The 142090-nt window shown below is 39.0% G+C and overlaps 1 protein-coding gene across 6 annotated transcripts; it reads right to left on the bottom strand.

Moving 5' to 3' along the window:
* Positions 1-355: 355 nt before the first annotated feature.
* On the bottom strand, positions 356-84922 carry ATF7IP (activating transcription factor 7 interacting protein). 6 transcript variants are annotated; one of them, XM_030960725.1, is made up of 16 exons: positions 84785-84922; positions 83153-83257; positions 47135-48192; positions 42738-42824; positions 40558-40703; positions 39266-39403; positions 38097-38162; positions 37495-37568; positions 36901-36989; positions 34963-35601; positions 33395-33462; positions 16378-16456; positions 10652-10828; positions 9595-9780; positions 7291-7403; positions 356-5885 (listed from the first exon to the last, which is right to left on the bottom strand). In XM_030960725.1, the coding sequence occupies exons 3-16, from the start codon at positions 48183-48185 to the stop codon at positions 5469-5471; spliced, it is 3330 nt and encodes a 1109-aa protein (XP_030816585.1). In that variant the 5' UTR covers positions 48186-48192; positions 83153-83257; positions 84785-84922; the 3' UTR covers positions 356-5468. The 6 variants fall into 6 exon arrangements, with proteins under 6 accessions (XP_030816585.1, XP_030816580.1, XP_030816582.1 ...); XM_030960720.1 differs by having other exon boundaries at positions 10652-10831; XM_030960722.1 differs by lacking the exon at positions 84785-84922 and adding an exon at positions 84515-84533 and having other exon boundaries at positions 10652-10831.
* Positions 84923-142090: the final 57168 nt, after the last annotated feature.

Consider the following 142090-nt stretch of genomic DNA (forward strand, 5'->3'; position numbering starts at 1 on the left):
TGGTGCTGCTCCTGGCTTCTACCCTTGAAGCAGCTGGGTGGAGGGGCAGAGCCCTTCATGATGGCTGCACTGAGACATGTTTTTATTAATTATTTATTTATAATTTATTAATCCTGATTTCATTACCCTGAGTGATGCACTTTGTGCTGTGCACAGCAGCTGCTTCCTGGCCAGGTGAGTGGGCCTTCATGCTTGAAGGGTGCTCTGAAAAACTCCAGTACTTTGTCCAAAGCCTCTTGCTGAAAGAATGACCATTGCTTTAGTAGTCAAACCTGGCATCTTGGAGGGTAAGGAGAGCAGCACCAGCAAGATTTCCATTCCTGAATTCATCTGGGGCAACTCTGGGGTGCAGGTCACTTTATTTATTTGCAGAAGTGCACGAAAGGCAAATTTCCAGAAGTTACAGCATTGCTTTGGTATTTTGCTTCTGTGAGGGCAGCACCATGCAGTGACTTCCTGGGAATGACCACAAGCCAAAGCCTTGCTGCTCAGTGTTGGTTGAGCAAAGTGGCAACACCTCTGGAGAGGAGGAGCAGGGTTTGAGCTTTTTTTTGAGAGTTGCTTCCTGCAGCGTCAGGAACTAAGCACAGATGACTCAAAATGTTAAAAACCCAGTAGTTTTATTTCAAAGTATAAATTCCAGGCTTGTCAGACAAAACCCCACTAACAGTTAACACAGACACACACTAATCTACAGTACATACAAAAATGGGGAAAGCTGGCAACTGCCCAGTTTAAAGTGGACATTAAATCAGTCCTACATTTTTTCTTTTGTATTTACAAGTCCAGCTGCAAAACAAAACAAGAAATCAGATTTGGAATTTTCCAACAAAGGATTTTGCACATTTGACTTCTGATAACCAATAAATTACTAAAGCTGAACAGGAATCCCTAAACAACTACTACTCAGCTATCTTATTTACAGCTACACCTTATTAGTTTAAGACAGCAGTACAAATATATATATATGTGTGTGTGTATATTTATATACACACATCTGTACATATATATAGGCATATGTATATAAAAGAAGAAAAGAATGCTCAGCCTGCATAATGATGATGAGAAAGAAAGATGCCTTTTTAACTTAAAAGGAATGGAAAGGAAAATTCATTGATTTGTTTTCTCCTAGCTAACCTTATTTTTTTCCTTCTCCTCTCAGAAGGTGTTTGGAAGGGAATAGAGTTGCATGGCAGGGCTGGCTTAGTGTCATTTAATCTCTTCTCCCTCCAGTGTTTTCATACAATGCCCACCCCTACCCAAAGCAATGAATTAAAAAAATATATATATAATATATCAAGCTTCTATTTAAAATATCTGCATAGATATTTTTGACAAAAGGAGAATACGCAAAGGGTGTATAAGAAGGCAGAATCACAGCTCAATTTTGTACAGTGTATGCAATACTCATTCTGGGGAATGGCTGTCCTGGGAGCAGGAACAGACGTGACCCATCCCTTTATAAAATATTGGTTTTATTTACTGTACATTTAAGACTAACAGCATCAAGGAAGAGCTGAAGTGGTTGTTTCTGTTACAGTATAAAATGATGTTCAGATCCTACTACTGAGCTGAGTCGTGGTCCCAGTGAAGACTGAGGGGTTTTGCCTTTGTTTTCAAAGGAAGCAGGGTAAGACCCCTTAATTTTACAGAGAGAACACCATGAGTGTTTCCAGCCTTGTGCTAAAAACCTTGGGAATGGATGTCACAGTGCTTGTGCTCAGTGATCTAACATGGCCAAGGGCAGCACAAACAATTCCGAGGAGCAACGTCAGACCAACGCATAGGGAAGCTGCTCAGAGCATGGAAATAATTACAGGCTGAGAGATCTGCATCCTTGTGTTTTCTGAAGCTGTCACTGGAGACAGTACTGATGCCTGTAGTCTGCAGTCTGTTCCCTCCTAGCATTTATGTTTTTGTATCCAATAGTTTTTTAGCCATACTGCAATAAAACAGGCCAGTGAAGCTGTAACTAGGAGAAATGCAGAATGCCATTTTGCCATCAGCACTCCACAGCAGAGCTCCTCTCCAAGCAGATGAACTAACTCAAATTACTTTCAACCTGGACATCCAGATGCCCTTGTATCACACACAGAGAAAACAATTCAAACCTAAAACACACCGGAAAGTAAATGAGGATGGAAAACACAGCTGTACTCAGTGCTACAGTGTTTGCTAAAACATGGGCAACTCAGTCCACGGCAGTACTGCTGAAATGTCACGTGCCCAGAGGCAGCAGCAAAACACAGAATCACAGAATTCAGACACAGAGTCAGGAATAACTTTATACCAAGCTATTGAAAGATGGAAAAATTTGCATTAAGTGCAGAGAAGAAACCAAACTCAACAATTTCACTTAAAAACCATATAGAAATTTTTAGCATATTTAAAAGTGGATTATTGGAAGGCTTCAGTGATTGATACCTTTCATTAAAGAAGAGACCAGTCTAGAAGCACAGTATTAACAGACCTGTACTGAATGTTGCCAAATATTTTGGTAATACTTTCAAATAAAGTCTACAAAAGAAACAAACTGCTTCTGGTTGATTGTTGCTAGCAGAAAGCTTCTCAATAGTTTTAATCATTCTGGGAGGTAAAGGATAATAAAACTATCACCTATTCGACCACATGGGGAAAACTGCCATGAGGTAAGGAATTAAGCACTAATTAAGCACTAATCAGTGATTTCAGGAGCTCCTTTGGAGGTCTCCACACCAAACCAGGCATTTCAAAGTCAAGCCATGCTTTATCACACACTTCTCCACCAGTACTTGCTCAAGATTACTGAAATCCAACCTTTAACAGCCCTGCTGGGATGAAACAACAGGGAAGTGATCGTTCACCCCAGAGCTGCAATGTCTTTGGTCAACAAAGGTGTCTCACAAAATCCTGCCAAAAACCCAGAACTGCTGCCATACAGGCCAGAAGCCAGAAGCCAGTTTTTACAGTCAGTTCAGTAAAGAACTAAATCTTTAGTAATTAAGTATGAGTCTTCTTTCTCTAATGATGCAGCCCACCAAACCTCCAAATGGAATGACACACCATCCCTATTAATACCTCCACTGGAGGAAAGAAAATACTCTAATGCAGGACTTGCACCCCCTGCCTATCCCAAAGAAGACAAACCTAGCAAGGAATATCTAAATGGAAGCTCAAACTATAACAAAACTCACTTATCGTTTGGGCTGGAATCACAACTAAATAAGTTCTAGGTTGTATCCTCATGTTTATTTCAACTTTCAAACTGTAAAACTTCATACTACTGATACAGCCAAAGGCTCTTTGGTACCACCTAAAAGACACATTAACAAAAAATTGGCCAAGGACTTGACATCCATCAACTGGAAATAACTGTTCTAATCTCTATTACAAAACTGTCTTTATAAGGACTATAATTTAGTCTATTTCCACAATCTAAATGCATTAAGTAATTATTCCTTAAAATAAGCAAACAGAACATTTACTTAAACACAGAAAAATTCAAGGAGTTTTTGATAATAGCACCAGAAATACAGGGAAAATTGCAGATCAAAGAAAAGGTTACACATTGTTCATACACACTGTGAACCTTCTCTGAGGATACTTGGATTTAGCCAGAATTTTTGCTTCCCGAAATCAACTTTTAAATGCAAGTTTTCATACAGAGAATATCCATAACACCTGAGAGAAGTGACACTCCCAGTTTCATGAAGAAGTGCAGTAAATCAGACAGAGGTCTACAGTGCCATTTCTTTCATTGTAAAGGTTCTAAACAAAGGAACCACAGCTACAAAACCCATAATCTCTTAGAATATTTCAGCCCTGTTTGGAGATTTAACTTCTCTGATACTTTTTAAATCTTGCTTCACACTTCAGCATGCTGGTTTTGAGAAAGAGAGCACTGAAATGAAAAAATGTCATAGTCTGCAGCTTTGCTATATGGTGAAGTGGATTAAAAAATCTTTCCCCTCTAAACCCTTTGTTTGGTTCTACTGGGTAGGAATGCAACTGAAAATTGCCAAATTCAATCCTCACATCTACTTTCTTGTCTAGGTGCATTACAATTTTGTTCTGCAAAAAGCAAGTTTAACAAGTCAATGACAGCAAGGGAGATGCACCAGTTTCTTTTCTCAGCTCAGAAACATCATGAAAGCATCTATTAACATTTGCAATTGCTCACAAGGTTCAGGCCAATGTCTTTAACAGTTTCTGAATCCCCCTTGGCTGTCTCCTTTCTGCAGAAGCAGGCAGGTGATGGGAGAGAGAAGCACACTGGGAAGCAGCTCCTCCTTTTGTACTCACTGAGCATCCAAACAAGTGCAAACAGGCAGAAGCTTTCATGGCACCGCACCACGGGGGTTTCTTCTTTGGCTGAATTGCAGCTTTCCCAAAAGAAGCAGGAAAGGCTCTGGTGGAAAATAATGTCTGTATACTCAATATTCTTGACAAGACAAAAACAACTACTCAGTAAGGAAAGGGTTGAGTGATACTGCAGATAAGAACAAATTCACAATCGGCAGATGTTACACTTTCTTGTCTTTACGTAAATAGCAATTACTGCAGGCCTGGAAAATGAGAAGCACTGATAAAAGACAAATAGAAGGGTAAAAGGAAAAATAACTCCAAGCAAATAAAAGAACAACACAAGGTATCTGGCTACATTTTATTTCTGAAATTATTCTTTAAGGCACAAAATAAATCTAAAAAATAGGGCTGTATGTATGAGGGGAGGGACAGAGAAATTGCCGGAACTACCAAGGTGTGAATGGAGACTTTACAATCCAGTTTCAGATCCGGGAATGCTCCCAAGGTGAGTAGGGGAGGATAGTGAAAATAGAGATGGATTCTTACTTAGAAGAGGTAGGAGGTTGTGGGGTGATTATTTTTTTTTCTCCACCACCTCCAAATTTACACAGGTTCCTGGCCAGACTCAAGTTCCCTTCCCTCCCCTCAGAGAGCTTATTACAGTTTGTAAGGTAAGACCAGACCACTCAAGCCTCCAGTACAAAAAGTAAGACCTTGAATCATCCTTCATGTCACATCTGCTCACAGAATGCTGGGGGGGGGCAAGAGGCAGATCATTTTTGCCCTTGTGTTGGTGTCTCAATAGACAATACAGATGTGTATGTTTTACTTCAGGAAAACTGCAATTTACTATTTTGTTTCCATTCTGAAGCAGAACCCCAGGCATTCAGGATGCTCTTGGATAAAGGTTAGTAGGTATCTAGGTGGAACACCTGTCATGGAAGGAAAAAATAAATTTTCAAATGGCCAATGGCATGAACTATTTAGAAAAAACAGACTCTCTTGCTGCAGGTCAGACTTTATTTTTCTTTTGGTTCTGAGTGCATGTAGTGTATCACACAGCTGTCTAAAATAATCCTGCAGAGTGGATTTAAAGGTGAATTACATGCATGGGATCAACTCCTCCCAAAACTGGGGTAATTCTTGATAGCAGGACAGGTTTAAAGAGTCCAAAGATCTCTAGTTTAACTGCTCTGGGAAGAGATCACATCTGTGGACTGGGGGTCACAGAAGGGTCCAAAGCGTCCATAGACATCCTTAGCCCGGACTGCAAAGTAGTATTTGCTGCCAGACACGAACTGTGTCAGGGTGCATGCCATGGGCAGCGGCAGCGCCTTCACCTCCCCGATCTTCTTCCACTGCGAGGCCATAGTGGCACTGGGGTCCTCGTGGTAGGCATACAGGTGGTAACTGTCCACGGTGGCACAGCTCCGGTCCACCTCCATCACGCTCCACGACAGCACAATCCCATTCTGGCTCTGTACCCGGGCCAGCTTCAGCTGTGGCTTTTGAGGTGGAGAAGTGTTGGCAGCTTCAGGGGGCAGACGTGGTGGCTGTGGTGCCTCTGGAAGTGGAGCGGGATGTATGGGGCGTGGTGGCTCCTAAGCAACACAAGAGCAATAAGGGAAAGGTCAGAATCTACAGCAATGGAAGGAGCCTTTAATTCATCATTCCCCAGGTAACTGGAAGCAGATGAGCCTGCAATCACCCAGCCATCACAACTCCCAGTCCTGTGTGCACAGGCAAGGCAGCAGCTGCAAATGATGAGAAGGGGTGGGACCAAGGATGCCATAAATTCTTACATTATTCTTATATAAATCCCTAGTTGTGCGAATGACATTGCCACATTAATTTCCCTGTATCTTCTTTGCTTCCCAGCCAGGGGGGATGAACGCAACATTGTGCCCTTTACCAGAACTGGGCAAGCAGGTTCACCATGACTTTGAACCAATCTATGTTTGAGCTGCTGTTCCCACGTTACCCGACACCCCAGACAGGGCATTAAGCTGACAACTCATCCTCTCTTCTACAGACAGGTATTCAGTCACAAAAGGAAGACGTAATGGGGTAATGATGCCACATAGATTCTATCACTTTAAATTGGTCATAAAAGCTCAGCCTCACTTTCCAAAAATTTTTGAAATGAGGGCACAAATGTGTCTTCCCAGTGATATTTCTTTTTTTATACTGCAAAAACAGTCCTAGGTCTCTCATCTGTATTAGTTAAGATGAATTTAGGACTGTGGCTAAAGTGCTTCAAGCCTGAGATCTTTCAGATTGGAATCTGGGGTAGTTTTTTGCATCTTAAGTGTTCTGTGTGATATTTGCTTCATTTATTCTCATTATTTATCACAGAAGAGTGCATTGAGTTGATTATGTCTACATTGAAAGGATGGTAAGCCACCTTCCTGACAATATATTTACCATTTCACAACACTGTAAGTAATGTGACTGCCCAACATTGAGTGTACAGGCACCGTAGTTGAAATGAAATTAAATGTGTCAGAGAAAATCCTCAAATTCTAACCAAAAAGGGTTTTAGGTGATGCAGAAGTGATCACTCTCAACACTGACTAAAAACCTCTGGAGTTTGGGAGTTGGCAACCTTGGAGATTTGGTCTGCACCTTGTTCTCCTACCTCAGTTTTGCAAAGAGCTGTACTAAAAAGTGGCCACCCAATTCATAGCCAAACCATGACAAAACATTTTACTGGCAGTTCTTCTGTACGCTTGACTCCATGAGTCACCTGCAGACAACTCATGCACTAATTTTCAGTGTGTTCTCCTGGTATTTGGAGAAGGCCAGGGTGAGCTAACAGATTGCATAGCTTTTACCATTCTGGGCAGGAGTTGCTGTAGGTGACTGGGTGGTGCCATGCACAGAACTGGCTGTGGAGTGTCAACAAGGCATTTGAGTGCTCTGCAGCTCACACGAAGAGCAGCCTGAGAGTGCCAGTGCAGAGACAAGGCTGTACATTGCACGAGGTGCCTGGAGAGCCCCACTCACAGTATGCGCTTGCGGCGGCGGTCGGTGGTGCACCGTGAGCTGAGGCGCTCCCGAGCCCAGAGCCAGCCCGTTGTTCACCACGTAGGTTGTCTGAGGCATCCGCACGGTCACACCTGCAAGGAGCACAACGAACACTCTGAGTATTCAACACTTACAGGCAGCTAAACAGAACATTGGAAGACCAACTCCTTGGTTCAGCTGCACGAAGCCAAATTTCAGACAGACTCCTCCAGGTGCCAGCAGACTGATGAAGCACTGTGTAACAACAAAATCACCTCCCATACCCTGAAGCTGTAAAAGTGAGAGAGAGCGAGCGCTTGTGTTTGCAGAGGGACAGAATGTTGTTTTAGCACTTTGTAGCATGAAAGAAATGGGTGAGGAGGGAGAAGCGTGGGAGATACAGGGAGCTTAAGTATGAAAAGAACAATTACATCATTTTGGGATTCAGACAGGAAAAGAGAAATGCTGCTGCAGCACAACGTTGTTCACTCAGAAGGTTGTGCTGTGCATGACACTGAAAACAAAAAAGCTAAGTCACTGTCCAAGAAGCTTGTCCTTCCCCTCCCAGAAAAGACTCCATGATGGACACTACTCACAGGTATCACCATTTCAGTCATTCCCACAGCAAACTAACCTGTCTGGCAGGAATAAACTAGACAATTTTACAGCCTTGTAAATAATAGCCAAAACTCTTGCAAGCTACCAAGTTTTCATTAATTTTATACTACATCTAATTATTTTAAATAACACTTTTATCTATTCACTGTTGGAACATTTATGTTCTGTGAACTCAAAGCCTTTGCTCATTGTTATGGATTGCCTGGGTTATCCCTCCATTTCTGTCTAGAAACACAAGATTTGAGGCAATCTCTACGATACCCTAGTTCTACACTTGTGTAAGACTGAAGCATTCTAATACTCCAGAAGACAAGCTCACACGGCAACATATTATCAGGAAACCACAGTTATTGTATGGCAATTTCTTCTCTTGATAAACACACATCAAGCTACAATCCATAGGGAATGAGGGTCAGAAGTCCATGTAACCTGTGAGTGCAAGGCAGGGAACTCAGGAGAGCTAAATCTTAATGCTTTAATTATAAAGTACTAAACACTGGGCAGGTGCTTCATATCTTTTTCTTACTGGAGTCTCTCTAAGAAGCTGATGAAACTGTGTTTAAACTCTTGTGGTTTAAACTGTCACCTGAGCTGGCTATTTCTCCTCTAAGAGAACCTGGTAAGATACACTGGTTTAGTATGACTGTAGTTCTGTCTCAGGAAACTACAATCATCTGAAGATGGTCAGAAATGCCTTAATAAGATATAAGGTACAAACATAGCATCACTTCTAGGTAGGGATACTACTCATTTGAGGCAGAAGTACAAAACTGCAATTTGCAAAACACTTTGAATGGGTTCTCACAATCAGTTTTTCAAAGACAAAGTGCAGCAGCGCTCTTACTCAAGAAGCATCTGCTACTGGCACTAAAGGCTGTTGCAATGATAACATAAATCAATATACATCAGTAGCAGCATTACTACCAGGACATCACAAAGGTAGGCACATACTCATAAAACAGGGAAATTTATGTTAAACATAAAGGTGTTAAAACAACCATAGTGTAGAAATTGTGGAGAGCAAAAAAAAAAAAAACCCAGTTAAAATCCACCACTTTGTAACAAAGTATCATTTAAATTCTTTATTTTTGACATCTATTACTCATTTCAGAAAAGGAGTTTATTGCTAGGAGAAGGTATCACTTATGCATTTGCAAAGTCAAAGGGAACTTGCCAACATCTCAAGGAAACTCAAGCATATATCAATTTCTGATACATCTGGTGAGAAATTTCATCTCTTGAGGCCTTGAGAAAGGAAAGAAATTTGCTGAGCACAGGACATCAGAGATTGCTAAGGAATTACACTAGGATGCCTGATAGAAATATAACTTTTAGACAGGAAATCAAACATAATTTTCTACGGTGATGGTTGTCGTATTACCTTCCACTGCCTTGTGAAGTATGGGGTGTGTCAACCACAGATGCTTAATTGGCAGAGCTAGTGCCTGGGATGACTTCACTCCAATTTCTCCTCATTCACATAGCTAGAAATAGAATTTCTTAGTAGTGTGAGAATTTTCTAAATTCTATAAACTGGGAAAAAATCCCTAAACTCTCTAACTAATACCAGTATTGCAAAAAGACCAAACAACACACCCAAATCAAAAACCTAAATGCCACATCCATGAGGTAGAATGTACCAAGCTGTGTCATGGTAAGAAGCACATGGAAGGAATCGTCCCTTACCTCCAGTCTGTGGGGTGACTGGCCTTAAGCCTGGGCTGGTCATGACAGCTCCTCTTACAGGATTCTGAGCTGGTGGTGCAGGAATAGTGGTATAGACCACCTGATGGTTAGCAGGGGTTCTTGGGATAGGAAGCTTGGGATTAGCTGGAGCCACAGGCCGATGAGTTACATTCACCGCTGTCGAAGCTGAAAAAAAGACAGAGCGCACCCTAAATCTGAATTCCATGAGTCAAAGCCATATGCCTATTCCAGAGTACACATCTCCTTTGGAAAACTGACTCATCTGAGCCATGTAAAATAAAAACTGTCTCTGTCTGCTTTGGGTACTGCAAGAGAAGTGAAAACAGCCTAAACGGTATTTTACTGAAATATTAAAGTCAATATATATACAGCTTCCTAACAGAAAAGATAAATATAATATCTCCCCCGCTCCCTGCAAAGGTCTTGCATGTAAGGACAGTGGAAGAATATAAAATCCACCAAGGAGTCTGCAGAACACAGTAATTATAAGGGAATTCCAATGCCAACTAATCTTCAGCAATCACATACAGAAAAAGAATAAAAGAAAGACAAAAAGAGGATTTACGTTTCTTTAGAAAGGGGAAAACAATCACACTGCAAAGTAATATTTAACTAGGGCTAGAACTTCAATGTCAGCCTTGCCATTCCCTCTGCCAAAGGAATTAACTGCCAAGGGACAGACATAGGAGTGATTCTGATGTTTTTCCCCCCATTACTTAAGGTACAGGTTTCTTCTCCTTCACTTTTACCAGCAATAGTATATTTAATAACTTCCATGACTACCCTTAGCAGGATTTCTTCCTCTCCATAAATAAAATTGATCCTGAATTCTTTTCAAATCAATAGTACTATCCTTCCCGTTTATCAGTTTAAAAGAAAAAATATTATGGGAAACTGACTAGAATGAAAGATTATGAAGTGATTCAAACATTCTACATATTCACTTTAAAAGATTAGCAAAATGTAGAGCACACAGCAGTCTAATTCAAGAAAAAAGCAGCCACTGCACTCACACAGTGATGTCAAATGAAGTTACCTGTTGGTAATACATGGATGGTGGTCTGGGAAGGGCCACTTGTTGGCACACCTGGCTGCTGCACAGGGCTTGGCTGCAAAGGTGGCAAAGGCTGCAGGGGTCGAGTCAAGGGCTGAGTGGGTATGCTCAGTCCTGGCACAGGTGCCTGGTTCTGGTTCTGCTTCTGCTTCTTGCCATCTGCTTTAAAATAAACAAAAGATATAGGCAATAGCAAACAAATTTTTATTTCTGAATCACACTTCCAAGCACCACAAAGTTTTACAATCCTTTCCTCCCTCTCCCATTCACAGACTGGCGAGGATATTCGAAGAATGACATTTCTCTGACCTTTTTTGCTTACGCAAATAAATCTGCAGAAAACTCATTTAATTCTCCTCACTTTCATCCCTGCAATTTCCCCTGCCCAGACACTCTCCACAATGTTTTATTCTATTATCATGAAGTCTGCATATATCAGAGCAATTTGGAAACCTGAATTCAAGAGAACACTGTGCCAAAGTCTTTAAAAGTTGTTATTAAAAAAAAATCCTAAAACCTTTAAAGGCCTCAACACTGCAGTACTCAAATTTTGTTCCCTAAATAAGTCTTGTCTACCTTTGATGTTTGCATCTTTTTATTTGCTGACTCTTTCCTTTGTTCAATCTGTTAGTCCTCTTGCTGCTATTCTGAATTTTCACAGTATTTACTTAAAAAGGGGGGAATTGCTTTATTATTTATAGAAAATTATAAAAAGAAAATACGTTTTATCACATTGACACCCTCCTCAACATGACTTACTGACTTGTGATACTGACAAATATTGCCTGTATCTGTAGCTTACTATTGCAATACTTTTTCCTGCTTTAGCTTATTTGTGACTACATAAAATATTAATTAGAGTGCAAGTCTGTATGTAATCAAGACTTTGCACAAGTTGAATACAGAAAAACTGAGAAGCTTTCATCTGGACATTAAAGCAGTAATGGGCAGAGGAGGCACCCACCCCTGAAAAACTAAACACCACAAGATAAAAGAGTAGATTTTAAGGACTGACACTCAGAAGGATTCTTCCCTAATAAAACTGTACATACATCAGCCACTAACTTAGTAAAAGAGCAGAGAATATAAAGATGACAATATGTAAATACTCACTTTACTCTTGAGAAAATAGAACAATATAGTGAGGACCACATTTAAAGTACTCAATTAAGTATACCAACTAGATTTCAAAGCATTAAGAACAGGGTTAATGCCAGCATAGCTCAGAGTGTTGGGGTTTCTGGCAGTTTGAGACTATTTTGATGGTCTCACTGAGCTGTATTTAACACCAGCTGCTAACAGCTTGAAGTAGCAGTACCCTTCACAAACTGCATGATTCTATGAGACATAATTACAGAAGCACAGAATCATCAAGGTTGGAAGAGGCCTTAAAGATCATCTAGTCCAACCATCAACCTAGCACCAGCATAATCATCCCCAGATCATATCTCCAAATTCAAGACCTCAAGAATAAAACACAGTATGACTTGCAGCCCATACTGTCTTTCTGTAGACTCAACAGCCAAACTTCTTCACTGAAGCCACTGGATGAAAATATACTGTGGTTTTTTTTGCCCCAAAGTCTATCAAAGGAGCAGTGAAGGGATGCTTATTTTGAAAACAAAAGGTGAGATCCTTCCTGCTCTTTGATCAATTAATGGGCCTTGTGATTGGTTCAAGCTTCTTTTATTGTCATAAATTATGAGAGATTTCCCAGTGTTCAATAAACTACTTGACTCCAAGGAGATTCCCACAAAGATGTATACACATCTGTTTACTTCAAATATTTAGAAACTGATGCACATCTCAACTACCACTGAATAATTTCAGTGATGTGAGAGCCTCCTTAGTCATGACTTACAAGATGCACTAACAGTGCAACAAGCAAAAACCTTTACAGCCTCCTGCTGTAAATGTGGTTCAAGGAAAGATGACAGTCTGAACAAACAAGAGGGCTTTTCCAAATTTGCTTTTGGTTTTGGATTTCACACAGAGCAAGTTCATTCACCCTTGACAAATCAAGAAGAGCCCTGCTGACATTCCAGTGACTGGAAACTAGGTCAGCATTGCACCACCCACAGGAAATGATGACAGATAACTAACTACACTTCATTAAATAAATGGAAATAAGAGGCAAAGGCTATTTAAGCAAAAAAACAACGAGGAAGACTGGGTCCATAGTAAGCCCAGGAATAAGGTTAGAAGTCATTAAGGAACAGTTTCCAATACTGAATGACAACAGCATCATATATTCACAACAAATGTGGACCTAAAGGAAACAGAAAAGTATGTTTTATGGAAATAAGCATAAAATGGAAATTGTTACTACTGGAGGTGTAAGCAAAACTCCTACTCTAATACACAAAACAGAAGAGGGACTAATTTCCATGCCAGAAACAGTCTACAACACTGCAGTTATAGCACAGAGGAGTTTTGAACAGTGTTCTGGTTTATAACTGGTATAGGTGGATTACAGAACACCAAGCATGCCACAGGCATGTTCAAGAATAAGAAAAAAAATTATCCAGAGAACTACAGATTGTTAAGCAGATAAAACACCTTATAAAATAAAAAAGCTGATTATGTATATAATAATTTTTCTTCCAAAATAATAAAAAAGCAGAACATAGCTGTTTTAATTTAAGAGTACATTTACATACCTTTATTACACTACTTTAGTCTAAATCTATTAACCTACTTTAGACTAAATCTATTAACTGGTTCAATATTAGTACAAAATAATTTGATGATCCTTTTCTAAAAGGGCCAGCAAGGTCCAAAGCGCAAGTAATGCAAGACACTTGCAGACTGGAAAGTATCTAGATTAGTCTTAACATGGTTTCTCAAAAATTACACCCCCTCTTCATTCATAATTTTTGCACAAATCAGAAGATGTTATTAGATATTAGCAGATATTAAGATCTATTAACATATCTTTTACAAGTAGCAGAATTAGGCTTACTTTTTATGTGGGTGACAATGCTGTAAAAAACATAATCAGGAACTGAGTGTTCCCAAGAACACTACGTAAGTGTTGATCTTCCATTTGAATTAGTATTGAGCTAATATTCCTGCAGGAAATACCATAATGCTGAAAGTATTTTCTATCCTGAGGTTGTGTAAATCTGGGAGAAAATAAAACCTGCTCCATATTTGCTGTAAACAAACTTCACTGGAAAAAATACTTGGCCAACGGTACACAGATGCTTATGATCATGCAAAAGCTGTTACAAGCGTACTCTTCCTCTGTTTAACCTTTAAGTTTTTATCGTCAGAACACATTCCTGAGAATCTTGCTCCAAATCCTAGTGGTGTGTTCTCACTGCAGGGTGAAACTCAAGCTTTTATTAGGGTTCCCTATGTTTCTACAGCACATATTAAAAAACACTGATTTCTCACACAAATTCTAAACATGAACTAATCTGCATTGGCTTCAGACTATCAGGTTCTGCTTTGCAGAGAAGAGACACACGGGAGCTAACCCAGCACAAAAGTACTCCACTAACCTTCCTCCTAATGGAAGGACAGTATTCTAAGACCTGACAACTAAGGGGAAATAATCTCAGAATATCCCACTGCATACATTTTTAAGATACTGGCTCAAGCCCCAACAAAGAAACTGAGGAAGAATTAAGCTGCAATGGAGCTACGACTCTGTAGCACTCCTACCTACAGAAGCAGTCTTAAAATTGTATGTGCAACTGTGGTATTGATCTTTCATGGCAATTGTGAGGTGAGCACCTACTTAACGCAATTAGGAAGAAGAAAGTTTTCTGGAAAATGTAATTTTCAGAAACTTTTAAGATAGAAAAATATTAGCTGAAATATATTACAATACTGTGACATGCTACTTTAAAATATACCCCAAATCAATTTTAATCCATATGCTGGGCGTCTCTTACAAAATATTAAATAGGACTGGGGAGGTTAACCTTGTCTGACAGGCTTGCACAGTCCCAAGGCAACCACCTTTTTATCTTTTTGAGAACAAACCCTCAGAAGAGATGACAGTGATAAAAATTTGATTGTCTCAGCTATTCTGCCACTCCGCTTGTCAAGTCAAAATCCTGGCTGAAAAGGACCTCTGGTGGCTGTGTAGTCCAATCTCTTGTTGAAGCTGGACTGTCAATAGCAACTTATTCAAATGATCTGTGGTTTTGCCCTGCTAAATCTCAAGAACATTCAAGAGGACAGTTTCTACCATCCCTCTGTGTAGCACTACGCTGACTTCTTTCCTCCTCATTCCTGAACTTGTAGTTCATGGTCACAGCCCCTTGATGTATCACTTGGCACTGCTGAAGAGAGTTGTGCTCTGTCATTTTTGTAACTATCCTCCAAGGAGCTGTAGGCTGCCCTGACACTGCCTTGCTTAGCTCTCAGGTCATACCATCAGTGGGGGTCTCTCCAGTGCTACCACAACTCTTCTGAGCTTGATGAAAAGGGAGCCAGAACTGGACACCCTATTTCAGCTGTGGTTCCACCAGTGTCAGTTTGGGGGAATACTTAAATTGAAATGAGAACAAACTGTTGGCTCATACTCAATTCACTGTGCACCACATATCCCCTACTGATAAGAAAAGCAGACAGCTATCTGAATTGCATCATGCTTCCCTAATACTTGTGTACCTCACACACTCCCTTTTTAGTGATAACATCACATGGAACTGTTCAAGGCCAGGCTGGATGGGGCTTTGAGCAACATGGTCTAGTGGGAAGTGTCCCTGCCCATGGCAGGGGGGGGTTGGAATGAGATCACCTTAAAGATCCTTTCCAACCCAAACCTATAACTCTACGATTTCTTTCTCACTGAAGAAATGCTACCACATGGCAAAATTATTTTCTGCATTTGTGTAATACAAATTAGAGAAATACAAGCTAGAGAAATAACTATCGAGGTTGTCCAGACAAATCAAACTTCTTTGTGGCTGGACTCCAGAATGTAGCACAGGGACATGCATTTGGAGGCCAAACAGAATGAAAATTTTACCTCCAGTAGTAGAAATATGATTTTTTCCCAATGGAAATGACAGTACAATACATGGCCTTAAGCAGAGACTCATTACTTCTGTGAAGTACTACCATTCTTCACTAATCCAATGCTAACTATAATTAGACTGGCCTACATTTACACAAGAATTATATAAAAAGAAATGTGTTCTTTTAAATGATGAAGTGCATCCAAACTGCCAAAGTACACAAGAGCACAACTATATTTACTCTGCTCTTGGCATACAGTCCTAAAGCAAACAACAATTTGCATTTGGTCTTTAAACTCTTGCACATGAAGTGTTAGGTTAACAAAAGATTAGAGGCTGTAATACTCTAATGCCTAAATATCAACTGTAGAATTAAAAGGCCTTTAATTATAATCAGTAAACAGAAAAAATAAATACATCCAGAAGAGCTTTTGAAAAGATCATCAAGAACTCAAACATCTCAAATTACTCCCCAAGCCTGAGGTATTTATGCACAGATAGCCCTAATGCTTAAAGTAAAGGAAAAGTCTTTAAGACTGTAAGCAAAATTCCTTTTCTTTAATACCACATATAATAACATATTTTTTTTTAACAAGAGTCCTATCTAACTGAAACACCAAAGACAAAATACACTAAGCAGAAACAGAAGTTGATTCCTTTCTGCCATTCACAGGATGAAACAACAATTGTAGCTCAACTATCCCTGCAGCTAGGAAAGTATTTGTCACCTACCTTGAGAGCAGCTGTCATCCTCTTCATCCAGTGTAAGATCAATGACACCTCCTGATTCACTTCCTGTGAACTTCCCGCTCTGAAAGACAAAACTCCTTTGTTTTGCAAAAGCAGATCCAGGGAATAGAGGTGGAAAAGAGACACATTGAACATTCAGAGAGGTCTCAGAATTGATACTTATTAGAAAGGAACTGATGAAATGATCAAGAGAAGGTAATTTCAGATTTATATCCCAGGACTTGAACAATGGGCCATAACCAAATGACTGTATTGCAGAAACAAGTATTAAAGTATTTTCAGCTTTGTAAGGAGTAAAAACCCATGATGAATAGTAGCATGTTGCTGTTTTACAGGTAAATGCATAACAATTTGCTGTTATAAAGTATATTTCAACTATAACTCCTAACATTTTGATCTGGTTGTAATCTGCCCTTTCCTCTGCAGTGGCATAACTTTCTGACAGAGCATCAGGACAATGTATTCCTTATTTTGAGACAGCTTTGCCTCTGTACTTATGAAGACACTGACTTCATATTAAGAAAAAGGGAAAGCTACACTGGAACTTGTATGCTTACAAAACACATCAAAAGCCATCAGAAAACTCCAACTGTATTCAGTAATTTCATTACTGTATTCTCATCCATAATGACAAATTTTAGCATTTATTATTCTACATACAAAGCTATTTTTAACCTTCCCTGTGGAGAGCAGATAGGGATCTTTTAAGCTATTGCCCAGGTTATATGTTTTTAACAAAAAACCCTAGAAGACCACCAAACAAGATTTATCTTCTAGATCAACTGCTGTCCCATGGCTGGTCAGACTGCAGAGATCACTAACGTTTTCCCTTAGGTGATGAGAAAAATGTGGGGGAGGTCTTATCTATTTCTGTGATTTTAAAGACACTTTCTAGAAAACAATCATGATTGTATGAGTTTCTACTTCCTTAACTTGCCACAAAAACTAGTTCTTTTTGTTGTTGTTTTGTGGAGAAATTATCACTTATTCTTGAACTGAACTGCTACAGATTTATGGATTAGAGTAAACAAGTTTCCTTAGGACAGACAAAGAGTAACAAAAGTGCCATAATTATAAAATATTTCTGAGCAATTAACATTGGAAAAAGTATAAGTTATCAGACCCACATGGTCCGTACTAATGTTGACATGATACACCCTAGGAATATTAGAGATTCTTCTGTGCAGTCAGATGGTGACAGATGCACAAAGCATAAGCGTTGAGATTATCTGTTCTATGAGCTTTCATTTGGGAAAAACTAGGCATTTAAGGAAGTCCTAAAGGCAATCCTCACACAGGCAAGGCTCTGAGGAGAGGCAAAAAGAGGCCTCTTATGATTACTAAATGCAAGTAGCAGCTGCTTGAATTATCAGTCACTGAATTTGGAGTGCCTGACATGACAGTTCTCTTTATTATCCATTATTACAATCTGATTTGTTTTTGCCTTTGCCTTACTGATGCTGCCACTGATGAAATTCTGCTAATAAAATACAATACCAAATTTAAGTACAAAATATCTAACTACTTATATCTAACTACTCACTACAGGTGATAGAAGAGATCTCTATAGGGATTCATCTTTCCAATACATAGAGAAACATATTTCAGAATTATTAACCACAGAACTCTTCTGTTGAGGGGTTGCTATTTAAAATACTTTCTCTAGCTTCAGGTTTCTTAGTGTGATGAACTGATTTAACTTGAAGCTTAAGAAAAAGGCACATTAAAATAATCAATGATAAATTGATTAGCATAAAGTCAGGAGGAATTTCATTCCAACTGGATGATCTTCCCAGCCAACAATGTGTATTTTGAACCATGGCTCTCTCTGCCAGGAGAAAGCAGATTGATAAATGGAGAGGGAGATTTAAAAGGAACTACAGAAAGAAGAAAACTGAATATCAAGCTATTAATTTCTTCCCACTAAAAAATACATTAGTCTGAAGTAATTTCAATTTTTCCTCTGCAAGGAAATCAAAATCCTTAGAAAAATACTCTGTATGACAGCTAACTGTTTTGAAGCCCTACTTGACTGTGCCAGTTGAGAAAGTTCTTTGAATTTCCAAGTCAGCAAGTGTCACAGCATGTATTTCTTTATTTTGATATGTCTGGAAGGCCAAAATCCTGAATAAGCCTTACTTAAACAGGCTCATTAAATCAACTCAGTCAACAAGGTCTCATACATGCAATTCTCAGAAGAAAGACCCTCTCTTGCCCAGGCCCCACTATTCAAAGTTTTTTATTAAATGACTCTGGACAGCAGTCTCCTCAACAGGAGCTATCCAGAAGCAGTCAGGCTCTTTCTGCAGCCCACCCCAGAAGCTGCAGATCTGCAGGGCAGCCTTTGAGCAGAGCTCTGTGGAACAGCCCCACTCTTGGTTCTGAGACACACATTCCAGCTAACCCCAGCAGATGCTGTACTCAATACACAGCACACCATGAAGTCCCCAGCCAGATTCCCCTACTTCACCAACCATGCATTTTCCTCAAATGAATATTAGGGAAAATCTTAAGGAAACTTGAAAAACCAAAAAGGCTGAACACTGTGTTTCCTACCTAGAGGAGCAGGGTGTAGGCAGGGTATCCCTAAACAAACCAGACTGCTCATTATGCCTGTCATAAAGGTCAGCATTTTGACTATTTGCAGCATCCACCTACACTCATAAGGAAGAGGAGGAATATCCATTTCTATATCCTTGTGCTGGCACACACAGTTTTCAGATACTTGTAGATATCTCAAATTCAAGATTTCACTTGAGAATGAAAAGGAAATCCAGGAAGAACTGGCAATCTGGTGTTAGAGGACTGGTCCACACTACTTCCCCATTGTAAAATCAAGCATCTCCATGATCTCAGAGAGCAACTTTATCACCTTAACCAGATGTTTCTGGAGTACTGACTCCATCAGAATGGTTAAGACCTACAAATTTAACCACAGGGCATCATCTCTGTGAAATGCAAGTAATAAAGAGTTTTCAGAAAACCCTGTGCCCACCCAAAAAAGAAAATAAACCCACCTTTTTTTAGTATCATGACTATCTCACCCAGAAATTCTCTCAGGGAAATTTTTTGTAGTACAAGGACTTGTGAAAACTCCAGTTTACAACAGAACTATGTCTGAGGAAAAACTACAGAGAAACAACTGCTCTTTTCTTCCATAAAAAGGAGGGAATGAGATTCTTAGGACAAGACTGCCATGTTACACATAAGAAATGGAGATTCAGACGTGCTGCTCTGAGCAAAATTAGAAGACAACTTCAGAATGCTTGCAGCCCTGAAGTCAAGAGGAAGCCTGGCACTGGACTTTCAGTCATATAGGAACAACACTTCATTTGTGTAAAAAGCTGAAACAAGAGAACAAGTCTTTCAGCTCCTAATATTAGATTTCAGCAAGCATTTGGGTAGAAGCTGGTAAAGCAGAAGTGTCTAGTCAAAGCATTGTGATCTGCTATCACTTTTTAGCTATCTCCAAACACAGGAAGCCAACAACATGAAACTGCTTCAGCTGATCTCTGCAGAAGAACAGATGATGCTATCTTAACACCTTTCTGTCAGTGCAGTCATATCAGTGAAATAATGAAAACCATTAAGGAGAACCTCAAGCATTTGCCTGATGGTTTGGTTTACATACTGCCTAGCAAGTCTTAGTAACAAAGGATTCACACACCTTAGAATACAAATAAGCTGAAACAGAAACAAAACAACCACAGCATCATAAAGTGATCTGTATATATTTAAAATGTCACAGTTACAAACAACAAACAAAACCAAACAAACCAAACCAAAGTGAACAAAATCACAATCCCACAAGCCAACCTGTCATCCTTTGTCAGAACCAGTGCATCCATCTCCAGACCAAAGAGAAGCTGCACTTAGAACTGATTGTTTAACACAGCATCTGGGCAATTTCTAGTAATCTAGCAAAAAAGTTTACATTGAGATTTAAAAGAAATGTAAACTACCAAAACCCATACTTTTACAGCTCATGTATCTTAATGTATGTGTCTTTAAATTCCAAGTAAGTAGAAATCCTCCAAAATACTGCCATTTACATTGCCACATTGGACCTGCGCTATCTCAGCAGGTGAGAAAAGCTTCTATAGCCTGGAAGTAGCAACATCATGGACTGAGCCATCCAGTTAATCACAACTGTATCTGAGCTGCCTTAGTTTAAGTATCTCTCCTTTCATATGGCTGCCAGCAGTGTAACAGTCTTAACGCACAACAGCGGAATGAGAAAAGCAAATAAAAAATGGAATTAAAAATTCAACCTAACAAATCCCACTCTGAAATGCCAGAGTTTTAAATACATATGTAACAAAAAATTAGGAAGAAAGTAAGAAAAATACAAGACTTCATCTTCTCCTGACTTCCCAGTTTTAATATGGTCCCATGTTTAGTCTTCAGCTGGTAGGTGTACTTTAAATTGCAATTAAAATGTTTTGCATAAGAGCAATGTGTCCTGTAAGTGAACATTTCACACTGAAACCTCATGCAGCTCCAGCCCAAGACAACACACATAATAACTTTGAGATAACAGGCAAAACACAAGGTGAAGTGGGGGGGGAGAGAGGACTGCAAGGTACAACTAAGAGCAGAAACAAAGGTGAAAAAAGGAAGCAGGAAGAAGAAGAAAGGTAATAGGGGAAAAGAAAATTAAAATAAAGTTGCCATGCAGCAACTGAGCCTGCACCACCACAAACATAGAAGGATGGGGCAAGTGTACTGCGAAGTTACTTCACTATTCCCAGCGTTGTGTATTTCCCTGAAACAGCCTACTGAGAAGTCCCTTTGCATTTACAGTCTTGATCTGTTTGGAAAAATGTTCTTTAAAGAAAACCTTGTCAAATTGCAGGCCCTCTGCCCCAGCTGCTTTAGTCTGCAAAGTCATGTCCACACCTATTGCAATTACCAACATGAAATGATCTGTTTGTGTGTCAGATGCCCCAGGCAAGCATCAACTTGGCAGTGTGAAGGAAAAGTATTTTAATGGCAAGCAGAGAACTTGTGAAAGCAGTAACTGAAAGACCTTAGAAGAAAGGGCAAAACTGAAAGTGTAAACACTCTTCTAAGGATCTGAGTGAAACCTGTGAAGTCCTGAAATAGACATCATAACCTCTTCTAAATTTCTCTTTATCAGTTATATGGAAACTGCTTTACAGTGCATATGGAAGTAAAAAGAATGAAAAGTATGCATAAAATGAATGCAACTACTCAAATTTGTGCATTTTTTCCCGCTTTATATTAGAAATTGGTACTTCTAAGTGTTCTACTAATTGCAAAACCTTTTGCTTAAAACTAACATTTTCAGATTTTTTTGACCATGAAAACTACTAGAAACAAAACTTTAATTTATTTGATTTCACAAAATCTCTATTCATATTTTAGTAAGTACACTTCAATTCAGGTTTTCTAAAAAGAATCTGTAAAAATTACCTATGCTCACAATTTCATGCATTGTCTACTGTGTATGCATAGACAACATAATTGCTTTCTTCCAATCCCAGCCACTAAAGTATTTTTAAGAATGGAAGAAAGTACTGAGAAATAGATGGACTGACAAATAAGATATACTTGTGGGGATAATTGCCAGGAAAAAGCAGCAATGATACACCTTCCTTGAAAAAGAAAATAATTATACATTGACTTTCTAAAACCAGTGGATATCATATGGATATTAAAGAAATTTAAACAGTAAGTATAACACAAAAGGGGGTCTTAAAGGTAATAAAAATCATGGAACTCATCAAAAATGGATAAATACAGGGTCACCTGAACTTGATGCTACAATTAAGATTTGCAATAAAACCAATGCAAATGTTTTATAATTAGGAACTTTTTCCTGCTATTGGAAGACTGTCATAATATCCCATACATCATCAACTGCAATATCAAATAATTAATCCACACACTAGAAAACAATATATTAATAAAGGGAAATCAGAAGGGCATCAGCCTTGCAATAAATGAAGGGCTGTCTCTGGCATTCAAGTGATTCTGAGGCAGTTTCCTCATCTGCCTCAAGAAAAGCAGGGACATTCAGACAGGCTAGTACCATTATAAGCGTTTTTCTACTTACAGAGAGCATTTTACAGTGTTGTAGAATACAATGGACTGGCAGAAAGAATACTACCTTAGCTTTGCTATCCAGCAACTTTTTCAGATCATTACTGCTGCAAATTAGATTGATTTATTTGCAATTTTGAAAAGAAAGAGAAAGCTTTTTTACAGACACCAATCCCCACGATTTTTTTCTATTCTGATACCACAAGGAAAACACAGGTAAGGAAGGAGACAATTCAAGGACAAAAGCACATATTGGTAGACATGATTTTGAGAAAAGAAGTTATCTCCCACCATAACTGCAATTGTGAAATTTACCACAGAAAAAGTTACAACACCACAGCACATACAGGCCAATGGCAAACTACTATAGAAAACTGGGAAAGAAACCTCTAAAGCTCAAATGGAACAGCTCAACAACATGCACACGTATTGTACCAAATGAAAAATCAAAAGCTACAACTTGGTATTTTGAAGAAAGTTCTGAATATGCACTTCTCTATTCACATATGATATACATGTTTTTAAAAGTTTTGGTATTATATAACGCCACAGTTCAGTTCATCACAAAGAGATAACAAGGTTATTGATTGTAATGCCACCTGCTTTTCATAAGGGAACATTTCAGTATGTAAGAGTGAAAAGGGGAAAAAATGCAACAACAAAAAACCACATTGCAAAGTAAAAAAATAGTTTCAGGGTAGTAAAGATCGAAATTCTGAAGATTATGTGTAGCACACTGACACAGTGCAGACAATTTCATTAATAGTTTCTACTATAACAAACGAGAAAAAAATCTGGAGGTTGTAAACCAGACAATTAATGAAGCATCACACCATCACCATAATACATGACGCACCAAGGCGTTATATAATAGCAAAATCAATCTTAAATTATGGGGAGTGATGTTAAAATATGTCTTGGGAATGAAATGCATGTAGAGAGGGGGGCAATACCGTGTTTCTATGCAAAATTATAAGGTCAATATTTCATTTTGAGTCATCTGTATACAAAATTACAGACTTCAAGCACAGTTTAAGCAGTTGCGAAAATTACTTTTTTTATACGCTTAGAAGCATATTTCAGCCACAGACTGTTTCAGTGTCAAATTTATCACTCCTCAACTGTTATTTTTTCCAATGCAGTAACTCCCACAAAATTTAAGTAATTATTCCAGCCTTCCAAAGATGTCGTGATAATCTACTCAACTAGGTACCAAACATATTTGTCATCTCTTACCGAGATAAAAGGAAAATGATAATGTAATAAAGGAAGCAGTTTACCAAGATCAAAGTTCACACTGTTCACACAGTGTTTGATGCTGGCACAATGCCAGTGGCCCATGAAAATACACCTTCCCTGGTGTCTACTGTGAAATGTGACCTGGAAATAAGCAAAGCGGGCTTCTAGCTTAGGAATAGAGGGGAAAAAAGTTTATTAACTAGACTACAAAAGAAAAGGACACACACACACACACACATGGAAAATGAAAACTTCACAAAAGCATTTCCTCCTCTCCCCACATTTCCAATACATCTATCTCTCAAATTTCAACTCTCAGTCCATCATCACTCTGTAAATACTCAATTCTCAGTCCGTCAAGAGGAGGAATCCTTCTTGGGCCATGGTGACCTCTTCCTTTTCATGTCCAGTGCTCTCACCACTGACCGCAGACCAGGGCTGTTTCTAGGGTCGTCCTTATTAAGGGTGCTTTGCCTCCTTCCAAAAAGGGCACAGTCTCACTTTTGGGACATCCTGTCCCCCCCATATTTCTCTACCCCCTGGGGTCAGGGGATCTTGAACACTGAACCCTCTTGGTTCCGAGGCATCGTCTCCCCCCTGGATGCAGCCTCTGTGTCACAAGGAAGCATGGTTCTGTCCATGGCTATACAAGAAAAAGTCCAGCCAAAGGCCACTCCATCATCTCCTGCCATCTTGGGTTCTCTCACAACCCTGCATCCCATCACACATGCCCATTTATTGCTCCAGAAAAGGTTAATGCTCTGCGAGATTTTCATGGTCCAAACAGGGGTTAAAGAGCTCTTACAAGCGGCCAGACTTCTCCTCCGTGCTTCCCCCACCCTTCCCACCCCCCCATTCTCCACAAGCCGGGCATGCCGTCAACATGACAAAAACTTCAAGGCCTTCAAGGCCACAGCCCCATGCATCGAGCGCTGGCTTCTCTCTCATCTCCCGTGGTGGGGGCTGCCCAATGCTTCCTGGTGCCCCCCCTTCCATCTTGAGGGCCCAGCCTACCCTATCCCGAGCCACATGGCTTTTTCACCTCCCCCGCCCAGCTCAAAGCCGCGCAGGGGAGGTCTTGACTCTTCCCTGACGAGAACTCAAAGAGGAAGCTCCCAAGGTACAGCTCTGCTTTTAACCCCTGTGTTCTCAGAGGCGTATCCAATGCCTCAGCGGCCAAAACAGGTGCCAATTTCAGAATCTGAACACCTACTGGCCTCTGGCCTGACCACAGCATATCCCAGAAATCCTACTTCCAGTCAAAACCATGTCACACACAAACAAAATTTCACAGCGCTGCAATATGTTTTGATAGTGTGTGGTTGCATATTTGTGTAATACTCAAAAATACTTTTAACAGCCACTTTATGTGTTGCATTCACACGATTACTCCATTCCCCTTACCCTTAACTGGTACTGTGCTAACTTCCTACCAAACAAGAACAATGCAAGCATGGAAAAAATGAATAACCAGTTACAGTAACCCCTGTGTATTATATAACCTCTCATTTCTTTGGTGCAAAGAGCAGATAATGGCCATCTTATTGAACAGTAAATATATTTATAATACTTTTCAGATTAGTTTTCTGCAGCTTTTAAAAGCTATTATCCATGCCTGCAGTAATGGCATAATCAGTGAGATTGTTTTAATATCTCTCCCAATTTTTTCGGCCTCAAATGACAAATCTGACCCTACAATATACAAGAATATTTACTTATTAAAAACTGCTCTCAGTACTTGGGGGTAGTTTAAGTAACACAGATACAGTTGCAGGGAAAGACAATAACTTTGAAAGTCAGGTGAGAATGGATTCACTTTAACTGTGTTCCTTAAAACAGCCATCCAATTCAGCTACATGATGTCCTCCTAACAACTTTGTAATTTAGTTTTTTAATTAGTCTCAGGCAAAGGTTCCACCTCACAGATAAGAGCTAGTGGCATTTTAAACAGCCCAAACATAACCCCATGGTCAGAGACAAAAGTCAAGCAGCCCATTTGACATATATAACTGTATATGTTTATTTTGAGTGATAAAACCATGAAATGCAAGGAAACATATTCATCAATAACGCTTCAACAACACAGAATTAATAGCTGCTTATAAATTGTACGCTGACATATCCACTTTGCTCACATTATTTCCTAAGAGACATAAAGTTGGTTACACATTGCAGAGTAATGTGATAGGAGTTATACTTTATTAATGTTTTACGAGATGGATTTCCAATAGTCAGCAAAATAGCTTAAATTAAACTGTAGTTCAACCAAAGAAATTAAGGTGTGCCAGAAACAATGGGAAATGGATAGGACACTGGTGGACTTTTATTTAATGAACTAATAGTAGCTGTAAAGTGAAATGCACAGGTGAAATTTAGACTAAAAACCAGATTTACTCCTTAAGAAGATAAATTGCACATGAAGTAGGTTAAGAAGATAAACTGCACATGAAGTAGGAACAGGATAAAAAAGACTATTCACCTGACCAGGTGTTTTAATAACTATAATGCAAACAATTCTTGAAGATTGACTTATGCCAGACATTTTCAACACATCAAACCCTGTTTAGATTTGTTCACTGTTACTTTATGTTACAGTGTAAGAAAACTGCTTTCATAGATTCTCTCAGTATACCAGAGCTATATTTATATATTATATATAATATATATCTAAATCCTGTATCTATAACCGGGATTTGTACTAAAATACTTTTAAACCATTCTAAAGATCTGCTATATAATTAAAAATGCCTCTGCCTCTGTAACAATAACATTTGCCCCAATGCAGTGAAAGTGCTCGTCATGTCTTCAGAAATGCAACTCAAGGACCTGAGGCACTGGAATGGCCATGGATAAAATGACTGGGACCAAATAACAACTCTTAAATTTCTGTGTACACAGGAAAAAGCTGAAGATGAAAGACTAATACAAGTAGTAAGGTGTCCCCTTCCACATCCCTGCAGCCACTCCTTTTGGAGCAAGAAGCAGAGAGAAAAGCTGAAAAGAAGAAAACAGTCACACAGCAAAATCATACATCCAAGCTGCATATGGAAAACTTTAGCAACTACTGAGAAGCAGCTCAGTTCAGGATAACCAGAGGTACTAGACTAAAACCACAACAAACCCAAGAACAAATTCCATTTCAAAGCATCCTTCCAATGCCTTCAGGTATTCAACACTGCACAGTGGAGCACTTCACATGGTACAGAAAAGGTGCACATAAACAAAGAAAATTTAACATACTTTAAAAGATACCACGCCAACTTCATATAAACAAGAAATAATTTGAGTACCCCTTAAAGTAACAGCTGAGATTTCCAAACTTAACAGGAAAGCACAGGGAAAACAATTCCTGTATTCACAACACTAGTACCAAAGCTGAATTATGACAGTGAGATGCAAAACTAAATTTATGGAAGCATTATATAAGGAACCAGTTATTCTTCACTGTTTTCAGGATCATCTCCATCAAAGAAAATGGAATTTAATCAATAACATAGCAGTCACTATTAATTTAGTTGACTTAGACTAAGCGCTTGGGGTTTTTTGTTGTTGTTTGGGTTTTTGGTGTTTTTTCTATTTGCTTGTTGGGATTTTTTTGGTTGGGGGTTTTTGGTTGGTTTTGCTTTTTAGGGATTTTTTTGCAACTGAAATGAAACTATCTTATTTTAGGAGAAGATCTAATTAGAAAACTCAAGAAACATAGAAGATAAACTTCTTTCAAAGAATATTTCTTATATTTGGATTTTTAAAATTAATTTTAAATGATGATTGGCAATTTTGCATTAAATTTGCAGCCAAAGTATAAATCTAAATTTAGACAACAAATTATATTTAACCTGTTGGTTCACCAAACAGGTTCACTTATAGCAGAAAAATAATGGAAAAAGACCCAAAACCTGTTACCCTGCTATTCTGAGGTTCTCTGCTGATACTGCAACTGAGGAGTACAATAATGTCCATTTTGACATAATTTATTATGTTCACACAGCATGACCTGTACTGCCATGAACAGCACTGACTTGAAACTTGACTCCCTGCTCCCTGTATCACTGTACTCACAGCCAAAACTGACTTTACAGAAGCTGCAAAATATGCATTTGGCTCATTTTTTCTAGTAATAAAATACATGTAGGAAAGATTTATTTAACACTTTAGGTGGGAGGGGAAAGATTTTTTCAGTTTTGGAAAGTCAGAAAGACGTTCTACTAATTAGAAATCAAAGTTTACCAGAAAGTTTAGTAAATAATGACGCCAGGTCTTGTGAAGCAATAATACTTCCAGCCCAAATGAGGAATACTTTCTAATTAAAAAACAAACAAACAAAAAATCCTCCCATACAAAAACCCAGAAGGTAGTAATATTGCAGTCAGTAGCCTTGAAGAGTCAGGTTCAAACTGAAGGTAGTAAGAGGACACTGTATAATTGGTGCCAACAGAATAAGAATTTAACAAATGAGAATCCAAAAATACCCAATTATAAGCCAACAGAACAGAAGTCAAGTTAGAAGCCAAATGATAATCAAAAAGAATGAGAGACATGCCAAGACTGGCCTAGAGAGTCTCTTTTTCTATTTTAGTCACCAACTAGATTTGTGTTGGAGAATGAAGCAATTTGCTGTTGCACTAAGTCATCCAGATGCAGTAAGAACCAGAGCAGGGTATGTGGTCAGTATGACCAGAGTATGCAGCAAGAGGGAACACAGAATCATCTGGCAACACGCTTGTCTTGTTCCTGGAAGATAAATGTTCAGTGCCAGTATACTGGAAGAAGCAACTACCTGAGACAAAGGTGGTAACTTTTTTCTGGGAGAGGACAGTAATACATACCCATCCGAGTGGAAGTTTAGAGTCAATTTAGAGATTAATTTTGCCAGTTTTGCTGAGTTATTAATTCCACGAATCCCTAAATTTCGAAATCTGTGTTACCCTAAAATATCCTACAAGTTACTGCACAGTTCTCCTATATTTTGAGAACTGTTCGCCCTTTGTTTTTCACTTTTTCTTCTTGCCAGTAGAAAGGATCACTTTCTCGACCATCTCTAATTGATTTACTTTAGGCTTGACAAAATGACTCATGCTTGCTTTCCTCTAGTCATTTATGTAATGAATTAACACTCCTACTAAGGAAGCAGGACTGTGTAGAAGTAATTTCTATATTAACAATTACATCTGTTCAACTATCTCAATCATATCTGAGTTTAAGATCACTAAAGAACTTTTAAAACCTTTTAACCGTTATCACGATCCGTTAGAAAATGGAGCACTGTGTTGGTCTTACACTTTGGAAAATTGATGCAGTAAGTATGAATAATTGACACAAGGTCACAAAAGTAAATATTATCAGCCAAGATAAAAACTCCAACATTCAGGCATCAAGTCCTCTGTACAGACTATAGCAGTGTCTATATTGACTATACACTATAACAGAGTGATAAATCTCATTCAAAATTTGAAAGCCTATCCCAACAAGGAAGTTTTCCACAGAATTAAGAGTTTATCATGGTCAATTTGTCATTTCAGCTGCGACTTTTCCCTATTTTGTCCATTGTTGAGCAACATCAACACTTCAAGTGAAGTCCTTAGTATGATAAACCATGTGAAGTGCATCTGTGTACACGCATTTGAAACGGACAAAACAATTTTTATTTCATCGTTAATATATGGAAAACAGTTTTAAATGCTACACTGTTTCTTCTTCCAAAGTGGACCAACCATAACCTGTAATTCTATAACCAGTTTTCTATTTTTATTTACCAGAAGATCTCTTGTCAGGATCTATGATGAAAATTATTCACATCCACTATGCTGAGAATTTCTAACCTGTGAAAATCTACAGAAAAGATAATGACAGGACCAGTTTACTGACCTGAAGAAGTCAAAACCAAAAATATTTGGACAGGGTTCAGTGAGGAAGAACAAGATGTACTTCTTGTGAATTATATATACTGGCAAAGATTGGGTGCAAAGATGATGTGACATGTAATGAAGGGGGTTGGTGAGAGGAAATACAAAAAAAAACCCCTCTCACAAGTTAGGCACAGAGACAACACAAACACTAATTACCTGTCATTTAAACAAGAAATTGTTTTCAGCTCTTTTGAGAATGTTTTCCCCATTTCATGCACAACCAAAGAGATCCCAATTTTAATACCACACATATCAATAATGCCCTCGGAGAACAGAATGACTGGAATATTAAGCCAAAAATATTAAATAGGAAAGACCTCCAATGCAAATCTGCAGCTTACAGAGAAAACCAATTTAGAAGAAGGTTAAAAAAAAAAAGAGCAAACAAAGGCACAGTCCTCTGGTAGGTGTGATAAGAATTTGAACAGAGGGTGACAGTGGTTAAGCAATTCCAGGTGTTTTCATGCGTATGTATATATTTGTAGTGCACCTGTGTCTATTTCATTCAGCTTCTACTTTCTTGGTGCTCTTCAGTAATCAAGTATTTGATTTGTAAGATGCTACATTAGTGCCAGCAGTCACAAAATAGTATGATAAATAACACTCTTCACAAAATATAAAAGCCACTCTCTTAGTGAAGAAAGCATATCTTCAGCTAAGTGGAAATCAATATCTCCCTTTAATGTTTTTTAAATAACTCTGCTCAGCCACTTGGAAGAGTCCCAGCTGCCACAAAAAGTCATACAAACTCCAAGCCCTCCACAGTTTGAATTTCTGCTCCATAGCTGACATCTTGAATGCAAACAGGATACCTCTTGCTGAATTAGGCCATAAGGAATTTCCTTCATAGACCAAATAAAAAACCAAATCTGATAATTTTTCCATTTTAGCAATTCATCTGAAATCAGTTCTATTACAGAAGCATCAAGTCATGGGTTCTTGTTTTATCACACGCTTTATAAAGACAGGTTTGCTACAATAGCCTTGAAGGGGACCAGCAGTTAGGTTCCCACTGGTCATGCTCTTGGGGAGAAACACCTTGGATGAACTGTGGTTCAACAGGACCGGGCTTTTGCAATTCAGAGCTGGCTGTCCCTCAGGGACTAAAGCCACAGAGTTAGTGCCAGGTGGCACCACAGATTTTGTAGGGAATAAAATTTTGTTTTGTTCTAGAACAGTACGCTTTACAGAGGAGGTGGATGCACCAGATACTGATTCTTTTCTCACTTCATTTGGGATCTTGCTATAGTGATAACTGGGGGCATTGTTTTCCATTATACCTGACCAGGCCCTGTAGCGAACCTCTGCAGATCCCCAGTAGTGCCTAATAGCAGACTCAGAGCGATGGCCTGTCACTGCCATTATTTCCCTAGGCCCCAGTCCTGCTTCACAGAGTAGCTGGATGGTGGTAGTTCGGAGAGAATGATTGGTGTACCGCTGAGAGAGCCTGGCTGCCACACTTATCCTGGGCATCATGGTACCCAGGTAGTTCACACCCATTGGTTCTCTTTTGTACCAGACAGGCTGTTCTTGCATTTGCTCTGACGTTAGCTTTAGAGGGTGCAGGTAAAAGGCAGGGGGTTCTGGAGGCAACTTGGACAAATAAAGTTCCAAGGAAAATACAGGACAGTTTGGGTCCCCAGGCATATCATACATTTTACCCATTTTATGAGGATCTTCTCCATTTCTGCCTTTGCCAGGATATCTAAACATAGCATATCGACGCCCGTTCTTGTCCTTCTCAACCACAAATGCATCTGGAGCCAGATCTCTCAGAATTTCCCTCCCTCGCTTGGCAAAATGCAACTGCAAATCAAACCACACCTTGTTGACGAGTGCCAGGGGACTGTGCAAACCCAGCACACCAGATTGCTTAATCTTACGCAAGTCCTCGGCAGCTATAGGAGGATGGTGGTGAGTCTCATCCTTCCCCTGCATGCGCAGCATCTTCAGCACGCTCACAAACACCATGTTTGCACTGGCAAACTCTTTGTCCTTCATTAAGCAAATCTGACGATTGTAAGGTGGCATTTTGAGATGCCGGTTTAAGCCAGCACGCATTGACTTGTAGCTTGCCACACTGTAGGTATTTCCATCGTGATTTCTTATTGTGTAATAAAACTCTCTTAAGATATCATTGAGTTCACTTACTGGGACCAATTCAAAGCTAGGATCCTTGCCGTTTTTGGCCAGCCACTGTTTTAATAGGTTAGCTGCCCAGCCAGTCTGCTTGTGGGTGTTTTTGATGCTCTTAGCATCCTCTTCCTCTTCCTCCAAGCCAAAGAGGACATCCTCAGGGAAGTTAAAATTCCTCTGTGCTGCTTCTACTGCTTCTTTATTTTCTGATGGAGTCTCTTCCTGTTTCAACTGCTTTTCGAAACAATTGATCAAAGTTGTACCATCAAATATGCCACAGGTATACGGCACACAGCGAACTACTTTATGATCTGAGAGCTGTGAAGTGTGGAGTCATACATAATATTTTGGATTTTACCTAACAAAAAGCAGGTGGCATTAACTGGGTTTTTCAAATGAACGGCATGTCAATTCCATACCTCACTAGTCAATTAAAATGCATCGGGTTTTTCTTTTTTAACCATGGCATTACACATGCCTTAATTGATTTCACGGAAGGTAAACCTAGAACATACACTACACAACAGAAGACTGAAAACCAGAAAACATCCTATGTCTTATTTCCCTCCTTCTAGCTCATCTTCCACTGCTAAATACTATTAGCATACACAATCTTTCCAATTTTTTTCCCAGGTTTCAGGCTCTAACTGAAGAAAAATTCCAAAATATGCATCTTATACTGAAAATTAAAGAGTAAAACTGTACTACTGTCATCCATTATGGTAGTGGATTTCCCATGTATCAAGTACAGACAAGGGTTTTGAATAGCTATAATCCACAGGTATCTTTGAAAAATTAAGTTCCAAACAACCTTTATCTTAATTGAAAGGTAAGAGTGAGGCATAGTTTATACTCTAAAATACTGACTACCTTTGCCAGATTACTTTCAGCAGGTGAAAACCAGAATATTGTCCTGTATATTTTCTTCTTGCTTTGAAATACAAGTTAGATTAACTGCACCTTGAGACACTAATGAATTTGGAAATGTTGTCTAGAAGAAATTAACTTTATTCCTCTAAATAACATGACTTCTAATTAATAGCAAGAGTTATGTATGAGGTGCTTGTTGAAACATCTATAGACAGAAAGAAAATTATTTATGAAGAATTTAAAATAGCTTAATTTCAAACTTTAAATTTCAAAGTCCAACAAATTTTAGACAAGGAATCCAGAAGTATTGCAAGCTATCCTTTATCATGAAGCAGCTATTCCTGAAGAAGGTTTCTTATCCTTTTTTATCCTCCCATGATATATGGCAATCAAACATTAGAATTCCAATTTTAACTTCTGGATTAGTGTAGGAATGAGAGCAGTGTGATAATTTATAAAATATTTGCAGCTATATAAGTTCAAGCCATTCAGACGAAGATTGGGCAGTCTTTTCTTTGTATGCTAGCTCTGTTTTAGCAGACAACTTTTAGTCTGCTCCTGATTTACCAACTTGTCTACCTACAGAAATCCCATCAGAACACTTCTGAAAAAATTATCAGAAGCTCATGCTGTAACAGTGAATCAAAAGAAGAATAATATAAACTGAGAGAACTAGAAAGGATGGCACAAAAGAAACTAAAATTGTTCAATTATAATCAATAAAGATAATCTCCTGTGGATTGTAACTTTAGAATTTTATACAGAAACAATCAACAGCCTACCTGTGTTGTTCCCTCAGCAGGTCGCTTGTTTGCCGAAGTATCTGTTGGTGGCCTGCTTGTCTGGTTTTCTGAGGGGTCAAAAAATTGTTCATTTGCAGTATCAACTCAGTACTACTTATTGCTACCCACTAGCCATATTTGAAGGCAATATTCAAAACTGTTTGACACTAAACATTCAATATGTGACATATTTTACATTTAGCCCCAGTTTTCAATTATAAGTATTCAAGTTTGATTGACGTGTTCCTTTCCTTGTAAGTTTGACAGTATATTAAAAGCATTTTATGAGCAATTTCCTTGCCTGAGCACAAAGTATAACTCCAACCTCTCCTCCCCCTGTATGCATATTGATAAGCTATTCAACTAAAAATTAATACAATTATTAGATATTTCTGTACAAAAAAAGACCCGACTGAAAAAAGGATGCTTAAACAGACTGCAAAATATATAACTGAGGCAAGGAGACTGAGTATCTTTAGTAGCTCAGCAAAATATTAAACTAGTAATTTAAGAAGCTGTTTTAATATTTGATGCAAATATATAAATTCAAATTCGGTTCTCATTCCTTTTCATTTTAACAAGAGCTTATCAGCAACACTGCTGGCCCAAATCAGTGTTCCAGTTCTGGTGAGAAAACTACTAGGGTATAAAGTAAATCTATGGAAACTGCATAAAATGAGACATTCTTTGAACACATAGGTCCTCCGTTTTTTCACTGTATCTCATCAGCCACAACCCTTTTTCTGTTGTCTTAAATCACTTCTTTTCGCTTTAGAGCTAGGAGCCAATATAAAACATAAATGTCTAACTCTACAGAGCACGTATTTTAGCATAGGTAACTTAGATACAGGAAAATGAAATGAAACTTGTTCTGATGTCAAGTTCTGCTTGAGATCCTTCTAGCTTATATTGTGCCAATCAGGCACTTGCTATAACTCCAACACTTACAAATCCTGAAATCCCACCTATTATAAAAAAAATTTAAGGTATGTAAAATCAGAAGTGCAGACAACCATCAGGGCAGGACCAAAGATTGAGAAAAATAATTAATCTAATTATTGTTATTTGAGCATTTATTGTATTTAGAGACTTTATTTAAATACTGTAAGCACACTCCTTTGGAACTAGGTTCATATTCAATTGGTTTTTTTCTACCATTTTGTTTACTTTTAAGTGTTGTTAAAATTAAGTTACAATTATACTTTCCTTTCAGTATGCCTTTACTTAGAAAGGTAGTTCATATTATTCTCAGAGGCTGTGTTAAAATTAAATACCAAGTTCTTAATGACAGGAGTTTGACTTCACGCTAGCAATTATATAAATCAAATTCTAAATAAAACAAAGCTTACAAAGCCACACTGCTGACTCCAAGGGGAGTTTACTTTCAACAATGTCTGAAACAGATCTGTCATAGAGATTATTTTGATCTTGAAAATTTCAACAGAAACGCAACCTAGAAGAACCATCTCTGTAAAACACTAATAAACGATTTTCCACAGAATGCAGTTTTATGTTTCCCTGTGACCACTATCTTCCTCTGCCAGTGTCAACATTCAAGCACAACTTACCAATCTTAGGTGCTGCAATGGTGGGTGGTTCAGTAGGAGCTGTACTATTAAATGCAGGGAGAGGAAGCTTCATCTGTAGGGGTGCTCGACTGGCAGTCGCATTATAAAGTCCTGGAGTACCCACTGCGGGCAAAGAAGTCCTTGTGGTCTGTGCAACAGGATGTGAAGTAGGAACAGCCTGTACTGCCAACGTTGTGCCTATTGACCCAGCACTGGCTGTAGAGGTCCTCAGAATACCAGGACTGGGCACAAGTGGGATGTTATTTGGTTTAGTTGTGTTAGTTGATGCCAAAGACACAGTCGTTTTGGTAAGGCTACCAACTGTAGACGAGTTTTGTACAGATATGAATTCAACGTTGCCTGAGGGCTGGTTAGAGACCAAAGTCCCTGTGTGGCCTTGCAGAAGCTGAGTCTGGGACGACACTGCCACAGGTACATGCAGGATTACAGGCAAAGACTGCAATGAGACAGACACTGACTGAGTGCTGCCAGTGGGCACTGCATTAGTGCCTACAACCGTAGCCGTGTTAGCTGTGGGAAGCACTGCTGTTGTCAAAGAGCTGCTGGAGGACACTGGAGTCTGAAGCTTAGGATGTCCACTGACAACTGCTGGAGAAGCAGCAAGACTGGAAGCAGGCACTACACACAAAAAATAAATAAAAAAATTAAGCATTTGAATCAAGTGGGAAGTTTCACTGCAACACGACAAATGGAAACAATTTATGATGAGGGCAGTGAGTCACTGGAACTGGCTGTCCACAGTGACTGGGAACGCCCTATCATTTTAAGTGTTCAGCATCAGGCTGGACAGGGCTTTGAGCAACTTGATCTTGTAAAAGATGACCTGGCCCATGGTGGGAAGGTTGGACTAGATGATCTTTAAAGGTCCCTTCCAACCCAAATACTTCTATGACTCTATGAAAAAAGTGGTGTAGAATTACTTCGTTTTGCAAATAAAGGCTACAGGTACTATTTTTCTGTTGTACACTCTCATGTTCAATGGCCTGGTTAAAGATACAGTCAATACTGAATTTCTGTTTATAAGAAATATCAGGGGAAAAGATATATAAAGAATTATGACAGCAGCTTGAAAAGCTCCAAGATTTAACTGCTGGAAACATAAAATACAGCATTTTAAGCACCCATTATAGAAATGGCAGAGCAACTGGTGCTTCACAAAACACAAGAAAAGAAAAACTATTTCAGTTATGACTAGCTTGTCTTGTATAGGTAGGACCTTGTATCCAGAAGGTTCTACCAAAACCAAGTATTAATGTGTCAGAGAAGATATTGACTTTTATGCAACAAAATTTCAGGATTAATTTTAAAGATCAGGAGCAAAATACACTACTGAAAGCCAGTACATACAAACTGTAAGATAATCCTGTGGGAAAGATTCAGCATTCGATATTAAACTATTTTTACAACCAAGGACTGCAAGACTATAATTAATAAATTAATGGTGAGTTTGAGTCTGTATTCCCTATAAAATTTTAATCTAGAAATTCCATTTCTCAACATGACTCCTTTAAGAAATGAGCTTTTTAACTGCTGTTTAGTTTCCAATTCAATTTCTATAGTCATTAGGTACAGAGAAGGGTATCATCAGCATCCTATTATGACCAAGTACAATAAGGGGCCTGAGATACGTCTCAGTTCTTGACAGCCAATTTTGCGGCCATACCCAGCATGCAGTCTACTGAAGCATCTAATTTACCACAAATTCTGCTTGGCCAAATCAACACCTTTTTTTCCATACCTGGTAAGCATACTACACAAATATAAACAGGGAATGCACTAGACAACTAAAAATAATGGTTTTTTTAGGTCGGAAAAAAGGAGTAAAATCAGTTTCGCTCTGTTGGGTTAGTTACTTCTTTAATGGAAAGCAATAGAACTTTTAAGAAGTGTGTTTATAGTCCATAGGGAGTTTCTTACCTGGATTCGCAGGGGCTTGAAAAGTTGCTGGTGTGCTCTCTCCTACATTCCTCTTTGACTCCAGCATCTGCCTTACTGTGCCAGCATTTCTAAGGAACAAAATTTGAGTAGGCATTTATCTCAAAAAGCCACATAAGGTATATTTATGAACAGTACAATGGTGAAAAAATCCCTAATTTTACAGCTGTTCTCTTTTTTGAGATTTATTTTTTCAAAACTCACTTTTGCTTCTCAGGCAAATTAACTTTGGCTATTTCCCAAATAAAAAGAGGTATGGAATTATTTATAAATTTTCAAGTCCTTGCACGAAGCTGGTCTTGCACCAAAAGAATTCTCCTGTTCTTGGATTTAAACTTCCACTATTATCTATAAGTTTTTAAACGCTGAAACAGATGTTAAATACTATCTAGATTTAACCAAGAATGGGTTCAATTCTGTCAATTTATGATTTCTGTAAAAGCAAGTCAAATTTTACAAGTGAAGAGCAATGAAGAATAAGGAAAAAACACTTTAATTAAAAAAAGGAAGTACAGAGAGTATCTGAAGTGTCCTATTGTACATTTTAACTCGGTCCCAGTGATGTGCTTTGCTTACCGATATGTGGCATTGTTTACATTTGCAGGGTCAGGTGCTGCTTTCCCTGGAGATACAGGTGCATTTGCCACATTCTACACAGAATGAGAGAGAGAGGCCATAACAGAACAACTTTAAGGCAGCTTGCAAACTTATGCTTTCATTTTATTTCATATCCATTCACTGCTGTGTGAGAGATTCATTTTCTGAAGTCAACATGGCAGGAGAATTTGACATATTGTACAACTACACAAAATCTCCTTGGTCCTACTGCTTCCCTCTCCTATATCTTCTCTTTCCTCTTCCCCCTCTCATCCCTCAGAATCACGGTGGTGGGATGCACTTTTATTTACATGGCACTCTTCATACTGAAGTAAATTCGATTCAGTTATATATAGTTTAAGGTGTTTTCACACTAAAAACAGCTAAAGAAGCTACTGTATAATTCAGAATTACATAACAGATGTTAAGATTTCTTTAACCAAACCAGACAAACCCAATTTGTCAATGCCATTGAATAAACAAGTCACATCTTTCTGCATATAAAATTTTCTTTATTTTCCAACACAAGGTTTAGGCTAACTCAGAAAAAACCCCCAGACCCCAAAAAATCTAATTCTTACTTCCTGTCTCTTCTTCAAGTCCTCCTTGGCTGCTCCAACCCGCTTTGTCAATCTTGCAATTTTAGCCTAAACAGGAAGAAGACGAAAACAAACAAAACCATAAATCCCCAAGAACTATAAAAAATTTTTTATAAACTAAAAGACGTATTACTAAGACATAGTTAAGTCAAAGGCCATTTTCATATCAGGGAAATTATTCTTCCTTGAAAAACAGTACCACTATGTTATTTTTAACTATATTATAGCAGAAAGACACGTATGCATCACAGTCATGGTATCTTAGAGACAAGTTTAATTATTTTCCTTTCTACTCACAACTACACAAACTGAATTCATCTGACATGTTCACACAAAACTACATAAATGAAAGCCTTATATGATGTTATTACTTTGACATTCTAGTTGATGGCTAAAGACACTGGTAAACAAGTATACTGAAAGCATCTTAGCACTTAAGAAGTCAACATAAAATGTCTGTGGCAACAAGAGGAAAGAGTTGTATAGTGGGAAGTGATCTGGCAAACTCCATGTTCTTTTCATAAAAAAGTAAAACGGCCTTATTGTTCAAATTTGTTATGAGATAAGCTTTTAATTGTCCTGTCAGTTCAAAATTCTTTTTTGTGAAGTTCTTCATGTCATCACTATGTGCATATTTTCTATAAATAATGCAGGAAAGCATACTGCATTCAACACTAGCTATTTGCCTCCTTGCTAGAACATCAATATTTACACTCTGGGGAAGCATGTGATGTAGGATGTTCCAAGTCCAGTGCTACTGTCCTCTCCTTCCTGCATGTTCCCATTTTTAAGCAGATTTCCAGCTTCATAAAGACCTTAGATATTTTCATACTTGGAATTTTTTGAAAATGCCTAAATGGAACAGCAGAGTGGAAAAGCAGTCTACAAACACCTAATGAATCAGTTTGCCAGATGGAAGATACCCTTTGGAGTTTCTGTATGATTAACTGGTTGCTTCCCTCCTTCTGAGCAGGAAAATAGTTTTACAGCTCAAAAGGAACATTAGTATTTGCTGCTCCCCCCACCACCTCCTCCCCTTGCAGAGTCACAATGGTTTCCCTACTGGCAACTGCAGGAACCTTACTACTAAACATCGAGGAAGTTATTTTTCAATTTGACCCTAGTGTGGAGCTAAACACACAAACACTCACCTGCATTTCAGTAAGCACAGTTTTATGCCTCTTGTTGCATTCTACTTTCTCCATTCGGGTTTTCAAGTCTGCCAGAGTCTTGTCAAATACCGCACACTGTAAAGCGGTAAGTTTTTCTTCTAACAGTCTCTGGATAATCTGCAAAATTGTTATATAAAAAATACAACAATGCAATCCCAAACTTTGGGGAACCACCTATAAAAATATTCTCAACTCTTAATAAATATCTTGCTGTAAACAGAACAATGACAACTGTTGTACCCGGTCAATCAAATAAATCTACAGTCAGCAATAAGCATATGGTTGCACAGCTAAGTTTTCACATCATTTTGGAAAATACAAATGGTTTGCCATTAATTCAACAAATTAATTTCCTTGCAGTATAACACGGGTATAAAATCTTACTATATATAAAAAGAACCTTAACAACAGAAGGTATTCTTTTAAAGTCCAGTGCTTACACAAGTTAATTGTTCTTCTTACTTTTCTATTTTTGAGACGGACATTGGCATTCAATGAACAAAAACTTAAGACATTCAACAAAAACTTTTTTCTGCAATATATTTTCTCCTAGCAAAAATTCAGTGCTGCCTTTTTTGCAGAAGCTAAAAACGTAAGAAAAGACTGGTTTTCACAAAGTTCACTTGACAGAAGTTATTATTTAATATTCTTCTCCCATCTATACCTACTGCACTTTAAAAAGTTTTCATAGGAAATAAAAATAAATAAGCCACTAATGTGGTTCAGTTTTTGCCATCCTACAATTAATGAAGTTGCAACACATGCTAGCTAATGAACTAACAGAAGAACAGCACAATTTTCTTTTCTTCAAGACCACAGGTTCCTTATACAGCAATAGTGCAATCAGGCTATTAACAGCTCTACAAAAATCTGCAAAATGCCAGGTGGATTACACTCTTCTTTGGAGACTGCCTTTTTTTAAAAGCTAGGCACAGAATAAAGTGCATCACATATAAATCATCATGGTGAAATACATCCTTTACTAACATTTTCCATCTAGAGTCACATGAGACTTCAAGAATTTTATACATTTCAAATATAACTCCTGCAGCATAGCTTTCAAATGGTATTTGGTCTCTTCTTAAAAGGAGGGCTATGTAGAACTTTATAAGAATTAAACACCTTTGTTATTTGAATTACATCCAATGTTCAACCACAAAAAAGAGAAAATGTCTGGGGACACAGTGTGCGCAAAAGGACTGCTAATTCAAAGATGGTAACACAAGTGACAGGCATGTGTTTATGTTCTTTGCTCTGCACCTCTATTTTACCTTTTGTAATTTTAGGTCAACATCCTTTCTGGCTGTAATTTTGACTTGGAGCTCTGCTTCATAATCTTCTCCCATGTACCGACGATGTTTAGAATGAACATTGTCCATGTCCTCAGATTTGGAACGCTTTCTCTTTGATGCTTCATCTGGAACAATTAGATAAAACTGCTCATGAGGAACTCCTGAAAAAACAGGTATCTTCAGAATGCCATAATTACCATGAAGTTGTTCTCAGTTTAAGCTTTTTCATGGTAAACCTGTAGGAATGCCTTTGGAAAAACATGCTTGATGACATCCAAGTACAAAACCAGTCCTTCTGGCATCTGTACATTACTGCCCTGTCTGTCAGTTCTGCTTTGTGATTCACCCAGCCACTGTGCTAAATACAAAATGATTCTACTACCACCAGTCCTCTCTCCAGAGCCTCCCTCCAGTTCATCCTGCTCCTATCAGCACTATCTTGTAATGAAACATGGCTTCTGAGAAGCAAAAGAAAATCTCCTTCTGAAAAAGGAATCCTCTTCTCAGAATTCCAGCCAAATAAAACTACATCTCATTTAACTATGCCAGCAATTAACTGTATTTACTTGCCATGAAGTTTTAACTCGTACCTCCAACACCTGACTGAAAAACCATTCAAACTTTTTTTTCACTTCTTGGTTAAGATGGAAAGTAAAAAACTAACAAAAGAACAGGCTCAAAACAGAACTAGATTATTATTAAAAAGGACTTTTACAATGATGAAGCACAAAAGAACCCAAGAGACCTCAGTCACTCCTCCAGCTCCTGGCACTGTGTCCAGAAGGTTCTTGAGGACAAGAGGGACATCTGCTTTTAAATAATCTCCAGATTTACATAACAAGGACCCAGGGAACTAGAGGATTATCAGCTTTACTTCAATCCCTGGGAACATGATGGAGCAAGTAAATCTAGATAGAAATCATCTCAAGGCCTATCAAGAAGATGATGGGGAATTGAATGGATTTATCAAGGGGAAATCAGGCACCATCAGCCTGATAGCCCTCTACGGTGAGACCTCTAGCTCAGTGGATGAGAGGAGAGCATCTTTAATCATGCTTCTGACACCTAAACCATCTTCAAATTCTTGATGTATGGCCTAGATAATTGTACTGGCTCAACTGTTGGGCTCCAGGAGCCATCATTATTGGTACATAGTCCAGTTGGAGCTCAGTAATGCACACCAGCAGATGCCACTGGTACCAACACCACCACCTTCATTCATGACGTAGATAATGGGGTAAGAAGATATCTGCAGCCACTTGCAGGTGATACAAAACTGGAAGGAGTGATTTGTACACTCCTAAGTAGTTATGCTGCCATTCAGTCACACTGACAAACTGGAGAAATGGGCAAGCAAGAACCTCATGAAGTTTAAGAAAAGGAGATGCCAAAGTGCTACACTTGGATAGCAATAAAACCATGCATTAGTACAGGTTGGGAATTCACTGGCTGGAAAACCCCTTTTCAGAAAAGGCCCTGGTGGTCTCCATGTATATGAAGCTGATCATGGGGCAGCAATGTGCCCTGTTGGCAAAGAAGGTCAACAACATTCTTGGCTGCCTGAGAATGAGTACTGACAGCAGGCTGAGGGAGGTTAGAGGTTCCCCTCTAACCAGGGAATGTGAGCCTGAACCTTGAGTCTTTTGTCCAGTTCTGGGTTTCTATTTACAAAAAAATATGGGAGCATACTGGAGAGAGTGCAGTGTAGAGTCACCAAGATGTTTTTGAGATAGGAGCATTCATCAAGAGCTGGAATTGTTCAATTGGAGAAGGCCATTGGGGAAGACTTTATCATGGGTGTGAATTACCTGACAGGTGGAGAATAACCAGAGCAAGACTCTTAGTGAGTAGCAGCGACAGGACAAGAGAAATGGATGTAAACTGAAATACAAGAATTTCCACTCAAACATTTAAAAACTTTTTTACTGTGAGGGTGGTCAAACACTGGGATCAGAACACGGGAAATTTGTGGAATCTTAGTCTGTGGAAATACTCAAAACCTGTCAGGACATAGTTCTGGGCAAATTGCTTTCTAATTGACCCAGTTTTTAACAGGGGCATTGGACTAGATAATCATCGAAAGTCCCTTCCAAACCTAATGATTCTGTGCTTCTAAAATATACAACACAGTGAAACACAATGGTTTTAACATTACATACTTTTCTCTATTTGTATCTCCTCTTCTTTGTGGGCCTCTTCTCCTTCTTTATCTTCACATTCCTTTTTTCTCTCCCCCTCCACCTCTTCTATAAACAGAAGAAAAAAATCCACACTTTCTGAGATCTACAAAAGTCTTGTAACAGTCCTATTTTGACTAATTAATGTAAAAAACATATGAAAAAAAAACCACGTGAGGGAAGGCAAGAGAAATAATCATGACAAAGAGGGAATGCAGATATGAAAAAACTAAGGGAATACCCTCAAAACAAAAATTTGAACTATCATGCAACACATTAAGACTCACTTTTGAATTTGCTTAACATTTTAACCAGAATTACCGAAGTGTAATTATGAGGGAAACATGCTTCAGTTACTTCTGAAATATGATATATTTTTAATGCAGCTGAAGTTCTCAACAATTTATTTTAGCTTACTTCCCCACTTAGTGACAAAGCACAAAAATTTCAGTAACAAAATACTAAAATACTAATATGTTTCTCTATTTACAATTGGCAACTTCAACCATAATCTTAATGGTAGGAAAGGCCTAGATTTAGGTTAACAAATATGAATTTTAATTTGAAGTTTCTCGCTAATACAAAGTATCACAACTTAGGACTAGCCATTTAAAAATATTCAGTTTAGGAAACACTTAAAAGAAGAAAAACCTGAAGCCATCAAACATACAAAGATAAAAATGGTAGCACTTCCTGAAAAATTTTATTATATGTTCCATGAGCTTCCATTATGTGTTTTGTACAAATGTGAATGAAACAAGCTTCCATCATGTGTTTCTATTGCTTTTAAGATTACAGTAAAATCTATCCAGCATATAAGAAGGCAAGTAAGCACTCTTATGCACATCTTGATCTGTACACTTCATTTTCCTATATTCATTTTGTTATTACAGGAGAGTTTACTGGCTTTTCTAAGGAAAGTTCTGGTTGCAAAGGTATGCTTGATGCTCTCTTAGTCTCCCTTCTATTATGATGAACATTTAAATGACTTAAAACAAGTTACCCAATAAATCAGAAAAAGGAGGAGTCAAAACCCAATAACCTGGCACTATGGGATTTTAATTTTTCTTATAAATGTAAAAATAATAGTAATAATACAAATTCTTCAATCCAAATATGATTAACTTTTAAGGTAATAAATCAGCATAATGCCTATGCCACCTGCTTCTTAAGACTTATAGATAAACTGTGTATTTAATTGCTATGAATAAAATAGGACTCATTTACCTATGAATCTAAAGGAGAATTGCTAAGTTTAAGACAACTTTTCCCACAACTCAGAGATTTTAATATTCAGCTGAAAGACACAAATATCCCATGGAAAGATACACATACCTAGAATGTCTTTAAAACATATTACAAGCTTCAAAGCTGAGGTCTTATTTTTCAAAAAACTTTATATATATATTTTTTTTTCCCCCCAAAAAATCTTAATATAGAGGACAAGTAATTTCAGGGATGAGAAAGCCCTTTCCTTACTAACTTCCATTACTATGAACATATCTGTCATTTAACTACAAGTGGTTTCAACATGATTCACAGCAGACCTCTCTAGTTAAGAAGATCTCACAACTGGTTATCAGCTTAGTTTCCACTGCTAAGCTGTGATCTCATTATCTTGATGCTAGACAAGCAGAAGCAATGAATGCAACCCTGTCAGCCTCCTATGAGCTTGGTGTATCATAGTAAAGTTTTCCTGTTTCCTAATTGATTCCAATCATTTTTCACTTGATTTTTTCAACTGCCATTTTATCAAGGTTTTCTCAAAAGCACCTACTATAATCCTGAAATATTTTTATTGAGTGGCGAGTCAGTTCTACCTTCTGATGAAGTTATGAGTTTTGTACTCACATGCACCACTTTGCAGATAACCACTATGAATTTCACCTGTCACGTTTGTTTCTCAGTCAATCAGCATTGTAAAATTCTTCTCCAGTTCTTCGTATCAGCAAACTGTGACACCACTAGTTACCATTCATTTTAGACTATTTATTAATTCTGTCATACAGCACAGTCTCTGGAACTAGTCTCTGGAACTCTGAATTTATTTTTTATTCTTTAGCTGATTATTTCCTCCACGAGGACTTTCTGCTTTACTGCTTCATTTCCAAAATTTCTTGATAAGAAATCACTTGTGTTTGGATATCAAAGATAATTCACAAGAGGGCTTCCTTGTCACATGCTTGTTTGCTTACACAAAAAGCTCCAAGGCTTTCTAATGTATGATCTTTCATTAAAAAAATCTGTGACAACTTAGCTACTATAGTTACTAATTCCACTTGGGAAAGACATTCCATTAATCTGTACATTTGAATAAAGTCTTCTAGTACCATTTTTTCATTGTTGCTTAGCCATGATGGCTTTTATCTGGACTTGTTGAAATCTTGCTTCTTAACTGAGCAGTTTGCACCTGTTTCTCCAATACAGCATCTTGAAATGATCTCCATACGGTCTCCACAGTTTTAATTTTCCAAGACCCTTTCCAAAAGTTACTCTTTATAAGGTAACTCTACCTGTTTTCTCATACAACTGTTTCCTGCCTATGCAACCTCTCTGCTATTATTTTTGTTGCTGGTTAAGGCAGAACATCACAGTGACCAATTTTCGTTTCATGAACAGTCTCAGTTTACAGCCACACAACTGTAAGAGTCATAAACTGCTATTAGCCAATAAATAAAACAACTAGTCAAAAGCATTTGTCTTGTCACCAGAATTTAGAATCTTAAAAATCTATTGCTGGATACATTAATTTTAGACTTCTGCAAATTGTAGTCCAGTATTTAATATTCACTTGAGTCTTTTTGCTCCATAGCAAATTCCCCTGTGACCCCAGAGTGTTTTCTCATTGGGTAAGTTGAAAAAAGTAAACCTAATGGCTTCAATGAGAGAACTCTTAAACTGCAGTGAAAACAAAGATAACCAATTTATTTGTACTGTTTTTTTCATAAAAGGATTTTTAACACTACAATTTTGGCACAACTACACACAACCTTCTTTCCCCCTGCCTCTCTCCCACCTCCAAGAACTTCTGGAAGACTTTCAGTGCAGAACAATGGTATCACTTCTTCAATCTCACTGACAACAGCTAATGCTTAAATAAGATCCTTAGCAGAAACTATGGAACCTACCTTATCTCCATTTAACTAGCATTATTTAAAGGTAAATACTAGAAAAGGAGGAGTCTAAAACAGGGCTGAAGAGATGCTCTTATCCCTGTTTCTCCAGCTGTTTCAGAGACTGAAGACTCAGAATGCCACAGTCTGATCATTAGTAAAACAAGATTTGAGAAACCATGGTCACTAACTTCCCAGAGACTAAAACCTGAATCTTATTTAAGCTATGAAATTTCTACAGTCAGCCACATTTAAGCATACTTGGGTTAATATGGTCATAATTTAATAAAAGCTATATGGGGGGGGGGGCTGGGGAAAAGATGGGGATGAAAAAAACCCAACAAAATAATTCCATTCCCAAGATAATCTGAAACATCTCTCTTAATTACATATAAAAGAACACTGTCAACTTATTTGTAAACTATTAATCTGTTTTATTTTCAGAAGTGCAATAGTACAGCAATGACTGTCCATTATCAAAAGGAAAAAAAGCTTACGAAACTGTATTAAACAGTATACTACAAAGGACATCCATTGAGTATAACTTAGAAAAATGTTCTGCTAACTACATGAAGAGATTCCACATTTAACATCTAAAAGCATCAATCAGTTGCCATAGTTATCAAAGAAAACTTAGATAAAAACCACTGAGTTAAATGAATAAAAGCTATGTCATATAAAAACAATACATGACATGCATTTTCATTAAACTTTTCCAATACTGTCTTTCAGTGGGGAAAAAAAGTTAAAAGAGAAGATGAAGCACATTTGGATTATATGCATGTTTTCCTTATCATTTATTTGCATGCTAGAGAAAGCTGAAATACTTTCTTCCCTGTGAAAGCAGTAAATGAATGCAGTTCCTCTTCTCCCAAATCCTTCTGTTCCCTCTCTGACAATTACTCATCTTTCCTCTTTTTCTACCCACTACCTCATCCAAGTTGGCACCTAAATTTAGAGAGTATGAAAAAACCCAAAGCAAACCAACAAGAAAACAACAAACAAACCCTAAAACCAAAATCCAAAACAAATAAACAAAAAAAATCAAAATCAAACGGTCATCTTCCAGATCTGGAAGATGACCATTTTTCAGTGCAAAGTCTTTTTCCTGTGCCTTAAATACCACCCTTGAAAACTAAGACTACATAACATTATTGGTGGGTAGGATTGCCTCTTTGATTTAGAAACCTGACACTAGTGTGTCATTCTAAGAAATGAACAAAATCCCAAACTTGAATGGAAATGAACCATTTAGAAAATTCCTACCTGGAAGACTTGACTTGTTTGGCAATATCCCTTCAACAAGTTCCTCCTTCTCATCACAGGGATCGTCTTCATCAGACAGTACTAAGAAAGCCTCTTTTGGCAGACTTTCATTGCTTTCCTGCTTGGATGGTGAACCCAAACAACTGTCTATTTTCTCTTCTAAATCTGGGACTGTGTCATCCACTGGAAGCAGAGAACTTTTAGAAAAACAGCTCAGATCATCTTCAGCAGGGGCTAGTTTTTCCAGAATTGGAATAATGTCATCTGTTTCCATAGAGTCCGTATTGTCCAAGATACTTTCACTTGGCTCATCTATTGTCTTTGAAACAGTGGTTTCTGCAGGTCCTGCACTGCCTTCTTGTTTTTCCTGGTCAGCTTCCATACTGCTAGAGATGGCTGCTTCTCCAACAACCTCTTTAGCAGTTACTTCTTCAGTCCTCTTTTCACCACCAGATGAACTGGAATTAACAGGTAAATAATTTGTTTCTTCCTTTTCTTCAGAAGAGTCACTAATATCTGGTGCTAAACAGACTGGTTTACTTTCACCTTCCAATGGGATATCATTCTTTCTTTGGTCCAAATGATCTTTTTTATTATTTTCTTCATGGAAATTATCTTTACTGCTACCAACTCCATTTTCAGCCTCACATTTTACTGCAATGTCAGCATCTTTAGCTTGTTCAGGAGTAAAATTTTCTGAAGACAGCATTAGAGGTTTGGATTCTATGTCACCGGCCATGTTTCCTGCCCTACTTTCAGGGCTTTTGGTCTTGCTAATTTCATCACAAGCTGTTTTTCCTTCTTCAGAGTTAACACACAAGTCAACCATGCCATTAATTTCTTTCTTGACTTCTGTACAATCTGTATTGCTTAAAAGGGAATTTATATCAGAGTCTCCATTCTCATGTTTTCCATTCAACAGTTTCACTTCAGTTGTCTTCAACAGCTCCTCTTTAACCTTATAGACAGCTTCAAGTTGTTGCCGATCACTTACTCTCATTGTTTTTCGTGCTTTAAAGACTTTTTTCTGAGGTTCCTCTGTGCTATCCATCTTAGCCCTTAAAAAAATTCAGAAACAACTGTGAAGATAAAGATTTAACACTGTCATATTACACTGCTACTAAGAAAGACTGTAACATTTAGCACATTTTAAAGTAAACCAGCTGAAATGGTCTGACAAAAACAAAGAAACACCTGTCAACACTTAAACTTCATCTGACTTCCCAAAAACTGAATCCAAGTTTCTCTGTATGCTGCACAAACACATTTATGCAAAGGTCACAGAGGTCACACTAAGACATGCAGTAATATTCTAACTACACATTTTAGACCACCTGTCTCATAATATTCTATTAAAAATAGATATCATACTAAGGTAAGAGCCAGCAGCCTCTCTTCTCATCAAAAGGTAAAAATAAATGGAAACTGATGGATCAAGAATATTTCCATCCTTCCAAATATATTTAATTTCATAAGTTACAAGCAGAATTAATAACTGGGGTAAATGAAAGATTTTTGTATCAAATCACTTTTAAGAAAACTTCATTATATATAAAGAATTTCTCAGTGTATCATTAAGATACTTTTTTCCACATAAATACAATAGACTTTCATCATCCACATCTATACAATGGTTAAATGAACTTGGATTTTTAGTCCACTTTCATTCAGTTTACAGTAACATTTTATTAAGACTATTCGTGGATATAAAAACTATAGCTATTGGAGCACCTTGTAGAAAAACTCCCTCTTTCAAGGAAAACTGGTGGGTTTGCCCTCAACAGTTATATTCATTCCATCCACCCACACAAGTATTAAGAAAAATATAAATGTTTATAAAAAGTGTAAGAAAAATGTTAGAAAATCTATTTCCTCAAATCAAAACATGGAGTTAAATCCAGCATTACCTAGGAAGCTATAATAATTTTGTTGAAATACACTAAAATCTGATTTCATCTGTTTCCATTAAATGAAACAAATCCATAGAGATTTTTAAAATATATATTTTTTTCCCCACGTGGTCTTGCTTAATGGTCTAGTTTTAAAGGATTACGTAAGATAATGTTCGGAAGCAGAAAGCAGCTAAGAAAGTTTCTATATCCTAAATGTAACTCAACAACTAAGATTTGAATCAGCTCGTGCTAACCAATTGAAGTCTCCTGAAGCTACAAACCATCATAAAGTTACTCCCACCACTCATACAGCTTTACTAAGTTTCTCAAAAACATGCAAAAATTATATTAACAGGAATTAAAGAGAAAAATCATCAGTTATCTGAATGTGACTTTTCTGACCACAAGGACCAGATAGACAAATGTTTATAACACTGACACAGGAGAATTATTAGGCAAAGGATGCACTTTAAATACTTAGTATGATTCATTTTGTGTCAGCTCCCAATTAATTTTCATTTACAGAGCTAAGAAATGAATAAATAGATTGCATTTTGTCTATTCAGGTGGGATATAAATGACTTTAAATTTTTTTGGTAAAAGAAAGCAGGACTACTGCCAACACTAGCTCAGATCAATGACAGTTTTGTGTAACCACAAACTCAGGAGCATTTGGACAACCAAATGGGCAGGTGGAATGATTCTTCGTGGTGTCCTGTGCCAGGTGAGGAGTTGGACTCAATCCCTGTGGGTCCCTTACAACTCAGGATATTTGATAATTCTATGAACCAAGCTGTAAAATTCAGAACACAGATGCCACAGCCTCTAAAAAACAATGGCTCCACACTCTTTTGTAGCCGACCTCATCTACAAGTTTTATTTAGGCAATGCTAAGATTGCCCTGTAGCCTTCTCTTCAGCAGACTGAAGCTGCTGAGCTCCCTCAGCACCTCATCATGGGTCACATGCTTTAGCTCCTATCATTTTAGTTTGCTGGATCTTTCCTAGTTTATTTGGAATAATTTTTTGTGAAGAAATTGTTTAACATTTATCCCTAACTACAATATTCTACATTGTAAGGTAAGAATACATATTCTAAAGGACAATGTGAATGCTACTGTAAAGCCCACAATCATGACGTACCTTACATTACAATTCTAAGGCTTATTTCATACTTAGTTAATGCGACCTGACAAAAACAGGGACAAAGCACAAAGCAATTTTTTATATTTCCTTTTAACTTAGCACTGAACTTCCACTATCCTTTTTTAAAATTCTTTTCTGCAAAATAATCTAGAATCCTCAGACTCATGTTACTGATACTACTTAACAGTTTGACTCACACCTCAAGAACAGATGAACAAATTTTGACAAAAAGTTGTATCAGGTCTATTTATGAACTCGCAACAATACCATTATGATGATTTTTTTGCCATTATGACCTAGATTTTCTGAACTGCATTGTCTACTACTGCATTGCCACTAGTGGGAGCAAAATGTAACACCTACAGACACACTGATCTGAAACACCAGTCTACTTGCGTTGAAAAAAAGGTTCTCATCATAACCATTTTCAGTCAGACAACTTATGAACTCCAGGTGAGCTGTTAATGCCTTTCCAGAGCTGTCCACATGGTAAATAAAATTTCTTCATATTCCTTCAGAAGAGAATACATTTAATGCAAGTATTTTAGACCTGAAAGTACAAAAAGCACATCCCTTCTGTCTTCCCACAAACTCAGAATGGAAGGCAGACATATTCACATGATTTAAACCCCTTCATTCATATAAACCCCTACAACCAACACACATGCTGTTACAGATTTTTATCTTGTAAAGGAAATTTGGAGAAAGAAATCAGGTTTGGCTAACATTGAACAAGTCCAAGAACTCCTAATAGATGAGCCACTTATGAGAACCCTCTGGTAGCACAGTACAAGAACAGGGCCTCTGCATCAAAGTTACAGTAGGATAGTTCGATCTCCCAGACTGCAGCGTTTTCTTTTACAGGCATTACCCAGAGTTTGCAAAATATATTGCAAAATTCACAGTCTTACTTTTCCTATGACCAGAAAATACACTAGCAGATTAATGTAACATTTACACATCTTAAAATCAAATCTGTAAGTGCATCACTTGAATAACCATATAACTTAAAATAAATTAATATTTGCTGTTCTAATTTCCTTAAGTCACTAAGCAGTTTTTTATTAACATTTTTAATACAGAGTAAATACAAAGAAAATAAAGGACACTTCTTTTTAAATTTGCCAAGAAGAGCAGTCTTAAAAAAATTCAAACATCAGAATCCCTTTATACTCATGCACCCTTACTTTTTATTGAAAAAAAAGAGGATGAACAAGCTTGAATTGCTTATATATTTAAAAATTCTGTTCACTTTTTATCTTCGGATATTATCAAAAATCTAGTTAAAAACAAAGCACTAACACAGTTCTAGAAAGAACCTGTAGGAAATACAGGCTTCTCAAAATTCCATTGTTAAATGGTTATGGGAGTAACTCATGCATATTTTCCTGCTCAATCTCACAGTCTTTTGAAACCAAAGAGTATTTGCTTAAAGCTACCAAAAATATTCCATAAAAATGACTGTGACAAAATTATAAGCACAGATGAGGCAAACCAATGTTTTGGGTTCATCTTCAAAAATGATGTTTTAAAATATCTTTTAAGGGCAGACCAGTTTTTAAGCATTTCCAGCCATACCCACAAGGGAGCACAGTGCAGCCAAAGAACAGACTCACGTGAGATCTGAATGTAAAGAAAACAAATCAACTGGCAGCCAGTCCAGACAGGCTTGGTCACACCAGTGTAAGCCAGTCAGCCACCATTTAATAAATACTGGTTTCCAGTCTTTCAAAGGGGCAAGATGTATCCCTTCAAGGAGCAACAGAGCAAATGACATGGATTCAGTAATTTTATCTTCAAGTAAATTTATCAAGCTACTACTATTCTAAATTAAAGCATTTTGGTAGTCTCCCATTATAGTTAACAACATGAAGTTTAGCTATGTTTGTTAAACACCTCCCTTACCTGATGCTTGGGTGTTTTCTTTTTTTTCTCATCCTGTGACCAAGCCACAAGGAGGAAACCAATGACCCAGGCACCAAGCCAACAGAGTAGCACCTTTTATTTCAAAGAATGGCTTTTGTATGCGTCAAAACAAAATGACTCTGCATGTACAGCTACCTGTGTAAGGGTTAAATGCTGTAAATAAGGACACAGGCTTTGGGCTAACTTTTTTGGTTTTTTTAAAGGCAACAATTTTGACAGGCCAACGTACACATTGTGTTCATTTGTTTAGATACAAAAACTCCCTTTTTCATTTTAAGCTTTAAAGTCATATCTAATTAGTCATGTGAGACATGAACACATTGTTAGGCAACTCCCTCCAAAATTTAGAAATTCTTCTCACGACAAAATGTGTGCTAAATGGCACAAAACGTGCCAGTGCAGCTAGGAATGCAAGAAGATCTCTTTTCTGAGCCATTTTCCCTCTATTTCTTCATTTTTTATTATTCTTATTCTGTAAAGAGACCACAGTTCTAAAGCAAGAAAGGATTGTATTAGCTGGTATGCATCAGCCTATGATCATGTGCTCAGGTAAGCAGCCCATGAGCTGCTCAGAAAGAGAAGCCAATCAGCATGGAGCTGCCTGAATCCTGCCTAGTGACAGGCAGCAGACAAAGGGAAGGTCATGGAAAAACGAGGGGGGGGGAGTGGAGAGGGAGAAGCCGCAATCTGAACAATAGTGCATAATGGGTTTTGCATAACATCACGGGTCTAGAACAGCACCAGCAAAGGGCTCCTCGAGGGCATGCAGCACCAGCCAAATGCGCCACAACCGTAAAACGTTTGTCAAAGCACAAGAACTGCATGGAAGAAGTAAAATTCACTGATAATGAACATCAGCACTCAAATGTGCAAGCCTACTTAAAATGTATCATAGTCAAATCAAAGAAAGTGAAGCAGCAAATGGTCATGAATATTGTGTTCTAGATGGAGACTTCCAGATAATGAAAGTGGTGAATAATACCTACCTTTTAAGTAGTGATTCATAAAAAGCAGTTGTCAGTTGAAATCCTCCATAGCAATTTTGATATAAGTTGTCAGAAATTTATGAACTATTTTCAAAGAAGGAAAAAAATCTTGTTTGAGAGCTATTCTCATAAAAGACACAATTAAATAATGCACCAATAATTTGGTTTTCTACCAATAATACAAGTCTACTGATCTGGCTGAATGGAATACACACCAGCTTACTGAGCTCCACATACAACTGTGCCTTTGTTTTTAAATGTAATAAACAAAACAGATATCACATGATTATTGTATGTGCAAATAATAGCTCTTCTAGCACACCACAGACGATTTCAGTTTTTGTCCCTTTTAGGCTGAAGTTATGTTACTGTTACCTGAGAGTAGGAAGAAAAATATACCATTTTCTAAGAAAAAAATTACGTCACCATCCTGCCCTATTTCACCTAGTGCATACACAGCAGAACAAGGTGAACTGTAATTAAAACCCCCTTCGGCTCAACTGCTCCCGCCACATCCCCAAGAGCTGCGGCTCGCAGAGCGGGCAGCGAGGCACGTCCCCCTGCGGCGGAGCCCTGCAGTGGCGCGGCCGCTCCCCAGAGGGCGCCCGCGGGACCCCGACGGCCGCAGCCCGCGCGGCAACGGGACGGACTGGCAGGGCCGCCTCCCATTGGCCGAACGGAGCGGCCGCGCGGCAGCCAATCAGACGGGAGGGCCTGAAATTCCACCCAGCAACAAGCCCCACGCGGCAGACGTCGGGCGCGGGCACGAGCGCGGGGGCGCGCATTAAAGGAGCGGGATTTTCCAAAGGGCGCCATAGAAAGCCAAGGGCTTTCCGTCTGAGACCTGGAGCTGCACAACAGCGCTGACCCACGAGTACGGGTGCACAGCCGCCATAGGGAACAGGTGTTTAATGCGCAGGAGCATTGTTAGGCAATCACTGAATTCCTGCCATGTTGAATGCTGAATCAGAAAAACCTCGAGATCCAACCTGGTTAAGCATGGCATCTGGAAAACCTTCCTTTCTTCAGATCGTATGCAGTACCACTGCTTTTTTTAGTATTCCAACAGAAAATTGGTGTTTTGTCATGACTGCAGTAGGACTTCTGCCATGAAAGGAGAAGCCATTCTTCCCCGCTGTTGCAAAAAACTGCCTCCTGAAATTCAGCAAAACATTAAGGCCACATATGTATCTCTGCCTAAGAAAAACAGGCACCTACATGGTTAAAGCCTTCTTAAACCAGAGTAAACTCACAGTACAATCTCAAAGAAGTTGGTCTTGTTTATTGTCTATGTGATAGCATCAGGTTCTAACTTGAGCTATGCTCTCATCACATTGACATCACAGTAAATTAAGCACTTCTCTTGTGTCTCCTACCTCAAGAGGATAATACCCCCTCTGACACTGCCTCATTAATCTATTTCTCTTACCAAAATTGTCAGGTTTTTTTCCCCCATAATGCTTTGATGCCTTGTGGGAAAAATGAATTCCTCATGGGACAAAAATGACTGACAGGTCTGTTTACCTGGTTAAGATATTTCATCTGCTGCTGGTTTTGCAAAGTTGTTCTTGCATGTTCATCACTTTATGCCTAGATAACTGTATTCTTTGGAACATGGAAGAATGGAAAACAAGTGGAGAGTCTCTCCTACACAAATTTTACAAGCAACTCAAGTCCCTTAGAAACACCCACTATTTAGCACACAGAGGCTGATTCTCCAAGAAAAAATGTATCTTTTTCTGTATACTGAATTTTAACAGCTACTTAGGTTATTAAACTAATAAAACTGCATGACTGGAACTCAGCCAGAGCAACAAGGCTGTGATAATGTGTTTTCTTACTTCCCACAAGTGTTAGAGATTCCAGCTTTTATCAACAACTCAAAACATCAGCTTTCAATTCAGCTGTGACATCTCCAAACACTAAACAAATCCTGCTGTTTTAAACAGTGGTAACAGCAACATTCAGCTTTCTTACAGAAAGAGTTTTTTAGCACAAACTAAAACTCTAAAGAAGTTGAATTTTTTTTTAATTACAAAAAAGGATTTACGGACTGTGAAGTTGAATTTGTGCATTTAAAGATCTATTTGATGAATAATATTATACACAGTCTCAATGTTAGATTACAGTTTCATCTCCGGCATAGAATAAACAGCTTGAATTTCCTTTCCATTACCCCTGAATGAGTAGGACCTAATAATTCCAGATATGGCCAGCAACTGCCAAAACGCATCTACAACAAAAAACTTATTCAACTTTTGATATTCCAAACTTTAACCTGAACAATCTAAATTAATTGTTCATGCACATCCAGATCAAAAAATATGAGAGACTCAGTGGAAAAAGAACAATCTCAGAAAAAAGGCAAGATGTTCTGATCATGCTTAAGCTTTTCTATGCATTATAAAATACACTACTTTTCCTTTAATAAGGAAATTCTTTATAAATTTTAAATGTACGATTTTCAGTAATTCAACAGCCTGCAAATTTGACACAGTATCACTAACATATGCACATTTGCACCCCTTGTCTTCTGTTAGATAAAATGCAGAATAACACTATTGTAATGAAAAACCTGACATATTTACCCTGAACAGTCTATTGTCTAGATTAGTTCCCGTATCACATATGCAGCTAGCTGTGGCGATGTAACCTTGGAATTCCAGCTGGCAGCTCAGTGACATCAGAATTCAGAGGTGAGCTACCTGATGCTGACAGTGATCCCCAGTTACTTCTCGAATGCCACAAGAAGCAGAAGTGAAAACTTGCAACGAACGAGGCGATGCTGCACTGAAACATTACTGTTTGCCACAAATATAAGCACCTTGTACGAAGTTTTTTCGCAAAGATTGCGTTTAAAAAGCAAGTTTAAAGTGGAACTGAACCAGCAGTTGGTAAGTTGGGTGTTGGGAGGGTTTCACCTGGGGAAGACACCGTTTGTGGGCAGGGGCAGAACACCCTACCTGGCCCGCACCAGACCTGCCCCACACACAGGATGGAAGGGGCACGCTGCCAGGGCGTAAGGACACCAGCTCTTCCATAAACCAAAGCCTGGTGGGGACTCTGTGCCGGCCGGGGCAGGGAGGCTATTCCCCATTTCCCACATGAAAAGATGAGTTTTCTTTCAGTAAGTGTCTGAGGCAGGCCAAGGCAGCACTTCGTCAGCCATCTTGTCCTCTCGTCGGCTCCTTACCCGACGGGGACTGCCGGAGATTTGCATACCTGCTCGGGATTGGCTGCCGCAGAGCTGCTTTGCATACACCAAATCTGCCTGGCAACAGGCTAAAAATAGCCCGCGCTGCTGCTGGGAGCGGCCCCGCAGCGGGGCGGGAGCGCGGCGCGGCCAACGCGAGGGGCCGAGGCACGCGCAGCCACCCTAACGTGACGGCACGGGCGGGCACGGCGTACTCAGCTCCCTCAGGGTTTCCACGGGGCTTTTTGAGTGACAACAATAAAGTCTGAAGTAATTATCTTTTCAAATCAAAATAATCTGCATAGTATCTTCTTTCTCACTTTCGTTTCTAGGCAAGCTGGAACAGAAACCATCTTTCTGACTGTAATAGCCCATGTCGGTTTGGTGAGATGGCAATGGAGTAATCCACAAGACCTGCAACAAATGCCGCCTAATCCTTACAAGATGTAGACTCCCACACGAAGTTCTTGGCTCCTGAGTTACCCCTTGTTAATCACGCCTCACCAGAAACACTTGTACGATTCCTCCACTTGAAACTAAAGACCTTGTGGCATTTGGAAGGGCAAGCAGGATAAATTAAGAAAAGAACTCAGTCAACAGAGAAGGCATTTGAAGAATAAAATTTAGATACAAAATAAAGTCCATAAAACGAAAAATCTTAAAGATATTATGTACGTACATGTTCCATGATAGTAACTCCAGCAGTAATCTACATGTACATAATTTTATGACCAACCATAGTTTCATTTTCACTGAAACTGATAGCATACACTCTTCTGACTGCAGCAGAAGCAAGTAAGCAGGTTCCCACACCCTTCTATTCAACACATCCGCCCCCAGGTTTCTGTTTCCTGGAACAGGTAAAAGCAGGTGAAAGCCAACACTGTAAGGTGAATGAAGCAGCCAGTGCACACAGGACATGTACATTGTCTAACCTAGCTCTTGGGCAGCCTGAAATGTGCCATCTGATACACAAGATACACAGAAGCACTGCTAGAATGAAAAAACGGTATTTTTTCTGTCGCAATTCAATAAGGAGATCGGGGAAAAAAAGTGGCCAAAGCACGTGGTTGATCACAAAGATCACTGAAGACAGTTGGTATCTTCTGAATGACTCAACAAAACAGAATCTCAAAAATTAAACAGAAATCCCAAGTATTTGAAATTAAAAAAAAAAGAATCTGTGTATAAAAAAGCCTCCAAGTAAAATAAGGGGGAAAACCCCACCATCACCCAACAGACCAAAACACACAAATTTTCTTGTAAAAACTACAGCTCACCCAAACTTCATTACTTGTACCTAGGGTTAGGACTGTTTGTTGCCAGCATTCTTAAAGGAAAAGTAGCTTACTGCATAGATGTTAATTAGCTACTTCTAACGCATTTTACTAGAAACTGTCTCCTTCCACAAGACATTTTTTCATTTATCAGAGGCTAAATGTTTTCCAAAGGAAACTAATGTTGTGAAATGATGGGAACTAGGAAAGAAGACGCCAACCTAATATTCTATTCATTACTAGATACAGAAAAAGAAGAAAAAAAAAGGCATATTTTTAGTACCGGTAACATATTGTATTAATATGCTAAGGACCCCAGATAATGCATGTAATTCTTGTTTTTACAATGATAAACGTCGCTTCCTAATAAAGTTCTATGGCAGTCAGTTTCTTAGAATACAAAACATGCAACCAGAGTAAGACTTACTTATTCTAGTAAAAGTCTATAATGGCAGATTAAATTCACTTGGGTCAGTGGGTGGACAATTATTTTTCTGTGTTTGCTCCTAGGCAAAGATTTGTCACATCTCACATTTGTAAAGACTTGTAACAAAAATTACCCGATATGTCACCCAAAAGGTCCTTTAAATGTTTAATAAGCTAATATATAAACAACCATTGCATGGATGAGTCTTTAACTTCAGCATGTCTGGAACAAGTTCTAGAGACACAGATTTCCAGATATAATTCTTTGCTAAGCTGCCCAAGGAACAGGAAGCAGGAAGTAAATGAATCTATGATTTCTTTATGTAGTTCCAGTAACAGAAATAAATTATAAGAAAAACAGAACTAGCTTTGAAAGGGGCTTTAATGACAAAAAGTAGCCAGAGAGGGTACCAGTTCTTACTGTATTCTTCCTTTCTAGAACCTTTGACACACCCACCTACTCACCATACTTACTGCATAGACCGCAGACATATGATCTCGCTGTATACCATTTACCTGACTCATTAGGAGACCAAACGCAATAGTCTAGATTTAATTGTTACCATATAAGAGACACTCTTTTCTCATTATCACCTTGTGGCCAGACTTCTAAATTCAACACCAGTAGGAATAAGTTTTGAAATGACGCCACTCAAGTTTTAAATGGCACAGTTGTATTGACCTATATCAGTAGCACCTTAACCAACAAAGCACAGTGTGTTCATTTCTGAGATGCTTACACCTAGTGCTAACAATTCGTGTCAACTCACATACTCTGAAAAACAAAGCTACTTAAACAGAAACAAAGGAAGATGAATGAGAGTAGTGTCCTGAAAGTAACTACACAGTTGATGGGAAAATCCTTTTTTAACCAGAGTGGGGCTAAAGTTTGGCAGAAATCAGTTGGTAGGTAAAGAATCAGGAAAACACAAGACTTGTGTGTCAATATATGACAGACACTTTTTTCTTTATTTTTTCTTAACAAGGAGAACATGATTTACTGAAACAACCTCACCAAGGATGTGGCAAAATCCCCATCACTAGAAGTTTTCAAGATGCAATTGGACAGGATGCCATATAATCTCATCTAGGTTCTCTTTCCCAAGAAAGACCCGATCACATGATCTTTAAAGGCTGTTTCCAATCTAAGATATTCTGTGACCTAAGCTGTACAACTGATTTCATTACCAGAAGATCCGTATTAGCTGTCAGATATTAAAACCCCTTTAAAATGGGACTTTTAAAGGTGGTCAGATGACTACTCCACCAGTCTTCTCTGAAGGACTGTTACATCTTCAGCAACACAGCAGTAATTGCACAGTTGAGAAGGTACCTTTCAAGATAAGCCATCTTCTACTAATAAGCTAAGTCATTAAAAAACAACAACAAAACTCCCCTCTTCTTTGAATATGTTATGTACACAGACCTTTTATATACTTCATGCATTTTGCATTCATATAGATACATACAGTTGAGGAAAAGACTATCAGATGACTTATAATAAGAAAAGCCTAAAATGGTAATTAGGTTGTGAACTTGAGAATCTAGTTTTATTTGTATAGGGTTTTAAATGTAATTCTTGTATACGGAAGCTAAAAAATATATGAAACAATAAATCATCAGGCTGCAATAAGCATAAGTGAACTTATCCTTAAGGCAATTTTCTCCCAGCAAAACAAATTCATCTTGTTTCCTATCTCTGGTCAGATATGCAAAAAAATTTGTACAGCTAAAGTAAGATTGTTTCTGAAACTTAATTTCTAATTCATATAAGACATTGACTTTTATCACACCTGAAATATGAATTCCAAGCACCTCACTTCCCCTTCTTCGGTCAACCAATCGAATGAGTGGCTCATTTTGCATATTTTTCTTCAAGTAATTTTTTTTTTTACTCCTTAGTCTTCTGACACGGCAATATAAACTATTCATTCAGTAAATACTGCTGCTAAAAATATAGAGAAATATATTTAAAGACACTGCAAAGAGTAACAAGTTCGGCAGACATACAAAGTTATTTTCAGCTCTTATTTATGAATATACATAATAACAACATAGACAAACAGGATATTAAATAAAAACTGCCATGAATGTCTTTGTTTTTAGGGCAAGGTACACTGCAAGGCCCAAGAATCCCATTCTACATGGGAAAGGTTATTTTCGGAAGTCCAGACTAGGGAACACCAAGCAATGGACAAATTCTTTTAAGTGCCTGTCAAAAACATAACACCTTTTTGGATGGGTTTTTTAATTGTAAGAATTCCCATGAAAAAATCAGGATAAACTTGAAGTGCAATGCAATATAACACATTTTTTGTATAAGCTCCTCATACTACAAAACTTGATTAAAAGGAGCACTCTTAAAATTCCCACAAATTGAAACTCTTCATACATAGGTTTCAACCATCATAACCCATCTTCCACCTGCAAAATTTCATTTCAGAAGAATGTTTGAAACAGCTCACAACAACTAAGAAGTTAGATTTTAAAATATGGTGCAATGAGGAAAAATATTGAAAGCAATTTATATTATTCAGATATAATGAAACACTTTTTTCTCCTCATTCTGCAACTGCAGCCCATGCATGACTAATCCAGTATAATCCCGCATCCATTGCGAAGACAAGTCAAGGAACAGGAAAGCTGGAGTTTATTGCTACTAGAATATAAAATGTAAGACCAAAATACTTGGTAGAAAGCCTTGTTTATCTCTAGAAAAACAAAAATTTGCAAAATAAGTTTTATTGCCAGGTTTCTGTTTCCCATCCCTGACAAAGGCACTTAAAAGGTTCACCAAAATGAGGAATAAATTGGTATAAATTTCATGAAGTAATTTCTTTAGAAATCCTGCTTCAGATAGACTCACTTTACAGCAGCAGTGTATTCATCTATGGCTACCAAAGAGTACCACAGTTGCTAAGCAACATCTTAGTTTCATCTCAATTTTGATATTTGCCATTTTGGCATATTCACTGGAACCCTACTTATTCTTTAAATAACCTCATCTCATTCCAATCCTTTTATGAAAGGCAATAAAATAGATTTTTCAGAGGGGAAAAGGGGATGCGGGGGAAGCTTCCTTTTTCCTATGCTTTTCTAAGTATCTATGTGTAGATAAAATATCTTAGAATATTTGCATGTGACAAAAAACAGTCACCACAATGCCACAGAAACCCCACAGACATTCAGTAATCATCTTGCCTTTTCTGATTTTGGTTTCTCCACCTAAGTTCAGCAAGGAAGTAGAGAATTTCATACTAAAAGGAATGAAAAAAAAATCATACCACATAGCAATTAGCATATTATCTAGATTTATTCTACAATGGAGTAAAATACTACTCTGATACATGAGATTGAACCCCTTCAGTTAAAGAATGTGACATGAGCCCATACATGTTCTCCTTTTATCTTGCAAAAAAAAAAAAGAACCAATATAAATGATCTTCAGTGACACTACCAATACACAGGCATCAAGCAGCAGATTTCACAGTGGCAGGAAATGAAAAAAGACCACAAAAATCCACACAGTCAACATATTTCTGTAGATAATACTGCTATGAGGTTACTGCTCCTTGAGAGACTGCCCACACTGAGTGTCACCTAATCCAGCGGGGTTTCCTATGCAACAAGACAGCATCCTATGCCCTGGACAGCTACTCTGCACCCTTTGCATACAGTAACAATATTCAAAAGAGGCAACAAGCTTTTCAGAACTCTATCATAATATGCACCACCACTGCTATGCAGTACCATCTTAAATAGTATAGTCAATATCCATACACAGAGTCCCATTCTCTCCTGTCTTTATTAAGTAGCACTTAAGCATTAAGAAGTACTCTTCAATGTCTTCTTAAAAGGGTTGTGTTACATTAACTAAATACTGAGACATCTCCCTTTGGATTAAGTAATGATGGAGGAAGAAAGAGGAGAGGATGAAATGTTAATAATTAGGTGTAGACTCTTGTGATGAGAACTGCAAATAGCGATGTTTTTATGAAATACTAAATAAGTGGGATCATGCATGCACTTCAGGCAACAGTTCTTCAAATCATTACCTTAAAATGATCAGGGAAAAAAGCAAGTGCTTAATTACCCATTTGAAATAGGAGACGACAAACCCAATGTTACACAGAAGTCTCAAAGATGTAGAGTAAAATGCCAATTATCTAAAAGCAACCCAGCTATTGGACTTTCTCATCTTGCAGTAAGAATCTTAATAAAAGGGAGTCAATTAGCAAGTGCTGTATCACTTGAGCTGCTAAGTAGTATTTATTTTTTGTGCTGTGGGATGACCAAATGTCAACAGCCATATCTGTAACAAAATCCTAACAGAAGGAATATGAAATGTTTTCTATGAATTACAACTTGTTTTTATTATTGCAACGGATACAGATTGTTGTTACTATTACAAAGGAATATGGACTTCTAAACATAAACTGAAATTAAAATCTGTAGTCTGAAGGCATTTCTTTTCCACGTTCTCCAATGAAAGAATTAATTTTTGTGTTTCCTTATTTTCTTTGTCTAAGATCCTTGAAGAAGAAAGCAGGAAAAAGATACGCAAAGTGTTCTTTGTCCACAGCAGTCAGCAAGTTTTCACGCTAGGTTTCTTAGAGGACACAGAAGCAAAATAAAAAGGAAAATTGAAGAGATGATCCATCTAGTCAACAGATGGACCTTTGTCTTTTAGATTAAGAAGCTACAGGCCTCAAATGAGATCAACTTACACTTCCCAAAGTATTTCTTATGCCTGTTTATTAATGACCTCAATGAGGCCTGCTATTATGCAAGACGCACAAGTAATTCTGGAAGGCTTTCCTGGGTTTAAACTTCACATCAAGGATGAGAGGCTTTAATTTTTTTTCCTGATGAATTCTTTTCAAAGCTACCATAAGTCCCAGTTTGCAGTTACCCCATCACCTCTGCAGGGTTGCTGGCAGCAATTGTGTGGACTGACGTCAGCCAGCAACATTTTGTTCATGCTGACTAGTGACATCATACACACTAACTCAGTGAACTAATAAAATGCACCTCGATACATGATCTGTTTAGGACATCAGAAAAACCAGGCCTAGAGCCACCTCCAACTCCAGTGTTGCATTCCTAAGTGGAAAGGATGGAAGTGATCAAAAGCAGAACACTTTTCTTCCAGTAATGAGGTCATTGTTTTGCTTGTTAATGCAAATTTTCAAAAATAAAACAATATTATAAATTCATGAAGCATATTATACTGTGAATCCCAGTTTGATGTTCTGTGCAGAATATCAAACTAGGATTCACAGTATAATATAATACCAAAAAAAGGAGCTGCACGTTTACCTCTACTGATACATTATTTGACAATGATTTTGCCAGAACAGTATGTAAAAATTTTTTGAGCCAGAAAACAGTGGCCAGGCTGTAGTGATACTGTCCAATGCATTCATGAGTTGGTAGTACTTGGTCTGCAAAAGACACCTTCTTCAGTGAAGAGCTTACAGCACTTCTACCAAAAAAACCCACTTTATTTTACTGATTTATGAGGCGGAAAACCAGCTGATGAAGCAACAAACCAGTAATACCATTTCAGAAACACATAAGTACATAAAAATTTATACAGCTATTTTAGACTGCTTACCTTCCCAAATTTCATAAAAAATCATATGGAGGAAAGTGCATCTGCACAGTCACTCAGGGTGACCATTTACAAGAAACTTCATTTTTCTTGCCTGGAAGTTTCCCAGATGTGACCCGGAGTTACATGCCAGAAGCTGACAGTAAGAATTATACTTAAAAATGCCTCCATTGATAAAATGTATAAAAGACACAAAGGAAAGCATCTTTAATTTTGACCATTTAAGGTTTGCTCTAAGTCAACCTCCAGAAAGATTCTGCCTAGAAACCTGTAACATCAAAACGAACACTTGTCCACAGTCTGTCTCTTGCCTGGAGACCCAGCAAGCCAACATGCTTGCTTGCTTCCTGCAAAGGACAGGCTGCAGTTTCACCTCACCTAAAAAAATCAAAGGCTAGATTTCTCTTTGAATGAGTGAAGAATCATTATACATCCTTTCTTCATGTGCTGGCACATAGCATAGCTGAACTGTTTCCTGATAATTTTTCAGACATACTACAGACTCTCCTGATGAATTTGTATGCATGACCACCTCTCCCAGGCTTGCATTTGCAACCATAAAACTATTTTATTTATATAGCCCCAAGGTGAGTATCACCAGGTCATAATCATTCTTGTGCTTTTTGCCAGGACCCCTCCTAATTTTCCAGCATTGTAAAATACCAATACAGACAACAGGACTGCAACCTTTATTGAGGCATAATTCACATCATCAGCATTTAGTAACATCCAGGAACATAACTTTATAAAGAATATGACTTCCTTACTCTTTCTCTGTATGCTATAGAATCTGTCTCTCCACATTACCTGTCTATTTTGGGCTTTACCTATCTATTCTGTCTGTGTGATCCCCACTTACTTCCAGGACAGAGTATCCTGTCAAGCAAATGTGTTTTATGCTGGATGGTCTATAGATATAGAAATCTGATTTTAGGGTGCAAAGGTAACACATACAATTTAATAAATCTAATAAATGGTGTTTGGGTCCTACTAAATTATCCTGATGACTCTGTAAGAGTCAATCTTTCCATCCTCAAAGTTAACAATAAGTAACTATTTTACTAAACTCTACTTGGAGCATGATTGCAACCCTCTCCCCTTCAAAAGCTTGAAAAATCAATTTAATGTTTCATTGATACAGGATTGGGGAAGGGAAGTTGTTATTTAAGGAGTATCAATGAGTAAGTGCATTAAAGACACTGGGTATTTACACCAAGGAATTTTGTTCTAAAACAAATTAATTAGGATATCCTTTTTATAATAGTGTTTCAGCAATTAAATAATTGATTGAAATAATATTCTATTTACTGACACACTGTTAATCCTCCATGATTTTTCTCCAGACCTTTTCAAAAAGTCTTCAGGGGCTTCCACAATTCCAACCTTATACTGAGTTACTGGGAGGGACATCTCAGAATTCTCAGCCAATTCTTTTAAAACTCCTGGATGCAGATTACAAAGACCTCCTTATAACCTTTGCTAATAAATATCTATCATGGAATCTTTAGTATCTTCCTTGTAACTTCAATGCTTCAAAAACTTAAGTTGTCTACATGATCTTGTAATATAATCTCACTTCCATAAAAATAATTCTAAAATAATACCAAAATATTTACTGTGATATATCCTTTTTCTTTCACTATGATTTTGTTATCATCATCACATACATTACTGTTAGATTTCTCAATTCTTAACAAATATCACATTTGTTATTGTTTGCTTTACCAGTCAAGATTTTCCTCTCAGGAACATTTTATTTTAATCAGTTTTCTACTTTTTTCATGCCCCACTCAATGCCATTTCTCCTCTACCATACTAACACACTTCACAGAAAAGAGGGAGAGGCCCTAAACTGCTTCCTTCATATAACAATGAAAGCAAGACTGGTTCTAACGGAATTTGACATTTATGGAAAACTTTATAGGCGTTAAAGGTTTCTAGTGTAATTTATGTAGGGAAATGTACCATACACCTGTGTTTGTAATCTCTCTCAGACACGCCCATTTTTTACTTTTTGTAGTCTGGACACGCAGACTACAAAATATATATATAAGCGGACAAGCAAAATTCTGTCCATGTAAAATCTTAAGTTAGCACTAAAAAGTTACCCAAGGTTTCAAAGTGCATGAGCTGTCTACAAACTGCAACTCATTGGGCCCGTACTGTAGGCATGCAGCATTTTTCTCTGCCATATGAATGGGAAAGTTCACCTTTCTCTATTACTGTTAAATTCTCCCCTCTGCAATATCAAGCAGTTACGGTTCTCCTGCCTAGCATGTTTACCCTATCAGCCTTAATTCCCAGGCCATTTCAGAATGCCTCCAATACTTTCAATATCTATCACTGTCATTTAAGGCTTTTATAATTTATAATAATAATAATTATTTATCTACTTACTTTGTCCTTCTACCTCTTTATTGTCATTCTCTTTAATTAATCTTATTTTTCCTTCAAGCAAAACAGGCCTGTCTACTACCAGTTCCACATCCCTATCGTGAGCTGATGTCTGCCTTTAAGTGGCCATGTTCTGTTGGCTTGTTAATGCATCTCCAGTTGTCTCTTTTCTCTAGGTCAGTGACCATACTTTCAAATAATTTTCTCTTACTATCTCTCCAGTCTTTCAGGTTGTCATTACTTTCACTTGTAAAATAGAAACAACACAAATGTATTTGTGCAGAACCAGCACGTCTGCCCTGTGCAGCCATTTCATGCACTACATGCATAACCACAATAGAGCATATTATGTAATTAACAATACTTCAATTCTGTTAAAATTTTCTGCTTTAAGGTAAGGTTATTGTCTTCTCAGGGGGAGAGATCAAAAAACCACCCTATTCTGATGTAGTTTCCTTCTTACAAAAACAGCTTTTTTAAATGTACATACAGGCATTTAAGAAAGTATATATACTAAAAGATTCATGGACAACAGTTCAGTATCTAATTGCTTTAAGAGCTTTGTAATCTCAATAAGAAGAAAATTCAAATTACGACCAGAATAAAAATGATCCTTCATAACACCATGAAGCCGAAACACAATTGGTGGATTCAACTTTGTCAACTCTGCACCCCCTCCAGGATAAGCTCTCACTATTGCTAAGCCTCCATGTGCATCAACCAGTGTCACTATAGAGACAAAAATAACACACTAGCAAAACAGTAGAGGTTTGAATCAAACAAAAGCAGTAACATCACCAACAAAAACTACATACTGAAATTTTGAATATTTTTAACTACTTAGTTTTACTAAAGTAAATAGTCTACAGTAATTTCTAGGTAACATTCCCCCTAAAAACAGCAGAACAAATGACTTTTGGGTTTCCCAGAAAATGCCACTTGCACTGAAATTTAATTCCTGGCATTGTGCCAAAGTGAGGGGGTGGGACCTAGATGAAAAATTAACTTCCAAGTCCTTTAAAGCATGAATGCAGAAAATTAGTTGATTCTCTTACCTGGTGAGAAGATGGCACGTGCAAAATGAGCTTCCTCCTCTGAGTAAGCCACTGACATGCAGCTCATTTGCATAAGTATTATGAGCTACAAGCAGACTTCCAGGTCGGCCATCTTGATACTAAGACTTTGTTTTGTTTACACAGCAGCATGAGTACTGTTTTCAGCCAGCCTGAGCTATGCTGTTACACCTCTCAGCTAGTAGCCTACATCTGTTCTTTAAAGCCTGCTGGAATTCCTACTTCTCCACATGTAGCTGACTGCGTCAGAGTGCCCCTGCAGCTCACTGAGCATGCCACAGCCTCTAAGGAAACTGTTGCAACTGCAAGTGCCTCCAGTTGTACTCTTTGTACTGCCTTATGTGCTGCCAACTATGAGTGCTGCAGCAACTATGTGCAGTGAAGTACCTCCCACACACCACACTGTAGTACCAACAGGCAAAGATTTATTACACCACAGCGCAAGATAGCACACTGAAAAAAACCCCAAGAAAGCTGAAATCCCCTCAGGATTTTCACTTCCTAGCAATCTAATTACACCTAGATTCCTTTGTACATCTTTTCACGTTCATCAGTGCTGCTTTTTCTGTCCGGAAACCAGAGTGCTCCTGCAGCCCGTGTGAAGGAGAAGTCCATGACACATGTTCGCTGCTGCCGACAGGGAGCCAGACTGCAGTTACAGCTAGCTGGCGCCAGTAAAATTTACATGAAGGGGCCTGATTTCAAGACTAAATTGCAGCAGGATATTGCTGAGCAAAGCTCTGCCCCTCCCCACGGGTTCTAGAATATACCTTTCTAGGTATTTGCTTACTAATAATCCAGATCCATGTCAGAAGTCAAGTGCCGCTCTCATTGTTCATATAAATAAAAATTGACAATAGTGACTGCAAAATAAATTGCAGCCTGTATCAAGCAGGATGCTACACACACGCTGTTCACAGTCATTGTGTAACAGAAATAACACCAGAAAAATTACACTACACTCAGCAACCAGGTATTCTTAACCTAGTATTTCCAGTATTTTGCAGATTTCCAACAAGAAATAAATATTAGTTTCAAGTAAGACAAATTCATTTTTAACCTAATACTGACAAGTAACATGTCAGGCCATTTAATTTGTTGTCTCTATTTCACATTTAACTTTTCTTAATTAGTTAGGTATAGGAGGGAAAGAAAAAAAAAAATCTCTCAACCACAATTATTTTTTCAAGTACCTCTAAGGTAGAGTGACAGCAGCAGAAACTTGGATTTCAGCCTCACTTTGACTTTTAAAACCTAATTTTAAAATTCTTACCTTTTTTCTTCCAAAGTTCAATTAAATAGATGAATAGGTTACATTTGACAAATATGTGTTCTAGAAGTCACTGTACGGTTTTTCTGGGAAAGAAAAAAGAGGCTAGACTTTAAGAGTGTGTGTATAAAGGATTAATTCGCCAATACCTCTTCCCTCCTCCCTTGCCACCTTGCAAGAACTCTTACAGTATGAAAGAACCAATGCAAATAGGTACATTATTATACTAGCTACAAACACAAATTTGTGAAACCTTAAATAAAATCAAGTTTGGCTAGACATTTAGGCAGCTGTATAGGCAGCTGTAGTTGCAGCCTGGCACCATTTAGTGAAAAAGCAAAGTAACGGAGACAGGGATGCTTATTAATCTGAACATGGCAGAGCATCTCAGGACCAGAAGAGCCTGCTTTAGATCCCGGTCTCTTCTAGTTCCCTGCACTGTTCCTCTTTAGGATGCCAACAGTGTCAAAGCTATATACAGTCAAATTATATGTCCCATTTTCTGCAGCAAGCATAATTTGTTCATTATGGCTGGTTCTAGGTTATTTGAGCATAACACAATATGCTCATCTGTAATGTCAAAAAGATACTGGTTTTGTATCTGAAAATACTTAGCCATGTAAAGTACTCCTAACTTGTTATAATTTATCCTCACCTTTTGCATCCAAAACACCAGAGTGATTTGTAAGGGAAAGCTAATTATTTTCCCAGAATGCCTATCACATTAAAGTGACAATCATTAACATACCTTTTATGTTACCTATATCTTTTCATTTGCCTTACTTTCAGACTGATATTTGTATGCTAGCGCATCTAAGTGCATGCAAAATACATCTTTCAGCGATTCTGTTGTCATTTGCAGAATGAATCACCGGATTAACAGCTTCTGAGTTTAAAAAGAAAGGGCACCAGTGCTGCTTTAAAAAACAAAAAATTAAACCCCTTAGATTTCCCAAATATAGCCTGTTCCTACCCTCCCCCCAGCTCTATTGCGTTATGCACGAATACCTGAATAATAGTATGGTTCTTAACACATTAAAACAAATACTGTAAAAATAAGAGCCTTGGAGCATTTTCTGTTCCAGGCTCCAGTCCGCTATGGAAGTCCATGCCTGAACTTGCCGGCAGCCCCCGCGGGCGAGCGCTGCATCTGCAGTCTGCGGGAAGCACCACCCCGCTTCCAGAACGTTCGGGCAGAGTCACCCGCACCCCCTGGCTGCGCCTTCCTCCCTCTCACACCACTGGCTATGACAAAGCTCAGTTTCGAACACAAAACGTTTTCACAGAGAGGAGGAGCCATTGATCTGGGAGTTAGAAACGCACCAACTCGGTAACGCAGGGCAGAGGGGCTGAGCCCCTGACCAGCGGCAGCCTCCGTCTGCCGCGCCCAGGGCTGGCAACCGACCCCAAATAAAGTACAGGGACCCTTCAGCAGCCTCCCAAGTACTGGGAATAGGCGGGATTTTTTTTCTTTCCAGCTTGGGCTCCCCACCCCGGGAGGGGGGGAGGGGAGCATGGTTTGTTTGGTAGTTTGTTTTGTTTGTTTTTAATAGGAGACTCTGAGACAACAAATCATAATGTATTCAATCATAATTCTCCGGTGACTGGCACTACAAAAAAAGCCAAAATGACTGCCTGCCTTTTGCACGTTTTGCCCGTGTCAGTGGAAACGCCTAAAAGCTATTATATTCTCAGAGCAGTTCTCTTCCTCCAGCATGCAAACGACTTCCTACTCCCCCACGAGAAGTGACCTTAAAGAGCAGATGTTGCGGTCAAAAGTAGTAAGACCAGCTGTGTTCAAAATAACTACTATTAACTGGGTTCGATAGGTACTATTCAAAGACAACATAAAATATCAGTCCAGTTCTCTCAAAATAGTTAGAGAAAAAAAGTCACACAAAATTATTCCCCCAATTCAGGCAATTTTAAATATTGACACATTTAATTGACAAAGTTTGTCTAAAATGAAAGGAAAAAACCCCCATAAATCCAACCATTACGAAATCTATCACTAGTACCTTGACCTAAAAAAACCAAACCAAAACAACAACAAACCTTAAACAAATGAAAAAACACCCACCACAGAGCAAATGAAAATGAAAGGCCCTAAGCCTTCTGACACTAGTCCAAGACATTCCTTTCCCCGACTTTTCTCTAAACCAAAACAGATCAAATTACTGTTCACTGTTACTGTTAAGAGTCAGCTAAAAGTTTAGTAATTCCCAGAAATTTCTCACATTAGTGTTTGAAAGACACAGAGAATGATGTACATTTCTGAAGCAGAAAACTGTCTATCAACTCGTTATCTTAGCTGCTGTGGTTTATTTGAAGATATTTTATAGCAGAAGCCTGTATCAGCAGAAAGAACAGGAAGGGCAGGAAATGGGGGAGGGAGGACTGAAAATAATTCTATCCGCTTTTCTGTTGTAGAAAAGGGGTGAGAAAGTGTCTAAACCAGGTAAGTTCCAGGCTATAACACTCTACTATGTTGCACACCCTTTCTTCTAGAAATGGAAAATGCTCAGTATGAGTATTCTCATCAACTTCAAAACTCCTACATTTTGCTCACTTAAATTTACATGCAGAATTTTGTTATTTACTAAACAGCTGACTGATCTCAATCTGAAAATCAAGATGATGGAAAACAGTAAATAATTCGGCTTACTCATAATTCCTTCAAAGACAGTACATGCTTAAAAAATCTACTAAATTTTACAGCTAAATAATAAAGGTCCAATTCAACTGTTTAATAACAGTCATAACATGATAAAGTATTTAAGACTGCAGACAGTTCTAAGAACTTGGTAACCATTTACTTCCACCGAAAGAACCAAACAAATCAGCTGTTTTAAAGTGATTTCTATATATTGAACAGTATTGAATTCATTCAGCAGTCTGTTCCAGTCCATTGCAAATCCTGCCTGAAATTGTTTGCTCCCAAATTTCTATCAAAATAGAAGATGCAGCTGTGCAAAATGAGACAATTCAGAACTTTAAGAGGAACATAAAAAATAATCAAGCCATGTTAGAATGGTTCCAAGCAACTATGATTTAGTCGTGAAAAACTATCCAAATAAGTTGGTGCCTAAATGAAAAAATAAAGTCATTACAGGAATATTCTTCTTTTAAAGTACAGCATTTGCAACAAAAATGCAAAAAAAAAGGGAGGCTATACATTTTTTCAGAGTAAACTACTGGTTTTCTTTTGGAACTTGTATTTCTCTTGGAAAAAAATCAAGTAGATTTGAGACTACTACCCTAATAGAAATTTATCTAACTCCTGATAGTCTATCCTTCAAGTTTACCTATCAACAGTACAAAGCTATTTTTTCTAGAATACACAGACACAACTATACTGACCCCAGTCTGACAATGCATCTTGCATTAAACTGTATAGCAATCAATTCAGCTGAAGTAATTATTTCATTACACGCATCTATTTCTAATTCAAAGCATGAACATCTAATTCAGGTATTTAATAAAGGTGGTTGGGGGAGGGGGGTGTTTAGCATCCACTCAAGTACCCTGTTTCTTTGACTTCTGGTGGTTTTTGACATAAACTGGTGGTTTTCATTTTCTTTTTGATTAGTAAGACCCAAACTATTAGCACCATGGGAGTGAAGAGAGAAGAGATTATGCTTTCAGCTACTAGTACAACCATAAAAAAAGCATTACAATATATTTGGATTTCTGAAAATGGGAACGTACCCCATGTGCAAAACCTACCACACTTTTAGCATTCTAACACCTACTTTAGGAAAGAAAAAAGAAAACCAACCAACAAAACCCCAAACCAAACCACACTACCCATGCAGTTCATGGAACAAAACACTACAGCTCCCTGCTGGGCCAGTCACATTTTGTACAGCACTTCCAAAAATGGATTCATGTTCAAAATGGCCAGTTAAAAAGCAAAGGAAACCAAAACCAAAGGGAATGGGAAACACAGAGACAAGAACTTTTCACTGAGCTCTGGCAATCACTCCATACATTTTCTGCAAAATGGGAGTAAGCTTACTCAGCTCACAGAAAAAACCCATGGGCAACAAAAAGTCACTAAAAGGAACTATGTAAAAGACATGGTCTGAAAATGCAATATTTTATTCAAATATAATACATATGAAAAAACACTCCTAGTGATTGTCCAAAATACTCTACTTTTCACGCTTCCATTAAAGCAGAGTTTAACAGAGAAATCTTAAATCAACGAAACAAAGAGCACTGGGTAATATTTATATGCTTGCTGTTTTCTTTAAAAAAACCCAACCAATCAAAAACCCAACTCCCAAAAAACCAACAAACCACCACAGGATGTGTATGGTAAATTATGCTTTAGACATAAAATTTCATCCCCTTCAGAGATTATAAAGGAGGAGTTTGGTGATCTCAAAGAATGAAATGTTTCTGTTCCTGTGGAAAATATAAGTTGCTAACATCTGGAACTAATGAACGATAACTGACTAAAAAACACACACAAACGTCAGTAATCATTTATAAGATTGAGGTTCAGTGTCTTGCAGAAAACCAGAAAGATTATTGTTGCACTGCATTATTAATCTACATTCATTCGACGAGGTAAATGTATGGTAAAACGTCAAATTTTATCAAGATAAATGTGTTTAATTAGAACTTGTGGTTTGTATTTTCAGACACTTTAAAGGACCCAAATGTTCCCAGGATTTTAACTACATTACCCAATCAAAAGAAGCCACTATGAACTAAAATCTGCTGTAAATCAAATTCACCAAAGTTCCACCAGCAATAAAAAAAATAAAACTACCTACCTGCTTTTCATCACCTCTAACCACATACTTGCACTACTCTTATCTCTTATCCTAAAGCAGAAAAATTCTATGACCAATTACTTAGAAAAATACTGTTAATTGAAGTCGCCAAACCATCTCACCTTAAAAATTATTTTACTGACTTTATTTCTTTTTATCAAATGAACGGAATAAACATGGAGAAACAATGTCTCCTGAGAATCTGACATGGAATGTCTGCACAGAATATTCAGTGTCTTTATGAACACTGTGTTGCCATTAACTGTGTAAGATAATACATGAGAAGAGATATTTAATACTAATTTAACCACTAAGTGCTTTGTTATAGATTATACTGAAAGCACCAAATTAACATGCAGAAATTCTGAGGAACGACTAAACTTGTCAGCATTTAGACTAGCTTTCACAGCCCTAACAATAAGTTTAACTTCAGCCAGGAAAATACTGTGAGCCACCAAGCTCATCTGCTACTCCTGATATTTCTGGAGAACTTCAAGAAGCTTTCTGTTTACTTACTCTTGGTTTCATTTATGTGCAGCTTAGAGAACCCATGAAGACCTGAACTAGGTATAAGACACAGAAAAAAGAAATTATATAGTCATGAACAAAAAATGCCTTTTTTCTTCTCTTCTGTTGTCCAACTCCCCAGTGAAAAAAAGTTGAGCATTACTTTTCTCCTACCTGCATCTCCCTCCTACCTTCATCTCCCTGGACACAAACAGTAACTTCTAATGAGTTTTAAGGATGGCAGCTAGGTCACCAACCAGTACCACACAGCAGAATACATGAGGCCATGTGAAACCACTAACACTTTGAAACTCAGATTTCAATTAAGTTATACAAAAGAACAATAAACTTCAAAATTTCCATCTTCTCATTTGTAGTAATTCCATAAAATCTGTAGTCTTATTCTTGAGTAGCAAATAAGTGCTACCTACAGAACAGTTAACATTTATATAATCACTGTTTTTCTAATGTATTCATACAGGCATTGTAATTATCTACCACTAGAAAAGTTATACATTGAAAAAATTATAAATCTAATTGCTTGGTTTCAAAAATGTAATTAAGTTTGTAAAGAGTTTATTTCATTTTTTACTTAAAGTATGAGGAAAGCATTCGAGAAAGGGACAGCACAGAATGAGTGCTCTTCTGGCCTGCTAAGAAGGTAAGCCAAAACAAAATAATTGCATTAGCAAGACAGATATGATATTTGACCTGTCCCATCTAATCTATCCTGTAACTGAGACAAGATAGAGGTCTGTGAATTAATTCAGTGTGAAAGCAAAGAGAAAGCAAAAAAAGCACAAACCAAAAAAAACCCCAAATACCAACAAACAAACAAAGAACCCCCTGAAAACTGAACTCCAAAAACCAAACCACAAAGAAATCGGCAAAAAACCAAAACCCACTACAATTGATAAAAAAAAGACAACAGCGTTGCAATGTATTTTATATAGCTTAGAATTAATTTTAACTATGCCTAACCAAGGTTTTAAATTGCTTCGCAGCAGAGTAGAGCTGGTGCTCACCTCTAAGGTCCAGAGCATGTGATGGTAACAGCTCTGTTCATTTGCACACAGTCAAGCTGAACTACTAACACTGAAGAGCACTTTTTCAGCCATTCTGAAACTGCTCTCTCAGCTGTACTGAAAATAAGACTAAGATGGCTGCAGCGTTCACTCAAGCCAATCAGTGACAACTCAGCAGGAGGTAAAACATTTACACAGCAAAACACCTCTGTCTTTACCACACTGCAACAAACTGCAGAGGTGGAAGGGGTGGGTACCTGTGAACAGAGGAGCGGTTTCTTTGACAGGCAGGAAGTGGTTAATGCACAGCTGCAGCACTGCAACTTCCTAGCACCACTGGTAAAGAGAAAATCAAAATAAACCAAGAACGAGCAAGAGGCAGCCTTTCTAGGGCTGTGATCCAGGGCTTGTATCACATGCTTCAAATCTCTCACAAGTGCAAGGCAGTTCAGAATTCATGAATTCATGTCACATATTAACAGTCACGGATACAGAGCCGGATCGTGCACAGAGCTGACAAACATTAGGGAATAGTTTTCAAGAGCAGGCTCACTTCAATGCTTCTTAAAAAAAAAACAAAACAAAAACAAAACAACCCATTTAAGAAATTAATCTATAGCTTTGTACTGCTCTATCTACTTCAAAATAATCTGTAATATTAGTTGCCCAATAGAAATCTTATCTGGGGAGGAAAAAACTGTTTTTATAAGAAAGGTAGCAAACATCCCAGGAACATTCTAGAACTTCAACACTTGGAGAAATCAAGTATCTAACTCTTTATGACTGCAATGCAGCTTGTTGTCTAAGTTTTTCGAAGAAGAGCTGTATCTGGAATCAGTTAAGAAAATTTGATGGAATCTTGTAACACAGCAGTTCCTGAAGAACTGGTTTGAGAACCTGTGGTGGGGAGAATGGGGTTGTTAACCAAAGACAAAAGTTTAAAACAAAATTAAATCCAATACAGGTTTCGATCTACTATCTGTTTATGGTAATGAAAACAATAATTATTAATTATAATAATGTAATAAATAATAACCAATCACGCACTCTCATAGAGGCAACACTGGATCACTTCTGGAGGAAGCTCCTCTATATCTGCCTCACTTCTCTTCTACATAATCCAGATTTGTCTGTTTTAAAACAAAATACTTGCAGGAGTCCATGAGGCAATTCCAAAGAAAATTAGTGTTGAATTATACCTAGCCTTTTGACAAAAAATAATCTTTGTGATCCAAAATAAGCCCAAGATAGTAAGTCACTCCCCCCTAAAAAGTAGAAGAACATGCCCTCCCTCCAACAACTCCAATTATGAAAAGGTCTAGACTTATGTAACTGTGCATGTCTGTTGCCAGCTGCAGCTAGTTATTTCAGGATTGATTAATCATGCCAGCAGTAGTTGTCTGATGCACTCACCAGCACTACAGTCAGTATTTCTAACTTTAAAAAATGGTGAAATACACCATCTGGCTTTTCTTTTTGTCCTTGTATTACCATGACCTGCAGTACAAGAAAGGGCACATGCCACGTATGAGACAGCTCCACTGATTGTCTCTGATAGTACGGTACAGATTTAGAAAACTAAATGAAAATATACTTGAAGTTCAAAAGACATATTTCTCAAAAAACAAACTTGTGAACATTGGAGAACAAATTCATTACAGCTAATTTGAAACTATCCATTACAATGAAGCTTTTCTCCACCAACACCTCGTACTAAGTAAAAATCAAGTCTACATCAAATCAAAAGAAAAATTTTATATTATCTGATTATATACCTCATGTTGCTTACTCTGAGCACCATATATACCACACCATTAGCTTGTGGAAATTTACAATAACTTGTAAGATTCCAAAATTCAAACTTAAATATTCCATTTGTATAACAAATACACATATCCTTTGATTTCCCCAGTAACAATGTTTTAAATAGAATTCTGTGTTTAGTATATCTACAAAATTTGTACATCAAAATGTGAATTCTGAATTCAAGTTTTACAATTTGAAGAATATCACCAAAAACATAGGGACATTCTAACCCAGAATCCAAAAGTTGCACTTGTACAACACTGCGTTTTATGTAATGCTGAGTCTTGACATATGGATGACAATGACTTAAATAGGTTTGAACAGGCAAAAACAACAAGTTTGCAAAAAATTTTCACAGAATGCTTTCCCTGAGCCAGAGAAAACAGACTCCATGTCACAGTCCTGTTGCTACAAATGTCTTGCTTTGTCAGAAAGCTTCAAGAACATGCAGGGGCACTAATATGTTAACACAGACACATGGATGCAAAAAATCTTACTGAATAGAAAGAAATCACATGCATTAACTTAAATGTCCAGTTCAATATACCTCCATTAACACACAAAAGTGTGTTAAAAAGTGTGCTAAAAGTTATTATTCAAACTAATTTTAAAATAAAACCTGATGTTTAAATAAACACAGACTTATGAATGGAGTAAGTCCTCTGAAACTGCTTTAGGCCAGGCAATGTTGGACTGAACCCACACTAGTGTGTAATTCTATACTAGCACGGGACTAAAGTTTTTTCATTGCTACCTAGCATGGCATTTATACAGACTCTCTAGTCAAAATCCCAAGAAAATAAAGCATTTTATAAGACTAGAGAATGGAAGTTAAGTTTAACATGTTATGATAAGAACACCAAACAACCTTTAATCCTGACCTCTTCTGATAATATGCCAAAACACTCCAATATCATCTCAGTAACTTCAATAATTGAAGCCATAAATTAAAGCAGGGCTTCCATTTTCCCAATTTCTCATGGACATCAAACAAGAACCACAAGAGAATGGCATCCTGTTGTTTCCTCTAGGTATTGCCCTGTGTAAGTAATGTCACCTTTGCACACACCTCTTAAATACCATTACATAGAGCCACAGATCATACCAGGGCTCCTTCCCTGAAGAATCAAGGGCAGGCAGAAATTTCTGCCCATTTAGACAAGATCTTAAGCATTTAAACATAAGAAGTGCAGGAGAGACCAACCAAAGCATGAATACTTTCTTTTGCTCAAATTAGATGCTTAGAAACCACTTAGCTATGTCTCATCCACAAATCCTTGTGTCCAAACCACATCCTATCCACTTTTCTTATTTACTCCCTTCCTTTATTGATCTTTTTAGTTTTGTTGTTTGGGGTTTTATATGTTAATTAACATTAAGCAGACAAAACAGTTCTTATATTGACAAAACTCAGGAGAAACTGCTATTTGTACACAGTTCAACTGAAGTCTCTAAACACTATCCACTGAAACCCTTTTTTATTCCTATTTTCACACAAGCCAGTAGACTGATTTCAAAAAACGTCTTGGCTCTCACTTCGGACTTCACATATAAACACTACCTAAACTGCTGGGGGAAAAAAAAGAGCTCATAATCATGAGACAAGGAGTACTGAAGTTCAGAAAAACAAAAGTCTGTACAACATTTAGGGACACTTCATTATTCCAAGCTTCTTGATGGTAGGACCAAAGAGGGAAGTTTTCAGTGCATTGACTGAAGTTGGCAAGCATTTCTATTAATGTGTTTAACACATTTCTGAAAGAAACAAAAAATTTGAATGCAACTTCTTTCAAAAAGGATCTTATGGAAACTGCAACATGTTGGAAGCAAAACTAGAAGTAACATGGCAGCTTTTGGATTGTTCGGACGGCGTTTTTCTTTTGAGAGAGGAGACAAGAGGGATGTGCTTTGTTTGGGAAATTGTTTGGGTTTTTTTTCCCATAACATTTCTTTACACTACCGTGAAATGGAAGATAATGCTTGACACAACACAAAATAACAGTTGTTAAAATAATCTGTGTATTTATTTTGTCTCCCATATCCACAGCCATAAAATTAATAAAATCTGTGCCTTGACTATGGGAGTTTACTTGAAAGCATTTTCAGAAACCACATCTAGAAGAGGAAAACATTTTTCCTGTATTACATAAATTAATGTTACCTGTAGCAAAGTACCTCTATTAGTTGAACTAAATATTTTTTAAAATACATTTTTAAAAAAGTACTTCGCACCCAGCCATCTAATTCTCTAAGTCCTCAAATAATTTAATGTTTGTTCATGAAAGAAGTAAGTGCTAGTAATTCCTATGTATAGTTTTGAAATAATTTGTAACAAGCACAGCTCAAAATGTAACAAAAGGCATAGTTTACTTTCCAAAACAAAAGCTTTCCCAAAGAAACATAAAACGTATTTATACAATATACAGACATTTACACAATGTTGTGAATTCTTCCACTATGATGGGATGCAAACTGACATACAGCTGAAAATCAGGCAGTTATTTAATGCAGTATAGTTAGTACCATGCTCTCAGCTACACCTACAAGGGAGTTTTTACTTTCAAAAAAACCCCTGAAAGATGGGGAGGAATGGAAAGAGAAGGGCAGACTTGCTGTTAAATATACAGGCAATTAAAAAAATATACACCAGCAGTACTAAGCAAGATAAGGAGTGAGCAATGGAAGTAGCCAATCTACGTTTCTTACAGATCATATATATTGTCTTGCTATTTTTTGCTCAGGTTATCACTGGCGCCTTACTACACCAAGAAAGTGAACACTGGACACTGGCCTATGTACTGACTAACACCAAGTTATCCCCCCAAAACACTACATAATTTCAAAGTTCCCTCACTACCAACACTGGTAGCTTCTCCTCACTCCAACTGTTTTCACAAATTTGCAGGTAGTAACTATTAATAATTAGAAATTATTAATAATTAATAATTGTATTTGATGCTTACTATGCTTTATATTCACTGAAAACTAACAAGTCTTCTGAGAACTACTAAGAACAACTGTCGATCAATGTTCACGTAAAACTGGACTACTGTGCTAGAAATGAGCAGGTTTCTTTTAAAATGTTTAGGCCTGTGGCATAATTTGAAATTTTTGCCACATATCTGTATTGCAATTTTTCTTCTTAATCACAAAAATAAACTTGTTAGACTCATCTGTCCTCCTAGCAGAATTTTTCAAGTGTCACTTTAATAACCTTATCCACACAAATTTTTTAAAGTTTTATGCCAGCCTGAAACTTATGCCTGCATGCAATGCTGAAGTTGCATGTAAGCACAGCCTCTGGTATTGGTACAGGCTGGGGGATAAACAGATGGTGAACAGCCCTGCTGAGGAGGTCTTGGGGGTGCAGATGGATCGGGGCTGGACATGACCCAGCCATGTGCAATTGCAGCCGAGAAAGCCAGTTGTATCCTGGGCTGCATCCAGAGCAGCGTGGACAGCACAGTGAGGAAAGGGAGCTGCCCCTCTGCTCTGCTGAGACTCCACCTGCGCTGCTCTGGAGTCCTCAGCACAAAAAGGACATGGACCTCTGGAGCAAGTCCAAAGGTGGGCAACCAAGATGATTAGAGAGATGGATCACCTCTCTCAAGAAAAAATGCTGCGAGAACTGGGGTTATTCAGTCTGGAAAAGAAAAGGCTCTGTAGATACCTTAAGGGACTTTCCAATGCTTAAAAAAAGAATATAAAAGAGTTGAAAAGAAACTTTTTACAAGGTCATGTAGTTATAGAACAAAAAGTAATGAATTCAAACTGAAAACCAGTAGGTTTATATTAGATATTAGGAAAAACATCTTTTCTTGTGAGAGTGGTGAGGCACTGTACTGTGATGTGGTTAAATTGGGAATGCTTCACCTGTGTTAAGTTGTTAAGGTCAGGTTGGATGGGGCTCTGAGCAACCAGGTCTAGTGGAAGGTCTCCCTGCACATTGCAGACCAGCTGGGAGCAGATAATTTTAAGGTCCTTTCCAACCCAAACCATTCTATGATTATGACTTATTTTTAATTTAAAGCACTCTGGCTTTTTAAAAGCTATCTAATACAACACCACATGAAACACAAAGCTACACAGAAGTCACGTGCAACTGAGAAATCTACTTTCAACTTTGGAATGCTTTTTGGTCTATATATATCTCCAAATAAGCAGTCAAGGAAGAACAATGCTAAGAACTAGAGCATTCATTAAAACCAGAATATGCAATTTAAGATTAAAAAAATCCCCTCCAAACTAACAAAATAGACTCCCCTTTCTGAATCACACTTCCATTGTTCACCACAGTAAAAAAATAATAATGCATTCTGAAGATCCAGTTTTTACATAATGTATATCAGTACTTTGTATCTACAACCAATGACACTCACTCTTATAGTCTAATCTGTAGACTGATACTGTACTTCAGTTAGATGTTTTCAAAGATTTACACATTGTACATATGAAATCAAATGTTTGACTACCCTTACTATAAAAATACAAAATGTAAAAAAAATTAGAAAAACCTGAACATGAACAAAAAATGGAAAACATCTTAAAACACTATCAACAATACACAAAATCTTTTCAGACAAACAAAAACTAAGAGTCCCACAATACCCTGTGAAATTATTTTCTTAAGAGGATAACCAGAACTCAAAAGTTGACTCAACCTGTGTTCCAGATCCTCCTAACCAAGTATTAAAAATATTTTAAGTTACTTTTTTTGGCATCGTCCAGTAGGCTTTAGTATCTAAACCAACGCCAAAGTAGAGAAATTTTAAATATTAGGTATTACACAATTCATATCTAAACCATATTTAGAGATTAAGGTGTTCTACAGCTGACTTGAGAAGAAAAATATAATTTTAGAAAACTACTTTCTGTTTTTAATGAGCTGTCAAAAAAAAAGCAAACAAAAAACCCAACCCCAAAAAACTTGACACACACAACAGCCCTATCTTACTCCCCATCCTGTATTTGGATAAGTCACTGGTGCTTGATAAACAGCTTCTTACGGTACAATGGAACTAGGAGAACTTTTTCATGCAGTACACACAGTACAGTGAATAGAACTGAAACACCACGACTACAAATATGCATCATGGAAACAGCATTTATGCTGACCAGTTTACGAACTCCCGCTTATTTTGTGTGAATAGGTCAATCTCTCAGAATAATGTCAGGTACTAGAAAACACCAAGGAGACCAGCGAGTTATGTTCTGCAAAAATAACATTAGATTTCATTGCATTTAAGAGCAGCATTAAATAAAAAACATCAAGGATGGGAAAAAAATCCCAGCTCCCCATACTCACATATCCTAACAGTTTTGTAACTTAAAACTTCTTTTCTTCATTTATTACCCCTTATGAAAATTGCAATGAACATGTGCCATTGCCATAACTCCCAAAATAACATCCATCATGTAAAGATGGAACTAACCCTTAATATAGAAAAAACCATCAACAGTAGAATAAGTAGGAAAAAAAAAATCCACTAACATGCAAACTATTGAGTAAGAACATTCTGGTTTAAAAGACCTTTTGGCCTTACTGCTTACATCCCATGAATGAACTCAACATTTTTGCCATACGTATAGTTTCTGACAGTTAAGCTGAGATAAACCTAATAAATACTTACATCATTAAAACATCTAAATAGTGAGAAATTATTTTTTTTGCCTTATTTTGAAAACAAAACACAGTATTTGGCTTAGTCAGCTCCATTTCATGGTGAAAATATTTCTAGTTTGTAACAGGAAGCACACACAAATACAAGGGAAATGAAAATCTAGTTACTAACAACAAATCAGTATTTTAGAATTTACTGATGTGTAAAACATTTCTGTTTGCACTGAATTCTGTAAAATCAGTATTTAAATTTTATTAACTAATAACTTTTATTTAGCTGTTCAGGCTCTTTCTTGGCTGGCAAAATCACCTTCCATGATGGCAAGAAACCATATGCTTATGTGTTTTATGTCCCCAAGGGAAGCATTACTAAAGTAGCTTTTATAGAGAAATTCACACACTATAGTTAATGTTGCTTTTGTAAGTATTTGAAATGAGCACAGTAAGACAAGCTACAGCTTATAAAGTTACAGGAAACGTGGCAAAAAAGATGTGTGTATCTGTTAGAATCTGCATCTTCTTAAAAACAGACTTCAAATGGGGTAGAAGATAAACAGTTTCACAAAAAAGTCATCAAAGCAACAATTTAAATTGATGTATATAATTGTTGTTAAATCATTTTACAAATTAATGGTGCTGTGATTAGTTTTAAGCCTACACAACATCCAAGACACTTTTGCTAAATTATTTCATACAACAAAATACAACATTTTTCCATATTATCACAGAAAGCATCAGCTCAGCACTGCTGCAGTTGGTAGAAAGGTTGCAGCTGATAAAAACACAGTTTACTCCAAGCAATGTACTTAGTTCTCCAAGCTAAAAATGTAACAAGAATCCAAAAGTATTAATATAATGCTCCCTCGATTATACATACACGGAAATTTAACTTGGTAGTTCTGGAGCATATAAAATAATAATTCCTATATGTCAAGAATAAATAGTGGGTGCAGTTACCACGATTCATGAATTGCATAAATCCTCATGAAATTATTAACAAATTTATTTTACAATTGGCCTGACAACAATCATAATCATACATAAGCCCCATTTCATAGATCTGAAACAGAAATTACCTACCCAAGATCGCGTATCAAACAGCAGTGGTTTTTGTGTTTGGTTTCTTCTCTTCCAAGAAATTCTTAGTATCTGCAGCAACACTCTCCTTCATACCTTCCTGTTGGACTGCAAAAAACAGCACCTAATTAGAACACCACTTACTTTTTATATTGATAGCTGATGGGTATGTACAGATTTTATATTTAAATTATTCATTCCACATTTAAGCAGAGATTAAGAACATTCTTCACTCTTCTGCTTTTGAAAATATGAACGTAAGTATTATGAATTGTAACAAGCACAAGCATATATTTTAACTTGCAAAAGAGAGACAAATAGCATGCTTGTAAAATATTCTCTTCTTGCAGAATTAAGTTCTAATAAACCTATTCATAATAATGCTGCATTTTCTTGTATAGTTTGGGATATTAAGCAAACATGCCCATTAACGTGCTCTTACTTCCACTGGTTAGCATAGCAAATATCCAGAGGCATAAGTGACGTTCTTCTGTGACTGAAGTCTGCATTTTTAAGCTCACTGACTGCTTCCTAGAATAGCAGAGCTGTTCACCCCTTTATTTTAAGCAGATAGTTTTCCATCAACATTTCCACCCAACTTTTCCGGTAAGTCTATCTAGCCATGCGACGCTACTTAATGATTTCAAGATTACTGTTAAGTAACAAAATATCTTACTATCAGCATTTCCACTGAATATCTGCCAACGACTGCGAAATCCAGAACGATGGATTTGCTAGAAGAACAAACTACTCAAGGGCAGAGTGACACCAGGCCTCAGAATTAAAGAAAAAAGCACTTAATGTGAAAAGTTTAGATATTTAAAACATTTAAGCTTAAGGAAGAGAGGAGGTTCGAATGTACCTTCTTTACTTAGCACATGGCTTAAACTCTTTTGCCATGTTTTGATCTGGGCGGCCATGACACCTCGAGGAGCCGCTTAGGCCTTGTTTCCTGGTGACACCACACCAGTAAGCACAATTCGGCCTTCTCGGTTCCCATATAGAAACTGTTTCATTTCCAAGGAACGAGCACATCCATAAAGTACAAAAATTGTGCCCTGGCGCCTGCCAGTGTAAAAACACCACCAACACTTTCCCCTCGTTGTGTCTACAGTCCATGCGCTGCGATGTCCCACGCCCGCCGTGGCGGTGCGGCCCTTCCCGGCGGCACCCAGCACCACCCAGGCCAAGCCAGGCCAGCCGATTTCCGGCAGGGAGCGAGGAAACGCTCTCGAGGCGCCGGACGCGCCCCTGTCCCACCCAAACACGCGCCCTCACCTCGCCTCGCCTCGCCTAGGCCGCGTGAGGCGGGTCGCGCCCATGCGGGTGCCCGCTGCTCCCGCTGCGCGCCCCCGTCAGACCCACCTGTGCCCGCGCCGCCACCGCCGCCGCCAACGCGCGAAAGCAACAGGGACGCGCACGCGCGCCACCGCCGCTGCATTGGAGCCGGGTCACGTGCTCCCATGCATGCGCGTGTACAGCGCTGCAGCTTTCCGGCGCATGCGCGCTGTTGCTGCAGCCGCTGCAGTTGCAGCCGCTGCCGCCGCCGCCGCGCGGAGCAGCGAGCACGGCCGCCACTGTGCCGTGCCGTGCCTTCCCGCCCGGCTCCCGCGCCCCGAGCGCGCCCCGCCGTACCTGAGCCCTTATGTCCCGCGGCAGCTCCCGCCCGAGGAGCCGCCGCCGCTGCTGCTGCCGCCGCCGCCGCCGCCGCTGTGGATTCAAACTCGCAACGCGCTCCGGGCGCAAACGCCACCTCCCCCCGTCGCACACGTCGGGCCGCTATGCAAATGAACCCCGTGTCTCCTCCCCTCTCTCAGTTGGCCCCGCCCCCTCCGTGGGCACAGGGGCCGGCAGTGGGGGGCTGCTCTGGAACCGGCCAATCGCAGGGCCGGCCATCTTGGTGGCATGCAAATAAGCCTCCGTGATATTTAAATGAGCAGTGGCCCCGCCCCTTGGCGCGCAGCCGTGCAAGGGTAGACGCATTAAGCGCCGGGGCGCGCTGCGGCCGCTGCCGCTAGGGGGCGCTGTGGAGCACCGAAGGGCGGTGCCCGGAGCAGCCGGCCCAACCACCCTTCCTTTTCTTCCTCCCTTCCCTCCTGCAGCTTCCCGCCTCAGGAGCTGCAGGCTACGTGGCCCTGCAGCCTCTGTGACACCTTTGAAAGCCCGCCTGCAATCCGCCCAGCTGCACTATCAGTGACCTGCAATGCTCGCTGCTCGTGCCTTATCACACCTCGTGTCCCGCCTCTGGGCTAGGGCTGTGCCTGACCAAAGCCCAGAGGTTTGGAGTTGTTTGATAACGCGCATTGAGGTTCAAGAGTGCCAAGAAACCTAAGGGTGCCTGTTGGCTCTGCTTTTAGGTGAAGCTGAAGCACATGGGTTATCCTGGGCGAGCTTCGGGTCAAAACCACAAGCGGCCATTCCCCATCCACCCTCCATTTCTGCCTCAGGCACAGGGGAGAAAGACACACGGCCTGCTTTGACATGAGCTAGAACTTGGTGTTCTTTGTACCACAGGCAAAGGCAGAACTGAGCAGCAGGCGGTCTGTCCCAGGAGGCATGGATCAGGTTTAGGAGAGAGACCCATGGCTGTGCCCATAGAAAGGCAGGTGTGGACTTCTCGGCAGAAGTACCAGTCACCTACTAAGCTGGTAGTGGAGAATCCTGTTCTCTTCCCTCTTAAGGCAAAGAAAGGTCACATTCTTCCTGAACTGAAGGTGTGGAAAACAGCATTTTCATTTGTTTTCTTGAAAATTAAGCTAAATATGGATAAAACTTCTGTCTGTCATATATGGACCGGGCTGGCCAATACATTTCTCTATGCACATATGTCGTGAAACAGTATCTATGACACAGCCATTGTAAAAGTCCTGTCAGGTGTGCCTGGTGGATGGGCTAGGGGAACTTTCCTGTGTGACTGTCCAGGAACCGCTCTGGCAGTCACACTCACACCACCAAAGCTGGGACTGAAGCTGCTTCACACTCGTGGCTCCAGCAACCGATGGATGCTCCCCTTAACTCCATACCCTACCCACACTCTCACAGTCAGACTATGTTTCCTTACTGGTTTGACCCCAAGCTTCCCATAGCAGAGTCTCCAATATCTGGATCCTTAAAATAATAAAATCACAGTGCAACATAGAATAAGAGGTGGAGTTGGTGCCTTGGAGGAGGGATCCTGAACAAAGAAAGCCCTGGGCTTTTATACCCTCCCATTCTATGTGCACTATAGTCCAAGGTATTCCAGCTGAGTCCTTGGCTCCTACCATGTCTCCAAGTGTCCTGATCACATGGCCAATGCCACAGGCCCTTTGCCTCCATTGTTGTCCAAAGGGTTGCCAGCAGTTCACAGCCTCTTGCCCCTCTGGAGCTCCTGCCTCCCAGAGCTCAATCTGCAGCTGCACTGCAGCTACACACTGAGCTACCTGCACTGAAGGTATTCCTCAACAGATTGAGGGGTAGCGGTTTAGGGTTGCACCATTCCCAGTGGTTTTCCTGATCTCTCTGCTACATGTTTCCATTGCACAGCCAAGATGGAACAAGGAAATGTACATGTGTCCATAAATTTGGAAACACATCTGCAATAGGGCTTTAAGAAGGGGTACTAGCCTGGAACTTGAACGACTGAAATGGGAACATGCATCTTTCTCAGCTGTCTTTGCTATAGGCGTGACAATTTCTAAGAGGAAGTCTGACAGAAACCTGTAACCATAATGTCTTAAACTTTCATTGTTGAGCTACAGTGCCATGGTGAAAAGTTTTGTCTTGAAAAAGGGATACATGAATTTGAAATTAAGTCTTCTGAGCTTTGTGTACAATCAGAGGACAATGTTCTTCAGAAAGAAGAGGCCAGAACTACCCAGAAGTGGGCAGTTCCTAGCCATGCCTATTGTTTAACTTGTAAATTCATTTCTCGTGAGCGGTTTTGCAGGGTCCTTCCATATAAATCCTTTGGGAGTCAATCAGGATTTAATGCTTTCTGGCTAAAAGGTGAGTTTCCAGAAGACTCTGAATTTCTTCAATCTCTATAATCTCTTTGAATAACGACTGGCATCATTCCCAACTCAATTTAGTATAGAAGCCAGTACAGCAATGTAGTTTTGTTCTGTGCAGTACAATTCATGTAGTGAAGAGAGAGTTAAGAACAAGAGCTGGCACCAATCTCTTCTCTCTGGCAACCAGTGACAGGACCTGAGGGAATGGCATGAAGAGGAGTCAGGAGATTTGTATTAATGTAGCTGTTATAGCAAGTTAGTGCCCTGCTATGGCATTGCAGACACCAACAGTGGTAGTAGGACTGTATCCTTAAGTTTGAAGAAAATATAGTATTTGAATTACAAGATTAGGAATTTGAGGAAATGAAAATCCAGATTTTTGTCAACCACTCTTCCTATGACTGGTCATAAATTTGAAAAAGCAGTAGTGTCAGTTTATATTGCTTGGCATCTTTGCAAGAAGAAGGTTAAAATAAAAAACTTTTAGAAAACCACAACTTCATCAACTTGTCTCTATTTGCAAAATGTGAAGGTTTTGCTGTAAAAGGAATGTGCAAAGCAAACAGTACAGTGGAATTAAATTAACAACATACAAAATTTTAACACCACGAGAAAGTAGATATTGATCTAGTTTCCTGTCTGATTACTCTGTTAATGTGTTCAAGTATTGTAATGATAAACATGGAGAAAAAAAAATATTCCAATGGACTTTACAAAAATAATGATAAAAATTGGGCATCTTATGTGCAAATCAAGAATTTCTTCTTGATTTCCAATTCTCCAATGAACTTAAGGCTTAAAATCTGCATACACTATTTAATTTTCTTATTTCCCAGGTAGTGTTATAGGACAATTTCCAACCTATGAATATCACTAGAAATCTGAATACATGACCCTTCTTTCTGTATGTCAGATTGTGGTAAAAGTGTGATATTAACACCATGAATATTTTCAAAATATTAACTCTCCCCATATGATTTAGTAATTGCTAATGGAGACATTGCAGGATCACAGTGGGAATGCTAAAAGGAAGAAAGGAAAGTGATGCATGAAAAAAGGTACAATTCTCAATATGAAAATGTACTTTTTATATAAAGATAACTGCTGACTTTTAATAAAAACAAAAGACGATCGTAAGAAACATTTAGCAAGAGGGAAAAAGTAATTTTATTTCCAGTAATTTTAAATAATTACTGGAGAACATGTATTTAAAGACCTCGCTTTGCTAAATGGATGACACTTTTGAGCCAGTAAGATTTACATTATTTGTTTTTTGGTAAATCACTAGAATAGTCAGTATTTCTTACATATTAATTGCCTAATAGGATGGAATGATTCAAACTTACCTGATTATAAACAATTCCTGCACACGTCTAAAGAAACACCATAATACCAGAAAGTAATTTCACTAACAGATATATTTTTGGTAAGAAAAAATAAATCCTTATCTGACAACCGGATCTGTGATTTGGCACTGTTACATTAATGGTTCAACTTGCTGATCATAGAGGTCCTTTCCAACATTAACATTTCTCTGATTTCAGTCTTCAAGAATTTCACTGTGAAGGCTTAAAATGTCACTGATAAAGTAATTGCATGTTAACTTTCTGGTGAAGAAAACCAGAAAGCTTTTAAAATTCCTTTTTCATACAAGGGCACTTTTTTTTTAAATACAAAATTTTAAGTACCTCTCTGAATTTATTTTAAGACATTTTATAAATCTTTTAAATATATTAACTTTACAGTATAAGAACAAAGAGCAGAAACATGGAGAATATAACCAAAATACTTGACGAAATTTTCCTGTAATGAATTAAAGCCAGTTAAGGCATTTGCACTTAGGTTACTTTCCACAGTAGATTAAGTACCTTCCTGTAATGTTAATTTTGTAAAATATGCAGTAATTATCTATTATCTTTAAAGCTAATAAGAGGATTTGGGGAAAATTCCTAAGTCTTCTCTCTTCCTCTCTGATTTTATGTTAGTTTTTTAAAATAAATTTTACTAATTATGAAATAAATATTCTCCTGCTCGGCTGTTTGTGATCTAACTTACTTTGTTGTGACTTTGGTGTAGTAACTAACTAATTTATTTGCTGAGCAGACATATTTAGTTTAAACACCTACCAGTCGTTTTTCCAACAGAATTGTCCTCTCTCACTTTGCTACTTTCTGCCTCCATCTTAACAAGTTATATCTAACTTAATTTCTGGTTTTAATAAGAAAATCTTATTTTGTAGCAGTGATATTTGTACAGTTCAGTGGTAAGTGCAAAGTCCCATTAGTGACAAAACCATGTTTCTACAGCTTTTAAAATTTGTTCTACTAAACTCTCAGTATTTTGAGACACAGGCAAGTATCTGTCAATTTTTATACGTAACATCTAGTCTATCAGACTTTGAAAGAAAAAGTGATTTTAACAAAATGTGATGTGATTGACAACTCAAATCTATTAAATGAACATCCTTTCCAAAAGAATCTAAAAATAAGTCAATTCTGAGCACCAATCAGGAACATTTTTTGGAAGGAATAGCTTGTCTCCTATTGTCTCATTTGATATGAGAAACTTGGGAAACCTAGTTGTAAAACCAGTACCTAATATACAGGATATAATCATTAGAAGTATTCATTTGGCCATGAAATAAGCTGGTTGCCATTAAGTGTGTTGACTGAAACTTAGTTCCTGAACACAGTTCTCTTTCCATTACTTCAGCAAAATTGCTCTAGGAGTAACTTGCTTTGGAAGATGTCTTTCTCCCTCTAAAAATGCAAAGTAATACAAAGTAGTCAGGTAAAGGAGCATTGTTATTGCAGTACAAGTTGTGAAATTAGTACTCAGTTTTTGCTCCCATAATACTTCTCAGGTGCAGGATGCTTTATTTTTAGATGACACAGTTTTCTGAACATGTGTCTCATTAAGTTTTATCCAATATAAGTGTTTTTAGAATTGGGTAAAGAAATGTAAAGAATATTTTATATGATTCCTCCTTGGGAATATGTTTTGACCTGTAGGAAGGAATCTGTCTGAACATGTCTGGAATGTAATGCATACTGGATGTTTTCAGTAAATAAACTGATAATCTCATCTGCAAATCATCTGAAATGTGTGAGTTGATTTTTGTCTATCCTAACTTAGTCTAAAAAAAAGAAAAATAAATGAAAAAATACTGACCTTGAATGTTGAGCAGGAAATATACTGGTAAAAAGGCTTACCCTCAGGGCGAATCATTCTTCTCTCAGTTTTCTTATTCTCAGTTCAAGCCTTAAGCTTTTTTCAATGTCATACCTGCTTTAGATCCTTCTAGAAAGTGGAAGATTCATGGGTTAATTAATTAAAGTGATATGTCTCAATAAATTATGTGAATCTGGAGGAAATTGCCAGTGAAGAATCAGATGCAGAGTGATTTAGTAACAGCTTTGAAAGGTAAAATACTTGGGCTTAGCAGCAGTGAACTTTTCAAGATGATGTTAATTACATAATAACTGGGACTTAGGGTGTCTCATTATCTCAATTGTATTTTAAAAGGTCTCTTTTTTTTTTCCTTCAATCCCAATACGATCAACCTTCTACAGACTTGCTGGAGACTTTGTGAATAAAAAACTGGCTGACATATGAAGGGTGGAATGTAAGAAAGAGTCTGTTTGGATTTATTTACTTATAATTATCAGTTTTGTTACTTCTGTATTTCCAGCTTGGGTTGAATTTTCTCCATGATGTCTTAAAGTGGAAATGAAGGATAACTTAAACGTTACTGTATTTGTACAAACCCAAAAAAGCTATCATATTTTTTAAAAAACGCCCATCAAGTTTTGAGTTTTGTCTGTATTAATTTGGCCATTGTTTTTGCTAGAAGTCATTGTCTTCCTTTAAAGCCTCTTCCTAAGTGAAGTTGTCATCTGGTCAGATTTGGCCAGATTCTGAGTACTTTGTCATTGCTTCCTCCTGTAGGGTTTTGTTATGTGGTAAACAAAGATGAGTATTTCTTGTATAAATATAGTTTAGATAATATCCAACCGTTCTTCCAATACTGAGGCATGTAATTAACCAAAACACATGATATTCATTGGTACTGATTACAGCCATCAACAAATGGAGGAGTCAGCACTGCCCATTGGCAGTTACCATGCTGTTACTTAATCATTAATTTAATTTCCATGACTTAGTAGAATAATTTTAGATGATTTCTCCAGAATGTTGGTGTACCTGGGGAAGTGAGAAAGGAAGGAAGGAAGGAAGGAAGGAAGGAAGGAAGGAAGGAAGGAAGGAAGGAAGGAAGGAAGGAAGGAAGGAAGGAAGGAAGGAAGGAGCCACTGATGAGAAAACCTACTTAGAATTTGGCTAAGAAGCTAACATGTACATATAGAAAAAGTCTTATCACTCTACCACTGTAGCAGAGCCCTCTCATGGAGACATTCTCTATGATACAGGGACCTGAAATCACAGACACTTTTTTCATTAAAATATACATTAATCCCACAGTCTCCACAAAAATTCATTTACAACATGAAAAAAAGCCTCCCCTAAATTACTCCACTCCCTGGCAATGTCTGGTTCAAGTTTTGTGCACTGCCTCTCCCAATTACTGTCATTATCTCTAATTCCTTCAACCATACGTTGGACAACAAAACAGACTGTGGTGGCTTAGCCTTGTTTAACACCCAGCTGATCTCTCACTCCCCCTCTTCAACAGGACCAGTTGGAAAAAAGAGGGTGGACAAGCTTAGGACAGTCAAGATAGACAGTGAAATCACTTACCAGTTACTACTACTGGGAAAACAGACTTGACTTGAGGAACATCAATTTATTGCCCATTAGAATTGATTAGGGGAATGAGAAGTACAAAAATTAAAACACCTTTCTGCTTTTCCTGTCTTAAAATAAGAAGAGCTCAAAGTTATTACTGTGTAATAAATAATGTATTTTCCTTTATTCTTTGCCTTTTGATAAAAATGCTGAAATGTTGGTTCCTTTTAACACAGGCTGGTACAGGTTCTTGCTTTGTTTCTGTCTTTCTGCTCTATCTTACAAATTGGAATTTTAATGTCTTCTTGACATAGCTCATGTCATGTAAGTCAAACTTAATTATTAACATAATCATCTTTTCAAATGTAGCTCATTTGTTTCAAAATGAGAAGAACAACTTAGAAAAATTCAAAACAAAACATTATCTCATCACGCTCAGTTTCTTCATTATGATAGGGTAAAGCCATATTTATAATGCAGTCTTTTCTGTGGGGAAAAAAATCTCTCTGTTGGAGCTGGAGGAAGAGAAATGGCTCATGCAAAAACCCCATAGATATATGGAAGATGTTATGGTGCCACTCACTTTTGGACATGGTTTACTGGTTTAGTGGTGAACGTGGTGGTGCTGCTGCATTGAAGGTTGGACTTGATATTAGAGATATTTTCCAACCTTAACGCTTCTAGGATTCTGTGATTTAACAGCATATTCTAAATGCTTATAACATCTATGAGCAAATTTATGCTTTATTTTGCGTTTTCACCTAACTTTCAGATGCCAATGCTACTCTTTAGAATTTATTTTGAAAGAAAATTATGTTTTACTTTCAGTTGTATTATATTAATATCACTTTATGAAAACATTAAAATTTATTTCATTGAAAATACAGACTTTTTTTTAACTAATAAATGCTTGTTGTGTGACCTCAGTTTATCTCTGTCTTTTGTTTCTAAAGAGAAAACATACAGATCTCTAGAACTCCACACCCTAACCAGAATTAAGTAGCCCACCCTCATGATGCTAGCACTGAGTTGCCTGAAATTAGAGGCATGCATAATTTTTTACCAAAATAAAAGTTTTTGTGTGATAGATGACAGAGAAGTAAATATATCAAAACACTTAAAATAACATACCTTCCACACAGTGTTTGATTAACAGACTTGGACAACTACAGAAATAATTGTCAGAAATACCCCTTCAATATTTGATATATTTTGAAATGATTTATCTGTTAAATCCTGCTTAACTAATTAAATTTATTCAATTATCTTTTCTTTCTTTGCATTCTCCTCTTCATAATCACTCTTCCACTCCTGCCCCCAAGATTTGACCCACAAAAATATATTTTGAGATTGTATTGAAAACTAGTCACAAGTCACCATCAGGGGACAAAACTCTGATCAAAAGGAATTGAACCCTCAGGTAAATAGTCATCCCATTTCAGATTACTGAGGTTTTTAGGTGCATTTCTTTCCAGTCTTCTGTGTAGTTCTGCATTTTGTTCTAGTCTCCTGCTAATGCCCATTTACTTCTGAGATGTGTCCACAAGGCACGTCTCTGTTTCGCCTGCTCCAGCAACTCCAGGGTCTGATATCTCTTTTGCCTTACTCTTTTTGCCAGTGTGCCCATGGTTTTCCACTTCTGCCAGATATGTGAAACTTTTCAGAGCTTCTCAGCTGAGGAAAAAGCAGGTTCAGTCACAATTTTAGTGACCCAACAGCAAAACCAGTGAGGAACTACGTAGCTACCAATTCACAAACCTGTAAGCTACAGCATTGGAATAACAGCAGAAAACCAAAGTTGTTTTATAGATATCCATCAAAACGGTAAGAACTGAAATTACCCTACAATTATACCGAAAAGGAGGTGATGCTATTTATCCAGGAAAACCACCTACATGTTGCAAAGGGGTCATAGGTTTGTGCTGCTTCAGATTTTGCTTGGATGAATAACTTTTCTGTGCTTTGCAGGCTTGTGGTTTTTTAAGTTGCCTTGCCCCCTCTAATTTTAAAGTGGCTTCTTCAAATTACTCAAAAGTAACATCCATTTGTAAGAAGAGTTTTGGGTTTCCCTTATACCATTCTGCTTCTTGCCAAGGATTAGCACCATGGTTTTACTTATTACTTACTTGCTAATTCACTGGTGGAGTGGTAAGTGCTAAGAACAGTTTTTCTAGAAAAGGAAACCAAATGCTTGTAGGGATTTATTTCCCATTCCAGATGATCCCTTCGTGACGTCTGCTCTCTGGGCACGCACAGGTGTGTGCACACATGTGTGCAAGCGCTCTTCAACTCCCTTAAGTACCTTCAGAGTGTGGTAAATAGGTATGATTTGTGCTTATAAAATTGAAACAGTAATAAATATGGATACAGTAATCAATATTTGGAAATAATAAAACAGTTAAAAAGTTGAAATGCCAAAAAGAAAAGCGAGAGGAGGGGCTCTAAACCCCTTCCCTGCAGATGTTCAGGATAGAAGGAAATAGCAAGAGATAATGGTTACCAAAATTAACAAAAAGAAGGAGAAAATCTGGTTGGGTCCCAGGAAAATGCTAATTATAAGAGATTTATTGCTTTGATGCTAAAATATAGTAGAATGTTAGTTTTGGCTTACATTATATTGGCTTGGTGAGCATGTGTAACCCAAAGGTGAACAAAAGGACAAAAGAGGAAGAGGAGAGGCCTTCATCAGGACGACCCCCAAAGACTTGTGCGACCACCAAAACGAGTGATGGAGCATGCGCCGTAAAGGTGGTGATGAGGGCGGAGACGGAAGAGTGATGAATCGAAAATGGGAGGAGACGATATCGACACCTGGCTTATAAGGGGGGAATCTTCACTTGGCAAGCTCGTACGTGAGGTGGCTGGGGTCCGAGAGCCCTGCACTCCGTACCCCGCGGTTATCTTTTGCTTATGCGCTATTATCTGAACCAAATTATCCCTTATTTTAATCAAATTATATTGTCAATATATATTCTCTAAATTATTCAATTAAAATTGCTGCTATCTTAAATATTGTTTGGTTTTTTTATGAAGGGATAATTGGGCAAACATAACAAGAGAAAAAGAAAATTCCGCCAAGGTATGGCATGGCATTCACGGAAATAACACCTCTGCCTGTTGGCTGAACCGTGACCATGGTGGGGTGCATTGGGTAGTGCAGCCCACCTGCACGCCCGGGTTCTGCTTCTAGTGAACAAAAGTATGAACAAGATATTCTCATTGTGCTTTGCAGAGCCATGGAGTGGCCAGTGGTCCCATATCCGCGTAGGGCAGCGCAGGGAATGCGGCCTGGGCTCAGTGACACCAGCCTATGGACGGAACCGCAGGGACGCACGGCCATGGCAGCCTCACCAGGAACCAGTCCCCGGCAAGGCGTGAGGGACTCGGCGTTGCCTGGCAACCGGGCTCGGGACATGAGGTGTCTCCGGAGAGTTCGGAACATGTCAGGGAGTGTGAGGGGGGCCCCCACAGGGCAAGGAGCAGGAGCAAGGATGGGCTGAGGCGGGAGGGGCACAGCTGGTGCCTGCAGGAAGGCGCTGGGGGTGCCGGGCCAGCATTGGCCCAGCGCTGCGGGATCACGCTCCGGCCGTCCCTGGGGATGGCTCCCGGCATGCACAGCGGGCCCTTCCCGTCTGCTCTGTGCCTCCTTCTCCAGTCCGCAGACCGGGCGAGCCGAGAGACTGGTGGGGTGTGAAGGGCATTGCAGACCATCCTGCCCCAATTCTGGTTCTCTTGGTGGACACTGAGATCAGAAGCAGCCCATTGGAGAGTATCACTTTTCAGGCAGTGGAATTGCTCTCTAAAATCTGGTCATCATGGTTGTACTTCCATCAGTAGCATTAGTAATGCAGGTAGGTACAGTTCCCTAAATCAGAATGTGTTTACAGAGACTTGCTGAGATCTAGACTTTGCATCCCAACAAAAGAGGTCACAAAGTGAGAGAGATCCAGAGAAAACTAACAGAGAAACAAGATGTTTGCATAATGATATTTAACTTTTTTGGTTTTCTGTCCTAGATGTTCTGAAAACTCATGACCTGCTCATGCCAAATGAGTAGAGTGGCTAAGACAAAAAATATAGAGTACAAGGGTAAATATTTATGCATGCATGTGATGTGTCCCCAGCCAAACTTGGACACCCCAATTACAGTTTTATGCAAGGTTCTCATACCTCTAATCACTAACACAACCCTACTAATTGCTAATCATGGTAAAAGTCTGCAAAGCAACTATACTTCTGCAGCATTGTGGCTGCTTGTGTGTAGAGTCACACACATCAGTTTGGTATAGTTACTTACAGGTAAGTAGGCTGAGTGAGTTGGGGATGTTCATCCTGGAGAAGAAAAAGCTCCAGGAAGACCATATTGCAGCCTTCCAGTACCTAAAGGGGACCTATGGGAAAGATGGGGAAAGACTTTTATCAGGGCCTGTTGTGATAGAACAAAGTGCAATGGTTTCAAACTGAAGGAAGGTTAATTGACATTAGATATAAGGAATACAGTGAGGGTGGAACAGGTTGCCCAGAGAGGTGGTAGGTGTCCCGTCCTTGGAAACATTCAAGGTCAGGTTGGATGGGGCCCTGAGAAGCCTGATCAATTTGCAAGTGTCTTTGGTTATTGCAGCAGGTTGAACTAGATGGCCTTTAAAAGTCCCTTCCAACAAAAACCATTCTGTGACTCAAAGATAAATAAAAATGTATCCACTTTGGATATTCTTGAGTTTTGTTCTACTCCAGGCATTAAACTTGTGTGTCTTGCATCCACAAGAGAAACCAATTCTGACCTTTTTTCCTTACTATCAAACTCTGCAATGGAAAAGAATTTTTAAATTGTTTTGTTAAAATCCCTACATGTCAAGCTGAATTTCTGGTACTAGACCTATTCTACAGGACTTCTGTTTAGAATTTTAGAATTGCCATTTTAGTATCAACTTTCCTACTGTCTGTGAAGTGGGTACATTAAGGAGCAGCTGATGAGGAGCCAGTCTAGAAGCAAGTATCTAGGCAGATTCACTGCCATAGTCTAAAAGTAAATTTGTGAAGTCCCAGATGCAGTGCTCCCTCATTCCCCAGTTCCTGTACTGCAAAAAACCACTAACTACCCCAAGTTCTTCAGCCATCAGAATTCTGCTGGAAGTACAAATCACTGTGACTACAGGTTCTTTTTATGATTCATGAGCACACTTTGTAGCATTTCTGAAGTGTAGGGTTTTATTTCTGTTTTCTAGTTAATGTGATAAAATGCCCAGCCTTTCTGTCTCCCTCTTTATTACTGTCACCAGCACCCATTGGTCAAATTATGGTCTTCTGCATTAGAAAAAAATGTATGCTCTTCTTTATCAGATATATGGAAAAGACTAATTCCATCCATAAAGAGACCTTACTTTACATTCACCTTGAGTTTAAATTGAAAACATGTTTAATATCAAGCACAGAACAGTAACACTTTAATAGCCAACTGTGCTATTGAAATCATCATATTTTATTTCATGTATCCAACTATTGCATGTGCCCTCGTTTGCTATTTAACAATGCTAAACAATTACATATGAAGGTGAGGGTTTCCTCTGCCCCAGGCTTTACCACGTGTATTGATATATTGACTTGTTAATATACAATTCTGATTTTGTAAATGATGCCATAAACTTTGGAGTAGTGAGGCCCTGAAATCCATAAACAGAGTAATGAGAAAGCAGGACTGTAGAGCTTTACACCATTATCTGACATTTGCACAAACAATAAAACATTTTAGGAATAAAGGGCTATGGATCTCTGACTCAGGAAGCTTCAGGCTGACTCAAAATCTTGTCTCATTTTCCATCACCCACAGCTCATGCACTACTGCCTCCCCTCACTCTGCACCCAAGATCAGATCACTCATGCCTGTCTGCCATGTGGTGAATCAGGAGTGACAGAGCCATTACTCCATGAGGAGTAATGCCAGGACATGTCCATGATACACATCTCTCAGTGTGCTGTTCTTCCCAAAAGCAGATTCCCTGGCTGCAGCCTGGGATGTGACTTGTCCCTTCCCTATTGAGGGGAACTTGGCACAGGACAAAATGTAGGTCTTCTTTGAACTGGAGGGTTTATTGCAGCTGGACTTCAGAAGCTGAGATGGCAATGCTTGAGGAAAACAGTCAGCTGCTGGGGTTTTCAACTAAAGCTGCCATACTGTGCACTAAGACAATCAGCAATGATGCCCTAGTTTCTGAGCATCCTAGGCTGGGTTGCTCTACTTTAAGAATTAACAGCTGGTTTTACTGTTCAGCTGCAAAATAAATAGGTGATTTCTCAGGGACATATAACTAAAGTTCATTCATTCATGCCTTTCATTCATGTGAAAAGCAACAGTCATCCTTGTTTATATTAACTCATAATTTCATTGTATGTTTTGGAAATGCAAGGTTTTGTGGCCAAACACCACTGTAGGGATCCTTTTATTCTCTATTTCTGTCTCAAGATGCAATGTGACTTGCATGCATCTACAGTAAAGTAAGATATGGAAATAATAAATACTAGAATTATATTGATTAAAAGGAAGACGCAAAGGGAAAAACATCCTATTACAGTATCTTACAAAGATGTGTTACAAAAAATGTTAGATTTATTGTAAAACCCTTCAGAAAAAATACAGGTAGGACTTAATAATTCTCAACTCTGCAATTGAAGAAAATGGCTAATTTTCCGTAGTTTTTTTTTTCTGCTGGATAGATTTCATGGACATAAATTTTTCAGTTGCCCCCAGATTCTTCTTTGTAATTATTAAAAAAAAAAAAAAACAAACAGGAAAGGTGTTTGTATGGGAGAGAAAGAGGAAATCTTCATAAAATTAAATCAGTTTCAAGCTCTTTTATACAATGGTTGCACTTAAATGTTCTATTGTTGGAATGTTTGAAAATATTTAAGTTTTTACAGTGCACTAATACTTTTCACTATGGTATGTAAGGAATGCTTAAAATCTAAAGAGTAAGACAGACATGAAGGACAAAAAAAAGAGACAAAATTAGAGCAGAACAATAGTTGATATTTTTGGTTCCATGATTTCTGTCTTGGTTTTTTCAGGGTGTGCCTTTATATATATGTCTGTCTGCTTTATATGTCAGGAAAAAAAAAGGAAGGGCTTAGTTGCAAGAAAAACAAAAAGAATAAGAGGCTGTGAAGGACCATTGGAGACAGGAAGTGCAGTGTTGATGAAAGAAGGAAGTGAGAGCCATAAGGGAAGCAGTCCATCAGATGGGGTCAGGAGAGTTAAAAGCAAAGACTACTGTGCAATGACATCTTCACTGCACCCACTGAAATTATTTCTGTGTCTCCCAAAACCAAACTCTGGTGGAGTCCTTACAGGAAAATGCTAAGCCTTCCCCTTAGCTCATATAAACATCAAGTGGTGGTGGCTAAGAAAATGACTGCATGGAAACTATGGCACTGAATGATGAGGTGGGAAATGATGATTTTTCTCCTACAGCAAGGCTGAACTACAGCTGAATGCAGATAAGAAGGACCTATTTGCCAATGTCCTTGCAATTCTACTTCTGCGTATTTTGTAATTAAAGTAGAAATGCGTAGTTTAGCAAGTCAAGATACACATTTACCAGTTCAGGACGCCTTTGCAATGTCATCTCTGTTGTGAAATCCCACTGTTCACAACAGCTCAGTTTTAACAACACGTTCATCTAACTTCCTCTCTTGAGAGGCAGGAAATCTAATGCAGCCTTGCACACTGCATACTCTCCTGCATTACATGATTGCATCTGTAAGCAGAAGGTTATATATTCAAATCCCTTTCACGGCTGCATGCCTGCACTGGAGTATTACAGAGCAGCATTAAATACTACTTAGAATAAGGCTCTCATGAGTGACTTCTGAAGAGAATTACTTTGTAGGCTACCAAGCCTAGACAGTCAATTAACTACTAAGCCTATGTACTGCTGTGCTCACCTTACCTGCATGCAATAAACTTGGGTTAATATACCTATGAAAACATGTCTCTTTGAAGTATCCAAACCAAGCAAGGCTTAGCCATATTTATTACCATTACCTCACCATATATATATATATATATATATATATATATATATATATACATACATATATATTTTCATCCATGAACAGACTTGTATGTTCCTAATCGGACCTTCAGCTGGTATCTCACATAGGTAGTAATTATTTCATGGGTGGTTCTGTTTTATTATGGCATGCCAAAATATGTAATGCTATTGGTATGACCATCATAGACAGCTGAGGAATGTTACAACAAATGTGTAACAAATAATTTCCACCACAGACCAATGATCACAGGACTTCATTTCTAATGTAGCAAAAACTCTCATTCTGTAACGGAAGCATGTATGAAGTGGCATGGTACTGGACATTAATTCAATTTTTCCCTTTTAAAAAATAATTCAAGGTCTCTTTAAATCAAAGTTTTTAAAATTAAAAGCATGGAGGAAAAAAAATCTAGTATTTTAACTGAAGAAAATGGGTTTTCCTTGGCAGTTTCCCATATAAGCATGCTAGCACATGGGAATTGATTAAATTGAAACCCAGCATAAGATCCTTAAGAATGAACCGCTCTCTCTTATAAATATCCAGTGTCAAGAGGCAGAGAAGAGACAGTGTGGAATCCTAACACCAATTGCACCCTGTGTTCTGGTTCCAACCAGGACGGGGTTAAATTTTGCAGTAGAGGGGAGGGGGTGCAGCCAGGACCTGGCAGTTGTTCCACACCACCTCAGTCATTGCTGGGGGCAGGGAGGGAGAGAAACTCACTCACTTCCTGAGAAGAAGGGGCTCCTGTTGGTCAAGCAGTCGTGGTGGATGGAGCAGTGGGGTAATGCTGATTCTGAGTAGAGGGAATGGTCAGGATGGCATGGCTGTGGTCAGGCCAAACTCTGCACTCTCTCTTTTATACCCTTTTGTTATTAATATTCTTTCTGTTGCTGTTCATTTTCTTATTTCAGCCCATGATCTTTGCCTTTTGTGCCTCCAGTTCTTCTCTTCAATCTGCTGCACCACAGAGGCAGAGAGGAAAGGGGGGAGTGGAGTAGCAATGTGGGATTTGGAGTTTCATTGGGAGCACTAAATGGGGTAGTGCCATTCCTACAACAGCATGTTAATACTAGGGTATCCTACCAGTTGATCAGTGGATATTACATTTGCCTTCTGATCTTAAACAAATAAATGACAAGATATTTTTAATTTTGAGACTGCCATACTGAAGGCAAGCAAAAGTGGAAGTCCACAGGAGGCAAGATCTGTTTGAGAACTTAGAAATACAGTGATGCTATATTTATGTGTACCTGAATCCAAGTCACTTTTTGTAGAAATATTTTTTGAGGGGGCAAACCATCAGCTTCCTCTCCATATTACAAATGTAATTTGCCTATCTCCTTCCAAAGAGGTGCTTTTCTACAATTATGTAGTATTTTCCTTCATGTGTCTTGGTTTCAGCTGGGTTAATTTTCAGCTGGTAGAGTTAATTTTCTTATTAGTCAATAAGTGCTGTGTTTTGAATTAAGTATAAGAATGATAATGTGGTTAAGCTGTGGCACCGGGGAATAAAAAAAGATACAGAGAAATCTGTGAATGTGACAGAAAAAAAACCCAAAGGAACAAAACCAAAACAAAACCCCAAATCTGGTTCTGGAAAGCAGTGGTAATTATGATGCCCGGGTTTTAACATCAATGTACACCTCTTAAATTAACATGACTTACAAAGAAAAGGCTTGGAAGACATTTTAAAACAGACCAATGAGCCAAAATGAACGTTGCCTTAGAAGTGTTTCATCTTTTGCTGTAGAACCCACTTATTCTTCTTAAAGAAAACCAAAGGAAAACTAATGAGTCAGTAAGACTCACGTAGTTTCAGGAAATGGCTTTATACCCACTGCCAGATCATATCAAGAGGAGAAGGAATGACCTCATTACATCTGAAGACCAACAAAGAAGAGACCTTTCTAACCTTCCTGCTGGTTTCTGGCTTCCCACAGCAGCACTGACAAATATATCCAAGAAGCTGTCTCTGAGTCATCTCACCTGTTTTGGTGCTGTACACGTGAGAGTCCTGCAGGAAACAGGGTCAAGCTGAACCCGTGTGAGTTTTAGATGAGCCACTCTACTGCCTGTTGCTCTCCATCCGCCATTCCTCTGCACCTGGATCAACCTCTCCATTTACTCATGTACAAGTTTCTCCTCAAATTGTGTCAACCTAATGTCAACCTCCTGTCTAAACACAAGTGCATCACGCAGTACAAGTGTTTGCAGTTGCAACTTGTTTATGAGGCTATGCAGAAAACCTCCTTAGAATGGCCACACCTTTCTCTCCTTCGGTGCTTCAATATAGCCCCATCATGATCCCCAAAAGATCCCCCCCTGTGACAGATCCCCGTTCTTTCTATGGAGGATCCTTCAATCATTAGGCCTTGCTCAAGCCAGCTGCAAAGACAAGCCGGGGGTCCAGCTCATGTTTTTCTCAACCAGCCTCATCAATTCTTCATCAACTTAGAGCAACGCTGCACAATTCTTATCTTTTACCACAAGGTCTGAGTGTGCAATTACAGTCACAGCTGCAAATTCCTCAGATGCTCTCCAAGTGAATATCAACTCCACATAGGCTTGATGGTTGTGTAGAAATGAACTGCAAGTGAAAAAATTATGTTCTTTTCAAGTGCACTTCAAACTGGGAAAAGAAATCATCAAAAAGTGATAAAGAAAACAAAATGTCATCCTTGTTGGTGTTTGGCCTAGTATTTGGGCCAATAAAGATTTGTTACTTTTTTTTCCTTATTTCACCTGCATACCTCTATAGATAGAGGCTGTCACCTGCTGAGTAGCTGATAAAGCTCCAAGGAAGAGAGAAGGTTGAAGAATAAACTTGCTGAGCTCATATCTGGACCTCAGGAAAATGGCCAGAAACTTGACAAGTGAAGAAGGCAGATATTTCACAGCCCTCCTGTGGAATGAGGAAACACTCTTAAGGAAACATTCCTGTCTGACTATTCAGGAGGACTCTGGCAGTCACACTCTCAACATCAGGGACTGTAACTAATGGGATGGAGGCCCCTTTGCAGTGACCAACTCCAGTGAGCAGCTTGATGCCCTACACACCTCACTCTCACACAGTCTGACCTGGTTTCCTTACTGGTTTGACCTTAGGATTCTTACAGCTCCTGCTGTGTCAGGCTATTTTGTGACCTTAAAGCAAAAAACCCCAGCAACTCAGGATCTGGAATACTGGCTGGCAGATTTATAGGTTAAATTGCTGGGTTTCTGTGTGGGTTTTGTTTGTTTGTTTGTTTGTTTGTTTGTTTCTGTGTTTGTTTGTTTGTTTGGATTTTTCTGTTGGAAATGGTGTTATGATAAATCTCTTTTGACTATGGAGAATTTTGAAGAAAATATAATTCTATTTGTTTTTGAACATCAGGGTTCAAACCTCCTACCTTTTATTTCCCCCAATTTTTTTTCCTGTGCTGTCAGCAGAAACTTGAAGGGGACAAATTTGTGTTATTACAGCTGAGTGCTGAGGTATATATTTGTTTGTTCCTGAACTATTAACAGGATCTGAAGACAATCAGGAGATGAACCAATGGAGATTATCTGTCAGCATGATGAAGAAAGTGTCAAAACCAAAGTCTATAAAATTTCCTATCATGCTCAAGTTCTTGATTGGAAATGCCAAATCTGAAAAGCTCAAGTTCACACAGCAGCAGAGCATGACAAGTAAACATCATGTAACAATTTCAGGATGTCCTCGGTTGAAATACCCTGCTAATGGAAATTCAGTGGTTCACTAACAGCATAGGAGAAATGGTGCTTGGCAGTTGAAATCTCTTGCAAAACTATATGGATCTATTTTAAAACCTGGGCTAAAGTAACAGAATCCAGAATTTACAGTATAAAAACCAGGTGGAAGCCATTTCCAAGACACAGTGCAATGAAATCTGTTCCCAGATGAGCACAACACAATCCTCAGCAGATGAGGCTGGGTAAGAGAAAGGCATGGCTGAAAGGAATTCACTGATCTGATGCCTCTCCTTGACATAACTGTTGAACAAGAAGAAGCCTAACTGGGTGAAGCTGAAAAAGCTGAGATGGATAGTTTTCTCCCAGGACTCCAGCTGAAACCCGTTCTTTGCAGAGCAGACTCATCTCAGCCTCTGCATAGTTCATTTGACTCTCTTCAATCCCCTCTCTGTGTGACTTCTCTCCAGTCTGAAGCAGAGTCCTAACCCCTCAAACGAGATAGGTAAAATCTGCCACCTTATAAGAGGTCTCCTGACCTTTGTAGATGGCTTATATTTCCCAGGGACATTGTGTGCTTTTGATAACTGGCATTTTCTTACAAAGACACATTTGCAATGCTCATGCAAGGGAGATATACTCAGTATGTCAAACAAGAACCTGCATGATTTTTTTTTGAGCCTTTCTCTTTCTGTGGTTGCCATATAAAAGAGTGAAACTAAGCCAGACTTTGTCTCTTCCCGGTGCTTCCAACTTTACTTCCAACTTGTATCACTGCAGAAAGATTCAAGGTCTTAAATTTATCCTGTAGCATTTTGTAGTTTTGTTTGCACTAGGAAAGGCAGATAAGATTTGGATTCCTTGCAGTCTAAGGATTGTTTTAAAACATATTTCCCTCTGATTAGAAATTATTTCTGACAACCAGTGTTCACAGTTCCAGGATAGATAAATTTTCTGGCACTTCAGGGCTGAATAAATAATAAAAAGGTGGATTATTTCCAAAATGACCCCAGGAGATATTAAGAAGCTGAGAGGATAAAGCATAAGATCATCGTGATCAACTGGTGTTACATTTATTCCCAGTTCAACTGAGAGAGGTTGCTGGCAGTGAAATTTATGCATTATGAACCTGTGAACTTACCATTTTCTGCAGTCAGAATCACACCTTGTCTAATCAGTATTTGTATTGATGGAAAGACAATCTGAAAACAAGAAAAATGTAACTGTCAAAAACTGATACAGTAGAATCATACTCAGGAGTGGTACTTGGAAAAAGTAACTTTGGGATTGGCTGCATAAGTGTCAAATTTTCTGTTCTGTTTTAAAGTAGTAACCAGCTTTACATCAGCCCAAAGTCAGCTATCTGCAAAGTTCTCAGAAGTCTATTTAAGTTCCCCAGGTAAGACTTGTTGCATGAAGTGGATGTTGGGACTTCCTAGAAGTGAAATGGCAAACCAAATTACATTATTTGGGCTCTACAGATCTGAACAAATCATAAAAGTGTTTTTTTTTTTTAATCTTCATGGCTAGGCTTCGCGCTCTTTTCCACATGAGTCATGGCTGATACTGTTGGAAAATGTGACTATAGTGTTTGGACAGAACTTCTCAACACATACAGGCTGTAACTCTCTATGAATCATAGATAATTACCTGTCATACAGCAAAGGCGTAGAAGCAATGGAAAAAGCTGGACAGTGGAAAAAGTTATTTGGGTCACCACACAATTTTATCACTTATTTAGTTTTAATCAGAATTTGCGCACTACCTAAACTTCATTATGTTTTCTAGTTTCTGCACCTCAAGACAACTTAGCAAAGAGTAATTTGAAACAAAGTGGTTTCTCAGAAAGGATGGCTCCAGATTTTTCCCAGCAGACAACATTTCTTGCTACTGGATTTCCTCTTTTTTTTTTTCTTTTTTTTTTCTCCCCAGGACATAGTGTTCCACCAGTACTTGTAGTACTCTTGAATTTTAAGTGTAAGCAGTCACAATGTGGACTGCCTAGCATTCTAGTTTGGAGGACATTCTGTACATGCTCTGTTGACCTACATATGCCTTCTGGGGCTTGCACAAGGACACAAGGCAGACCTGTTTCCTGCTATGAGTCATCACACAAGAATTATATTTAAATGGGGGGGGGAAAGGAAGTGAAAAAACAACTAGCAGATTCCAGAGAAAAGCAAGTAGCAGCCTGTCTTTTTTACAGACAAAATTAGAGGGGTTTTCCGTGTTAGTAACCATTTTGCTAGGAAATCCAGGGAAAGTCAGAGCCTTGTTGGTTTTGTTACACTACATCTAGCCTGGTGAGTGGAAAGACTATATCAGACTGTATTAGAGCATAATGCTGACCTTGTCTAACTGTATTGAAGTCATTGTCCACATGTTTGTCTCCTCTAGCATTCCACAGAGAAATTTTAGAAATGCACACAAGCACAACCCCTTTTTATCAGTGAAGATAGTCTTATCTTGAAGAAGAAACTTTTAGAATCTGGATCAGTTGTGTGATGAGTGTGCAAATTAACCTCTACAAATATCAGATCCTCAAGTTACATGTCCAAAAAGGTAAAGTCAAGTGAAGACAAGCTCTGTTGGGATGATGAGAAGTGTTAGACTTTTTCTGGTTTAGTTAGCTGAGTTAATTCTCAGCTTCTACCTTCCTCTGAAGCAACTAACACTGATTACTGTAGGACAGAGCATACTTGATTAAAGCACTCTACCAAAGTAATGTTTTCCTTGCTGTAGAATGCCCAGAGAAACTCTTGCTAGAAATTTTTTCCTAATGCTTTCTGCTTTGTTTCTGTCAAAGTGTTTTTCTGTCTTTTAGGCAAGATGATTTTCTCTCTCGGAACTATGGGCTGGCAAACAAAATTACCAACCTTTGTCCAATGTTGTAAAAATTAAAATGTTGTTGTTGTTGTTGGGGTTTTGTTTAATAGTAATTTTTGACGGGAACAAAAAATGATAATTGGAAGGAAGGAAGGAAGGAAGGAAGGAAGGAAGGAAGGAAAAGAACAGTACAGAAAGGAAATGGGACTCAGCTGGCCAGGAAAAACAAATAGAACATGGCAGATGAACAGCAAAAAAAGGAGCAGTCAAGGGACCTTCTTGTGTTCTTACTGTGAGAGGGCAGGATGGTGGCACAGGTATTAAAAAACTAAGCTAAAAGGATTAATAAACCAAAACCTGTCACCTAGGTTTTTCCAGCTGTTCTCAGGCTAGGAGTGACTGAAAGTTGTTAATTTGCTTGGTGGTTCTCAGCAGCCTGTACAAAATGAGCTGACAGTTATTTTCTGAGGAAGTAGTGTTCATATCCCTCTACTTCATGTACTACTTTCACAACACAGTTCTTGTATTGGGAACCCCTGCTGAAAGGCTTACTACAGCAAAACCATGGCAAGGAAACTTCTTTTTGCTTTAACAGGGTCTTGTGGACATGTCAGAGAAGAGCCACAAGGGGAAGGAAAAAGTAGATGAATGTAAAAGTTCATATACTCCTACCCACACTTCACCACTTCTGAGATTAGTCAAAGACTGTCACTGTCAGTGTTCTATCTGAGGCAGAGTTCTTCAGAAACAGCTCACCTTAAAAAACACCTTATTCTACTATTGTTAACACTCAGCTGGAGGAGGAGGAGAACACCAATTGTACCATCACACCACAGGCTGCCTTTGGGGCTGATGTCACCTTAACAGGGATGAAAAGGTCAGCTGCTTGCTCCTCCCCTAGCTGCCTGCCACCCCTTTTCCTCCATAAAGTACAACCCTTTATGGAGATGTACTTTACACCAGACAACAGAAATTGTCGGTTTGAAATGTAGCCTTACAGAAGGGAATATACTGGGTTGGTTTTCTTTTTTGTCACCCCTCTCTTCAGTGACCTAATTAACAGTGCAGCTTCATGCACCATTGATCTGATTCACTGAGGAGGGATAAATTGCAATAGTGAGGGAGAAGTATGAGGAGGAATAAACACCTTGAGGATTGGGATCTGATGCTGAGAAAACAGTATTTGGGAGAACTGTTGGGTCACCTGCTGAAGGGCTGTCTCTTTGTGGGAGTGCTGGGAGAAGCTGTGTCAGATGAGGTTTCAAGGGCCTGAAAAGCTCTTCCCCATGACACCATCCTTGCTCATGGGTCTATTGCTTTGCTAACAACTGTTTCCATGGCACTGCCATGCAGATGATATTAGTCATCCTGGCTGGAGAAGATGGTGTACAAAGGTTCAGGCTCCAGTGCCAGTCACCTCTTGTGGGGGAGGGCAGCAGAAGGAATCTAGACAGGGCTGGTTTGATGAGGGTGTGGCTTCTTTCAAGAGCCTGTAAGGACAAGGTCCATATTCAGCGGAACTGCCTGCTGCATTCAACACACTCCTTTACTGGTAGTTACAGTAGTAACATAGTTTCATTTAAAGCATGAGATAGCAGGAGCTTAAACCACAAGCAGCGGTTGGAAAAAGTCTATTGCTCAGAAATCTCTCCCGAGATTCCTTGGGATTGAGGTCTGAAATCAGAAAAAAATGTGACGGCTTCTTCCATCCACTTTTGGAAGGACGTGCCACTGCACACAGGCCTTCCTGCAGTGCCAAAACAGGAAGCCTCCAGAGCAGCTCTGGAGCCTTGGAGCTGATTACTTGTGTAACAGGTTTAGCTGGCTCTTGCATAAGGCTCTTGGAGTTGTCAGCATTTCCAGCACAGTAGCCATCACCTCCTGGAAGCTGTGAACTGACAAGATCTTCTTCCCCACTCGAAAAAATAAAAAGAAGCTAGTTACAAGGCTCCTCTGTATGCCTTCCCATACAACAATCTGTGCATGTGATTGCCTCTCTCTATGGGCTGGGGAAAATCCTTCATTCTAACAATAAGGAGCCAAAAAGATAAAGGCAATGGGAAACCTGTGCACACAAGTCTAGACCTGTGTCCTCTCTGAAACCGCTCTGATCTGCTGAGGCTGGGAGATGGCACTGATGCAGAATATTCTCAAATATATAACATCAAAAACATTTGTGACTCAATACTTCTAGACCCAGGGCTCATCAACATGTCTGCTCAAGGATCTCTAGCTCTTTAGTGCCTAGGAGAGCTGTCCTTCACAGTTAACTGCATCTTCAGACCTCTTCTGGTCTGGCTTTAGGATGGGTCCAGAGGCAGGGGGAAAATGAAAGATGGCTTGCAGACCTCCTCTCTGACACCTTGCTTATATAATGCTCTAATTTGAGTGCAGGCATGGTCTGGTTCAGTTTCTTATCCAAAAGAGTAGCTTGGATTCAGATCTTCTAAGTGGAACAAATAAATAACCGTTCTGACTGACAAATTCTGTCACTTAGATTCTAAGGAAATACTTTACTAGTACTTGCTCACACATGAAGCTATTGCTGATTAGATCCATGTGTACATACTTTTGTTCTAAATAAGGAATATCCATGCCCAGTTACTGAAGAGCAGCCATTGCACTTTTAAATTCATCACCTCTCCCAACTCAACCTAACCTCAAAGTGCTGTTAAAACAAACGTTGTAATTGAGAGGTTGTCTACCTGCCAATATAACATTGATACTCAAAACCAGAATATGAATGCTCTTCATGTTAGTTAAAAAGAGGTGAGAATAGCTGTTGTGCTCTTAAATTTACACCCCAGCTTATTTCACAGTTTTTAATTTATACAGACAGCCCTTGACCCTTTTAGTTTTTTTGCTGTGTCACCCTAAAATACTGAGCTTTGATAGGGAAAACTCTTTTCATTCCACACTTACTATGATGACATTATATAAAGAATGTTTATTGGACAAATATGAATATTTCAAGGGAAAAACATATCTGCATACTTATATGAATAAAAATTCCTGTACAATAGCCAATGCGACTGAGCTTCATTTGTTCATCTATTTATAGATGTTTAATGTTGAGTTTATTATACAGCCATCATGTCACTCTATGTCCAGCCATTTTTCCAAGTAATTTCCTTTGCCTCATCATACCTAATTCCATGGAAAGGTCCTCTTGCAGTTAAATGTAAAACTTACCTGGGAATCAAAATATATTCCAAGCACAATGTGCACACATTAACACAAATGCTTCAGTTATGGTTGAAGATTAGTAGTGAGTGAATATTCATTGCCAAAGAAAAGATGTAGCAGAAGAAAAGCAAAAATATCCCTGGCTTTTATAAAACTTTCCTAATATTGAATTTTTAATTTCATGTTTTGGAACTGTTCTTCCTGATTTCTTAGAGTGAAAAAGCTAAAGAAAATTCAGCCATTCCAGTTTCCATGACTAACAGGGCCATGAGGCCAAAAATGCAAAGAAGAGATGCAGCTACAATGCAAGAGGCACTGCTGCCAATTTGTTTTTGTTCAAAGCAGGGGCAAAAGACCCTCAGCTATTGATACATATCCACTTGCAGTGTCTATTGGTACAAAATGTAACTACCTAAATAAACATTTCTTTGTAGAGACAAGACTTTCTGTTAAATGTCCTGTGCCCAAGGATGACCACGTAATCTTGGTTATAAACTTTGCTTTTATTGATTTGTGTCTTCTCTGCCGACCAGATGTAAGCAGATTGCCTAAATCACATGAGACCAACAGCCTGGATTTGGCTCTAGGACTTGATCACATGAGAAAACAGGCACAAGTTAGCTGCCATGACCTAATCAGCTTTCTGGGAGGAGATACAGCCTCTCGATCATGATAAAGCCCTCGTGTTGGTGGGCACACATGATGGTTTTTATGAGATTTGCTGTACCAATGAGGAATAGCAAGTTCATCTCCTATGTAGAAATCTGTCTTGTCCTGTGGGGAGTGGGGCAGGAGGGAGCAGTTAAATGGTTGCACCTCTGTTTTTCTTTTGAGCAAATAATGCATTCCTCCTGGCAGCTCACAGTCTGCTGGCGGCCAACTCGGCTCTGAAATACGAGCTATGGTAGATGGGGGAGGGAAGGTCAGTCTGGAAGGGTGTGGGAGAAGGTTTCCCCTTCCAGGCACAGGCTTTTGGTTAGAGCACTACTGTTCACTTGTGAGTTAGCTGAAGGATCAAGGAGTAAAATTCTTCCTCCTTCCCTCTTTTTCTAGCAATCCTAACATAAGTGTAAAGGAAGATAAACACTTTTTGCTATTTTCCCCTGGTTTCATAGCCCTGATGGCATTGAGTGTTTCACAGTAAGACTTCAAAGAACTTCTGCCTTTTCATTTTACATATGGAAGTACAGTTTGCTCAAAAATGTGTCCTGCTCAGATTACATAAAGAAAAATTTGGAACTATGACATATGCCCATTAGCAAGACATAAATTAGTGATATTTTGAATTCTGCTGCAGTGTCTCATCAGTTTTCAGTGTTTTTCTCTCACTCTGGGAAACAGTTTTTTATATATCTCTGTTGGCATTTGGAAAGTTATACCCTATGCTATCAAACACTGAACACTTTGTGTAACATCAGCATTAAAGAAAAAGAACTCACAAACAATGAGAGCAAAAGAAGAAGTAACTTGCTTAACAAGTGTATTGCTGTGGTAAGAGGCACTTAAAAAATATGCATCCGAAATCCATGACATTCAGTACATACATTCCTTCCTTCTAGCCAAGGAATACACAATACAAATATGGGGCAATGTGTGATCCAGAAGTGGTGCAATATCCTGTATAATTTCCCAAATTATTGCTCAAACTTTGAGAACTATCATTTACTTCTAGTAAAGATTAGAAATGATAGTAGGTTAAAAATGACAATGGAAGCAAGAGGCACTTTGATCATTCCACTTCTTCAGAAAAACTGTACACAGTGATACTGCCTAAAATCAGCAAGAACCTAATAACAGGAGACACCTTCTTAGAAAATCACCGGTGAAATAGATTTCTCCTATACAGGTCTGATCTTTGTCTGTTTTATTTGCCAACACAGGCCTATATCTGGTAACAGAAACCATTCTCTAGCACTGTAAAGGAGTACAAACTTTTCTAATCTTGGTTGAAACAAGGTAGTTGTTGCTTAATTAAAGTGAATAATGAAAAATTAATCCTGAAAGTTCCTTAGTCCAGTTCAGGAAAAGAAGTATTATAGAGAATGTTCATTAAAACACCCATCACCACCACCCATGAGTAAATTATGGAGATCAGAAAAATGCATTCATAAAAATTTTAACTCAGACAAATGCTATTGTCCAATCAATGAATACCATTTAAAAGGTATCTCCAGGAATATTACATTACTAGCCTTATCCCAGTTGTGAGGCAAAGCCCAATAACTAAAGACCGGATGAATCACAATTACTTGGTTATTTCATACTTAATGACCTGTAAACATGGGTGTTTATAAACCATGGTCTGCACGGCTGTACCCAAGATACATCATGTTTTGTACTATGAACTCTAAGCTAGACTATGCCAATCAAAACCTTTTAACATTTAGAAGATAAATCCGTGAGAAAAAAAGTAGACTTTATACTGAGGTCTATGGAGGTATTTTGACCTCCGAAAGATTTCTGGAAGTAAAGATGCAAATCTACTTGTTCATTAATTCCTACTTTTTTCTGTTTTATTCTTCATTTAACCTTCTTCCTGGTTTATTCCTTTCCTCTGTATCAGGTTTAATTTTTTTAGAGTATTCTAGAGAGGGCAGTTCTAGGACCCGGAGGTTATTCTACACCACCTCATACCATTGCCAGGGCAGGGGAAAGGGACTCTTTTCCAGGGATAAGGTTTTCCTTCTGGTTTAGAAAACGAGGCAGAGGGAACCATCCAGTGTTGTCTATTATCATTGTTTTTCTGTGATAATAATTTCTTGTCTTAAACCCTCTGTGGTTAGTATTGTTGCTGTTCCTGTTCATTTTCTTATCTCATTGCTGTTTCCAGTAAATTGGTCTTATCTCAACCCGTGATCTTTGCCTTTCATGCCCTCTTTATCTTACCGGGGGTAAGGGGGCAGGGGGAAATGGGGGAGTGAGAGAGAGTGCCAGTGTGGTTTGGAGAGTCAGTGGGGATGCTGAAATGGGGAGTACAAGTCCTAAACCACAACGCTTTGCCAACCTCCGTCATTTATTGTCCTTTTTCAATCTGCAATCCTTTTGTTCTCCCTCCTATGCCGTGTGTAGTTTTTCCAACCTGTCCTCTCTTCCCATTCTCTTCACCATAGTTGCTTCTCAGAGGACCTGACCTCAACTCTTCTAACTTTATGTTTCACTTTGCAAGAAAGGAGACAGACTTAATTTTGCATTCTTCTCTTTCTCCTTCCCTGTTTTAGTCAAGTTCTGAGTAACCAAAATACTTCACACTGTAAAAAACCCAAACACACTCATGACCGTGCTGCCATTTAAAATTAGGTAACTGTGTAATATACTTGCTAATGTAAATTCTTAATCAAAACATCTACAGAGGGAGAGGTGTTCTTAATTCTTCTCTGACCTTCTTCAAGCAACTTTTCAGAGGTAGTCAGGTCTGGATGTGGTTATCATGTGACTGAATCAGGTGGTGTGCAGCAGATCAGGTTTCCCCTCCTGCCCTCAGGTAACTTAAAAGAGACTGCCAGACAATACCAACTGTAGGTTAGACAATTAAAGAGAAGACTTATGATCCCCTAAGCCTTTCCAGCAACTCTATTCTATTGCAAATAACCACAAGCCAGAAAACACTAGTGGAAGTTTTAGAGCATGGGACTTCTGGAGAAAATAAAATCTAGAGTCGTTACCTTCTAAATTTATTTCTCATGAGTCCCCTATTATTCGTTAGTTGTGATTATTTTCATATTAACAGACACTTCCTATTAACAGACACTTCCTAATACATCATTACTGAGGATTCAGAAGAGTTTTAATCATAAGAAAATTTTATGTATGGGACTTTTAAAAGTATTTTTATCTTGTAGCTTTCCACATTAGGCCTTGAGAATTTTCCATGTTTAATTTCAGATGGAAAGTATTTTTAAATGCTCCATGCAAAATTAATTCATCTGGGGTTTTTTGTTTGTTTTAGTGTTGGCATTTGTTGTGGTTATGTTGTTTTTCCATTTGACTTAACAGCACAGGAGAATAAAGCATTTTATTCTCTAAATGCATTATTTACCAAGGTTCTTATTGCTGTGATCAAGAACCCAAAGTGGAGAACAATCTCTCTTGCTCTCAAAGATTTGGAGACTTTTGGAGCAACACTAAACTTGCCCTGAAACCAAACTACTTCTAGTCTCAGTTATCCCAAGGGATGTAACACTCCCTTTTGCAGTGGGAGGTAATTAGAATTCCCTAAAGCAAGTGAATAAGTGAAGAAGTTTTTACCCTAGCTGTTGGAGAAAGCTAGATTATAGTCAAAGAACTACATGTGAGATTTTAGCACAGGTTTTAATCTATAAACTGCAATAGAAAATGAAGCAGAGTAACACAGATAAGCAATTACTCATCTCAGAAGTACATCCTATTATCTGTATTTTAATCCTCAACAGTAATAAGGCACAAAGGATTTCCTAAATGCTACAGCAACAAAGAATTCGATTTGTTTTGCATGAATAACAAAAATTAAGAAACCGTGCTGAATTCTCAAGAAGATAGAGGAAACAAAGAAAATGTCAAATAAGTAGTGATCAGCCAGGATCAATATGTTCCCAAAGAGGGGGAAACAACACACTGTTCATGTGCCCACATTTCTTTGTGTTAGCAGGAAGTTGAAAACTGACCAAACACTAACAGAATGATTCAGGCTTTTTTATAATTGCAACCAACAAAAGCTATTAGGCAAGGCCCAACTTAGTAACAAATCTAGAGACTTTGCAGAGCTGTAAATTGTTAAAAAACATGAGCAATGCCCAGACTAACAATGGTAGCCTACCACACAATTTCTATCTCCATCAAAAAACACAAGGGATTTGTGGATGTTTCCTTTGTTGTATAATTTTGATTAATTCTGTACATTGCACGTGGCCATGATCTTGTAAAAGAAAATAACATGTACTGGAAATGTGGTAAAAAAGTATTGGAAGTATTGGAAAAGACCTCTCTAAGATGTTCAAGTCCAACCATTAGCCCAGCACTGCCAAGTCCACCATTAAACCATGTCCCTAAGTGCTACATCTACGTGTTTTTCAATATCTCCAGGGATGGTGACTCCACTGCTTCCCTGGGCAGCCTGTTCGAAACTTGACAATCCTTCTCATAAACAATTTTTTCATAATATCCAGTCTAAACCTCCCCTGGTGCAACTTGAGGCTATTTCCTGTTGTCCTGTTACTTGGGGGAGGGACTGACTCCCCCACTTGCTACAGCCTTCTTTCAGGCAGTTGCAGAGTGAAAAGGTTTCTCCTGAGCCTTCTGTTCTAATGACTTAATATCTCCATCATCCTCAGCTGGTCCTTGTAAGACTAGGGCTCCAGACCCTCCACTTCTGATTATCCCTAGGAGGTCTGTCTGCATAGTTAAAATTCACCCAGGTCTCGGGCAGAACAAAGTACCTCTGTAATTCTGCAAACACATGCTGTATACCACAGTGGCTTAAATCTTGAGCTGACCAAACGTAATTACACAAACTGAAGTTTGATCAAGATGTTATATTCAATGACAAGACAATGACAAAAAAGAAGATGCTCTAAGATCTTCTGGAAGGGTATTTCATTAGTTCTGTGGTTTTATACTCCATTAAAAACATCAGGAAAACTGGGAACTAAATAAAGAAATTCCATTTATATGTATTCAATTTTACTAAGCAATGCTTTACAATATGCTTGTACATGTACAATTTACACTAAAAAGACTGTATTTTTCTTTCATTTATCTTGCAGGACTCATGTTCAAAGTTTGTTGTTGTCTAAGCAACAGTGGATAAAAGACAATGAAAGCAAAATATTTCACTGAACATCCTATATAGCTTTAGACACTTGTGATATTCTTAATTGTGCCTATAGATATGGAATCTTTAATTCTTATCTTTGCAGATAGATGAAAAATGACTGCCAATTCAATTTTATTTAAAAATCAAAACCCCGGTAATCTGAGAAGAATAGCAGAGCCTAGCAGTTAGCTGTCAGATGATGGATGTCCTGTGCATGACACGACTTGCAGTGACCTTCAGCAACTCCCCTTAACTCATTCTCATGTTGGGTGAGGAAATTTTTTTCATGCCTACCCTATAAAAGGATCTATGACACAGGTGACAATGTTGTTCCTTTAAAGTGCTAAAGCGTAAACTCACCATGCGATGCATTAACCACGAAATCTGAAATATGCAAACAATGAAGAATCTACTTCATGTTTGACTCATTTATTTGACACTTAGTCTTACGGTTACACCACAATGCTATAATAAACACTCAGGGGAGATGGTGGGAAAAAAGACAGAATAATGATATTTTATAATTTTGACCCATTTTTTTCTTACAAAAATTTGATACACTTCAAACATAACAAAATTAACACAGCAAGTCTGACTGAAGCAACACATATTCACCAATATTTAAGAGACACAGGCAGGAAACAGCTTATTCATTGAGTCACACTTCTCAAATCAGCATGGGTAAAAAAATCTGTCTGCAAAAGGAGTTTACAGTTTTGTGCTGTTGTCACAGATAGTTGGGTCTAACTTTCTGAAGTGCAGAAATGCTTCAAGATGCAATATCCATGAAACTAAAGAACAGAAATGTTGGATTTAGTCTCTTTCTTCCTCTGATGAGCCACAAGTGAACATTTTATTATTAAAACAGAAAAACCCAGAGCAGAAGCAGAGTTAGGAGAATAAACAGTCACATGGATTTAAAAATAATTTTAATGCCCCAGTACATGAGGGGACTCATCCCCATCTTTTGCCAATATGGAGTATCAGAATAGTACAGCACAGCTAACTTACTCAAACCACCACAGCTGAATGTGCTGTAGTAACCAATATATATAGTAAGAACGTTTTTTGTTCCATTAATTTTTCTATCATGAGGATCAAAAGTACCTGCTGCTAAGCTATATTTACTTGTGTATCTTCTTAGAGGAAAATAAGCATATGAGCAACTGGCAAATCTCTTTTTACTAATCACATTGAGCTGAAACACAAACACCTCTGGCCCAGTGACTTTGCTTATAGCTACATAGCTACTGCTTATAAAACCTGAATTTGTCCAAATTGACATATGCCAACTCCTCTGCACTTTTGAAGAACAAAATATATGTCCTGTGGCTTCCTACACCCTTAGATTCTGCCTGAGCTAGATTATGTCCTATGGCTGCTTTGGAGTTATCAGAGCAGCTCCACTTCTGGCAAGATGTGTGACAATACTGCTGCGCGGTCACAATTTTTATCAATGGTGTCTCTAAATAGATCTACAGAAACTCTAAATGGGTCAGAAAACCAAGCAGAAGAGCATGTTATCTGTATCACCATTCCTACCTCTGCCAGCAATGAAAAACTGACATACACCAAGGAACAAAAAGCCCCAACACAAACAAACAATTAGTAAAACCACTGCTAACGATGGACAGGTGCATAGGGCGCATCTCTCATTTCTCAGAGTTATCTGGAGAACTGTATAACCCAGTAGGAGTCACAGGGATGAAAGACTGAAACCAGAGGCAGATCAAACGCTCATGAGGAGATCAAAGATACACAGAGAGATGTGAGCTAATACAAAAAGAGGGGACAAGGCTGTTTTTGCTCTTCTGTATGATGATTAAATGATTTGAGTTAGCTGTTAAGCTGAAACCATGAGCCAGCATATATGGCGGCTACCAGCCCAGTGTGACAGAAAAACCAAAAGAATATGAGCACCAGTAATTTACTTTGTCTCCATTGAAGTAATGGGTACAAGTGAAAAGTGTACCACTTGTTAGAAACTGATGAACGTACTATGCTGTAGATCGCCACTGAAAGAGGATTTGGAAAATACAATGTAATTAACAGTAATTTAGGCTGAGAAAGAATAAAAAACCCACTTTCTACTAGCTCAAGTATTAATGCGTGAAATTGTTACCCAAAGAAAGTCAGGAGTCTGTGTCTCAATGCTCCACTGACGAGACACTTTATTAATGAGATTGTATCAGCCGCAGGAAGAAAAACAGCAAATGTATTTCAGGGGTCATTGTTGCTTCTCCTACAAGAGTTCAGATGCCATTTTGTACTTCGAAAGGTACCGCATAAAGGTAATACTTATGTATTTGCGAACACAGTGGAAAAGGAACCTAGAAAACGGGCATTTCAGACCAAAACCCCAGTTTCTTTCTCCATGCGTAACCAGCGATTCAAAGACTCCCCATCCCAGGATGTGTCAGCGGCGCTGCCCCACACAGCACTGTCATCCCTGCAGCACGCTGGGCACACCCCGGGCCAGGACTGCTCCTTGCTCCCGCCGGGCAGGAGCGGGATGTTCGCACTGGGACCCGCACCGGGGCTGGGGCCGCTCCCCGGGGCGCCTGGGCCGTGTCAGGGGCGGTCACTGCCCTGCGGGTTGCCCAGGGCAGCGGCCTCTCAGACCGGCCCTGAGGCGCCCTTCCCCCGCCTCTCCCGTGCCCCGGCCGCACAACCGGCTCCAGCGGCTGAAACCCGACACCGGGGCCTCCTGCCCCGCCGCCGCTCTGGGGCCCCGCGGGGCACGGCGGGAAGCCAGGAGCGGATTCCGGCTGGAGGCGGCTCCAGCTGCCGGCTGCGGCGTGGCCTGGCCGGGCCATTTCGCGGCTGCCGGCGGGGGCGCGGCGCCCCGCTCCGAGGGCTCTGGCGATCCGTGCCGGAGAGTAGCGCCCGCCCGGCTGCAGGGGCGGCCTATTCAGCTGCTGTGTCCTTGCAGCGCCCCAACCGGCTCAAACCGGCTCAAACCAGCCCAAGCCGGATCTGCTTCCCTGTTCCTCGGCATTCTCCCGCCGCCTCCTCCTTCCCTTCCCCCCTCGCCCCGGCTTCCTTCTCAGAAGCACGGCAAACTTGTCCTCCCCTGCGGCTTCCCCACAGCCCGGCACAGCCCCCACCACTGCTCTGTGCCTGTAGGGCTGCTACTGATCCTCAATCCGTGTGTGTTGTCTCTCTGTCCTGGTTGCCGAACCACATTTCTATTTCCTCCACATTGAGGGAAGTACTTTATTTTGAACATTTGGGGTTTTTCCACTTAGAGAGGAAATAAGCAGAACAAGCTTTTCTGGTTTTGGTGAAAGCTGCATGTTTGCAGGGACATGGCTGCACCTGGGGTGCTCCCCGTGCCTTGCTCCCCTGCAGTTGTGTGCAGTTTTCGTTCCTGCCTACCCCGTGTTTGGATGCGACTTTTTACTGCCCTGGCACATGACCCTAGCTGCTCTGTTCCTTTTTATCCCAGTCCTACAAGCGGTGTGTCTCCATTGCCAGCTGCCGCCATGGCAAAGAAAGACCTCCCTGCGCCTGCCTATTTTCCCAAGTCACTCCTGGAGTACAGGACACAAACCTGGGTGTTACCCGTTCCCTTCTGCTCCGTGCGGATACCAGCAAGATAAGCACACCCTGTCTATGTCAGCCCATCGCCGCGGGAAACACTGCTTCTTCTTTTCCCCTCCCTCCACCAACGCATTCCCCACTTTTACAGATCAAAGGAAGCCGGCCTACTCCATGTTGGAGGCGATCTTGTGTGGAGGTTTCACTTGCATTTCCTGCAGCAGCATGTGAAGCAGAAGGGAGACAGCACGCCTCACCCTGGCGGTGTTGTGGCATGTCTCTCAGCTGTATGGAGGCAGTGGCTAGCACAACTTCTCTATGGCCGAGTGGTTTTGTCATGTTATAAATGGGTAGTGCAGTGGTTGGTTCTCACAATTAAGTGAGGAATATTATGTGTCTGTTCAGAGAAGTTTTATAGATGTATAGTTATGTTATTTTTATGTGTTCTCCCCGCAGTCCTCCTTCCTTTCCCCCTTGTATTGTTGCCACTAGTCGGAGCATTTAGGGGAGGGCAAGCTGTTACCAGGAGGTGCGGCATGGCAACACCTGACCTCCAATCAAGGTGTAAGAAAGTGATCTCCACCAATGGATGGCAGAGAAGGAGTTGACTGACAAGACTTTGGGAGGTGCCAAGGCTATAAAAGGCACGGCGTCCATTTTTGTAGACGAATATGTGGGTGGTGGTGACAGACTTCTAGTGGTGTAATTTTTCCTTATTCACTCTTTTGTTGTATTTTGTTAAGGTTTAATAAACCTTTGACATTTTTAAGTGAGTGTCGTTTCTCACAGTCAGGCATGATTTTCTGCCACGCTGGAGTGGTATACGTGCCTGAGTTTTAGGCAGCTCTGCTACACTTTTTCCAGTTTCAGTGCAAACTGTTTTTAGCCCTCCATGCTTCTGAAGGCATTGACCTTACACACCTGAGGGGAAGTATGCCACTCACTTCCCTGGCTTTGGTTTTATCTTCAGTAAAGTAAATCTAAAAGGCAGCTGCTGCTGAAGATATTCCCCACTTTCACGTGGGCTAGCTTTGGTATTTGTCAGATATCTCCTAAGTCAATTTAGTTCACTGACGCTCCAGATGCTAGTTCCATCCTCCAAGGGAAATATTCTGCCAGATCCATGAGTTTAGCTGGCTCACCAGAGTCCAGCAAAATGCTGCAACCAATTGTAGAGTAGGTGTGCTACATATGTGGGATGCAGCAAAGGAGTAAACAGCCCTGTTTGTGGCAGCAAGCAATCACAAGCAAGGTTAATTTGTTCCGCTGTCAAGCTGTTCATGAACAATTCCTCCTTAATGAGGAGAGGCAGCCATGTGTACCTGCCCCTGAATCTCCAACATTCATCATCCCTAGGGGTATAAGGACTAGATGTAAAGATTTCTCCCACAGGCCTTTCTTGACCATGTCTGGATGTAAATATATGTGTATTGATTTTAGAGGATGGCACAAAAACCAGGCAAAAATAATCTTGTTGCTACATTGTGACAAATGTTTGCAAAATGTAGAAATTTTTCAAGTAAAGTGGGAAATAAAATTTTTACTGTCATCTCTGACCCGATGCTCCCATGCTCCCCATCCACAGCAGCATGGTGGAAGTGTTGAGCAGTACATTCAGTAGCTTAGTGTGTAGCTGCAGTGCAGCTGCTGGTGGAGCTCTGGGTGGCAGGAAGTGGCTGGAGCACCAGGCAAGAGTTTGCACAGCAAAGAGCACAGGGAACCTGTGGCCCAGCCAGGTGACCAGACGCTCAGAGACACAGCAGGAGCCAAGGTCTCATCTGGAAGACCCTAGACTATCATGCATAGGGTGAATGTGTAAAAAACCAGGGCTTACCTTGTTTGTGGTTCTATCTCATGGGACCAGTTCAAGCTGTTTCTACATTCCTGTACCAGGTAGAGGGCTTTACATTTTTTGGGATGACCTTTATGAAGTTTCTTTTGACTTATTTTTCCAGTTTGTCAGGACTACTGCTGTGCAGCAAGCCAATTCATCAAGCACATTGACCTCTACTTTTCCAGTTTTCTGGCTGCAGCATAAGAATTCCCTTCACCAGCTGCAGTGTCTTACAGAAGGCTGTTCACACACTATTCTCACTGCCAGCTGGTGGAGGAGACACCATTGCTCACAGCAATGACCTGACAAGAAATTTATGTGTGTGCAAACTTGCATATGTACGTTTGTGTGTGCACAAGCGCACACACACTACCAAGTAAGCCTGGAAAAAGAGTAATTCACAGAATTCATTACACTTCAGTGGTTTGCAGTTATGCTGCATATTTCAAGGACTTCATGCTCCAGGAGTAAAACAATGTTGCATTTCAAAACACGCGGTTCTTTGCCTAGCTGTAAAATAAATGATTTAAGAGGAAAAAAAAAAAGTCTTACTCTGATCTCGCAGGAGGATGTGTGCAAACAACTGTCTTCTAAAATGGACTAGGTCCTTTGTAGAATGTACTGCTTCCCCTTCCCCACCTCATCCATTGCCTTCATCTCTCATGCCAGAAGAAAATACTTGCATTTCCATATTTTTTCTTACAGTTGAAAGTATCCCCTCATTTTCACACCTTATTTATAATTTTCGAATCTTGGCAGACCTGGCTGTGGTTCTGGAAGGCCACTCCAACAAAGGGAAAGTCAGTGCTCTACCTCTCTTCCCCATTTCCTTGCACTCTCTCCCTGGTTTCCTCAGAAAAGACTCTAGGGAAGGGGTTCAAGTTTTTAACTGTAACTGCAAGAATAAAACTAACAAATAAAAAAAAGTAGAAACCCTCAAGAATTTAAGGAATCAGGAAACCATTTTGCATTACAACTGAATACAGATTATTTTGTAACAGGTGTGTACTACTGACCATTTTTGAAACGGGACTTGAAAAAAACCTGTGTAATGCAATATGTCTAATTTAGGATCAGCACCAACAGTCCTGATTTTGGCTGTTCTTATCTGTCTCCCTGTCCCGGTCAATGGCAGTTGTTTTTTCAGTGGGAATTTGAGTAGGAAAGTCTTTGTTTGGCTTTTATCCATACACAAAGAACTCAAAGTGAATATGTGATTAGCAAAAGATGTTATGTGTACATATTTGTTCCAGTGGATTGAGTGGCAAGATAGGTATTTAGATATTTATATATTTAAAAATTCACTTCTGCAGTCTTGGAATGAAAACGTAAGTTTTACCATATCTCTGAAAATGAGCCAGAGAAAATCAGGCAAGGGGAGTGCTCACTTTCAGTCAAGCTCAGGATGCTGGAATAATGCCACAAATAGTGGAGCTGAGAGATGGATGCATTTCTGAAGAGGTGGTGACAGGGAAAAGAGCTGGAGTCAGTTTAAGGGAATTTGACAGTTTTGGTATAGTTAATTGATTTTTTTACTGTTTTTTAAAGCGTTAGTATGGACATAATACACTGCAGACTGTCAGTTTTTACCTTTTGCTTCAATCAGTCATATAAATGAAATGTGAATTAAAAAAAGAATTTATTGTTGTGTATAATGAAAAGCCTGGGAACAGTCTGAGGGGTGCTCAGATAATGCATAGTCTTCCTGCTCTAGTTCTGACAGTGCCTGTTACTGAGCAACGATATTCTTCTGACACTACGGCAAAGAAAGGAAATATGCCATTAGAAGAAGAAATGGCCATTAGAAGCAAGATCAGGCGACGTGGGAGGACTACAGAGATGCTCTTCACTGAATTGGAGTTGAAACTGGCTAGTACTGTCGGGAACAATAAAAAGAGCTTAAAAAAAACATTAATAGCAAAGGGCAGACCAGAAATAGCATTGGTCAGTTACTTGATGAGGACAGACTTCCCAAACAGGGACATAAACTAGGCAGAGATGTTTAATGATTTCTTTGTCTGAGACTTCTACACTGAAGATGGGCTAAAAATGGGTAAGTGTGGTGGTTTAAAACCAGTTGGAAATTAAAGTTCAAATAAGCCACTCCCCTTCTCCCTGCCCCTCCCTGTTTTGAAAGGACCAATGCAACCCCTTGGGCTGAGATAACAATCTGCTGAAATAAACAGCAATGGGATGATGATAGGACGGGTAACAGCAGCAATTAACACAAGTATACAAAGGAGAGGGTGATTTACACATTCAAAGGTGCTCATCACCTTGGCTCCGTTCCACATGAGACAAAAACAAGATGGCGGATGGCACCATCACCAGCACCGTATGGTCTCCGGAGAAAAAGGGGAAAATGGCAGCTGTTACTGCAGCCTGGCGTTCTCCTCCTCTGAGCTCAAGAGAACAAAAAACATCTGTGGAAAAATGCCCCAATCTGTATGATGCTATTCCCGAACCATAGAGCCCTGCCCAGGCTGACAGCTTCTGAACTGCAGCTGTGTTCAGCAGTATTTGGCCATGCTTGATGGTGTTCACCACTTCAACCTGCATTTCTCCTGAGGGACAGGAAAGGACAGGCAGCATGGAGACGGGCAGAGTCCATAGTGCTGGTTGCTGGCAGGCTCTCTGAGGAAGGAATGGAACAAAATGGCCCTCTCATGGTGTATGTTCATCTTTCTCTTCCCCCCAAACCCATGGCCCCAGTGATGATTTCAGGATACAGAACAGCAACCTAGCTGTGCCCACACAGTGCTAGGCTCTGCCCCCTTCCCAATACCTGCAAGTAAAACTAGGACAAGCAGGAATGCCAGAGTCTTTGAGTTATAAGAAAGTAGCCAATTGGAACATTTTTTATGAAGAAGGCAAAGGGAAATTCGAATCAACATAAAAGATAAATGAAAAATCGTTTCAGAGAATATAGAGTGAAGAAGAAATGTAATAAAAACTCAATTCTGTTCCAACATTTCTATTCAGAAAGCAAAGCAAGCATTCAGCAACTGTGTTTTTTTAAGAGTATGCCCATATTTTTTCTGAGTGGAGAATACATATTCTCAGAAAATACAATTATCTGTAAATCCAAAACAATCCTTTAGGAAAACTGTATGTCAAATAGTTTTTTAATTGTCCTGGATTGTTTTATGATAATTCTTTAAATTTTTCAGCCCGTTAAGCTCACTCAGATCTCCTACCCTGAGATAACAATGGGATTTTTAAACATGTGTTGTTTTTTCCATACTTTGTCATAACTGAATACTTTCCCTTTAGCAAACAAACGTTCTACTATGGAAATTTTACAGGAGAGAAATTCTCCTACAAGAAGCTTCCCTTCTTTGTTCAAAATGGTTTAGGCTGTCAATGCACTGCTATTTTAATCTGACAGAAGTACGGGTTGCTGTTGAAAGGAGCAGGCTGGTTTCCTTCTCCTGCTGTCTTCTGCCACTTCTTCCCACCACTTCCCATGTGCCGCTCATACGCCTGTGGCGATGTGATGTCTTGCTTGAGGGTGTCACTCCAGTTGAAAGCTCATTTTTCTTTTGCTGGCCTAGTTTTCCTGACTGTGAGGAGTGCAAACAGCAATGCCAGCCCAAGGGCAACAACAGGAAATAATGTCTAGAGAAAGGTGGAGAGGTGAACAGTATTATTCTTTGATGTTTGTTTAATGGTCAGTTTAAGCTCAACAGGAATTAGAGAAGTCATTATTTGCTAATTTTGCGAAGTATTGATAACTTGATTGAAAACTGATTTTCAGTTGAATGAATTAATCTGGTTTTTGTACTCACCTTTTGTTTTTCGGTAAAAGACGAATTGCCTGAGAACCACACACCACTTTCACACTCCTCCACTTTTCCCCACCCCCTCCCTACTGTGGCACAATGGAGAGGAGAATTGGAGGCACAAAAGGCAAAGAACCAGGGTTGAAATAAGAACAATTTACTGGAAACAGCAGTGAGATAAGAAAACGAACAGTAACAGTACCAATACTTATGACAGAGGGTACAAGAAAAGAACTGATTCACAAAGAAATCTCCTAACTGTAGAGAACACTGGATGGCCACCCCCACCACATTTTCTTGACTGGAAGGAACTCCTTCTCCCTGTAAGAGAATCCCTTCTCTTACCCCTGGCAGTGACATGAGGTGATACAGAATAATCTCCGTGTCCTAGCCCTGCCTCCTCTTGGTTGTTGTAAAAAATAATCCTGTCCTGGCTGGAACCAGGACAGGATCTAATGGAGATACAGGTAGGCTATGTTTGCGGGCTTCAAAAGTGTCTTGGACTGGTCTAGAGATTCATAGGACCTGAAGCTTCGGCAGAGACTGAGAGAGTTGGCCACAGCTTTAGGTCAGAGTGGTCTCATACGAAGCTGCAGGAAATTCTTGCTGCCAAGTGCACCTCTGCAACTTTGGTTCTGTGTATTTGCCAAAGTTTTAGTTAATATATCCATAACAGATGTACAGTTAAACAAGTAAGAAGCTATGAAATGTATGAGTATATTAAAAATAATAACTTGAAACCAGTACTCAAAAAAGAAAGACTGCAAGTTTAAAATTCATATGTGTAAATGTATGTAAACATTTTTCATAGAAATTTTGTAAAAATTCATGTGTGAATTTGCCTTTATTATTTATCCCTATGCTTTATTTCATCTTGATTTGGTAATTCCATAGCATCTGCCATGATTATAGAAATTAGCATAGGATTTAAAGTAGAACAGGTGTTTGAATTCCTATGTGAAACTCTGATAATACTCCTGGAAACCTAGGTTTAGAGGATAGCAAGAATTTGTCTTGGGGTCTTTCTGCATCATCTCTTTTTAGGTCAGTGTCATTCTGAAATGTCTTGAAGTACTTTAAAATCCTCAAGATGGTCAGTAAAATGTTGTCTGAAAAATAGACACAGAAGCAGACATAGTGCTGCTAAACCATTTTTTCAGCACTGTATTTCAAGTGAAAGAAACATAAAATTTTATTCATGAATCTTTGTCACAAAAATGTGGATTAAAAATGTAGGAGTGGATACTGGAAAAAGAGAAGGTTTAATTTACTGAAATTCTTCTGATAAGCTTTCCTGGGAAAGTGCTAAGTTATAGTCAGGAAGCTTGGAAGCAGAATAGATTGATCAGGTGGTGCAAAATAATCTGCAAGAGAGCTGAGAGTTGAAAAGGGATGGAAGCTGAGATGGAGGAGAGATGAGAAGGTGAATGAACACGAGGTAGGGAATTAGAAAAATTGATTTTGAAATTTTCTCCTGGCAAGTGATGAAGCCTGCAGATCTCTGACAAAGGATGCTTACTGAGAGCTGAATAAACTTGCTTGTTGCTGGCAGTACAAGAAAGCATCCTGGCACACTCCCGAGCAGCTGCTTACATAGGAGTAGTGATGTTGGTCCTATACTTCCATACAGCATAGTGTGACTTTTAGGAAAAGAGAACAATTTCTAAATCTGGAGAGAATGGGAATTTTCTATTAAAACCAAAATAGGTTCTTGGAAAGTGATTGTGCTTTCCTGTCCTAAAGTCAGCATATCACTCCCTTTTCTTGAGCTTGATGAAAATAAAATAACCTTTTTGCTTGCATGTTCTTATACATTCACAGTCAAACTCCTCCTGTGAGCTTGAGTTGTTTATGTTGAGTTGTTCAAATCAAAGTTTATGTTTCACTTGTTTTTCAGGCAATTACCTTAAGTGCTTTGCATTAGTTCGGCAAATGCATTCTATGTGTTGACTTTTCATGCTCCATGAAATTTCTTTCATGTTAATAGCAGACATGGTTACAGAGACAAGATTGACATTCTAGAATGACAGCTAGGGAGACTGTAGAATCCCAAAGTCTACCACTAGGTTAATCAAGAGAGAGAATCATTACACATGCAGTCCTGACGTAGCCAGTGCAGCCTGTAGTTGGCATGTGTGACCATTGGCTTGGGTAACCCAGAACTGGCCCAGCAAAGTAAACCAGAGACAAAAGCTGCTCTTGTGTGATTTCAAAGCCTGTAAGCAGAATGGAAGGAGATGAAGAAGTTGAGGAGAGTATTTTTGTAAGGATTTAGAAAAGATGCAGAAAAAACAAGTGCTGAAGTAGGGGAAAGAACTAAGAAAAAATATAAGAATCACAAGAAGAAAGGACTGAGGAACACCAAATATGAAGGAGTTGCATTTGCGTGGATCTCTACATTCTACCATCTCTGACGGCTCAAGACTGCTGGGATATATGATGGCTAGGATTAGTGAGGTCTTGTTAACAATGGATAATGGATATCATTAATGGATAATGGATAATAATGGATATTGCTCTGTTTTGTATAGTTGTATCCTGTGTATCCAGTAAGGCTTGTCTGTTAGATGATGGAGTGTCTGTCTCAGCTGCTGTTTTACTGACTCTCCCCTGATTTACTGCTCTGGTAACCACAAGATGACAGACTGTGTTCTCTTGTCTCTTTCCAAGTGCCTTGGTGAGCAGAGAGAGGTGGGAAGACATACAACAGAGTCTGCACCCAGACTTCCAACATCAAGTTGTTGACATCTTCAGTCGGAGAGTCAAGGGAGCACCTTAAGGGCAAGTTATTGATGTTCTTATGTGCAAGGTTGTAAATAATTTGCCCACCAGACTGATTTATGTTGCTCAGTATGGGCAGGGGGAGAAGCACTCATAATCTCCTATGTGGTTTTCATCTTCCTCTTGCCTGTGTTAGATCTCAACTACCAAAACAGGAAATGTTGATAATTGTTACTTGTGACCAATGAAGGTGACACACTGACTGTGTGATGATTCTCTGTGATTTTATTGGATGAATCACATAATAATGTTTACCATTTGTCTGCTTGAATTCAGGTAACTGCTTTTCTTCTCTGTAAGCAGAAGAATGTGCTTTGTGCAGGGACTCCTTATGCTGCCTTCTGTGAAGATGAGTGGGAGACCCACAGACTGAGGGCTGTTTGTTAGGCTGCCCTCTATGACAGGGCTTTTATTCACTTTTATGTTCTTCGTGAGTTTTATTCTTGTGATTCTGCTTTAGAAAAAGGAGAGCAAAAGTTGAGGTTAGAGATTACTGTGAGATTCTTGGAATAGCTCCTTGCCCTCACAACATCTTTTTAGTTCTTCTTGACTGTGGGAATCTGGGAATACTTCACAGCTCTTAGGTTCAGCTGTAAGTTAAAGTGGAAAAGAACAGGAGGATGGCAAGATGGAAAAGAGAAGTAAGTGAGAGTTGAAAAAAAAGTAGAATGTAAAACTCCATAATTCCCTGCACAGCAGAACAGTCATGGTTCTAGCTGGAACAGCCAGTAGGAAGCAAATATTTTTGTGTGCGATTTAAGGTTTGGTATGAGGGTGCATTCCCTTCCCTATAGCTAAAAAATAAAAGACTATAGTAAAAAGGATGGGAGTGTGAAAATATTCTATGATTTTGAAGACAGCATGGTTGTTCTTGTGGGGAATGATGCGACACAAGAATTTTGTTTCTTGGTTTTGACATTATGAAAGTGAAAATACTTGGATGGAAGAAGTAGTGAGTTCTTCAAGAGAGACCTGTGACCAGGACTGATTAACAACTAACGATTGCAGTAACAACTAAGAGGCAGTAGAAAGGTGGGAATAGGAAAAAACCACAGCAAGATGTGGCATAACAACCTATTGGACCAGATCTTATGTTTTAAAAAAAAAGCTTTATTTAACAACACAAAGTCCTCTCATGGCCAGCACCTGTAGTATCTAGCAAGTTTATCAGTCAAGGGAAGTAAATTTGCTTGTGGGATAGCTTGCTGTTATTTATAGCACAAATTGCTGAGAGTTCAAGTGTTGCCACCTGTGTCATCGCCATCCTTTTTGGAAGCATCACAACAGGTGTGTTTTTCAGGCTCTATCCTCTCCTGCTAATGCAGTTTTGGTTGGCCCAGGTCACCTGTGATGAATTCTTCCCTTGACTTTAAACAGTGCTTATTTGAATAACTGCAGAAATAATTGTGAGATTTGGGAGGCTGAAACTTTGTTCACCTGTGTGAAAAGTTGAAGGCCCCTGTGCTCCTGGGAATTTTGACCACCTACATCTGCATTTATATTAACTTCACAATGTCTTCCTTTTCTTGTATTACAAATGAAGAAGGCATACTATGCAAGATTTGAATAACTTGAGGTATGTTTTCTTGTGTCTCTGTAAGTGGAACCAGAATGTTCTGAGGCAGGCACAAGCTTTTGGATGAGGTTGCTTAATGGTGCTGCATATTTCTCTGCTTACGTGACAACTTTGGAACAACAATGAAAGGAAATATGTGCAGCTCCCCACGGAAGTGCTGGTGAAATGACTAGGAAAATAAAATATGTCTTCTTGAGAATTATGCTTATCATAATACATTTTAAGGGCAGATATGAAAGGAACATATCTCTGACCTCCTCTTTCAGCAGACTGTAGAACTCCCCTCTATAAGTTTTTAAATCAAGCTCAGTATTTTGCCCTTAAAATTTCAAAGTAATACTCATTCTTGAGTTAAAAATTTCAGTGAGTGTCTCTAGAAACATTGTTTCTATGAATATTTTATCTGTTAGATTCTATTTTGCACTGTTTCATGTTAATTTAAACTGCGTTCAATACCAGCTTTCAGCTTATCTGTAACTGCTTTTCTGTGAGACTGAAGGACACTTCCCTAAGAAAAAAATCTCACCACATAAACATATCTCAGTTGCTGTGAAACAGATTCTTACCTTGCAGAGCTGCAAAATGTTTTCTTATAAAGCAAGAAATGATCTTAGTAAAAAATAGCAAAGAAAGAAGTTATGGTATAATTTAAATTGAAGACATTACATGGTAGCTAGTATATAGTGGGCTTTTAAAAAAATACCATAAACAGCTTGTTATATTTTAATGACTATGTAACTAAGAAATATTTTAAGTTTGAATAGTAGTAATAACATCATTTTAAAGAACAGGGTTACGTGTTCATGCGAGCAAAGGTCTGGCATTTTCTAATGTTCAAATAGTGAAGACATTGACGTAGGATTACCTCATTGTTTGAAAGTGTTATTAAAATATCAGTGGGACACTAACCCTAGGGGGCATTATGTTTACTTTTTTAGTAAAAAAATGAAAAGTAATTATCTTTCCAGGAATAGAGAGAAGACAGTTTTCTTTTTGTTTTGTTTTGTGTTTTTTTTTTTTTATTAAATTGTATTTTACCAAGTTTTTGAAAAATGGCTTAGTTTTTTGTGCCACAAGGGCTCTCTTTCATTTTTGTTTGGGAAACACCAGTCTTATAAAACCAATGAAGAACCTTTGTAAAGTGGATAATTGTTTAAATTTTTTTTTACTCAGCAGTTATGCTGTGTACAAAATGTACTTTTATGTTGTAGAAGGAGCAAAACTGTATTTTCACCAGTGTTATGGTAAAGGGCACCTTCCCAGTTTCTGTGTGAGAGAATATTTTTGTAAAAATTATTGCTTTTTTATTTCTATGTGAATAAATCCAGCTAGTTTTAGAGCAACAGATAGTTATTCAAACTATTTTATTAAAAAAACAGGAGAGAAACCTCTTCTCACTTTAAAAAATCATCTGACCAATGTTCACAAATGTTTGGGCTTTTCTGCAAAATAGTTCAGGCAATTAAAATAGTCTCTCTAAAAGAAAATGCCATACGGTATTTTGGCAGTGTGGTCACTCCAAAAGTCTTTTCACCATTTAAAAGATTTGTGGTGTGCTTCCAGGAGAACAGAAATGTGGAAGAAGGGTAGTCTGTGGTCCCTTTGTTGTTTTGCAGTTAATCCAATGTGGTGGGTTATGGGTTATCAAGTTTTTGTGTTAAAACAGCTTTAATGCCTTTGATCAGGAAAAATCAGGTCTGTATACTATGCACTCTTGGGATATTTCTTTATAATTACAGCTAGAAGTACTCTCAGGTGTTGAGAATACCATTAGAAAATATATGGAGTGCCTTGGAATTAGAATGATGTCATAGCAATTGGAAATGAACCCATCACTGGCTGCTTTGTTATTAAGTGTTTGAGTCTTACATGGAGAAATACAGTCACACATTACGAGCAGTTAGGATTTCAGATTCTCAAGAAACAATGCAGGAACCCAGCAATCTATTTGCCAGAGATAACCATGTGTTATTAAAAAAAAATTCCCCCTAGTTAGTTTATGATTCCAAACACTGCGATTTGTTAAATGCAGGGTTATTTTACAAAATTTATATGAGGGTGGACTATCCTATGTAGAATAGTTTTTCTGTATTTGCAATCCTTCTGCTCTCATTCTCAGTGATTTAATGAGTTTTCATTTTGCGTGTCCTGATCTACATTGTAAGTTTCTTTCACAAGGACTGCCTTTTAATTTGTGCTTTTTCAGCAAGTCACAATTCCATAGAGTTCTGATTGGAATATCGGGTGCCTACCATGAAGAATAACTATCTTTATTGTACATGTAACAGGAGTGTGTGACTGGCAGTTCTAGTCTTTGAAAGCTGGCCTGTGTTCTGGTAAGAAGAGTAGTAACTCTCTCTTTTCCAGTATTTCCCTTTTTTTACCAATCTGCATTTGTACCACACACAAACAAGATCTGCAGATCGACAGCAATTCAGGGAACGCTGCATCAGAACGTTTTTGCGGCTGGGGTTTCAGCAGCAATGGAACAAAGCCTCGAAGGGGTCCGGCTCGGCCCCGGAAAGGGAGAGGCCGAGTCGTGCGATGCTTTACCAATGCTGCCATCTCTTGCCCTTCTGTGGTATTGCCAGCCCTGAAAATGCACGGACAAACGGTCAGATCCTTAAAGGCAAACCCAAAACCCCTCCCTCCAAACCTTGGAGTCAACAAATGACATCAACATAATTTTTTTTTTCTCCTAAAACCTCTCAATTTTTATATAAATAAACTCCTTAAACACACAGCTTCATTTACCTCGAACAAGGCTGCTTTTAGTCGTTTATATTTTTTAAAACTTCATTGAATGGGTTCTACTAACTTTGAGGTTGTTTTGAGTTGCTGTCATTCAAATCAAAAACAAACATGGAGAAACAGAGAAATCAAAATCGACAGAAAAATCAAAACAACAGATCTATCCAGCAGTACTGTATGCTTCCTGAACTCCTAAGAGGTTTCTTTTGTTACAGGAAGCCATGATGGGAGTAGAATGGGAGTAGAGATGACAAAGTCTTTTTCTGTGCTCACAGAAGTTGAAACCCCACTTTCTTTCACTAAGCAATGGCTGCCTTGATGTTTTTATGAAATAGGGGCTTAGCTTGGTTTCTAGTGGGCCATCCAAAATGTTGATTCCAAATGATAATTCTGTGTGGATATTTTAATGATTTTGTTTCTTTTTCTTGTTCTTTTTTCCCCCACTTTCTTTGTCCAGAAAGATACCAGTTTCCATACCTGAAAAAAAATAATGGGAAAGTGTGGATTGCAATAGTCTTGTATTTTTCCACAGCTTAACAAAAAGGCCAATCTGGTTTTGGTGGTTTTTTTTTTTTTCCCCCCTCTCCAGTTTGTCAATTTTTTAAAATATTCAAGTTTAAGATTTTAGGTTAAAATGACAGTTGTCTTTAAGCTAGTATATATGAAACCCACTGAAATCTGAAGGTATAACTTTGAAATTATTGAGATAGAATAATTCTGTAGGAACCTTCTGAAATTATTTCTGTGTTTTAAAAAAATAGCTGAGTTATGTTTTGATCTGTCATAAAAATTAATATGGTTAGATATTAACTTGAATGGAAGATAGCATTTCTCAACAGATCCAAGCTCTGCTGCCAGATGAAAATGAACTTGTTTCTAAATATACTCCCTCCTGGACAGCTGGTATGATTATAGTCCCTGTCTTGGCAAATGCACTTGGTAGGTAAAGATAATTATGCCTGTCTAGCTATTTCCACAAATTCTTGTTTAAATCCTTTTAAAACACCAAAATAAGTGATAAGCAAATGCAAGTTTAATTTATATATTTTCTGATTTTCCTGTAATTTTTACAATATAAGGTGGTATATTTCCAATGAGGACACTTTGGGGTTTTTTTTGAGAACTGGTCTGAGATTTGCAGTACTGCTGAGAAGGTGTGTGTTATAGAATACTGGTCTGAACTGGAAGAGAACTGATGGTTCAGAAACACTTGGATTTGTAATACAATTTCACATCAAGCTTCTTAGAAAACCTCACTGTAATGTTATTCTGTAACTTTGCTACTTGGGCATTTTAGTGGTAGGGGAAGACAACTGTATTGGTTTATTTTCACATTGGTTTTTTTATTAGTGTTTTTCTTTGACTCCTTCTGGTTCTGGTGCTCTTGGCTAGATAATTTATGTCCTAATAACAAGCTCTAGATGACTGTCCTGGTTGCCAGAGGCCTGACAGTCAGATCTGAGAAGTGTTTTAAAGACACGTTTGGTTTGAAATTGCTTTTCTGTTCTTCCCCAAATGAAACCCTGCTGCTACACACATTATTTTTGGATTGGGAGAAACTGCAGTAGAGCAGGGATGGTGTGTGTTTATAAAGACATCTGAAAAGCAAAGGTATTTGGAAGCTGAAGCTTGCTGGGGAGGTGAGAAGTGGGCCAATTCCGTTTGGAGAAGAGGTGGAGTTTTCACAGACTGGGATGGGTGGTAAGGTAATACTGCTGAGGCCATGGCTAACATTTGCAGGCTGAAGTAGTGACCCTTCCCTGTCTCCCCTGATTCTCTGAATGTACATGCTGTAGCCCTGGGCATGCTGCTGTCCCGAGGTCTGCTGCAGAGGAGCATCCTGTGTCCTGTGATCCTACAGAGTGCCTGGCTCTGTGCTGTTGTGTGTGGTAGAGCTCCTTACTCAGCAGGTCCCAGTGTGGTTTCTGCATCACCACGCTCTGGGAACAGGGTCATGGTGGCATTGATTGAGGGCTCTTCAGAAATGAAACACATTTTCTCTGACTGGTTAGTTTGAAAGAGAGTGAGGAGAGTAAACAAAGGGTTTGACTGTATGTGAGATAGCAGCAAGTAGAGTCAAGGCTCTGGTGGTTTCATGAAATCTTGTGGTGTAATAAAATGATAAGCTTTCTAGGGAGCTCTAGAGGGATTCCTGGTAGCTTTTTGTTCCTTTTCTCATTGCTGCTGCTTTCAAACAGCAGCTCCTAGGTGTTCTCTCTTATTTTCTTTTAGTTTAGTGTGGTACTTTTGGAAGCTCCCATCCAGGTCCTCAGCTGATCTTTGTGGATATCTCTGCAGAATTTACCAACAAAACCTGTTTTGCCTTTCTCACCTGGTTGCACTATAGACTTCCAGTCTCTCAGCTGCTTTTATACTGAGGAAGGGCATGATGTGTTTGCAACAAGCTTGTGTGAACCGGTGGTGACCTCTTTGTAGCAGCATTTTAGCTGTCTCCTCTTCCTATTAGCTATTCTCTTTGTAAAAAGCAACTGCATTTCAGCTCTGTGTCTTGTACTTTTCTTTCCTGTTCTAGATCTGCTAGCTCATCTTCCTTGCTGACCACCAAACCTTGTCCCTTCATCTGCATTCTGTCTCCCCAGCCATTTTAGCAGTCACATGTATCACACAAATCCCATTTTTTCTTTTTTAAACATCTCATTATCCTTCTGTTCTTTTTTTGGAGTGCCTTATCCTTTCTCCACTTGGGAGAATATCTGGTTCCATCTGAAGAGCACAGCACAATGTGACTTCCTTTCCAGTGTTCAGAGTGTGCCTTTTGTTGATTTTTGTCTGGGCCCTCACCCCAGAAATAAGGATAAATGTTTCCTTCACTTTTGGAGCCCTCCAGAAACTGAGCTTCAGATTCCAGTAAAATAGGAGCTTTTTCTGAGGTTATGGTTGCGATGTCTTCAAGCTGAATTATCTGCTCCCAGGCTAAATTTTCTCATCTTTTGTAAACAAAACTGATGCCATCAAGATAACTTCTATAACAGAAGTTGCTTGGTGAGGAAAAGAACTTTGTGTTTCAAGCATTAAATAAGATTGCATCACACAAAGGAAGGGGATGGTCCTAGTAGTAAAGGGCTTGAGGGAAGACTGACGCTTTAATACCAAGTGTATTTAGAACAAACTACAGACAAGTTAGTTCTCAGCTTGTGCTGAGAGCTGGGCTAGGCCCTGCAGTAGCAAATAAAGTGAGTAAAGCAAAGACCTTTTTCCTCAGGGAATCGTGGTGTCTGTCTATGTGGTGTATTGTGAATAATACGTACTTTATGGTTGGCTTTTTTCAAATATTAAAATGAATATTATATGTGTTATGTTAGAAAGTTATGCTGTATTAATTTTCTTAAGTAGTGTGTTAAATATAGTTTTAGGTTATAACATAATGTTAAGATAGAAACTATGCTATGTAGGATACTTTTTTTAAAGAGAGGAATGAGGTACTCACACCGAGATACCAGTCACAGGACACTTACATCTTTCAGAGAAAAAGAATTTATTTCTCCATCATCAGAAGAAACTAACTTCTTCCTGCCTTGCTCAGCCCTGAGGACGCCATGAGGATTCAGAGGAAGAAGTTGACACTGACCAGACAGAATCCTATGTTTGAATGGAATTTATGCATCACGTGTGAGATGTATGAATATGCAACGGGCTATTGCTTTTAGGGGTTAATCCTCTGTAACTGTGGGTCCTTTTTGGGGCTTATTTTGCCCAGAAAGAGGCACCCAGATGTCCATAACTCTTTGTTTTTGTTGTCTTGTATTGTCCTAATCCTAATTGTCCAAATTTTTATTATTCTAATTATATTACTATTTTTATAACCATTTTATTACTAGTAAACTTTTAAAATTTTAAAAACAAGTGATTGGCTTTTTTCACATGTATTATGGGCCAGTATGAGCTTGTGATACCAGAAATATGTTGCATAATCATACCTGTAGTAAGCTGGTCCCTGAACATGTATGTATTTAGTATGGCAGAATGTTTGCTTATAGGAAATAATGCTGTCAACCTAAACATAAAGAAATTGTGTGCCAAGCTTTCTCTCCAAAAAATGATTGCCTATAAAATTACAAGATCAAACTGCTACCAGTAACAAATGAAAGCAATACATTTTTGATTCTTTTTATTTGTTCTGTAGTGTTGGAATATTTGTTGTCTGCTTGCAAGTTTGCAAAGTTGTATTAAATCCCAGATTCTAGGGTAGTTAGTTGATTACAACCTGGGCAATGCTTGCTAATACTCATCAAATACCACAAGAGTTTTGCTGAGCGCTGAGCGTGGCTACTCTGGATTGTGTAACTGGGGAGATTCACACCTGTGTGCTGTGAGGAACCTGAATTTGAATGCCAGGGTGAGACATGTGCATGTTAAATATTGAGTAGAAGTGGTTTTACAGAATGTGCAAAATGTCTGAGATGTGGACAGGCTTTTTTGCTCCTAGGTAAGGTTGTTTAAGAAGCTCTCATCCCCAGCTGCTCAGTTTCCATCAATGCTAAGATTTCAGTCTCTCCAGCTGAGCTGATGCAGTTGGAAGGATACTACAGTATTGTCAGATCGTTATCACCCAGCCCCTTGAGCTCAGATAATGGGCTTTGAAGAACAGTCGGTGAGGAATGCTTGCACCTTTTGTCCTCCTGGCAGTGGGAGTGAGGATCCTACTGATAGGTATGAGGAGATTGGAGGTGACATGCATCTAAGGAATGCTAATGTCTTAAATCACTTCCAGTTTTCTGTAGAATTAACATGTGTCTAACCCAAGGCAAGGCTGGAAAGGTGCTAGTAACGTGGCTTGATATTACAGACACTGAAACTTCCTGCCTCAGAGGGGCTTTGTGCTTTCTCAAGAGAGATTGCAGTAATGTGTGGTGCGAGAAGGAGTGTGCATGACAAGCAGAAGATCAGGTGTCCTCTCACTGAAATTTGTTTGCCATCTAGGCTGAGGCTGAGCCACTGAAACTGTTTTGGGTTTTATTTCAGCATTAGGAAGTGCTATGTCAACTGCATAGTGATATGTCATCTTCTGCTCCATCACTACTCTGCATCTATCCATGATTAAATCCACATGGAGCTGTCTCATCGCTGTCCAGCTGCTGCTAATGCTTTGATTTTGATGCCCTGTGTTTGGAATCAGATCCTAATCCACATCAGAAAGCAAGCAAATGCCAAGAGCTGGAGTGCAGTTAATTTATTAAGATAGGCTGACTGGGTGTTTGCTCCATTTCTGACATTTATGCAAGGCTTGCTCTTGTCCTGGGGATATTAATGCCCAGCAAAAGTGCAATATAATGCAGATCTAAGGATTATCCATTTTATATTCATTATAATTTTAACTAATACTCGCCGGACCTCATGTATGGGGAATGATCATAACTGCTGCTGAGCATGTGTGGGGTTATGTACTCCTCCATTCTGTCTGTCCTGTCCCTGCCCTTCTGTCAGTGAACCGGCAAAATGGCTTTTGTGTTGGTCTCTCTGCCAGTCTCCAGGAGTTCTCAAACTAGGTCCCTTGGCTGAGATGGAAAGAAGGAAAAAGTGCTTTTCCCTGACCCTGTGTGGTAAAACTTGGAAAGCTGCAGGAGGGGCATGGAAGAGTGAAGTCTAAAAGCCGTTGAAAACAGTTGGGTAGAAAATAAATCACCATGGTAAGAAAAACATTGCTTTCAACATGACAAAGAAATGGAAGTTCTCTGTCCACATCCATTACTATGGGACAGAAAACCATGTGGTGCATGAGGTTTGCATAAGTTTGCCATGTGAGATGAAGACTGTTCAAATCTTTAATCCTTGCAAGGAAAGAGAAAAAATGTTCCTGGGTATGTGTTTTTGCCATTTCTACTCATCTTTTCCTTGTCTTCACTGTTGGGAATCTATGTCCTGGAAAAATTAATAGTCTGAAATGAACATTTTTCCCTTTTACCTGTTATTTGCATTCAGATAGGGATTTTGTTTCTAAATGTTACTGTTCAGCATTCAGGCATGTTCTCAGAAGGAACTGGTAATAATTTTGTCATACCCCAGATGTGACTGTGAGCATTCCCTAACGTGCAGCAATGCAAAATTGCCTATATGTGATGGGAAGGAGGGCTGATTTTTCAGGGTGGCGGATGAGAAGTGTTCTGTTCCAGCCCACCGGCACCACTCTGATGAGCCCATCAGAGCACTGAAGATTTGTACAATGAATGCTAAGCACATCGTGCAAATAAGCACAATAATAATAATAATGTTGAAGATAGGAAATGAATAATTTCTCTAAATGAAGCTTGGGCAGGAATTCAGATAGAAAGTATGTAATTAAACCAAGCTGGAACTTGATCAAAATACTGAAATGGTACTAGGAAAAAAAAAAAAGCAAAGTTATTTAATGACTATTAGCAGGAAGAACCTTGAGTGTCTACTTCATCCGGAAAGAAGTCAACTGCTGCCAGCTCCAGAAAAAATTGAATTCCCAAGAGAATGTCCCTCCTTCTCCCAAGTGATTTTCCCATGGAGAATTTCTGTCTTGGGCTGCCAGGATAATACTCACCAGTTCTGGAGGTGGGGCAGACATTTGTGCAGGAGAGAGACCTTGAGGCTTGGCCCTGGAAGGACGGTGAGATAGCTGGTGGCTGAGCTGAGCATGGCCGGTGCTGGTCCTGTCTGAGGCGGCAGGCAGTGGCAGGTTGTCATGGGCTGATGATGGCAGATGCCATGCACCCATGAAAGCCGCTCACTCCCTCCCTTCTGCAGCTGGACAGAGGAGAGAAAATATAACAAAGGGTTCATGGGTTGAGATAAGGATAGGAGAGATTGCTCATCAAGTATCATCATAGGCAAAACAGGCTCAACTTAGAGATATTAAAAAGAAGAGCAGGGTAGTGAGAAGTAGAAAAAGCCCTTAAAAACACCTTCCCCCACCCCTCCCTCCTTCCCACTCTACCTCCTACTCCAGTGGTGCAAGGAGACAGGGAATGAGGGTTATGGTCCGTTGTTCACCTGTGGCTTCTCCTGCTGCTCAGGGAGAGGAGTCCTTCCCCTGAGGCACTGTGGGGTCCCTCCCATGGAAGACAGTTCTCCATGAACTTCTCTGATGTGAGTCCATGTCATGATCAACAGCTCCCTGCTATAACTGCTGCAGCACAAGTCCATCTGAAAAGCAACAGTTCTCCTCAAACCACTGCAGTGTGGGTCACTTCCATGAGATGCAGTCCTTCACAGAAAGGCTGTTCCAGCCTAAGAGGAGGGTCCCTTGTTGCAGACATCTTTTATGAAAAATCCTTTGCTTAGGAGTTTTCCTCCTGAGAAGCTGAGAGGCCTCAGGAACAAAATGTAAACATTGATTATCTGCTGCTGTGGAATGCAACAGGTGGATCTGTGATTGGCCCATGTTGGATGTTTGTAATTAATGGCCAATCACAGCCCAGCTGGCTCAGACAGAGAGCCAAGCCACAAACCTTTGTTATCATTCTGTCTGATTCTATTCTTAGCTAGCCTTCTGATTAAACCTTTTCTTCTATTCTTTTAGTATAGTTTTAATGTAATATATATCATAAAATAATAAATCAAGCCTTCTGAAACATGGAGTCAGATCCTCATCTCTTCCCCAATCTGAAAACCCCTGTGAACACTGTCACAGCCCCTTTCTCCACGAGTGTCCCATGGGCTCACAGCCACCTCTCAGCCATCCACCTGCTCTAGCGTAGGGCTTCTCCACAGGCTGCAGGGGGATCTCTGCATTTCCATGGATCTCTGTGGGCTGCAGGGGCACAGCTGCCTCACCGTGTCTTCACCATGGCCTGCAAAGGAATCCCAGCTCTGGTGCCAGGAGCACCTCTCCCCCTCCTTCACTGGCCTTGGTGGCTGCAGAGTTGTTCTTCTCATGTTCTCACTCCAGTTAAAATCAACCACTTTTTGTTTATCTTTGTTCTTAAATGTGTTATCACAGAGGCTTTACCACCATAATTGGCCCAGCCTTGACCAGCATGTCCATCTTTAGAGCTGTCAGGGATTGGCTCTGCTGGACATAAAAGGAGCTTCTGGTGGCTTCTCACAGAATCCACCCTGTAGCCCCCTGCTACCAAAACCAGGTCATGCAAAACCAATAGACAAGTTTAAATAGCTGGTCCTGCTGAAGTGGATGAAATGACTGGTTACACAGTCCTGTGCCCATCTGAACTCTGACCAGACCAATCTTTTCTTAACTTGGACTCTCCAGCACAAACAGTCCTCTGGCAATCTGGAAGAAGGGTGAGCAGCAAGGATCTTCACCCTATAGCAAACCAAAAAGGCCCATTTGCTGCTGTGTGATAAAAACTCAGAGCTGCTGCTGGCTTTACTGGTTAGTGATTGCTCCTTCTTCTGCTCCCCTGGCTAGAGGACATCATAAATTACCAAGAGAGCCCTCCCCTTAGCTGGGTGAGGGCTGAACTTTGCTTGTGTATTTGAGCTCAGTGTACAATTAATCTGGCACAATTCACTGAGGCATAGTTCACTGTAAATCCTTACACAGTAAATTAATTGTAATCAACACATTTTGGTGATGACTGAAAGGCAATTCGAAGACTAAATAAAGCAGGATGTTGAAATTTCAGAGGGTAGGTATTTTGAAAAGATTTGAAGCAAAAGGAGAATGCCTGCAATTCTCTGCAATGCTTGTGATGTGGCTGTGTATGCTGATAGGATGGTCAAGCAGTACCAGCCTGCATGGGCTCATGGGGAGAAGGAAGGATTGAGCCTTCATTCCTGCAGTGGAGACAAAGGAGGTGGAATGGCATTGCCAGGCATGTTATGGACCCATGCTCAGTAGTTCTCCAGCCCATTTCCCCCCTAATTTTCATAAAAAGGATATGTTGCTTAAGGCAGGGGTTTATCCCACAATTGTCTTGCTGCTCATTTGACTCTACTAAAGCCAGAGTGTCACTTTTTTTACAGCCCCAGGCATGTTGGTGTCTGTGTGAGACACAAGGGGCAAGGAAGAGTTCGCAGAGAAAGGCATCATTGAATGCCACAAAGCTTTAGCAGCGTTAAGGTCAGCAATCTTACAGGAGGTCCTAGCAGCTGGTGCTCTGCCCCTGGCTCCCAGGTGATGGTGGTCCTAGGCTGTGTGCCTCCCTTTGTTTGTGCTTAGACCCAGAGAAATTAAAGCAGCAGGAGCAGAACTGCTCAGGCTGGGACGACTGATGAAATGGCACCTTAGAACACACCAGTTACTTAGGAATCCTAGGATGGGAGGAGAGGGAGCTTACTGTGATGGCTTTCATAAGCTGATCTATGATTTAGGCCTGGTTGAACATGTGATCATTGGGCTGTAACCTTCTCCTAAGTGACTGGGAGGAAATCTACAATGTGAGCCGTGCTTGGCTTCCTGCCGTGCTTGCGTGATGCAGGCTGCACTGGGGACTTGCTGTGCTTAAGGTGCTATGAATTGGATCCAAGCATGATTTAAGGCAATTTTCTTGTAATTCACAGTCAAGCAATGGAATAGATCTGTCTTCTGAGAATCAAAAGTATTAATAACTCCCTTAGACACAATTTAGAAGTACATGAATACCTACATTTTTTGCTGAATTTGAGAGTGTTATTTTACTGTACGGAGATGAGCTTCATTAGCAGAACACATGAATTAAAACAAAGCAGCTTTATTTGCATTTTGGTTAACTGTTCCTGAGACAAGAAAGCTCATCTAGTTGTGAATGTGTGGCGACGAAGATTATAAATGGTGCAATGGAGTTTAATCTTTAGGTTTTATATTTCTACAAAATGGCTCTCATACAGAAACATTTCCTTACCTACAGCTGAAATTTGTCACCATGGTAACCTTCTGTGTTTGGAGGGGTGGGATGCTCTAGGCAAATATGCAGCTACAACCTCAGAAATTGTAACCCAAACTGAGTTTCATTTCTCCTCTCTTTCTTTAACATCTGTGAGGTTCTTACACACTGGACACTGCTCACGTAACCAGATCAGAGAGAGGCTGTATAGATTTAAACTCTTTTCTTTTTTTTGAAAGGAGCAGTGTTTGGGGCAATTTTCTCCCTTATTCAACTGACTCCATTGTTCTCTGACTGCAGCCCCAAACCAGTTTGGCTCTCCAGGTGTTGCTGGACTATGCTGTGCTCTGATACCTGCAGTGTCACCCACTGTTGCTGGGGAAAAGAAGAAATCCTGAACGGGGCCACAGCAGCTCAGCAGTGGAGAGCATACTGGTAATTTGCTGGCCTCAATGTGCCCAGAGCGCTATTTTTTTTTTTTGTTTGACGTACATGTCTTGAGAGCAACTTCAGGCCTTAAAAATTTTGTTTGTTTGTTTATTTTTGTTTATTCTGCAGAGTCAAAACCCCTTCACACAAATGTGATTAGGATTTCTGAAATTAAAATTATTAAAGCTGTGGAGAACCCTTGCCCATTGACACAATATTGTG

The sequence above is a fragment of the Camarhynchus parvulus genome, chromosome 1A, assembly GCF_901933205.1.
Source record: "Camarhynchus parvulus chromosome 1A, STF_HiC, whole genome shotgun sequence".
Lineage (NCBI taxonomy): Eukaryota > Metazoa > Chordata > Aves > Passeriformes > Thraupidae > Camarhynchus > Camarhynchus parvulus.

Coding starts and splice junctions, on each gene's coding strand:
- ATF7IP (XM_030960720.1), bottom strand. CDS start 48,185: ATGGATAGCACAGAGGAACCTCAGAAAAAAGTCTTTAAAGCACGAAAA. Junction 10,832..16,377: donor GGATGACAGCTGCTCTCAAG/GTAGGTGACAAA, acceptor TTTATTTTAAAG/CAGATGGCAAGAAGCAGAAG. Junction 9,781..10,651: donor CATCCATGTATTACCAACAG/GTAACTTCATTT, acceptor TCTTTTTTTCAG/CTTCGACAGCGGTGAATGTA.